General features: G+C 41.0%; 1 pseudogene; it reads left to right on the top strand.

Annotated features, from left to right (window-relative positions):
• Positions 1 to 49599: 49599 nt before the first annotated feature.
• On the top strand, positions 49600 to 116354 carry LOC149202372 (uncharacterized; annotated as a pseudogene).
• Positions 116355 to 144179: the final 27825 nt, after the last annotated feature.

The following is a 144179-nucleotide window of genomic DNA, read 5'->3' as shown; positions in this document are numbered from 1 at the left end:
TAATTAATGATAGGATTTCGAGCTCCCTTCATGCTTGTTGAGGAGTCTCAGGTAGTTGTATTTTTGGTTTTCCTATATATAGAAATGACTCTGATGTAAAAAAGGTTGGAGATTTTATACAAAAACAGAGTTTTTGGGCCAATGTAAAGACTTATTACAGTAATAGTAAAACAGTGGTTGTTTCTTCTCAAGATTCTCAATGGATTATATTGTTCAAATGTGATAGTGTTTTATTTTCTTAATGTTCTTTTACAGCCTTGTTATAGCACAATCACTCAGAATTCATATCTTATGCTCTGACTTCCTGTGTGTTTGGCAAGCTGTGGTTTTTGTGAAGTATGTTTGAACATTTAATGCAAAGAGCCTTGACTTCCATGAAATGACAGTGCTTTTGTTTACTTAAGGTGTGAGACTCCATAGCCCAATGAAGACTAATTTGATATGTGTCCAACCAGCTTTATTTTCATAAGTGTGTGAAGAGTTAGCCATCTGTTGTTGTGATTGATTCCTATCAAAAGTCTGTGAGAGAGCCCTCTCTGACTAGGAAGGCTAATTCCTAGTCTAAAGTCTGGTTGAAAGAGTTACATAAAATCTTACTTGGTTGCAGCCCTTAGTACTGATTTTGTGATAACACAAGCCAATAGAGATTGTGTTCAAGTATGGGGTTAGTACAGCGAGCTATATTGATAGACTGTGACAACCAAAGTGCAATTTTCTTAGAAAATAACCTTGCTTATCATTCAAACACAAAGCACATTGATGTTTAGTATCACTTTGTGAGGGATATGGTTGAGAACAAAAATGTGTTGCTAGTAAAGTTAGACACTTTGAAGAATATTGTAGATGCATTGAAAAAGTCTATGAGCACTAAGAAGTTTTCTTCATGTAGAGAAACAATATGCATTGCCAAGCTAGATCAATGACTAGCTCTGTTGTGGCCCCCTGTGGAAAGAAAACAACAAGTGGGAAATGTTGGGTGTGTGTTATATTCTTTCCATCACTACCCCACATGCGAGGGTGTTACAAGGGGGGTGATAGTTGGACCCGTACATTGCACCGGGAGAAGCAGGGGGGTCACAGGGGGGGCGGCTACCCCGCCTGTCAAGGGGAATGCAGGAGGGTAGTAGCCCCCCTGTTGAGGGGTATGGAGGGGGGCGGTAGCCCCCCTGCACGGGGTTTGGGGTAGTGCCCCAGGAAAAAAACATTGGACCCTATATTAGGTGGGTGGACCTACCTATGGTTTTGTGCATCAATTTCGCACATGGTATTGGGCATCATGGTTTTCTATCCATGGTATTTTGTAGATCCGGTCAAGGGACTATGGTTATGTTCTAATCCAAGGTTAATGGATTGGGGTTTATAGATCCTTCGGTATGTATATATATGTATTGTAACATTGAAAGGAATATAATGAAAAATCAATCTGGTAGTCCTGGTTTTGGGATCTAGGGGAAAATCTCTGTGTATATCTATTTTATGTTTTATGCTCTCGCTATTGTTTATTTTCTGTTTTTATAATTCGTATGCATGTAATTTCTGTACGGGGTTAAAACTACAACTTTCTGGTTCGCATGTGTCTCTTCCTAGGTGGTACTACTATCTCTTATTTAGAGGCTCACTTTACTCTTCCCTTTTGTAGTAAGAGAACCTTGACATAGTTACATTACGCACTCACCAGGCACACATACCTTGTTGTTTGAAGATACCAGTGTAAAACTCTCATGTACTGACAGCTAGAGTCAAGGCAGATCTCTAAGTATATGGCAACCAAGCCTTCATATCTTATGGGACTCCTACACCAAATAGTGTGAGGTCTAGTTGGGACTTCACATTGGGGATATCCCCTTGGTTGACGGATTTCCAACACCGTCAACAAAATGGTGTTAGAAGGACGGCCAGGCGACAGGTTGTGCTCATAGAGTCTAGTTTGAATCTCTTATTTAAAAATGGCTCTTGTTGACATGATAATCCTAGGATGTCTCTCTACAAAGTTTGAAATTACCATCCCCGCAAAAGTTATCCATGGCATGTCCAAGTTAAATTTCAATGGTAAGGGTGAACCATCTTTTCATGCGCATGTGCACTAAGTCATAAACTTTTTCCTATGCCACAAGATAAAGTACGAAGATATCTGGACTGTATTAATCACCCTCACATTCAAAGGTCATGCTCAATGCTAGTGTTACACATTACCCTTTTCCTCTATCGATTCATTTGGTCAGGTTCCCAAAATTATGATTAAAACATTCGTTGAGTATTTCCACCGGGATTTCCATGAAAAAAATATGTCATTTAAGTATGGAGTCTGACGAATCAGTTGAGGACTTTGTTTGATCGCTTCCTTCACCTCTGTTACAAAATTCTTTGACATCTTGTGAACTTTGACTTCTTGAGAGAAGATTTTAAACGCTTCATCCATAGTTCTCAATACAGTGAACCTCCTGATTTCCCTTCCTCCCCAACTCTTGCGGATCATGAGGCACCTCAGATTACAGAGGAGGAGCCCAACACCCCGTTTGTTCCTTATCCTCCTCCCTTTCTGGTCCTGATGTGGGCACCCCCTTGTAGTGATTGCAAAGCTAAGAAATCTACGCAACATGTCCCCAACCCATATTCTCATCTATCTCCAACTTCAATGGAGGAAATTCTAGAATGGCTCAGGAAGCACTCCTCAATTCCGCAAGAGGACGTCACCATGCATAACTCAAGTCTTGAATTTGATTTTCATCTCTATCATTCTCTATCATCTACAAGCCATGACTCCTTGTACCATGACTCGCTTGATCAATCCGCTTCACCAACCAGTTGTTCACATTCACTTGATTCTCAAGTTGCTGGCTCAAATTGCAGTCAGGTGCAAGGCAGTCACATTACACAGGCAGAGGAGCAGAAAGGTGAGGACTCTATCAATCTTCCCTCTCTGTTTCAAAATTGTCTGTATCAAAATAATGAGCTTCCATTCTTGAACGATACTCAATCTACTAATCTTGGTGGAACATCCTGTACAATCAATTCTTTCGATCAACCCCCAGTCTTGGGCAGTCATCACTCCCATGCTTCCATATGCCATGACAAACGCCCAAGCACATCATGTGATTTTTCATTTTCTCATGAAGACTTTAACTCAGATCTAGAATATGCTTTGGTCAAAGAAGACGTCCATATCAAAACTTCCTCTTCACCTCACTTGCCCTTATGTCCTACCATTCACGACGCATCTACATGCGGTGGAGATACTCCATGTTCTCTTGCTTCTCCATCCGATGAGTTATCTCCTCAATTGACACAAGGCAGTGAGTTTGTCCATGATGAAGTTGAAAACAATATAATAATGGAGTGTTCTACCCATTCCTCATCATCTCTTCGAGTGCATGAAGACGACTCTTGAAATCAACTTACTGAAGTTGAAAAGTTTGGTGCAACCTATGACAGAGATGGCTGCCATCCTGAGGGAAGTTTTGAAATTAGCAATAACATACATCCTCAAGCCATGCATGATCTGGTTCAAGCTTCAAAATATGATTCTGTGATTCTAGAAAGTTAGGGGACGTACTAGGGAGTCGAGGCACTTCAACATCCGTTGATTGTTATGTCAGGACCTCGCAACTCTCGTAAGCCCCCCGAACCCAATCATATCTGATTTCTCATGCACAATCCATCTATCTGCATGGTCTCAATCGATTTGGATTCTTGTGTAAAAAAAATTGGTATTCCGAGTGTGATCTTTCTAATTTTCAAAACTTCACTTATGACCAAATCTTGAATCTCTTATAGCTCACCCGTCTTCATGCACATTTCTTACATCAAACTCGAGTTGGGACTATTTGTCCCTCATGAAATCATGGAATTGTGAATTTGGTCATCTCAAAGACTCTCCTTACCCACAATCATACTTATCAAATTTTCCCCCATGATTGGCTCCTCGGTCTTCTTGCGATCCTTGCACTACAAATTTATCTGCTCATCACACCTAAAATCTCCTGGGTGAGGATAAGTGCATAAGCTATCACACGAATCAAGTTCCTCTCCATTCACCATGCCCCAACTTGTTTCACGCATTCGAAGTGCTAGCATCCTTTTTAAATTCATGTGACGACCATGATGCCTGCGCAATTTTTCACCAGTTGTAAGAAGTGTTGGGATGGGGTCCCTAGAGGTAGAATTGAATTAACTTAGTAGTAAAGAATTTTGTAAAAGATGTAAAGTTTGTGCAAAATGTGGATGCAGAGCATGTAGATAGATAGAGTCAAAGGGGCCTTAGCCCATTATTTTTGGTCAATTTTTAAGACTCACCCATGAGCCGAGGGCCATAATTGAGTCTTAGTTAGTCTTAGAATTAACTTTGGATAGAGATTTGGGTATGTTGAAGAGTATTTGTTGCCTTGAGCAAGAGCTAAGGCAGGAAGGATTTGCTTCTTGTGCTTAGGTAGAGGAAGCGAGGCTCCTACAGTTGTGTGCACCAAAGGCCTAGTTAGAGTCTGCAGCTATGTGCGCCGGAGGCCTGGGTAGAGTCTGCAGCTAAGTGCGTGGACCCCTACAGTTGTGTGTGCAGGGTAAGAATATTTTGTAATCGGTGACTTGAAGGTCAATAAAGATAGATTTTTGAAGAATTACTGAGTATTTCCATTAAATCTATTTAGGTTATATGTTGACAATTAATGATATGTTTTCTGAAATATTGAATGAATGCTACACAAATTCACTGAATCTATCTTAATAATAGATGAAATGAATGGTTATCAACTTCTGCGAAGTTAGAAGCTATTTATCTTATGTTTTCTGATGGCCTAAGTAAATCTACGTGAACTCCGATCTAGGGTTTCTTTTTTATGCGTGAAAGTAGGTAAATCAACTATTTAAGGTCTGCAAGGACTGAGTGTGGACCTTCGTGAAGGTCTGGAAGAAGTTTTAACTTAGTTACAGTAAAAGAGCCCTAGGATTCTATTGATCTATGCAGAAGCAAATATAAGGCGTTGGAAGACATCATATTAGTCTTTGGATACAGAAACTTGCTTCCTACATCCCCCAATACTGCTTCAGGTGAGACTACAGCCTACGCCATTTGGGTTGTTGACGAAAGGGCCAGAAGTGTATGGTTTTGTTGGTTGGTGCAACTAAATTTGAACTTGGGTCAGGACCCCCCTAATCCAACAAATGGTTATGTTTTCAGGACCCGGTATCTACTTAAGAGATGTGTGATATCGCATCATTAGAATCTAACTAAGAAAGAAATTGAAAAGTCATTAGATCGGAAGATTCACGAATTCGTGGCTCAAGAAAACAAGAATCCATGTCTGTCGAAGGAGGATTGGTTGAATAGTTATCTGTATACAGAGGCACACAAAATTTTCTTTAGCACTTTTCCAATTGAATTATATGAGTGGTTAGCTAAATTGGAAGACAGTCAAAGAAGGTGGAAGCTTGATAGTCCTATAGTGTGGATGCCATAATTGGTGCGAATATTAGAGACATTTGCTAACAAGATTGTGTGGGTTGTCGATCACTAGATTGATCGAATTCTTGGAGGATTTGTTATTGAATTTGCAATAGACACATCAGTTAGTTGTAGCGAAGCGGAGAAAAATTCTTCAAAGGACCGCGAGGTAAGTACGTCAGGTCATTGAACACTTGTATTAATATGTTGTTGTGTGAAAAGCAGATAATACCATTACCTTGATGTTCGGAGCTACGCGAAGTGGAAGATTTTTTATAAATCGTGAACAATCAGGACTAGAGTATAGCCCAATGATTAGACCTCCTTCAAGTGACGACGAAGGGGCAGTGCAGACTATTCGATGAAGCGTTGTTCAGCTAATAACTCAGGGTATTCCTAGAACACATCATCCATCCATCCACTCCACCTCCACCTCCACCGCCACCATTCAACATGGTGAATGCAATGAAGATGTCGATTTTCAAAGGGCATAGGAAGTGAATATCCAGAGCAATTCTGGTTTGTTGCGAATGTTGTATGGATAGCGTAGCAAATCACCAATGATAATATAAAGAAGGCATAGTTGGTTACCGCCTTGCAGGATCGCACACTGTTACACAATAATTTGTCACCAACCTCATGTCAGTCCCTGAGCGACATCTCCGCTATGTCATACATCAAATAAACATGTCCATATATTCCCACTCATTCAAGAAGATTAAGCAAGTGCTCTCTAATCCTAAAGATTGACCCTTTTAACTATGTTTCTGCATCGTCACAAGTAAGCATCATTATTCTTGCGATGATTCTCTGTGTTGAACTATAAGGTCGTGTCGTCGTCACAAGGGTACATCAATTTCCTGCGACGGTCGAATTTTAGGGCTTGGCGCAAGTCCTCAAGATCCTTCTTGCGATGATTTGTCTGAATACACTGCTTCCTTGTGATGTCGTCGCTGAGCCCTAGTGTATGACTTGCAACGATCCAGATATGGCGAATTAGTTCAAACAGAATGCTTTTGGGTGATTCTAGAGCTGGTTGTTGGGTCAAAGGAGTTCACCTTTCCTCCTATGGGATGGTAGTTCCACCTTTTGAGAAACATCCCTTGAGGATAAGCTCCCTCTCCCTCATTTCATGGAGGCTCCTCCTCCTATAAAAGCACTCCCCATTGCTATGATCAACTAGTTCTTAGTTTTTGGATTTGAGAAAATTAGCTAGCTTTGGTGTGAGTTTGCAGTGTGAATTGCTGATAGTTTAGCAAATTGATTGTGGATTGCCTTAGCTTTGTACTAGAGCTTGTGAGTGAGAGAGAGAGTTATCATCCATTGGGAGACCCTTTTGAGAGTGAATACTTGAAGAAACATACTGACTGGACCCTTCAAGAAGGCTTGCGACGTCAAGGCTTGGTTGTAAGCTTTGCTTTTGATTCATTTTAATACAATCAATGATGATTTCCTATGTCTTGTGTAAAATATACTTGATAGCTTATGGTTCCTTGACTCTATAAGTAAATAGATCATTGTTGTTTTCAGTTATATGTTTTGTTGTTTCGGGTTGATTGCTCATTGAGGAGAAGGAAATGATAGCTGAAGTGGCGCAACAAAAGCTCCATCAAACACCGGTTTGAGGTAGGCTCTTTCAACAATGATTGTTTAAGGAAATTAGTTGTTGTTTTGTTTTGCTGTGACTAGACCCACTCTAGGGATAGAGTGATTGCCTCTGTCCGCAGAGGAAACATTTCCTACTTCACAAGTTGGTGACTCCACTGGGGAGTCCTTTGTATGTTTTCTCTTGTTTGCTCTTGCTTTTGTTTTTGATATAGTGCCTCTTGATTTTGGGGTTGAGCCACCAGTATTCTGGGTTACCTGGGTCAATCTAGGAATCCCTCTTACTGTCTAAAATATTAGTCTGGTGTCCTTCAGGTGTTTTTACTTTGTTTTTTTTCTCTGAATGGAGATCTTCGTTGTTTATAGTTTAACAGTTGCGGCAACGTCGCACCTGTCCTCTTTAGTAAACTTGCACATCGCAGATAACCCGTCATACAGTTGCAACGATTCCTGAAATCGGACCGTCGCAGAAGACAGGTGTACACCTGGGACGATGTCGCTCAGTTGCTTGCTTCCTGCTTGTGATGATTTACTTTTCATCTCAGGTTGCTAGTTATAGCCCTGCGACAATTCCTGTACAAGTTGTTTTTACAACTTTACCTCCTGAATCAACCAGTGCTGCTTGACCCCTGTTGCCTCTTGTCTCTCATTAACTTGTTTTGGCTACTTTGAGTTAAGGCATTTTTCTCTTTGGTTTCATTGAGTGAATCTTGTGTTTTTAGACCGTGTGACCTTGCTCTTTTCAAGATTTCGTCAAGAAGTCATTTGTTCGGGTTACCCATCCATCCAAGATTCATCCACAACCGTCTGATTGATTTGCTTGAAGCTTTTTTACTGCTTGTTTTCTTTTCTAATTGATTTTTAGTGTTTGGTTATTGAACCAGTACCTCATATTGATCTTATTTCCACACTATCAAACATAGATCACATTTTTTTGGATCAATCAGGTTTACACTTGCTTATTTGTCAATAAAATTCCAAAAATAAAAAATAATGCATTTATACAACATACGAAAGTGAAAGTACATTTGCATTACTGAATTTTCATGATTGAGAAGTTAGGAAGCAAATTTTAAATCTTTCATTAGTAGTTGTGAGATAAGTGTATTGATGCATTGTGTTTCTGAGTGCTTGCATTTGCTTGTCTTGGTTTGCGTTTGCTTGGAAATGAGCTCTTTACCCTCCTGTAGGTAGTTGTTCATCGAAACAAATGGTGTTTTACTCATTGTAGCTGCATCCTAGGAATTATTGAAATACATTCGGTAGGGCCTGAAAACCGAAACTTAATTCAATATTAACTCTTAAAATCAATTGAATAAACCTAACAACATATTGTAACTTAACGCACATTATCTATAGGTCTAGGCTAGAGACGTGCTCTGGCATCGTTAAACCTAGTCACTATTGTTTTCGCTTAAGGTTGGGTGATTCCTCCTTCTATGACTCAATAGCTGTTAGTACGAACTTGTGCTCCCCGTACCATTGAGTATATATTGGGAGACCCCACTAGGTTATCATCCTACATCCATAGGAAGCCGAGTCTGCCGCCTTACAGACCATAACGCACTGAACACAGCATTCGAAAAGATTGACTGTTGTACGGAAAGTCCTTGGTCATTTCTCTTTCATTTGATCACCAAGGTGTATATGCAGTTTTGTGGTTTTTCTGGTAAACCTCTTCTCTAGTACTCTAGAGTAGTCACTTTCGTTCCTTTTCGACTCCTTAAAAGAAAAGTATCATCTAAGCACTTGTCCTTTCAGGCACATTAAACCTCGAAAGCGATAGAGTCACCTTTTCATCCTTTTCTCGACTCTTGAAACATGAAAAGGTCAAGTTTAGTTCCTGTGTCATAAAATTTACTGCCCACGAAATATTCCTGGTAACGATTAGAGTTCTTTGTTACACTGCGAGTGTGTTTCAAGGTTTTCTGATGGCCACTTTCCCGGAGTCCACTGGTCAAGGTCTTCCCCCAGATGGGAATCCTGGTCCGTTTCCTCCTTTCATAAATGTCGGTGCTCCATATATGGCAACATTGTCTTTGCCTCGGTTAACCATCGGTTTGCCCGTCTGGTTGTTTTCGACATCGGTGGTCCCAAGTGTCATGACCCCCATTCTACCATCTCCTTCGTTTGAATCACGACATGATGATTCCAAGGTTAAGCCTTCGCCTTCTTCCCATGTTTCTTCATCCTCCTCTCCTACTTCGCCTAATGAAAGTTCCATGTCCAGTAATGAAGAGGCTAAGAAGAAGAAGAGGAAGATGAAGAAGAAGAAGAAGTTGGATAAGCGAGAGGCCACTCATGCTGCTATCACTCCGAGTACGTCTCAAGTCAAGACACCTTCTGATCCTTCGTGGAAGGTTAAGTTTCCTTGTAAATTGTGCAAGGGTAACCATCTTCTTCATGATTTTCCTGGTATTTCTAGGATCTTAGGAGCATCGTCTCACGATCTGGCTCATCCCTCATCATCCTCTTAAGCTCATGTCGATGTTCAACCCTCAACTGGCAGTGGTAAGAAGAAAGGGAAAATCCGATTCCCCTGTAGGCTATGTGAAGGCAATCATCTCCTTCACCTTTGTCCACTCATGGATAAAGCTTCCATCGTTTTCGAAAACCTTACAGCTTCTTCACCTCCTCTTCCAGTTGGTTATCAGAGGCTCTCCTCAAACCCTCTCCCCATCAACAAAGAGATTGATTTAGATTCTTCTCTTGTCCATCCTCCTCTTCCTGAGCCTGGCTATGCTAAGCTTGTTCCTAACCAACCATTGGTTGGGAAGAGTGTTGACCTAGGTTCACCACCAGTTGTCCACTCTGTTCCCGAAGAGCATTATGATCACACTTCTCATGTTCTTCTCGTCTCGTCAGATTCTCCTGAGTCTAAAAATGACCCTCCTATCACAGCTGATCAAGAGGGTCCTTCTTCGATTCCTGTAGAGAATGGGGGCAATCATACGATGCCCTCGCCAAGTAGTTCAATTGTTTCTTTTGACTGGAGTCACTTGACTGCATTCCACCTTCCATCCTATGTGCCTTTCCAGATTACTGTACATGCCTATTATAAGGCAGTACCTGGCACTCTCTTGGACAAAGGTGCGTCTGTTAGTCTCATGCCTTCCACTACTTGGAAAGCTTTAGGTTCCCCACAGCTTGTGCCTATCAGTCAGAATTTGTTGGCTTTTGATGGAGGAACTCATTAACCTTTAGGGATCCTTCCAAAGTTCATTGTTACTTTGGGAGGGAAAACTGTTTATATAGATGTGATGGTCGTCCAAGGTGCTTTAGATTTCAGTCCTCTCCTTGGCCATGATTTTTTTATGCCATGGGGGCTCTTGTTTCTTCGCTTTTCTGCGTGGTTTGTTTTCTGCACGATGGAAGAATGGTGACTATAGATCAATTGTCGTTCTTTAGTCCCCCAGTGCCTCCTGTGCCACCATCATCCCCTCTCAGTTCTTGTCCGCAAGCAGTACCTTCCCTGCCATAGGTCAATTATGTGGCTACCCGTTCCGCCTCCGCATCTGTTAATGATCATGCAGATGGTCTTGTACATCATGTACTGGGGGCATTGGAACCTGATCTGTTGTTGGTGCCCAATGACATGTATTCCTCCCAGAGTGTTTTTCTTCCATCCATTGAAGATCTCTTGGGAGTCATGTTTTCGTATGGCCCATGAACAAGGGCCTGAGGAGAGTTATTTTCTTGTGTCAACCTCGTTAAAAAATGAAACCAAGAGTTCCAATGATAGTTCTGATCTTATGTCGACCTCGTTAAAAAATGAAACAAGGTGTCCGAGGATAGTTCTAATCTTGTGTGGACCTCGTTAAAAAATGAAACAAGGCATCTGAGGATAGTTTGATCTTGTGTCAACCTCGTTAAAAAATGAAACAAGGATCATGGAGCATAGTTCCTTGTCTTGTGTCAAGCTCATTAAAAAATGAATCAAGGAGTCCTGAGGAGAGTTCTTTTCTTGTGTCGACCTCATTAAAAAATGAAATAAGGCGTCTCGAGGAAAGTTCTTGATCTTGTGTCAACCTCATTAAAAAATGAAACAAGGGTTATCAGGATAGTTCTTTTACTGTGCCAACCTCATTAAAAAATGAAACAACTCCCTTTTCCAAATCGAGTCTTTGATTAAGATCTTGTAAAATCTGAGTCAAATCTTTCCAAGATCTCGAAAGTGAACCTTCATTCCATCCACCTCGTTGAATGCAATGAAGCTTGGGGGGCATGTACCTCGATTTGCATAATTATGTTGGGGGTGTGCGAACTTATAACAAGCATAGTTTTTCATTTCAAGATTGTGTAAACATGAAACCGAATCCGAGCAGAGTTCTCCATGGTTCAAGCTTGTGTAAAAATGAACCCATACCCGATTTACATCTCGTGATTTCCGTTTTTATCCGCTAAATTCTGCTAGATGAGCCTTGGTTGTTTCATTCCATCGTCACCATCCCTTTGGCCGATCATATGCTTTCGCTTGGTTGTTTTTCCATTCCTGAGGAACCGCAATGAGGAGTGGTTTTATTAGCCAGCCTCTTGACCATTACATGCTTTGAGCAGTTCCACCATTGCCGAAACTAGTTGCTACCCTTTATACCACTCGTTCCTCTAGGATGATTCCTCTTAAGCTCTTTTTCGACTCGTAAAAGATGAAAAGATTGCCGAGTATTTTTCCCTTTTTGACTCGTTAAAGAAAACAAAAATGGAGGTCTGCTTTCAGCTGTTTTCCGACCATTTAAACATATGGTCGAGCTCTCGTCATTTCAAGTTCATTCCTGGTTACTAAACGTCGTGTCTCTAGTAATTTTTCTACTTTTTCGAACTGGAAACACTATTTACGAAAAGTATTCCTTGACTAAAATGGTCAAGCGGTTCTCTCAAGTATTGTTTTCTACCTTTTCGAGCTTGAGGGACACAAACTTACGAAAAGGGGCCCCCCTGGAGTTTTCTTTTCTGTGTCTTTTTCAAACTCTCTAAAAATGAAAAAGACTCTGAGCTTTACCTATGTCGGACTCATTAAACCCTAACGACATTGGACTCATCACCATGATGAGACCCGAGCTTCTCCTCCATAGGGCTCGTTAAGATTTTACTAGGTCGGATTTGTCCGAAGGACAAACTTATACCACAAGCATATGCTATCCCCTTCAAGCTTGTTTTTCAAAAATAATTGGGGTACTCGCCAGCAATGGTGGGGGAAAAATTTGGAAATCTTCATTGGTTACTTACGGCAGCTAGTCACTCTTGAACATCGACACTTTTGCTTCTCACTGGGTTTGGGACATCCTCACATCGTCATTGTCTGTCGGGGTTTGGGTTTGCCCTTTTGCTTCATTACATTTGATCCTTGTCGTCTCCATTTGACCTTTGATCCCTTGGTACCAAAATGTTGCCGCCTTCTGGAGTCGTGTCGCTGATATTTTCAAGAGTATAATCCTTCTACAGTTCATGCCCTTACCTGCTCCTCTGATTCTCAGTTTCATCCATCTTCATCTTGTTCCTTATCTCGTGTCATTGATGAGGAAAACATTATGGCCCTCCTGTGATGGATCGCTTCCTGTCGACATCAACTCATTCTCCAAGGAGTTGATCTAGAGATCCCTTTCGGTACCTTGGAGCTTGCATGCCTTAATGGAAAGTTCTTCGCACTCGACGATAGACTTACATCGTTGGTCTTCGATCGGGTGATTCCACGAGTGTTCGACTCCAGCTCATTCTTCACACTGTGGATTGTACTGGTAGTACCTTGAGAACCATTGACATCATTGGTGGTCTCTCTCGTGCTTGTTAACAGTTTACATCATCGAGTGGTAATCAAGCGATTTTCTACCATGCTCGACTTCAGCACATTTATTCGCATGTTAGAAATTGTACTATGATCGGTTGGGATTCAAGACCCCGGACTAAGATTGCATATGTTCGGGTTGCGTGGATTGGTTCGTAATTACATACATTACTCTTTGATTGTATGGTTGTGACCATACCTGAGTCTTTCTGGATGGCTGCGACCATACCTCTATTTTTCTATATAGTCTTATCGACTGGGTGGCTACGTCCATACCACAAACCGAATTTCTTATGTCTTTTGGATGGCTGCGCCCATACCTAGACTACATGTATTTCACTATCAGAGATATCAATTGTACTTGTGCCTGTAGGTTTTCCGCGATGGTGTTCCAATCCAGTTATGATTTCGTAAAGCATTTCACCCCTCCCACTCTCTCAGGCTTCATGCTTAGGGGGCATTTGTTACATAGTAATTTGTCACTAACCTCATGTCAGTCCCTGAGCGACATCTCCGTTGTGTCATACATCAAATAAACATGTCCATATCTTCCCACTCATTCAAGAAGATTAAGAAAGTGCTCTCTAATCCTAAAGATTGACCCTTTTAACTATGTTTCTGCATCATTGCAAGTAAGCATCATTATTCTTGCGACGATTCTCTGTGTTGAACTATAAGGTCGTGCTGTCGTCGCAGGGGTACATCAGTTTCCTGCGACGATCAAATTTTAGGGCTCGACGCAAGTCCTCAAGATCCTTCTTGTGACGATTTGTCTAAATACACTACTTCCTTGTGATGTCGTCACTGAGCCCTAGTGTATGACTTGCGACGATCCAGATATGGCGAATTAGTTCAAACATAATGCTTCTAGGTGATTCTAGAGCTGGTTTTTGGGTCAAAGGAGTTCGCCTTTCCTCCTCTGGGATGGTAGTTCCACCCTTTGAGAAACCTCTCTTGAGGATAAGCTCCCTCTCCCTCATTTCATGAAGGCTCTTCCTCCTATAAAATCGCTCCCCATTGCTAAGATCAGTTAGTTCTTAGTTTTTGGATTTGAGCAAATTAGCTAGCTTTGTTGTGAGTTTGCAGTGTGAATTGCTGATAGTTTAGCAAATTGGTTGTGGATTGCCTTAGATTTGTACTAGAGCTTGTGAGTGAGAGAGAGAGTTATCATCCATTGCAAGACCCTTTTGAGAGTGAATGCTTGAAGAAACATACTGACTGGACCCTTCGAGAAGGCTTGCAACATCAAGGATTGGTTGTAAGCTTTTCTTTTGATTCATTTTAATACAATCAATGATGATTTCCTATGTCTTGTGTAAAATATAATTGATAGCTTATGGTTCCTTGACTCTGTAAGTAAATAGATCATTGTTTTTCTCGATTACATGTTCTTTTGTTCTCTTGTGTTGTTTCGTGTTGATTGCTCGTTGAGGAGAAGGAAACGATAGCTGAAGCGGTGCAACGAAAGCTCCATTGAACACCGGTTTGTGGTAGGCTCTTTCAACAATGACTGTTTAAGGAAATTAGTTGTTGTTTTGGTTTGTTATGACTAGACCCACTCTAGGGCTAGAGGGGTTGCCTCTGTCCAGAGAGGGAACATTTCCTACTTCACACGCGCTAACCTGGTACAATAAGTATTGTGCTGACAATCCTCATGCATCATTAAAAGAGACTCAAACAGCTTTGAATAAAGAATTTAGTAAACCTAAATCTGAGGTGCATTCAGTTATTGAATTTAAGGAGATACTAATGAGAGTTGAGGAGACACCTTGGGACTTTGATCAGAGGTTGAAGTGCCAGATCAGACAGGCTAACATGCAAATCTCAGATAGCCAGCATCGCAACTGGTTTATCGCATCACTTTTTCCACATTTAAGAATTTCTTTGTCACAGCAGAAGATAGCAATGCAGGTAGAAGCCTTGGAGATCACGATGAGGTTGCACGCATCACCTATTCAGGATATGAACCTAGGGGTACAACAGATCCACTCGCAGTTAGCGAGCCTACACCTAGAATTACAAATTTTGAAGAAGGAAAAAGAGACTAAGCCAAATGTGCATGCATAGGTTTGGTGCTTGAAGTGCAAGGGTCATGGGCACGATAAATATCATTGTCCAGTATAAGCGAATTATATTGCAGGGGGGGCAGTCCCCCTGAAGCCAGAAGCCCCAGTCTGGCCAAGCGTGGGAGCTACGCTATGGTTTGCCATTTGTCAAGTCACTGGGAAACATGTGACGGGTAACTGCCACTTACTTCAGAAATTCGTTCAAACACCCCAACATTTGTTCTACAATTTCTACAAATCTGTGGGCCATGATGAGCATCATTGTCGAAGGTATGAGATGATGATGGAAAGAACCACTACTTACCGTATGAAAGCAGAGACTCGGCCTCTAGATCAAGGCATAGGAGGAGAGCGTGGGGGTTTTCAAGGCTGAGGACGGGAACTTGGTAGAGGTCGTGGTCAAATTATATGCTACAACTGCGGACAATTGGGGCACTTCGCACAAGACTGTCTGAATCCTACACACCCTTTGTGTCAATACTATATACAATTCAACCATGCCATAGAATAATGTCCGATGCTAATAGCTAAAATGTAAGAGAAGAAAACATAGCCTCAATAGCCTATGCAGAATTTGAAAATGATGAGGGTTGAGCCCCACGAGGAGGATCAAAGCATTAATATTGTACTAAGGAGGAGTGGAATGTCGATTCGCATAGATAAAGGTAAGAAGCCTGAAGAAGATGGATGGGTCTGCAAAGTTCCTGAGAAATAATTCACCTTTGACCTTAATCACACCAAGGAAACATTTATGGAAGCCAATAAGAGCTTCGTTGAGGCCTCCACCTCAGGAAGCCAGGATAAGACACCATAGACCAGTGTGGCACAAGAGGTTGATCTTTCCGTTCTCACCACTTTCTTGGAGACCTACATGAAGTTACTGCGCGACAAAAAGGCTATGGAAGGATTGCAAGACTTAATAGACAAGTGTGCCAATAAGGAAAAGAATCATATGGAGCAGCACACAATTAGAAAGATTGGTAAGCATAAGCCACAAACAGGACGTGAGATGTGGCTAATCGCACAAATAGGTGATTATGAAATGGGCCAAGTCATTTTGAATCTGGGGTCTGATGCAAATGTTCTATCGAAATAGACATGGGAAAGGATGGGGAGACCCATGTTGCAGTGGTCTCTAATTCAGCTCAGGATGGTAAATCAGCAAAAAATCATCCCCATGGGACGATTATATGGAGTAACGGTTGATATTGAAGGTACGAGTGCAGTAGCGGACTATGAAGTTATAGAAATTGTTGATGACATTAATCCCTACCCCACACTCCTGGGAATCGACTGGGCCATTGATATTAATGGGGTCATTAATTTGAAGAAGAGAACAATGTCGTTTGAAAGTAAGTCACTAAGGGTCATAGTGCCACTGGATCCTACAGAAGGGGCGCGCTATACTGAACCAATTCGCGATTATGTAGAAAGTGATTATGAACTGGATCAAATATACAAGATAACAGTGCGAGATCAAGATTGGATCAATCCAACAGTGGATGGACAGATCGCATGGGACCGGGAGATTTCCTGCACTTCTGACTCAGATGAAGAATTAGAGCATTGGAAAAACCGCTTACATGAAGTATCTATATTGCGATGCAATATGATGACGAAGTCGTTGTGCTGCGTTTCATCGAAGGTAAGAATGTTACCTTATTATGATCATTTGACTGACATAGATATGTTTCTAGATGAATTTGAGCGTGAAGTCCCTGAAGACCACAGTTTTCAAGCATTGGACTTGGCGCTGTGCACTACGCCCACATGATGGTGGGGTATGCATAAGGATAGTTTTTCTAAATGGTGAGATTACAAGCGAAGGATGAAGTTGCGATTTGGGCATCCTAATACCAAAATGACTGAGAAGTATAATGGGAAGGATGATTCACGCAATCACTTGGACCATTTTTCTAACATTATTCATTTCTTAACTACAGGGATGGCGCCTGAAGGATATACAAATCAGCAGAAGAAATAATTAGTAGTTCGCATAGCTGATTTTTCGGTCATTGCGGGACATTTGTACAAAATGGGGCCAGATGAAATATTGCAGAGATATGTGTTGGATTTTGATCATGTCAGTATCCTTGTCGAAGCTCATTGGGGAGCCGCGGGAGCCATTATGCGGGGAAAGCAATGGCGTAGAAGATTTTGTGTGCGGGATTATGGTGGCCAACACTGAACAAGGATTCCAAAGAATACTATAAGGTGTGTGATGCATGTCAAAGGACTGGAAGACCATTGCGAAGGGATGAACTACCACTCCATCCTTAGGTATCTTTACAGGCATTTGAGAAGTGGGCGATCGATTTTATTGGGCCAATTCATCCACCTAGAAAGAAGATGGGTGCGCACTACATTATCATTGTGATGGAATATTTAACCAGATGAGCAGAAGCACATCCAGTAAAGGATTGTACAGGGGATACGGTAGAAAAAATCTTGTTTAAACATGTCTTAACATGGTTTGGATGCCCGAAAATACTAATGAGTGATAGGGTTACGCACTTTCTAAATGAAACAATTAGTGCGTTGACAGATGAATTCCAGGTATACTACCAGAAGAGTACACCATATCACCCACGGGTGAATGGGACTGTTGAATATTATAACATAATCTTGGAGAATGCATTGAAAAAGGTATGTAACACGTAGTCGAATGACTGGGATGTGCACGTACCTACAGTACTATAGACCTATAGGACAAATTGTAAGAATCTGACAGGACAAACATCGTTCAAATTGGTCTATGGCGTCGAAGCGGTGATGTCCATGGAGTACAATGTGCCTAGCCTCCGCATAGCGGCTTTGACAAATATGGCGGATTGTGAGGCTTTGGAGGAATGGATCACACAGCTAATGGAGTTGAAGACCAATTTTTGGTAGGATTCCACCAACAAGTACAGAAGGAATGAGAAAAGGCATGACATGATCGCCATATCAAGCTTCACACATTCAAGGTAAATGATATTTTTTTATTATGTGATAGTAAGTTCACTAAATTTCCGAGTAAATTCCAGATTCATTGGTTAGGACCATATATTTTCAAGGAAATTACAAATGGTAGCATAGTTCAGCTTGCGAAGCTGAATGGGGAGCCATTCCTGGGAAGATTGAATGGAAGCAGGTTGAAGTTGTATAAGAGGGATCCTACGCAATGACTATATGGCAGCACGACAGTCTTAGTGCTCCAGGTAGTTGCAAGGGAGAGCAGGACTATAAAATACACTGCTTGATTTGGAGGACAAGGCAGCAAACAAGCTGCGTGAAAATTGATGAGGGTGCACCAATTGAAGTTGCACTCCGAACATTGTGCCATGGAGGAGGGTGTCGCATAGACCAACCCAAAAATGGTCGTTGGAGTCACTATAACTGATTGGACTGAGAAAATCCCATTAGGAGGAGCGGGTAGGTGGAAATTAAGGAAAAAATATTCGAAAATCTGCCGCCAAGGGTGCATTTATGACAAAATTATGGAGGGAACAGTTGGATTTGAATCCAAAAATCGCTATAAATATGTCTTATTGGTCTGCAAAGAAACACTTTGTTGCTTAATAATTTCTTGCATGCACCGAGAAGAGTGGGAGAGTTTGTTCAAGCATCCCGGGCTAGTTCAGTATTTTGATACGTTGCGCCAAGTTTCTATGGAAAAGAGATCTAAGCCTATGAGTTCCGAGGCCGTAGTATCTAAGGCCCCAGCCCCGGAAACTGTGGGCATCAAAGCTACACCAGCAATGCCTACAACGCCAAGGTCGCTTAGGCCTAAAGGGTCTGCCCCTAAGGCAAAGCAAAAGAAGACGATCATTGAACTAGGGCACCACTCACCCTGAAAACATTTGCATGAGGTGCGGCAGAAGGGAAAAATGGATAAGCAGAAGAAATCATTTGTTCCCCTAAACCTAGATGAAGAGGAACTCCGATAGGGAATTAAGGAATTGGATGTCGAGGACGCAAAACCAATCACTATGCTTCTGGCATATGTGCCTCCGTGAAGAGTGTAGAAGAAGGTGACCAAAGACCTGGATTCCAGCAAATATTCAATTGCTACACCACTGCTCTCAGCTGAAGTTCACTTTGAGGGTACGCTCTTAGCGTGTATACTAGTGCTCAAGATGGAAGATTGGGACCTCATTGACCAGGACAAATTTCCACATTTAGTGACAGATCAGTATATGGCCTGTATATACTATGAAGACACAAGGGTCACAAAGTTGGAACCAATGAAATGGGTTCGCAGAGTTCAACTGGCGGGGCTCTTACACATGCTATTCATCCCTCATTTTCACCGATCCAATATCAATACGCAATGTGTGCGCCAGTTGCTGACCTTAGTGCATGATGGGTGTTTATGGCTAGGTGAGCCTATCCCCATCACGGATATGTTAATCCATAGAATTACTAAGCTACCATATAAAGGAGCGGACCTGGAAAAGGAGTTTGTCGGCAAATCCCTAGAAAAATAGCTTGCAGACCGCATAAAGACTGAGTACGGGGTGGTAAAGGGAAAGCGCGGATATTCTATCTACTCCATAATAGACAAGGTGGTATGTTTGTTGTGCAGATCCTCACAAGAAAGATAATGAGGAAGTTTCACGCGAATGAAGTGCCTGCATCGATCATATCATTAGTCGCGCAGTGTGCAAATAAGATCCAGTATAACTGGGCCCAATATCTTTGTAAGGAATTCTTGGCCAACTATCGTGAGGTGCAAGAGAAGAGCTATTTGTTCCACTATGCTTGGCTCTTATTGCTAATTATTTTGGTGGAATGGAGGCTTTCGAAGGAAAATTAGTTCCCTCCATTGAATGAGACCCTCCTAGAGGCAACAAAGTTCGCTTCGTTGTGGCAGACAAAAGATGTGGCACGCAGTACAGAATCCAAGATTTTTTGGGTCTTCATGGAGATGGACATTCACATGGTTGTGAACAAGAAGCCAAGGTTATCTCCCATCCTATTTGAGCAGTTGAGGGCCTTCACAAAATTTAAGGAAGATTTTCACAACATCTGGATCCGCGCGAGGAAGGAACCTCAAGAGAATTGGTATTCTTGGTGGTCGATACGGATGTCCAGGAGGTTGTCGGTGGCTAGCCAATAGAATGGCATGAGCCTACTCATTTTGATGTCAGAACAAGCAAGTCAGGAGACAGCTCCTCCGCACAGAGTTCTACAGTGAAAAATAAGAAAGAACAAGAACAGGTAGTTGCGCAGGAGAAGGTTGCCCAGTGGAAGAAACAAGAAGTTGTTGCTAAAGCAGTTGCAAAGAAAGAGCGGGATGCGAAGGAGTGCGTTGCTAAAGAGTGGGTTGAGAAAGAAACACACGATACAAAAGCGAGTAACAAATTAGCCTCACAACACACTGATGAATAGGAGCTATCCGCATAGGGCAGCGATGGGGGTGAAAATGTGTCCACCCCCTTTAAATTCCAGAAATGGGCCAAAGAGGCAGTCACAGGTCCGCGAAAGAAGCGAAAGTCAGATAAGAAATCGCAGGTGGACCCTCTCGTGCTAACAGAGGGCGATTTAGATGAGATCAGCAATAAGGTTTGCGATACCACATATGAACTATGGACACACTTCGAACAACAGTATATGAAAACACTAGGCAGTGTCTAGAAGGATTTGCGTGAGCTGGAGATCCAGGCCAGGCAGATCCAACTAAGCGTGGTACAAGTGAGCTAGACTCAAGTGAGCGTGAGTGTTCTAGAAGTGTAAAGGACCATGGACTTAAGGTTCATTCCCTTACCTAAAGGATCCTTGCAAACAGATAACCAAGATGATCGTGCCATGCTTGAAAAGATCAAGGATCTGGGAATTAATGTGGCTACACTGCTGCTCCTAACCCTCCACGCATTGCATTAGGGGGTCTCATATGAGTTGCAGATCCAGGAGAAACATGCCCTTGCAATCCTCAGTGAATTCAAAGTCAGAAATGTGTAGGTGGATGAGGAAAAGACACAGGCATTGAAGGAGAAAGAGGAGATGAAAGCGCGAAGCGCACACCTAGAGATAGTAATTGAGAAGGCCTATCAAACAATTCCATAATTGCATATCTCGGATGATGCACAGGCCAAAACCAAAGTCAGGAAGTTAGCTGTTGTGATGTGTGACGCCAAGATTGTTGTTGGGAAAAGTATCCAATACGGAATGACCCTATCCCACTCTAAGGGTGATAATACCTCAGCAACAACTGAATACAAAGCTATTCAAGATTACTTCTTTATAAGATGAGAGAGAGAAGAGAAAGGGGATCCACTAACCGTTATCTTCCGCTAATGGTTGATCCAATCTTCCCTCCTTGCTGCTTGCTCCTAGCTCCTTGCTCTTTCACCGGCCCAGCTACACAAGGATCCTGTAAAAGCACAAGAAAAGGAAACTACAAGAAGCATACATCCATAATTGATTCAAGGATTAGAATAAATCAAATATACAAGCATCAATACGCCACAGAGACACATGCATATAGAAGAACCTCAAATACTTTATTAATGGAAGAAGTAAAGTTCTGAGAGTGTTACAACCATAATAGGCCCAATCCAGCAACACCTCCCAGCAGAAAGAAATCTCCTCTTCACCTCCTTCAAAGCAATCACCCAATAGTTCTATACTCAAACCAACAGCACTTCCTTACTTGCACAAAATTCCAGCCTCCATAGACCTCATGAGAGAGCTCTATATATAGAAGTTTTAGAGAAAGGATGAGTCAGCTTGAGACTGACATGAAGCTGACTAGTGTCCTCTCCCACTTCAGTTATTCTTCAGTTCTTGAGTCCACTTGGAGTCTCTTGCTTCCACTTGGAGATCTAGATCCTCTTACTCATCACAAGGCGAATTCCCTGATCCAAGTGTCATTTTGGAAGCTTCCTGGGCATTTGACACCTTGCAGAATGACTGTGCCACTTGGCCAATCTCGCCCAGCGCAGGTAGCCTTCATTGCTTTTGACATTCAGCGCAGGTACAGAGTGGAGCAGTTGACATTCAGCGCAGATGCTCAGTGGAGCAGCTGACATGATCCAGAAATAGCTTGTTTTTGAGTGTTTTCAGGTGGAGAACTGATTTTCAGTGCTGTGGTTTGCTGACCTTGTTCCTCTAGGGGTAGGAACAACATGTTTAGGGACTTTGGATCCCTCAGATTATTGACATTTCATGCTTCATGCTGTTAGGCACAAAAATGTCTATAACAGTTGCCCCCTAAAGTATGAGGTCGTTTATCGGGTGAAATGCTTTATTAGGAGGATCCGAAGTTCATTCAATCGCTGAGAGGTGCCCTGTAATAAAATACAATACAATACATTATTTTTCATTCTGCTTTCATGATCTAGCTGAGGCGGGCATTCCCATGCTCAGCTTTATAAATTCATTTTGGTACATATAACAGACAACCGTCTGATGATAGACTGATAATTCTCTGCTGAAATTACCATCCTTTGAGTAGGATGATCATCTGCTGCAATAATGTACATATCAAATGTCTTTATATTTCCTGAATATATATCGCAGCCCGGATGGATGAAACTAGATCCGGGGTCTTCAAACTCGTTCGATCTTCACTCTAAGTACAAGTCGATCCATGTGAGAATTGCGCTGAAGTCGAACATGGAAAGACATCGCTTGATTACCGGTCAATAATGTAAACCGTTAACAAGCGCGAGAGGGATCACCAATAATGACAATGACCCTCAAGGTACTACAGTACAATTCACGTGGTGTGAATAAAGGACTTGGCGTCGAACACCACGCAAAATCTTCTGGTCGAAGGTCATTAATGTATACCTGTCGCCGGAAGTGAGAAACTTGCCATTAAGGCATGCAAGCTTCAAAGTACTGGGGGTTTTGTCCCTAGATCAACTTCTTGGATAATGAGCTGAAGTCGACAAGAAGCGATCCGTCAAAGGAGGGCCTTAATGAATCCCACATCAGTGACACGGAACGGAGCTAATGATTTTAGTGGAGGTGAAAACAATTTGTGAAATATGATTCAGGGTGGCGATCATAGGTGGATGAAGGATAATGTATGGCAGTGGATGGGACAGGGTTGACTCTTTCCGAACAACATCTCTTGAACATATAACGACACTGATGTGATGGATCGGTAGCATTACCCCAAATACGGATGGTTTGGCGAGGACCATGGTGACGAGACCGGTGAATGAAACAACCCAACCCGATGTGATACGGAGGATAAAGTGTCATGTTCAAGAGCGACTTGCTACCATTAAAGCTTTGAGGTTCTCCCAATTTTTCCCCAGTCATTTCTGACCAGTACCTCTTTATTTTTGTCAAGCTTGAGGAGGATAACATATGCTTGTTCTATAACCTTCCCTTCGGGCAAGCCCATCGCTATGTTTTAACGAGCCTAGCGATAGGGAAACTCGTTCTCGTCTAAAGACAAGTTTGTCGCTATTTAATCATTTTAACGAGTCTAGCGACAAAGACAACTCGGTCCTTTTCATTTTTAGAGAGTCTGAAAAGGTACAGAAAGTTAACTCCAAAATTCCTTTTTCGTCATCTAATCCCTTAAGTCCGAAAAAGTATAAAATAATACAGAAGGGATGAGTTTTCGATAACTTTAACGAGCCGAATAAAACAAGCGCTCGACCTTTTTGTGCAATAATCCCTCAGGTCGAAAAAGATTAAAATCTAGAGGAGGGATAGCTCTTCCGGTCCTTTTAACGAGCTGGAAGGCCAAGACTCGGCAAACTTTTCATATTTTACGAGTCAGATGAAAAGAGCTCAAAGAAGATTCGTCTTTTGAGGAACGAGTGATAAACAGGGATAGCAGCAGGTTCCAGGTACAGGTTGGAATTTTCCAATCACGGCAGTGTCACAAGGATGGCTAAGTGAAATCACTCTTCGCAGTTGTTCCTCAAAATGGGTAAACAATCATATGGAGGTGAATGGTAGGCCAAATGGAAATGGAGGTGGCGGGTGCAAACACGACCAAGGCTTTTATGGCTAATAAACTTACGATCACAGTGGTTATTTACCAAGATGGGTTCATTTTTTAATGAGCTTGAATGCGCCAAAACACTGCTCAATGCTTATGTTTATTTTTTAACGAGCATGAATTCCGCGTTAAAACTGCTCGGTTCTCGCTTTTCTATTTTTTAACGAGCATAAATTCCTTGGTAAAACTGCTCGATTATATGGTCAAATTTTGATTTTTTACCATTACTAGCTTTTCTCTTTTCAAATATAGTACTGCATTTTCAATTGCTGCAACAAACTTTGTTAGAAATGAATAATATTTGCATGAAAATGAGATTATAACCCTAATATTTCACTTTGTACTACGTAAAAAGCCATTAAAAGGTGTTTTTACCTCTCATTTACCATTTCATTTGCATTTGGTTTGTTGTAGTTCTGGAGGTGCCTCTTCCCCCTTGATTTTCACCAGCTGATTCCGGGAGATTCTGCAGACGATTTTTGGTGCCGTCTGGACCAGGTAGGAGCTAAACCCTAGCTCTTTCTTTTCACGGTTTCATTTCCCTGTTTTTTGCCTGTTTTCCGGTCTTTCTGAGCCCCTGGGGTTTTGCCAGGGCGCCCTAGGTTCAGCGCAGGTTCCCCATTCGAAACCTGCGCTGAAGGTCAATCTGCCTTAAGGCAGTCTGACCCTCAGCGCAGGTGGGGGACCTTCTGCCTGCGCTGGGCTCAAAAGGACTGAGTTTCAAGGTCATTTTTGATGATTTTTTCGCCGGTTTTTCATCAAAACAGGAATTCACTCTTTCTCTTGTTTGCTTTGCAGGGAACCTTGAACAAAATGTCCCTTACATGGCGAGAATGAGAACATGAAGAGGAGGACATGATTGCCCTCCATGACCCGGTCACGGTGAACGCGTTGCGGAACTGTGGCCTGCTGAAGTTCTTCCGTATCTCTAGCATGAGAGCACAGATTTCTTTACTGCAGTATATGCTTGATGCTTGGGATCCTGTTAACCAAGTGTTTCAGATTAGGGGGAAGACCATCCCCTTGACCATAGAGGACATGTACTTCTTGACTGGATTGTCAAGACGAGGTGCCCCTATTTCTTTATCAGGTACGGCCCGGGGGACTGATTCCACCAGAGATTATGTCCGCCAGTATTGCAGGGAAGGTTCTCAGCCGAGCAGAGACGGCAAGATTGTTATCCGTGAGATTACTGATCGGGCTCTCAGGTCCATTCTATTCACTATTGGTAGGATGGCCGGCAGCGCAGCTCTACATGTTGCCAACAGGTCTTATATGCAGCACGCCTTGGAGTGTCTCCAACCGAAAGTATTCAACTGGTGTGATGCAGTACTAGTTCAGATGAAAAGTCAACTGACCAAGGTAAAGGACGGGAAGCTGAAGAACTTTGGATTTGGTTCTATTCTGACTGCCTTCGCCTTGGAGAAAATCCCACTGATGCAGCCTCAGTACATCATACTTGACTTGCCTTCTCCGACCGAGCCATGCATGCAGAGGTGGGTTGACCACATGTCTAGACATGCAGGTCAACCTCAGATTACTTTCACTGAGGCCTTCTTTAGGTGGTTCGAGCGCCAGGAGATGGCGTTTTCTGAGTATCCATATGTGGGTATGGATTTCCGAGGTGATCCGGATTTGGTGTTACCGGATGGCGAGCAGTGGGGTGCCATTGGTAAACTCTTTGACCATATTACTGTTTATTGTTCTTACTCATAATGTTGCTGCTTTGTTCTATCAAGACTTTTAATTGTACTCTTGGGTGCATGCAGATATTGGTCCTGTTCGTCCAACAGTTCGTCCGAGATCGCCAGTTGCTGCCCCGGCAGGGGAGCCTGCTAGGAGAGTTGTTATTCGCGATCTTGATGACACTGAGACCCTTACAGCTGTGCAGGAGCAGGTTGAGAGCCTTACTCGTGGACTTCCGGATGTACAGATTGACGAGTTACCTTTACAGCTGCAGCGGCATACCATTGGTGTGCCTAGACGATGGACTCGTCTCTTGCGCATGATCGCACAGGCCGTGACGTACTATCATGAGCACCACTAGGCTAGGGTGCCCCCTAGCATCTTTTTGAGTTTTTAGGTCATATGACCAATTTTGTCTTGGTTACAGAACATTATGTATGAACTTATAGACAGCTTATATATATTTTGATTTTCGGGTTTTATTCTGGTTGATTTATGTGATCCATATGTACAATCTTTGATGATGTGTACTTTTTATAAATGTTGCAAATGTCTATCTAACACATAGTTTGCTAATGAGTCGGTTAATGTGTTTAAATTTCTTGAAATATGTTGATATTGAATTGAATCAAATCGTCTTTCCAAGATCTTAACCCTTAGGAACATGCGATAAATAGCTGGATTGCGAACAGAATATATACCATTGAGTTGTAGTATTACGAGCTGTGAGTCTAGCCTGACAATTAGTCGGCGTATGCCATGTGTGATGGCATCAGAGAGTAGTTCTATCAACGCGCTATACTCAGCGATGTTATTCGTTGATTGCCCAATACATACACCTCTGAAACTTACTAACTCGCCGCTTGGATCAAAAATGGCCCAGGCCGCGGAAGACAGGTTCCGCGAACTACGACTCGCTCCGTCGGCATATCCAACACATGTCTCCATAAGGTTCGACATCTGCCACAGATGAAAAAGGTGGATCATTCGACCAGAACAAATACTTTAGCGAAAACAAAATACAACAAAAGCATGCAGGTTACTATTTAAGCATAGTAACGCTTGAGGTACAACCCATTGCGGGGCTGCGCCAGTGGAATTCCATCGTAATCCATTAACTCGTAGGCTCCTTTTGCTAACACCCTTTTAACAATATAGGGGCCCATCCATAAGGACTTGAATTTTCCTGATCCCAATTTATCGAATTCTTGGTCATAAAGCAAGACCAAATCACCTTCTGAGAAGACACGGGGTTTGACATTTTTGTCGAACTGAGCCTTGACTCGTTTCTTATGGGCCTCGTTAGCCAAAGCGGCGTCATGACGGGTTTCATCCAACTGGATTAATTCCAAGAAACGAGCCTCTTCCTCTGAAGTTCCGGGGAGGAGATCGATTGCGAGTTTAAGCGACGAAATTTCGCACTGGATTGGCAAGACTGCTTCCAGGCCATACACCAGTTGAAAAGGTGTGAACCCGGTTGCGTTCTTTACCGAGGTCCGGTAAGCCCACAAAGCTGAGTACAGGATTAGGTGCCATCTTCTTTTATGAACCCCGATCATCCTTTGCAACATACGCTTCAGGACCTTGTTGATTGCCTCAACTTGTCCGTTGGCTTGCGGATAATATGGGGTAGAGCTGTCGTGAGATAGCCCTAGCTTGGCAGCTAATTCGACCATCATGTGATTGCGAAAATGCGATCCATGATCTGTAACTATAGACTGTGGTACGCCGAACCTGGCGACTACATGATTGAAAAAGAAAAGGGCAGCTGTTTCACCAGTGTTATCCAATGTAGGCATCGCCTCGGCCCATTTGGTAAAATAGTCAACAGCGACTATAATATACCCATGCCCCCCGGTCAAGGTGGGTTACATTGCATGAAATCGATGCCCCACTTGGCGAAGGGCCCAACAGCGACTATCGGCTGCAAGGGTGTGGGTGGTCGTCTGGTTTTGCTATCAAAGATTTGACAAGCATGGCAACTTCTGACTGCGGTTATGCAATCTTTGAACATGGTTGGCCAGAAGTATCCTGCTCGTAAGATTCTTTGTGCTGTTGCATATCCAGACTGATGCCCCCCACACGCGCCTGAATGACAATCATTCAGGGCTTTTTCGGCCTCCTCATGGGTAAGGCACCTCCTCAGAACTATATCGACACCACGACGGTAAAGTGTATCACCGACGATCATGTAGTCTTTTGCTTGGTATCGTATACGTTTTTGTTCGGAGCGAGAGGTATTAGACCTGAACTTTTGGGTTTGGAGATAAACTATGATATCTCCATACCACTCATCGCTTACAGATATCAGAAACAAACTTTCGTCCACGATTGACTCTTCCGATGTTTTATCGTTGGACGATGATGGGAGATCGCATAATAATTCTGCGAAAACTAGAGCTTTCTTTGATTTGGATTTCACAAATTCCAGATCAAACTCTTGAAGGATCGCTATCCATTTTGAATATTTGCCCCCCAGCAACTGTCGCGACAGTATATACGTCATGGGGTTGCAATCTGACAAGATGGTAGTTTTCCGAAAGAGGACATAATGTCGAAACCTTTGAATCGCTTGAACAGCTGCAAGCGCTAGTTTTTCAACATAAGAATATTTACTTTCTGTATCGTTTAAGTTTTTACTTAAATAATAGATAGGATGTTCAATTCCATCGACTTCTTGAACTAAAACCATCGCAATGGTCGTATCTGCTGCAGCCAGATACAGGTTAAAATCTCTTTGATAGTCTGGGGCGTACATTAATGATGCTTTTACTAGACAATCTTTCAGAGCATCAAAGGAAGCTTGCACCACCTGGTCCCAGACAAAAGGTACATCCTTTTTTAAAAGACGAGTATAACCCTTAGCAAGTTCTGCGTAATTTGGAATGAACCTCCTCAGAAAGTTTGCTTTCCCTTGGAGTTTCTGAATCTGAAGCAAATTTGAAGGTGGAGGAAAATTAATGATTGCCTGAACCTTGCAGGGATCGAGACGAATCCCATCCTTAGAGACTACAAAGCCAAGTAGACGACCAGAACCGACGCAAAACACACATTTGTGTGGATTGAGTCTTATCTTGTAGTGTCGGCAACGTAGAAATATCGCTCTTAAATGCTGCGGATGATCAGTCCGCTTTCGTGAATGAGCCGGAAGATCGTCGAGATAAGGTTGAACAATGTTCTTGATGTCATGGAAGGCATAATTCATTGCCCTCTGAAACGTCGCCCCTGCGTTATTTAAACCAAAGGGTAATTTTCGATAAGCGAATGTGCCCCACGGACAAATAAATGCAGTCTTTGACTGGTCCTGTGGGCGGATATTTATTTGATTATACCCGGAAAATCCATCCATAAATGAAAAGATTTCACATCCAGCGCATTCATCAATTATCTGGTCGATGAAGGGTGTAGGGTAGTTGTCCTTCGGACAAGCTTGGTTTACATCCCTATAATCAACACACACTCTAATCGTCCCTTGTTTCTTCATAACAGGGACAATATTCGATACCCAATCGGTTAGAGGAACCGGGTAGATGAACCCAGCATGGAGAAGTTTTTCAACTTCTGCCTTAATGGCAGCGGCTTTCTTCGGGTGCACCTGCTGAAGCCGTTGTCTTACTGGTTTGACATCAGGATACATTTTAATTTCATGTTCAACTATACTTGAGTCAATGCCTGGCATTTCATCATATGACCAAGCAAAGACATCTCTAAATTCGCGAAAAAGAGCGTTATATATTTCCAGTTCTGAAGGGGAACAACCTTTGCCGACATAAATATTCTCTACAACATCTGTCTTGGTCGAGATATTTATGGCTATAGTCTCTTCAATATTGGATAGGTTTCACTCAGAATCCACCGTATTTACAGTATTCGTTAGGAATTCAAATACTGAAGGGTGATAGAGGTCACTTTGAGTATCTTCTTCATATTCCGGAAGAAGGGAACGATGGTGGTGATCATTCCATGGTGCCCCCTCAATCATCATTGATTGTAAGATTCCTTCTTCAGTCCCATGTACTTTCGACCAAGGATCTAATGGGGTTCCATATTCTCTAGACCTATCTACCCAAACGCTTGACGAGCGTTGATTTGGGCTCGCCTCCCATGCCTGAAACATTGATTGCTACAATATTTCCAAAGGGCTTGGGGACAATACCATTGAATGATCCATGTTGACCTTCGTGGAAGATATCATGTTGCAGGTTGCTACAAACGGTACATTTCCTGTATAAATAGGAGGTGGTAGCGCGAAATTTCCCATCAATGTGGGGTCTTTCAATAATCCTACTCCAATATCTTGAATTGAATGGTTGCTCTCATGGATCATGGGAATGCTTCTTGTAACTTGGGAACCATTAGGGAGGAAATTCTGTTGATCGACGATCGTAATCCCTCCTTCAAACGGGAATGCGATCTTCCTAAAATAAGTCGACACGACAGCTGCCATGGCGTAAATCCATGGTCTACCCAGTAGGATGTTATAGTCAAGATTTCCATCAATGACTTCTACATCAATTTCTACCGTCTTTCCTCCTAGTTCAATTTTCAAGTTGTTAAGGATACCGTAAGGGGTATAAGTCCTTCCGTCGAAAGCCTTTAATGTCGTCGAAGATCGCAACAAGGTTGGAGATCCTAAAGTTTTCCAGCAACTCATCGACATAATACATGTCGAGGCTCCCTCATCAATTATTGTTCTGTGAACAGTTTTGTTGAGTGCTTTCACTTGAATAAGGAAAGCTAGCTGAGCTGGTAACTGAGGATCATATCCCTTGTGATCAAAGGACACAAGATTGGAATCCTTAGGATCAACCCCACCAATTGCTGATAACAATGCCTGCCTTTGGGATGGAAAATTTTGTAATACTTCAAGAGTCGACATAGCGGATGGCGATTGTGCCAAATCTTCCACTATGTTATAATGCTGCGCCGCTCTGGCGCGAGGATTAAATTTCGACTTGTGTACTACACCCTTTGGCGGTTTTATTGTTAATTCAGGGATGATGGGTGGTACAACTTCTGTCGAAGTTGTTGTCGAACTACTTGGTTGATCTTTACCTTTTTCGTTCGACAGCTGAGGATTCCCATAATCTTTGTTCCTTGTCGAAATCAAAGCATCATTCTGCTGTTTTGAAACCGACAACATAAGGACTTGCGACGGGGAAGCATTTCCACTATCAACCAGATTTTGACCTGGGTTGGGAAATGGACTAGTTAACACAGCTGAGGTTTGGGAACTTTTAAAGAACCTCTTTAACTCAGCTTTGAATGGGAAATTCTTTGTGTTATGATCCTTATCATCACATATTAGACATGGATAATTTTGTCTCCCTTTCCCAGGAGGGTTTGAAGAATTTTTCCCAGGGGATGACTCACCCTGTTTCTTCTTCTTCCCTTTGTTTTGCTTTTTCTTGCTTCCTGGTTGATTGGTTTCTTTGCCCTTATCTTCTGATACGGCATTTACTTCCGAAGCAAGAATTTCTTCTTTTGCATTTTGATCCGAATTCTTACGGACTTTCTTTGACGAAACCTTTATCGATTTCGTGTTTGCCGTGCCAATCACGCCGTCACCGGCATGAGAGTCACTATTTGATTTAGGAGGAGGAGGAATTGAAAACTCTGGTCTAGGGGCGTCAGGTATCTTGTCGTAGAGTGTGCCGGACTGAGTATAAACTAAGTCCAAATACTGTGCACGAGCAATTACTTGCTCCTCTGTTACGACTCCCCCCTTGGCCACATCTTCCGTAATAGCCGGAAGTAACGACTTTATAAACCATTCAGCTAATAGCTGATCGGGAACGTATGTTTTCACCATCCTACGACGACGACGCCACTCATGTATATGATCAGATATATGGGTGGCAGTTGTCTGCTTGAAGTTGGTTAATATTTATGTTCCCGTTTCATACCTTATCGGTAATTGAAAATGGGTTAAGAAAGTCGTGGCTAGGGAACTAAAATTGTCGAAAGAGGCTCTTGGCAATTCAATATACCATTTAGCCGCTGGACCTGTCAATGTCCTCTGAAAAAGGCGAAGCCTTATCGAATCGTCGTTTAGGGTGTTCGACGAACACCATAGATGAAAAGTCATCACGTGATTCGATGGGTCTTCACCTGGATTTCCATTGAATTTAGGAATGTCAGATGGAAGTTTATGAGGAATTGCTGGCCACCAAGGGGCATAAGCAATCGGATCGTTGGTTAACCGGTGTAGATCGGGTAACTCTAAAGTTGCCACGAATGGTAACTGTTGATTCAGGTTAGGCGAAGCGTAACCAGGGTACGATGGAATCGCTTGAGCAGTGGGCCTTTGCATACCAGCATAATGTAATTGATGTTGGTATGACTGATACGGTTGGTGGACTTGACCACTGTAAAGTGGTTGATTTTGACCGTTTTGGATATACGGTTGTCCACTGTTCGCAAAGATCTGCTGCTCAGAACCTTGGTACACCTGCTGGAATTGCGGTTGTTGGTATTGCACAAGCCATGGTTGTGACACCATGTTTTGTTGTGCTATGCTAACCGTTGGACCAAGGTGTGGGGTAATTGTACCCGTTTGGACCTGTGTCGCCCCACCAGTCGGCGATTGTGGTTGTGACCCATGATCAAGTGGCTGTTGCATTACAACCTGAGAAATCTGAGGTTGGCATGCAACAGGTATCGCTTGAACTTGTGACACTGTTACAATAGCCGGTGTGGTTGGGATGTTCGTCATAGGTACACACTGTTGCATAGAATATTTAACCCTTGGTTGTTGAGGTAGCATAGGTACCCAACTACTTGATGCAATTCCAGTATAACCTGAATACTGTTGCGAACTCACGTATGGGTACCCTCCCGGAGGGGGTAATGAAAGGGCATATTGCCCCCCATACGGTATCAATCCCGAACTCAAGGGGATTGATTGCCCAGATTGACCTCCAAATGGATCAATTTGGCGAGTTTCAACATAAGAGTTGTCGGGTATTACTCCGGATGAACAAACTGGAACAGACCATACTGTCGAAATAGTCCCTTGGTGGACTCCTTCTAGCTGTTGTGAGCTAGTTGGGACAGCTGGTATGCCGGCAAACATCGTCGGAGTGACGGCAGGGGCTTCTGCTGTCGCTGTGTCATTTGACACGGTCCTAGATGATGACGGTTGTTCAGACATTTTAAGTCTATCCAATAGATTGCCTAGCGATTCTACAGGGACTTCCACTTGTGGTGGATTAACCTCTGATGAAGGAAAGAGAGTGACCTCTACTCCAAGATGAGTTGGAGTACTTGCTTGCGGATCCTCTGCAATTTCCTCTATCGCAATCAAACCCGGTGGAAGAGGAAGACCGTCAGGTCCGTAAAATATTTCTGGTGCCGAAGAAGTGGTTGTTTCGACAGCGACAGTTGTTTGAGGAGCAAAACTCTCTGGACCGGTTGCAGATGGAACTGGTTCAGTTATACAAGTATTTGCCCCCAGACTCTGATCAATATTACTGTCCTTTTGTGGCTGTTGAACTTCTTCTATAGAGGCAGGGTTTCCAGAAATGTTAGGAGTAACCGGAACCTCAGATGCAGTTGGAACACTTGTTCTAACTTTCAAAGGAGATTTTGAACCGGTTAAACGAGTCCGCTTTACCCATACTGTTTTCGATTCCGGGGACAAAGACGGTTGACTCGTAAGCCTCCGCGAACGACGGGGTTTCAATTGACTTTCTTCCACGATTGCGGATTACTCGATCAACCAAAATATTAAAAGGGGAAATTTGTGCTTCCGAATTGAATGAATTTTATTAGACACTTTTAGACACAACTTGCTTTTTCACTTTTTAAGAGTCGAGAAAAAGCTAAAGATGACTCTAGTCTCCTTCGATGTATTAACGAGCCCGAAGTGACAAATGCTCGGTTGGACTTTTTCAGTTATAGAGTTTGAAAAAGTCCAAAAGAAACTGCTCTGGAGATCTAGGCAGAGGGTGTGCCAAACTTTTCGCAAAACCACAGAATACGTTTTACGGTACGAGTGGTCGATCTTCGTGAATGTTGTGTTCACTGCATTGCGATCAGTAGGGCGGCCGACACGGTTTCCTATTGGATAAAGGCTTTATTCCTATAGGGGTCTCCCAATATATACGCGACGGTACGTGGGAGCACAAGTCCGTATTAGTGCCACCGACTCTCAGGAGGAATCACCCACCTTCGTCGAGATCGACAGTCACTACGTTTAACGACGCCGGAACACGTCTCTAGCTTAGACCTCTAGATGTTTGCGTTATGTTTCAAAGCGTTGTTAGGTTCATTCAATATATTTTAAGTTGATCTTTTTAAAGTTTGCCTTTCAAGGTTCACCACGAGATGTATGATACAAATTCCTAGATGCAGTCTAAGATGAGAAGCAAGCTTTTTCAATCTTTTCGACTTATGAAAATCTTAACTACTGAGGGAAAAGAAAGACAAAATCTTTTCACACAGATCAAAGAGCACTCGCTAATGCACTTTTTCCCTAAATCAACATACAAACTTATATGCAAAATGCAAAGATGCAGGTATTTCTTTTCTCTTTCTTAATGTTTGTGCGACACAAAAAGAAAGCTATTGTAAAATTTCGAATTCAATTTCAAGTGAAAGCAAACAAGCTTGTCCAAAATCAAAAGACTCCTTAAGATTTACTTGTTTCGACACTAGAAATATACAAATTCAAACCATATGACGAAATCGAAAGCTCAATCAGCTATGAACAGCAAACAAACTAACTCTTAAGATCAAAACGACACTTAATCACAGGTCTAGATCTAAGAGGCCACAGCAAGACTAGTTCTCTTTCGTTATGGGAAACTGTAAATGCACAAGAAATACACAAAGAACAAACACAGTTTCTTTATACAACCGAGGCGGAATAGTGGCAAGGAAAGATGGTTTCAGATAGGCACATTGACTGGTAACAAACAGCAAAAACAAGAGTGAAAACAGGGCAAGAAATAGCAGGAAACCCCAGTAGCACAAGGCAAGACTGGTCCAGCGCAGGTGGGACACTGTCTGTTTGACCTTCAGCGCAGGTAGCCCCTTCGGGAACTGCGCTGAAATGCAGACAGCCTTTGTACAGCCTGCACTGAAGAACGAAACTTTCGTTTCTCTTGGTTTCCGGGTCACAGATTGCTCAAAAATTCACAGTTTTTGCTCAAATCAGAAGCTATCAGTCAAGGACACACTAAGGGATGACAAGGAGGATGAAAAGCTATCACTAAGAGCTTATTAGAGTCCTTGTGGATCAGCTCTTCAAATCATAAACTTGCCCAGAAACTGAGCTAGAGTAGCTGCCCTCTACTTTGTATTTGAAGGATCCAAATACAGTTTGATTCGGTACTCCCTTTGTTTATGAAATGAATAGCAAAAACACAAACAACCAACAAGATACGATCCCCAGCGGAGTCGCCAATTTGTTGTTGGGAAAAGTATCCAATACGGAATGACCCTATCCCACTCTAAGGGTGATAGTACCTCAGCAACAACTGAATACAAAGCTATTCAAGATTACTTCTTTATGAGATGAGAGAGAGAAGAGAAAGGGGATCCACTAACCGTTATCTTCCGCTAATGGTTGATCCAATCTTCCCTCCTTGCTGCTTGCTCCTAGCTCCTTGCTCTTTCACAGGCCCAGCTACACAAGGATCCTGTAAAAGCACAAGAAAAGGAAACTACAAGAAGCATACATCCATAATTGATTCAAGGATTAGAATAAATCAAATATACAAGCATCAATACGCCACAGAGACACATGCATATAGAAGAACCTCAAATACTTTATTAATGGAAGAAGTAAAGTTCTGAGAGTGTTACAACCATAATAGGCCCAATCCAGCAACACCTCCCAGCAGAAAGAAATCTCCTCTTCACCTCCTTCAAAGCAATCACCCAATAGTTCTATACTCAAACCAACAGCACTTCCTTACTTGCACAAAATTCCAGCCTCCATAGACCTCATGAGAGAGCTCTATATATAGAAGTTTTAGAGAAAGGATGAGTCAGCTTGAGACTGACATGAAGCTGACTAGTGTCCTCTCCCACTTCAGTTATTCTTCAGTTCTTGAGTCCACTTGGAGTCTCTTGCTTCCACTTGGAGATCTAGATCCTCTTACTCATCACAAGGCGAATTCCCTGATCCAAGTGTCATTTTGGAAGCTTCCTGGGCATTTGACACCTTGCAGAATGACTGTGCCACTTGGCCAATCTCGCCCAGTGCAGGTAGCCTTCATTGCTTTTGACATTCAGCGCAGGTACAGAGTGGAGCAGTTGACATTCAGCGCAGATGCTCAGTGGAGCAGCTGACATGATCCAGAAATAGCTTGTTTTTGAGTGTTTTCAGGTGGAGAACTGATTTTCAGTGCTGTGGTTTGCTGACCTTGTTCCTCTAGGGGTAGGAACAACATGTTTAGGGACTTTGGATCCCTCAGATTATTGACATTTCATGCTTCATGCTGTTAGGCACAAAAATGTCTATAACAAAGATGAGGTTGGGTGAGTCACTTTTGACTTCCAGATGTAGATATCTAAAATCAAGCTCAAACTTCAACCAACCACACCGCCAAGATTTCAGGAACAAAGAGGTGCACTTATAAAAGAGTCCATGGGTCAACTAGATGTCACAGTTCAGGGTTGTGACTAGCTATTCACTCAGGCAATGGGCCTATGGGATACACTACAGGAGGATCCTACGCTGCAACAGTTGAACACAAAGATCAGGGAAGCACAACACCAATATGATGAGATCAGTATGATCACATGGACATTGGTGCCAGTCCAACGCTTTGCATGCTTGCAGGAAGGAAAGGCGATGTTGATATAGATCCAGGAGTTGCAGAAAAAGTAGTCCTTGCTACGAGACCAGCTTTAGCCCTGGACAGAGGAAACCAGCCAACTTTCACAAAACATTCATGAGAATCTGAAGGCCAAGCAATAGACCCATAGGACTACGCAACTTGTAGTGGAGGGGTCAACCACAAAGAAATTGGTACAGAAGGTACAGCAAGCAACAAAACAGAGTACCGCAAAGCTGTAGGCATTGACTAAGGCATTCAGTAAACTCCGCCAGAAAGTGGAACAACCAGCTGAGTGACTCAAGGGCGAGTCACAATATTTGTGTTGGGGGCCTGTTGGGATGGGGTCCCCAGGGGTAGAATTGAATTAACTTAGTCATTTTTTGTAAATAATTTTGTAAAAGATGTAAAGTCTCTGCAAAATGTGGATGTGGAGTGTGTAGATAGATAGAGTCAAAGGGGCCTTAGCCCCTTGTTTTTTGTCAGTTTTGAAGACTCACCCATGAGTCAGGGGCCATGGTATTGTATTAGGAAAGCTATAAATAATTGAGTCTTAGTGAGTCTTAGAAATAACTTTCGATGGAGATTTGGATACGTTGAAGAATTTTTGTTTCCTTGAGCAAGAGCTAAGGTAGGAAGGCTCTACTTACTGCCCTTAGGTAGAGAAAGGGATGTTCCTGCAGCTGAGTGCTCAGGAAGCCTGGGTAGAGCCTGCAGTTGAGTGCACAGACCCATGCAGCTATGTGCCCAGGGTAAGAAGAGTCTGTAATTGGTGACTTGAAGGTTAATAAAGACATCTTTTTGAAGAATTACTGAGTATTTCCATTGAATCTATTTAAGTTATATGTTGAAAATTAATGATATGTTTTCTGAAATATTGAATGAATGCTACATGAATTCATTGAATATGTCTTAATAATAGATGAAATGAATGGTTATTGACTTCCACAAAGTTAGAAGCTATTTCTCGTGTTTTCTGACAGCTTGAGTAGATCTACGTGAACTCTAATCTATGGTTTCTTTTTTATGCGCGAAAGTAGGTGAATCAACTATTTAAGGTTTGCAAGGACTGATTGTGGACCTTCACGAAGGTCTCGAAGGAGCTTTAACTTAGTTACAGTAAAATATCCCTTGGATTCTATCGATCTGTGTGGAAGAAAATCTAAGGCATTGGAAGACATCACATTAGTCTCTGCATGCAGAAACTTGGTTCTTGCATCCCCCAATACTGCTTCAGGTGAGACTGCAGCTTGTGCTACGCGAGTTGTTACCGAAAGGGCTAGTAGTGTAGGGTTTTTTTGGTTGGCAGAACTAACTCTAAACCCAAGTCAAGACCTTCCTAAGCCAACAGGAAGGTGGTTCATCATGTCTAGCTCACAGCAAACTTGGTTCCATTGTTCAAAGCATTCGCAAGATTGTTGAAATGAATTTTTCTTTGTTCATTGCAAACTGGGAATCTGACGTCTCAACGAGTTCATCTAGTCATTTCTCTATCTTGGGTGGTTATCCTTGGGCTTATCAATTTCCCATGAGCATACCCAATGACAGTTGCTTCTCGCACTCTCATCTTCATTGTTTACCATCTTTCTCTTCAGACTTCTGTCAAGAAGGTGAGGCACTTCAACCTTTATTGATGGTTATGGCATGTCCTCACTGTCTTGGCATGACTGCTGAGAATGTTTGGATCTATATTTCCTTCCCAGATTACCATCATGATCCCATCTCTCGAATCATAAATTTGTCTTTTCAAAGATCACAAGGCTTACCAAACAGACATCATGAATTTTATGATCCAATCGTTGAATGGTTGGAACAGTCTTACTTGGGAAGCCATGTTGCATGCAACAAATTTCAATATTTCCTTGTGCTTGCTAAGAAGCTCAGTGCAAACAAGGATGCATCCGTAAGAAGCTTCTGAGGTTTGTTTAGAAAGGGTATCCATAAAAAGGTAAGCATGTGTATTGGGTGGTTGTGACACATCTTTCTGCCCACATGCAAGACCTTCCTTTCCATGTGCAGCTTGTTCAAGTTTTTGTATTTTCTGTTGCACACTACTTTTTATCTGTTTTAATCGTTTGTATCTTTGTGGATGTAGGTCGAGAGCGACTACGGTGGCTTCACTAGAAATTTCATTTCACGTAACCCCAACCATTTAGCTGTTAGGATAGGAGTAGGATTAGTTGCATCTCATTTTTCCTTCCTTGCACTCACCTTGCACTCATAGTCCGTAATGGTTCTCTTATTCTGGTTTTACACCATGTTTTATTGAGTTATTTTTCTTTCTTTTCATCTAGTTTTGTTTCCTTGTTATGTACATCTTTCCTCTTGCCTTGTTTTTCCTTTCATGTTGAGTTGTTCATTTGTGTGCACTATGCGAATAAGTGATGTGCCTAGACCTATGTTCTGGCTTCTGAATGGGTATGTGGTTGAAGTTCAAAGAGTCTTGTGACACTACAACACTTGGCCAGTCCTATGTCTGTATTCTTTGTGCTTGGTTGTAACTTCTGGGCCATGAAGTCTTGATGGAAAATATGATCTGTATGTAAGGAAATTTTTGGTTGAACCATGAACATGTGTCCAATCTGGGAAACCTCATGCCTATATTCAATTTTCCTCTCTGGTGTGTTCAAGTTTATCCAACTAGTAGAAATGGAGAAGGGGAAAATCTCAACAAGAAAACATGAATCAAAGGTCTTTACATGCTTCTTTGAAGGAACAACCTCTCCTACTCTCAATAAATCAGGATCCCTCTTCCACCCCAAAAATAAATAAGTGCTTATGCACATTTCTCTTTCGAAAAAATTAACAAAGGCAAAAGAAGAGAAAGGCTTCCTTCATAGAGAGGTGAAGCAGGAAACTCCACCGAGGTACTTTCCAGGCTCACTGGTAGTGGAGCAATGTTTGTGTTCCTACGTGACTCCACCGGGGTACTGTCCAGGTCTGCTGGCAACAAAGCAACACAAGAGATGAAAAACTATATTTTGAAAATAATAATCTCATGATCCAAATTACCCTTCCTTATTTGAAACATGGTGATCTGGCTGAATCTTTTGTTATGTTCAACTGAGTCTGTACAAATTGAACCATGTCTGTCCACGGGGGAAGTGGGGAAGCTAATGTGATCTACACAATGAATCAATACTCCCCAAAAGGCCAAGGAACTGCACTGTAAACAAACCAAAATAGAGAAGTTGGTATTCAACCAGTGTGTCGCCAAGTGTTGTAGCAGCTACAACACCCTCCAAAATTTTGGCTTACATCCAAATTTTGGAGCCTTCCTTGGTTTTTCCTTTGATGGTTGCAAACACTTGAGCTCACCCCATGAGATCTTGTGAAGTCTTTTCGCCCTTTTGCTTGTTTGACCAGTGGTCACATTTTGGCATATTGATTGCTTTGTCATGCTTGTGATCTTGTTCTAGTGAGTTTGAAATTTTTTCTTTGTGTGTTTCAGTTGTCTTTGCTATGTAAACATTCGTCGTACACGCACACAAAGTTGTAATCAATGTTGCGCAAATGTCGTCACATTCGTTCGAAGGTCTATCTCAAGTGTCGCGCTTGTCTCTTTCAGCTCTAAGACAGCCTCACCGAGGGCATGTTTTGTCTTGTTGTACTAGTGGTTTGTGTTGTCTCGTCATTGAAGTATGCTAAGTGTATGATCACAATGTCAATTCTGCACAAGTTCACTTGCTTTCAACACTTAGCCATTTTCCTGAAAACCTGCCCGACCGGACAACCCTCTTCCATTGGATCCCGTGATCCGGATTTAGACAGGAACGCAATAAAACACAGAGATAACCATAAAGACAGATATGCAGCGGAAATAATACTTCATTTCATTACTGTAAAATACTGAAATATGCTTACAAAAAGAAATGGGAATAAACCAGCTAGGGCGATGGTAGCTTATCTCTGAGAAGAGATGTGGCGGCTACATGCCTCTGAACTGTTCTGAACTCTGTTACAATGAGGCTTGAAGGCCTATTTATTGTTGAGAAACAATGGAAAACCCTTAACATTCCAAAACCTAACCCTAGAAGATGAAACGCCAAATTGTGGGCCCCGTTTGGGTAAATTGGTACATCAATTTCCCGGGGTCGTAACTTTGGCATATGATCTCCGTTTGACGCGTATAATAGCTTGTTAGAAAGATTTATTCGAGCACTACCACTTTGGGAGGCAACATCGGTCCATGGACCCATGTTGCCCTAGATTTCCCAAAAAACGTCGTTTAGGGCCTCAAAACGGCTCCGGAAGTTCAGGACCCGAAAAACTGATAAAAATAGTAAATTGTGCTACATTTTAGGAAACTGCAAAAGCTAAAAGAGACGGTTGTGGGGGTCCAAATGGGATAGGTGGGTGGCCACCAACATCCACCTGGATCATTCCTCCCCCCTTAGGAAGCAATGGTCCCCATTGTGTTGAGTTCCTCCATCTGCTGAACTTGGTCCCTGGTGAGTTGTTATGCAATCTCTGATGTGTTCAGAAATGGTGGGAAGCATGGTCGACGACGGTCCACATTGATCACTTGGTGCAAGCGAAGGAATGGAGGAATGCTATGCTTCAAAGCATTGTTACCTGTAGCCTTGGTACTGGTGTAAGGACCATGTCGGAGTGGTCTGAGTTTCTGATGGGTTTTGGTAAGGCGTTCTTTCTGCAGATGCAACCAAACTTTGTCGCCCACCTGAAACTTATGTGGTACCCCTGTGGGTGAGGAGAAGTTGTTCCTGTATCTTGTCATGACTGTATCCCTTTGCTGCTGCTACTGCTGCATGGAGGAACCCTTCGCGGGGATCATGGATGTGATGACAATCTTCCCCTTACTTTGGGAGTGAACCAGACAGATAAGTTTCCTGGTCTGGGAGATGAGCTTGCTGCCTTTCTTAGCGGTGATCAAAGATGTGGCGGTAGGTGGGGCTACCTCTGGTATCTTGTATAATGAATTATTCAAAGAAATAATGACAGCACGAGGCCTGGACTCATACACAACATGTCGCCTCCACAAGTATGGCTGGCCTAATAATACATCACAAACATCCAGAGGTGTAACATCACACAATACCTCGTCTGTGAAGGGTTTTATGTTGTAGGGAAGGTGGCACTGCTGGCGAACTTTCAGATCTCGTCCTTCGTGAAGCCACCTGATACTGTATAGCTGCGGGTGCGGTGTAGTCAGTAGGCCCAACCGCTTCACGACCTCTGCTGAAATGAGGTTCTTTTGGTTGCCACTGTCGACAATGAATTGCAACAGCGAACCCTTCACCCACATCTGTGAGTGGAAAACACATTCCCCCTCTTCTGGATCTACAAGTTCATTCTTCTGGATCTTGGCAGTGGCAACAGTGGCGCTAGGATCCGCATCAATGATCTGCTTCCCTTTGCCATTCCCCTTGTCAGGTTCTGGCTCAGGCTCAGAACATGCATCTGATTCGGAAGCCTTCAACTCGGCCACCAGCGACTGCTTGGTCCGACACTCACTTGTGTTATGAGTGGGACTCTTGTGGAACTCACACCACTTTCCTGTGTCCTTCTTCGGCTTCGTGGTGTTGTTCTTTTCTTGCGGCTTAGACGGGTTGTCTTGGGTCACCCTGCCTTGGCTTTGTCCTTTGGGCTTCGGATTTGCAGATCCAAAGTCTCGCTTCTTCTGTTTGAACTTTTGCTCGATTTTGACAGCGTATCGGTATGCTGTGCCGAGTGAGGAGATGTTCAAGAACCCCATCTCTTCCTGGATGTATCTGTGTAGGCAGCCGTGGTATTTGAGTACCAGATGCAGCTCAGAATCTTTGATACCCAACTGTGTGCGAAGGGTATGAAAAATGTTTGTGAACTCCGGCACATCTTGGTCTCGTCCCTGCCGCAGTGTGGTCCATTTGATGTATTTGTCCTCATAGCTTCCAACAGGGTAGTACTGCTCCTTGATGGCATCCCGGAAGTCATTCCAAGTGGGTGCGGCTACAAGTAGAGAGCCTGTACTTTCATCCTTCTGCTCGCAGTAGGTTTCCCACCAGTCCTTGACGTGGGGGGCTGCTTTGAGAAGAGCGAAAACAATCTTTTCCCGACTTGAAAATTCATGAACAGAAAAATACCCATCTAGCAGATTTAACCATTTATCTATGGCATCTGCGTCTATTTGACCCTCAAATATGGGGATTTCAAAATTAACTTGTACCTTAAACAGTGTGGCGTTTCCAGAGTAGTTGTTGGAAGCCGATGCGTCGCCTCTGGGTAGTCGCTGAAGGATCTGCGCAAAGCTATCCATCATCGCGTTCCTTTACCACTCGAGCGCTTCTTTGAGCAAGATTTTGATAGGATCTCCTGCCCCCTCATCTTTCTTCTCATCCGCCATGGGAGGTCGTCGGGGTTTGCAAGGCTAGTCTTGCAAAGGTTCGACCAGTTCAAGCCCTAACTCCTTATATCCCGACCTCGTTGGGGACATGCAAATAAAAACAAAGAAAAAGTAGACCGCTCTGATACCACTGATCCGGATTTAGACAGGAACGCAATAAAACACAGAGATAACCATAAAGACAGATATGCAGTGGAAATAATACTTCATTTCATTACTGTAAAATACTGAAATATGCTTACAAAAAGAAATGGGAATAAACCAGCTAGGGCGATGGTAGCTTATCTCTGAGAAGAGATGTGGCGGCTACATGCCTCTGAACTGTTCTGAACTCTATTACAATGAGGCTCGAAGGCCTATTTATTGTTGAGAAACAATGGAAAACCCTTAACATTCCAAAACCTAACCCTAGAAGATGAAACGCCAAATTGTGGGCCCCGTTTGGGTAAATTGGTACATCAATTTCCCGGGGTCGTAACTTTGGCATATGATCTCCGTTTGACGCGTACAATAGCTCGTTAGAAAGATCTATTCGAGCACTACCACTTTGGGAGGCAACATGGTCCATGGACCCATGTTGCCCTATATTTCCCAAAAAACGTCGTTTAGGGCCTCAAAACGGCTCTGGAAGTTCAGGACCCGAAAAACTGCTAAAAATAGTAAATTGTGCTACATTTTAGGAAACTACAAAAGCTGAAAGAGACAGTTGTGGGGGTCCAAATGGGATAGGTGGGTGGCCACCAACATCAACCTGGATCATCCTAACTGAGCTGCATTGTGCAGTCTCAACCCTCAGTGACCTTGATCTATTTCCCAGAACTACGTAATTCTTGAGGATGTCCTCCAGGTCAGTTGCACTGCGCAATCTCGGAGGTGAGTAGCCTATCTGCCTCCGAAAATTGCGCAGAAATTGCCTTCATGTCCAAACTGAAATGCACATTTCTCAAGCACAATCATCAAGCCTCTTTCTAGTCTGTTGGAACCATGTGCTACACCAAGACCTGGGTCTGCACTGATCTCCAAAATTGCGTAAACATGTCCTACTGGTCCTCTACTGCCTTGCTCTGCACCTCTGTTAGGCCCCTATACTACTAGTGTAACCCCTTATTGTTATTAGTACAACCCCCTTATTATATTGTTGTACCCATGTAGTCCCCATATTGTTACTATTGTGCCCCATAGATGCCCACTATTGTTATTGTTGTGCCCTTACATTATTTTTGTTATGTCGGCTCTGATTATATGATGACCCCTTAGACTTCTATATATAGAAAGGAGGTATTTTCATTTGTATCATCAAAGAATTGTTCATTTGTGTAATGTAAAGGAGGTTGTCCCCTCGAAGAGGCTGAATTCTAAGGCATTGATCTATCTTTTCTATCTTTTTGTGAACTGGTTTGATAACATTTCGTATCAGAGCTTTGGATTCTAGGGTTTCGCTGCTCCAAACAGGTCATCATGGAATTTGCACTATAACATTTTTTCTGCGACGTTTCATATGCTAAAAAAAATCCCATTTGGACCAAAATCCTTCTGAACCTTGGATCCAAACTTCAGAGCTTTTCGCGCTATATTTGCGAAGATATGATCTGAGGAAGTTGGCCTTTTTGTTGACTCCCGAATTACATTCTAAACAGGTGACCTAGGAAAAATCCTCATAACTTTTGTTTTGAACATCAGATTAACATTTCGTAAGAAGTTACAAAAAGAGGACGGATTGTAGTTTCCTGTATATATTTTTCAGATCTAGAGGTAAAAATAGTGACACGTGGCACTTCATACAATTTTTCTCTTCTGAAAAAGGTATATAATCAGGTCATTGTGCATAACTCTTTCTTGGAGAATCTAAATTCAATTAGACTGGTGGCATTGGAAAGAGGACGCAGAGGGCTACTACAGGTCGCAGTTTCAGAACTTAAAGATCCAAAAGTACAATGTTATAGTCGTTTCAAGATCGAGCTCCTAAAATCAAGAAAAAGAGAGATGAGGAAGTTTGATGGCAAGGATATGGTAAATTGGATACTACAGATGGAGAAATATTTTGATCTACATGGTGTACCACTATTACAAAAGGTATGTATTGCATCTTCATATTTAGAACAAGATCAATTTTTATGGTATAAAGGGCTTTGTTCTCGTAAACAACTTGTTACGTGGTCAATTTTCACGAAGGAAATTATAGCACATTATGAGAATACAAAGAGCAACACCTTCTTTAAAGCAACACCACAATAATTGGAAGAAAAAACAGAAAAAGGGCTTTGTTACAAAGTGGAAAGCAAAATTATGGCAACAAGGAATTCTACCCCTCACAACTATAAAGATGGAAGTGTTTTTTCTCCTAGCCTTCCACAACCTACAAGGGTTACACCACAACAATTGGAAGAAAAAAAGAGAAAAAGGGCTTTGTTACAATTGTGATAGCAAATGCACTAAAGGTCATAAGTGTGCTGAGAAGAAATTATTTTACATAGAGTATGAAGAGGAGGAAGAAAAGGATCAAGAAACATCAAAAGAAGAGGATATACGCCAAGACCCAACCCTAGAGAAAGATGAAATGAATCCAAGCATATCTTGTAAAGCATTAGCAAGAGTTACCACTCCTCAAACTCTCAAGATAGAAGGACATATCAAGAATAAAAAGGTTCAAGAAGTGAAAGATCACATCAAGAAAGAAGAAATGAATCCAACCATATCTTGTAATGCATTGGCTGGAATTACCACTCCTCAAACTATCCAGATAGAAGGACATATCATGAAAAAAAATGTTCAAGAAGTGAAAGAGCACATCGAGCATCAAGGAATGAATCTGACCATATCTTGTAAAGCATTGGAAGAAATTACCACTCCTCAAACTCTCAAGATAGAAGGACATATCAAGAAGAAAAAGGTTCAAGCAGTTAAAGATCACATTGAGCATCAACAACAAGTTCTCCAACTTTTAAAGGATAACGCCACTTTGGTACAAAATTGAATGAAACAACAGGTAGATCAACATCGTAGTGAAAAATGTTTTGATGTAGGTGATTGGGTATTTTTACTGCTACATCTCAAGCAAGCTATTTATGAGAAGGAAATGTTGGCAATACTACATGCACTTAAGAAATGGCGACCTTACCGAATGGGAAGACACTTCAAGGTAAAAATGGATCATGATAGTCTTAAATACTTTTTAAAACAACTATTATCTTTAGAAGAACAAAAAAATGGGTCACAAATATGTTGGGTTATGAATTTGACATCATCTATAGAAAAGTGAAGCAAAATTTTGTTGCATGTGCACTCTCAAGAAAGGATGAGGATGTGGAAGCATTGTTTTGTGCTATTTCTATTATCCAGCCAGATTGGATAAACGAAGCAAGGGATGAATGGAAGAAGGATGAAGAAGTATGGCCACTCATTCAAAAGTTGCAGAAGATCCCAATTCAAATAATAGTGGCAAAACTTGAAGAGGAAGGAAAAATCATATTGGAACCTGGAGCAGTCACAGAAACAAGAACCCGACAGCTACGAAATCGATCAATTTCAGAGTATCTCATCAAGTGGAAGAACTTACCTGCTGAAGATGCCACATGGGAGGACAATAATTTTATACAGAAGCATCAAGAACTACTCAAGTGTTGAGGACAACACTTTTTGAAGGATAGGGGCATGTTAGGCCCCTATACTACTAGTGTAACCCCTTATTGTTATTAGTACAACCCCCTTATTATATTTTTGTACCCATGTAGTCCCCATATTGTTACTATTTTTCCCCATAGATGCCCACTATTGTTATTATTGTGCCCTTACATTATTATTGTTATGTCGGCTCTGATTATATGATGACCCCATAGACTCCTATATATAGAAAGGAGGTCTTTTCATTTGTATCATCTAAGAATTTTTCATTTGTGTAATGTAAAGGAGGTTGGGCCCTCGAAGAGGCTGAATTATAAGGCGTTGATCTATCTTTTCTAGCTTTTTGTGAGCTGGTTTCATAACAACCTCCTTCAAAAATTGCGCAGACATGTCAAACAGGCCTCCTACTACCTGTCCTGCACTGATCTCCAAAACTGCATAGACATGTCAAGTTGGTCCTTTGCTACTTTGCTCTGAATTACCTTTAGAAAATGCACAGACATGTCTAGCAAGTCCTCTGCTACCTTTCTATGCACCACCTTCAGAAACTGTGGAGACATGTCTAGCACACCCTCTGCTACCTGTCCTACATTGTTCTCAAAAATTACACAGTCATGTCTAGCAGACCCTCTACTGCCTGTCCTGCATTGTTCTCAAAAACTGCACAATCATGCTCAGTAGGCCCCTTGCAGCCCTGTCATGCCTTGCCCTTGAAAAATGTACAGAACTGCCTAGCAGGTCCCCTGCAGCCTTGCCTTGCTTTCCCTCCAAGAACTGCGCAGAGGTGCCCCTCAGGGTCCCACCTTGTAGTTTCCACTAGTGTCCGTCACTGCACAATTCTGCCTCTTAGTGGTCACTACACAATTTTTCTCTATAGTGTAGAATGTTCTCTTGAAGTTCATCATTCTAACTTGAGCTATGCTTTACACTATCTTAGTGAGTTGTCCTCCCTCCTTGTCACTTGGAACACAATAACAATGCATCATGCTAAACTAGGAGGTTTTGGATTTGATGTCATCCCGCCATGAGTGAATTGCAGGAATAGGTACACTAATAGATCATGGCAAGATGATGAACAAGATTAAGAAGGAGTTCACATGCTAGAAGACTTGCTTGTCATTGGACGGGTGTACCAAGCACATCAAGAAACAAGTGAAAGGAACATATGCATTGAACCATCATGCAAAACCAAGACCATTGAAGAGCCTGCAGCACTAAGCCATGCGGAGGAGAAGACAAGGCACACCAAGAGTACATCCATCACTTAGCAGCGCAGTAGCTTGACATGGACACCACAGTCAGCCAATACATGTCAACAGTGTCATGTCGAGTTGTGACATGAGTTTTCTTGGCCACATCACCACTATGGGCCACATCTATTGTAACCGAATGTAATGTAAAGTGAAATTCCAATGGATGCACACAAGAAGTTGAAGGGTCATGTTAGTTGAAAATTCATAGGAAGTTGAATGACCATGAGGGTAGTCCAAGAGTCACAAGTGTCAAGCTTCACCCTTGGCTATATATACCCCTTCCATTGTATGAGAAAAGGACTTTTCACCTTGGCTCCTCCCTCATAGCCTTGAGAGTTTGTAGTCTGTTCTTTCAGGAGCGAGGAGTGGCTCCAATGTCCCACTACTGGGACTAGTGATGTATGGTGTACAGATGTGTCTTGGGAATTTTTCTTAATTCATGAGCTTGTTACAGCCAGCGCATTTTCACACATTTTTTGTAGATGTTTGTAAGACTACACTTTAAACATTTGTAATGCATGTTTACTTAACCTGTACTAAGATAGCTGAACTACTTTTGTTGTTTTAGTACTTACATTGTTGAATGTGCGTTTTATTTCTTATCATCATTGTCTCCTCCCTATGGACTACTCTACAGGATACTAGACAGACCACCTTTGTGTATTGGCTATCACCGTTGTCACATCCTTGTGGAATACTCTGCGGGATACTCGACAGATTATCTTTATTTCATGGTTATAATGACTGTCACATCTATATGGACTACTTCGCTGGGTGGTGTACGTGTTGTCCCCCTCACCTCAGTTTTAATGATTGTCGCATCTGTTGTGGATTATTCCATTGGGCGTTGGACATAACTTTCTAGTTCACGTGTGTCTCTTCTTGGGTGGTACTACTACCTCTCATTTAGAGGCTCACTTTAGTCTTCCCCTTTGTAGTAAGATAACCTTGACACAATTACATTACCCACTCCCCAGGCACACATACCTTGTTGTTTGAAGATACCAACGTAACACTCTCATGTGCTGACAGCTAGAGCCACGGAAAATATCTAAGTATATGGATATTGGGCCTTCATATCAGATGGGACTCCTACACCAAATGGTGTGAGGTCTAGTTGGGACTTCACATCGGGATCTCCCCTTGGTTGATGGTCTCTAACACGTCAACAAAATGTTAAAGGTTTATGTTAAATGTTAAAAATTTACACCTACACACTGACATTGACATTAGATTAGATTTGTTAAATGTTAAATGTTAAACATTTACGCTTGACATCTATCCCATTCTGGGTTTCCTAGAACCTCTAGGCACAATAAATAATTATGATTATAATTAATAATTAAACCAGCCTAGATCCATCTTAACTCCAGATCTACCAAGTGTCGAGAGGGATCAAATATCTTCATATGCAAACCTCTTTTTGAGTGAAAAAAGATTTGATCCCTCTAGGCACTTGGTAGCATGGAAAATTTTAGGGGCTAATGTTCACCCAGTGGGATAATTTTCCATGGTTTTTCCACAAAAAAGATTCGCCAATTTCCAATTTTTATAAAAGACGATTCACCCAAATTTTAAAATATAAAATTATTTTACCTTAAAAATTGCCAACATTATATAGAGACTATATATAAAATCATTGTATATTTGAATAATTTTACAAATATATCAATAAATATTTTATAATTTTCATATTAGGGATTAGTGAGATTCGCCGATGTTTTTAAACTTCAAGAAAATTTTCCTTGCTTGGTAGATCCGAAGTGAAGATGGATTTAGGTGGGTTAAAATACCAATATATTTATCAATAAATTCAGGAATGGACTAATCTAATTTTTTATTGAATGTAATCTTCATACATGCTTGTGCAATGCTTTTGTAATTGGCTCGCCTGGTTTCAGCATATACACTTTGGTTTGATGTATGTATGGCTTGATGGCTTTGTTCGCAAAACTTAAATGATTTTATTGGTATACATATAGTTTTTATTGGAGAAGAGCTTGGTTGTTATAGATTCTTTCTTTCTATCCAAAGGATCTTTTTGTGTCTAAAATCTCACTTGCTGAAGTAAAATGTCGAAAATAGCTTCAGAATTTCATGAAGGGTTTTTGTTGCATAAAGAAACTAGCAATCCCAAAAATTATGATAATATATAACATTATGTTGATTCATGTAGAAGGGAACTAGTTAGAGATCCAATTGCATGATGGACTTAATTTTTCCTTATTCATGGTAGCTAGCTCAATCGCTGGCATAGTAGAGCCTATATTTATGTTTCCAATTGACACCTTGAAAACTCAAATGCAATTTTTTGCTAGATCAGGTTGTTCTTCTCATGTGGTTGTGGGTAGAGCCCTAAATTCCATAGTGAAATTAGAGGGGCCTCTGGATCTCTATAAGGGTATTGGAGCAATGAGTTTGGGAGTTGAACATGCTCATGCTATATATTTCCCTGTATAATAGACTTGCAAGGAAAAAATGGCAGGTAACAGACATGGTCACCATCCTTTTTCCCATGCAGCATCTAGAGTTTTAGCCACCATTTCAAGTGGTGCAATTTTTACTCCCATGGATGTAGTGAAACAGAGGTTGCAACTCAAAAATAGCCCATATGGAGGAGTAATGCCCCTTTCATTTTTGTCCACTTTGCAACTTACGAAGCAGTAAATAAAATTATGAATAGAATTTCTCCTGAAAATGTAACCAAAGAGCACCTCCTTGTTCATATCGATGTTGGTGGTGTAGCTGAAGCATTGGAAAGTGTTGTGAAAACACCTCTTGATGTTTTAAAGACTTGTTTGCAGTGCCTGGTTGGTATCTTGTTCTGAATCATTATGCTTTCAATCTCATTAAGTAGACATTAATCATAAATAATAAGAAACGGGTGGTCTTGAAGTTTACACATGAATTTTATCAATTTTAATGTTTGGAATCATTCAAATGAGCCATATGGTGAATGTCCTGTAAGAATTGACCATATTAGTACATACTACATGTTACACAACATTTTGTCACTATCCCTGTACTCCCTGTTCCTTGATCCTAGAACCATCTCCCATCAATTCATGCTATATAAACCTCCATTTTTCCCAAGCACAAGCTAGTGTTGAAGTGTTAATGTTGGTGTGCTGGTGCTAATTAAGTTTGGATTAAACAGCAAGTTATTCATAGTTGTAGCTATCTAGTTGTGTGAGGGAGAAGTGTGAATTTGGTTTAGTGTGAAGCCTAAAGGGAATATCCTTAAAACTATCATTGTTGAGGCCATCATGGAATGCTAATAGAAGTGTGTGGGAACCTGGTTTTGTCGGAGGAGAACGGCAACATCAAGACAATGGTTGTAATCTCTTCTTGATTCAATATATATGCAACTATTGATTGATTTCCTACATAATGTGTCATCTCAAATGTTTATGGCTTAATGTTTCTTGACTTGTTAAGTAAGTTAAATTACAATTTGTCTATTATCATGGTTGTTGTTTGTTGTTGTTTACTTGTTTCAGGTGTTCGAAGAAGGAAATGGGAGATAGCTGAAGCGAGTAAGCAAGGTCATCACCAAACAGGATAAGCGTACTAAGAGGTAGGCCCTCTTAATTGGTTCTAACCTAAGGAAATCTTCCATAGAATGTATCGGTTGTGGCTAGACCCATTATCGGGCTAGAGGAATTGTTTATGTCCACACTCATAATTTTACATCACCACAAATTGGTGACTCCGTTGCGGAACCAATCCTTCTCGTTGTTTTCTTGGAATTTCATGGTTTTGTGTGAACTTTTCTAGTTTATCAATTTCCCTTTGGTTCTGTTTGTTTCCATTTGCTTACTAATCTAGGTTTGAAATTCATGGTAGCAAGTCTGGTCCCCACTTTTAAAAAAAAATATTTTTTTCTTAGCATCCTCACTCAGAGCGGTTAATTCGCTGATAGTCGCACCGATCAACGTGATATGCTGAGAAATAGTTGCACCGACCTCCTTCTGGTGCTTATTGTTAGTTAGGCAGTCGCACCGATGCCAGTAAGTGAATATTAGGGTTTACCCCAAATCTTGACCAGTGTTTTTTTCTCTCATGATTTCAACCCTGTAAGCTTTTTAGACCGTCTTCTCCCTGACTAGAAAGTTGTTTATCATTTAGTTTGTTTGCTTGTTGATTTGTCATCTTTTCGCTTGTTTTCTTGGGTCATTGGATGGTTAGTGACACTAGGGCATCTAGATTTTCATCCATTCAGCTAATTGTGAACTCAGTGAGTCAAGTTGTTGGTGCATTTACTCCTTGCATTTCATTTATGGTCCTTCTACGGCTTTGACCTCCATTACACAAGTTTGAAAAGTTTTCGTTTGCTTGTATAAATGTTTATTTTCCGGCATGGATCACATTGCTTGTCTGGTTTTTTGTAAATTCGTTGTTTCATTAGTTTGAAAGAGATTCTATTTCGTGTTTTTCATTTGCTTGGGAATTAATTGTCTCAAAAACTTTTTCATTGAAGTGTTTTGTGAGAAATTCATTTTTTCATTTCATGAAAAGTATAAAATTCTAGTTTGTTGCATCAATATGTTATGGTAGTTAGCATCATTTAAGACTAGGATTGCATTGGCATTTGAAAAGAAAAAGAGTTATCTTTTCTTTTGAAAGGATTGTTAGAGTGTACTTGTCAGGAAATTAGGAATTGGAACGTATTTTTCATTAGTTTATTTTCTCAAAAAGTGTAGTGAAATATCATTTTTGCTTTCGATTGCTTGGTTGTTTGCATTTGATTGTGTGTTTTCTACCTTCTCTAGTGTAGACAATTCATCGAATTGAAAGGGTCTTGTCTCATTTAGCTACATTTAGGGTTTTTCGAGTCACATCGCTAAGGTCTAAAAACTGAGACATAACTCAAGATAAACTTTAAAATGAACTCAATTAACCTAAGGCACATTTGAAACTTAACGATCACATCAAGAAGGTCTAGGCTAGAGACGTGTTCCGGCATCTTTAAACCTAGCAGTTGTCACCCGCTTCGAAACTAGACAGCGCTAGTACGGATTTGTGCTCCCCATACCATCGAGTATATAACGGGAGACCCCTCTAGGCTACAATCCTTTATCCATAGGAAGTTGATTTGGCCGCCTTGAAAACGTGATACACCGAACACAGCATTCAGGGAGATCTCCTGCCCGTACTTCTTGATTCGCCATGAGGTATTTTGCAGTTCACGGTTGCCTGGTAATCCTCTTTACCTAGATCATCCAGAGCAGTCAATTGATCCTTTTGACTCTTTAAAATTAAAATATCATTCGAGCGCTTGACCTTTCCTCCTCCACACACTGTCGAGGAGGAAGAACATCCATTTCCTCCTGAAGGTTTTCCCTATACAGGGAGCATCCCCATTAGTGTGTATAATTTCCGCCTAATTATGTGTTTTTAGCGCAATTGGTTTCAGGTACATGATGAGCCTCATAAATGGGTAATTATATGGGCTCATTTTACCTCCTAAACTGGTCAAATCAACAATTCTCTTAGCTTATATATGATTTTCTAATTATATTTATGCTTATAGAGTGACTTGAGTTAGTTATGATGCCATGTGGTCTAATATGTGTTTAATGCAGATTATTGATGAATTTTGTGGTCAAAGTCAAGGATCCAGTGGACAAATGGCAGAAATAACTTGGAGTGGACAAAGGAGAGGACTTACAGGAGGGATTCCCCCTCATTTATTACTCCTCACTTCAAATTCTCCTTCATTCAGCTCGGAGTACAAGCAGCCAAGTCATGCATTAGAAGGCAGCCAAGCAAGTGGAGGATGACTGATGACTATCTCGAGTTTTGGGAGCCAAGCCTCCCTGATTTTAAGGAAGATGTTGGTAGCTTAATTTGTATAAGTAGAGAGGCCTAGGGCCTCACTAGGGTCAAATTTTTGTTGGATTTTTGTTGTACTTTTTATTATGTAAACTCTGCTCAATTTTGAGCTTATTATTTTGACAATTTCGTGTAATCTTGTTATTATTTTGGAAATAAAGATGGAATCCTTTTTGAGTTAGCACTAAGTTACCTCAGAGGGATGAATCTCTTGGGTTAGGTCCCAATCCAAGCAGCCAAGCTCCTATTTACTTGTATTTGTACGCTTTATTTCAGTTGTAGATTAGATTGTTGTTAGATGTATTTCTTTTATGGTTAAGAATAGGTTGCTTTTGATGATTCAATAGTTTGCTTCCATTTGTGCTTTCTAAAGCAGGTTAAGCAGTGGTAAAGAAAAGATTCAAAAGGCTAGAAACAATTCCTTGGCCTCTCTTCCTCCCTTTGGGACCATGATCTGAGGCAAATACCCTCTTTCTACCCCAAAAACACAGATTTTACTCATTCATAGGACTTCTAGTGTTTACAGCTTTTCATTTGGTTAATAGTCTAGTTTTCTTTGCTTCAGAACTTCTCCATCATGCTCACTTCTTTATTTACCATAGTCTTCTTCCATGCTTTCCTTTCTTGCAACATTTCTCAGCATTTCCTTTCATAGATCACATTTTAGATTAGTTTGATGCAAAACTTTGTTTTTCTAGATGCACTTATTTCATCACTTGCTTCATCTCATTGGTTGACTGTCAGTGTCTATGTAGTAGATATCTTCTCACAGTAGACCAGCCTATCACCATCCCATCCTCCATCTGATCCATGCCCTATAGGTCGCCCAAGTCTCCCCTCAATTTTTTCTTAGTTTACTGCATTTTCCATAGAATTCTTTCCTCTCTCCTCGAGAAAACCCAATCATCTTTCTCTCTCCTAATGATTCTTGGTAGACCCTAGGTGCCCTAACACTTCATTCCAACCTTCATCCACCTTTTCCAACCACTCTCACACCTAAAAACATCCAAAACTGCTCTCGGCCTCCTCCTGTAGGCCTCCTGTAGAACGTTGTTTTTCCTCCTGTAGATTTCCTATGTTCTCCTATAGATTTTCCCGTAGGCTTTCTTTTGAAGGCCGAGTGTGGGAAAACCCTCTAGAAGGCCACCTGAGACCTCCTAGGACCCAACCACACCATCCTACATCCTCTCAAGCCCCAAAACCGCCTATTCACTACCACATTCACAAACAATAAATCACATACATGTCAAATTCACATCAAAATACATAAAAATCCAAAAAGATGTTTTTTTCTCATTTACTTCCAGAAACAGCTTAGTTAGATGTTGTTTACTTCTTTGAATATATAGATGGCATTCTTTTCATGGTTTTCATAGTGCTTTCTGCAAAAGTAGGATTAGTTGGTTAAGTAGGATTTACTTGGTTTGCTTTACATTTCAGTCTTTCTCCTTTCTGCAATTAGAATAGCGTCTATCTTTCTTTCCTCTCATCACGTTTAGAGCTTCTTCTGGAATCCATAGAAGTTGGCTTGAGCTCTAGTGACCTTGCGCCAACTGAGCAAGTGACAACTTGCAGTAAGAATTGGTACTTGTGCATACAGCACCATCGCTTCCAAGTTTGTTACGAACTACCGGGTTGATAAGAGTAAAGAAGGCAGCCCAGGAGTTGCAGCATTATTGTTGCAATACTGGTGCCCACCATATTTTTCGCGTCATTGCCGTGGAAGCGTTAGAGTATTCTGTGATTACTGCTTTCTTCTATTTTCTTCTTGCAACATTCTGCTAATAGTTTATTTCAGCAAAAGTAGACTAGTCCTTTCTTTTTCTTCAATTCTACATTTCCTTGCTTTCCTTTTCAATTCTGCAAATTTCATTTCAGCAAGAGTAGAATAGTCATTTCCTTTCCTTTCAAGTTCTGCATTTCCTTGCTTTCTTTTTCAATTCTTCAAATTTCATTTCAGCAAGTTCATTTCAGTTAGTTGCAATTTGTTTTGTTAAATCAATTTCATATTTGCAGGCACTATCAGTGTGGGGAAAAAGAAACAAAAACCAACCAAAAAGATTTCCTTTCATGCCACGTAGGAATGGAGATAACTCGGGGAAAATTTTGCCCAACACCCCCACTACTTCACACAGCCAATCTTCTCTCTTCTTCAGTGGCTGTGATCAAGAAGAACCCTTAGGTGAATAGCAAGACATATTTGAAGAACCTATAGGGGAAGAAGAAGAAGAAAACATTCCTCTAGAGCCAATGGCTGAAAACAAAAATGTTGGGGGCAGTACCTCTTCTTCTAATTCATCCATTAAAGGTGAAATTGGAAACATGCTGGAAGACTTCAAGAGTGAGATGTTGTAGATTCTTGCCATGCAAATGGATACCTTACATATCAAAAGAAAACAAGAGGAAGCAGAGAGGGCTTTGGCCATTTTTTGCCCTAGATGCACCAGGAGGCATCCTAGGAATGAATGCCCATTGAACTCTATAGAGGTTTGTTCAATCTGTGAAGAAAATCATTCTACAGATAAGTGCCCTTCCTTGCCTAGACTTAAAGCTGTATACCAAGGGGCCAAAGGAGCCACTGAACAGATCTATTACATAAACCAAAGGAGGTCGCATGGACCTAGACCATATCAGCAGGGGATGCAAGGGACATCTCAGGCATACTACAACCCCAACCAAGTCACATCCATACCTTCTTGGGGCCCCCTTGCTCATCCTTCCTGGTCCACACCTCCTCCTTGGTCCTTCACATCTCCATATCATGCCCAACCAACCACCCATTCATTTCAACCCTATGCTCAGCTGCAACCTCAGTGGAATGCATCTCATCAGGGGTGGAGGCCCCAATACATCCCTCTTCCCGCTCTTCTGCCTCCACCACCTGCCCAACCACAACCCCATCCACATCCATCTCAAATATACACTCCCACTCGACTACCTATACCACCATTTCCAAACCCACACATTGAAGTAGCTCAACCCATTTAGAATGCTAAGGTACTGTTAGAGTCGGTCTAGTAGCCCTCCATCAGCGATCAAAATTCTTTGCATTTGCATAAGTAGGTGTCTCATCAGTGTCAATTTTTGCATTCCATTAGGCATGCCATAACCCTGATGGAGGAGCTAGTGGTTTTGTTCCCCTCTTGGCATTGCTGGATCAAAGTTGTTTCAGTCCTTAGACTCTTTCAAGCTTATTTGTCTTGTCTTGAAGTCAAAATTCTAGGTCTAGGGTTTTGGTCAAGTTTTTCTTCAAGGTCATTGTCTCTGAAGGTCAATAAGTGCCCAGCAAGCCAGAGGGATGTTTTTCCAAGTGTTTCTTCGACATTTTCTATCTTGTACAGTTAAATTTCACCTTGGATTTAAAAACCCTGTTTTTTAAAGCCAAGGTCATTTTTCAATTTTTTGTAAAAAATGGTAAAATTTCAAAAGGCTTCCAAAGACTGCATGTAACCCTGGCTCCCTTGCCAAGATCCCTCAGATGCTATCCCTGCAAAAGCATCAAAGAAAAGCATCAAATCAGTCAATTTCAAGACAAAGGAAACCAAGAAAAAGTCAAGTTTATAAAGTGTCAAAGAAAAACATTATAAAGTGGGTTTGGGCATGAAATTAATTCAAATCAAAGTTATAAAAGCCCAATCTCCCTCCATCGACCCTCATTGTGTATCCAAGTCGTTGAGCAAGTGCTTGCAAGTGATTTCGAGTTGAGTTTGGGAGCTTGGCAGGCGCGCGACCCGTCAGACCAGGCGCGCGACCCGTCAGAGGCGCGTGACCCGTCAAGCGCCTTCCAACAGTGTTAATTTCTAACGGGCGCGACCCGTCAGTGGCGCGCGACCCGTCAGCGCCCTCCTTATAAAATCGCCTGCAAATTCATCCAAGGAGCCAACAAAATCGCCAAATTGCCTAAGGTAGGCCCTCCAACTTACAAATTGCTGCTTGTTATGGTTAAAGACATCATGAATACATTTTTAAAGATCTCATTGTGCAAGAGAAAAAGCTCTATGTGGCTGTGGTTTTAAATTGTAAAATATGCCTAGGGTTTTATGTTGTTTTAGGGTATTCCCTTGTAATCATTTTTCCCCATTTCCCATTTCATTTTCCTTGTCTTCCTATGTAAATTTCCCTTTTAAATTTGTAAAGAAAAACTAAACCCTACCCCTCTTCCCTAAAAACTGAAAAAAATCAAGCCCTAATCCTACTTCTCATAATACCCATGTAAACAAATGTATATAATGATGCATATGCAATTATTTTGCAATGTTTTTTCCCTAAAATCCCTGTTTTATATATTTACTCCCATTTTCCCTTTAAAAGTATCCCTCCCCTAACATTCCCCTCGTGCTCCTTGTCCCCTTGAAACAGCATATAGATCAACATTTCAGAAACAGCAGTACATTTTGGCCACTTTGCTCCTTAAACAATGTCAGAAACCGAAACCTATGAGTAGAGTGATGACCAGGCATCAGCTTCAGAGATTGAGGTACAGAGGAGGCCTCATAAGGGTGGAAAGGGTGGTCATCATAAGAGAGAGTAGCCCACTTCTTTGACAGATTTACAGGCTTGTCCTATGGCAGTTTCATGTTTCCAGTATATGTCTTGTTATGAGTTTTGCGAGAGGATCTCTCGGATTCAGCATCACAGAGAGTTAGCTCGCCTATTTGTTTTACATTTGCATGATGGACATGTCAACCTTGCTGGGGTGGACTTTACATTGACACCCGAGATGATTGCACAGGCCACAGGGATACCTAATGTCGGAGAGGTATGGAATAATCGCAAGGTGTTGGACAGTGTTCATTTTGAGCCTTTCGTTAGACCAGCACTCATGATACACTTGATAGGTGTGTTTCCCTTTAGATTTCTCAGGAGTGAGTATGCTCCCATGATGAGGCTCATCATGCTCTATTTTAACTGTGAGGGCAGATTTTCACAGGTATATTCGTACCATATTCGCCTATTGATGCACTTCACACGGGTACGGATGATGAACATCCCTGTTTTCTTCTATCAGAACATTGAGAGGATGGCGTCCATGATGCAGAGGAAGAGCCCGGCACAGCATTATAGGAGCCTTTACCATTATGGTTTGATTCAGCTTGTGGTATTACATCAGTTGGCTTAGCAGGGCATCTCATGGGAGGAGTTTATCTCTCGTGAGCTTTTCACAGCACCACCACCGCCACATCCTGAGGTTATTCACGAGGAGGGAGGACCATCACAGCAGCATGACATCCCAGTGACTAGACATGTCAGCTCCTCACCATTGGTCACCTATCAGAGAGGCCAAAGGGCCTTATTTGCAGTAGCTCGGCGAGTACTTTCTCCACAGCATGTGGAAGGGGTCTCGCCTTCTTCATCAGCTCAGCGAGTGTTATCTCCATAGCAGGTGGAAGGGGCCTCGCTTTCTTCAGCAGCACAGGCAGCACAGAGGGGCAAGCAGCCCAAGATTGATGAGGGACCATCAGGTGTTCCAAATATAGAGCTTATTGATCTTGATGTCAGTTCTCCTAGCCGAGAGTCAAAGGAGATCATTCAGCACCTTAGAGCTGAAAATGATGCATTGCAGAGGAGATTAGAGGGGGCACAATGGAAAATCTCATATCTAGAGCAGCGCAACAAACAGTTGGAGGATGAGCAAGCTCTTGATGAGTTGTGGAGGATCCGTAGTGACCGCAACTTGAATCGAAGAAGACCCGGTGATCCATTGCCCGCTGAGCGAGAGTCTATGCTTATGCAGCTCAATGCTCACTTGGAGAGGTTGTTGGCTAAGGCCAACCAAGATAAGAAATTGTTGAGAAACATGAAGAACCATTATTGGGCGCGGATGCACGTGTGCAAGGCGAAGATGAAGATGTTCCAAAGTAGGTTGGCCAAGGCACAAAAAAGGAGAAAGAGGCCCGATCCCCTCCACATTTTGGCCGAGGCTTCCTTGAAGGAGCAAGGCACTAAATAGCTCAGCCACAGCACAAATCCCAAGAAATTTTGAACATTTTGGGTCAATTTTGGTTTTTTCAGGCAATTTACAGGTTTTGTCCATTAACGGGTCTCACCCCCCGCGCGACCCTTTCTCTTGGCAACTCCATTTTGCAAAAACTCAACATTTCCAGATTTTTCATGAAATGTTACATATGCTCATCCATTGCCAAGAGATTTTATGAAGTTTTGGGCCTCCAGAAAGTCAAAAAACAAGCAAAAAATGACTTTCTGCCACATTTTTGAGACACAGAAAGCAGTCTTGGGAGATTGCAATTTTGGAGGGGCAAATGACCACCAAATTCAGAAATTCTAGTTGGGTTGGAAAGTAGACTCACAGACCTTTCCAACAAGCCTACTCTTGCTCAATTTGGACACCTGGAAGTGCCCCAAAAGTGCCCTCAAAGGCGCGCGACCCGTCAGGCAGAGGCGCGCGACCTATCAGGCAATTTTCTCAAAATTTCACTGTACAGCTCAGAAAAACGCAGATTTGACCATGTTTGACTTTTTGGAGTGGATTGTTATCCTCCTTGATGTAAATAATGTAATTTTTTGATACTTTTACACTTATGTATCTCTTCTAGAAGATTCATTCATGAAATAGGTGAAAATTAAATGAATGAAGTGGTTTCCTAATTTATAGAGGCAAGTTGTTTTGACTGCCTAGTTTTCAGTGCTTAGTTTAGAAGTGGTTGAAACAGCTCCTAGGATAGTGAGCTCGACCCCTAGAGGCAGGGAAAGATGTTAGATGATCTATATTATGTACTTTCTGGCTCATTTTCATGGTTGGACTCTTGAGGGAGAAGCTATCATTGTATTATTCACTGTATCTCTGCAATTTTTGGCTAAGGAAGACCAGGGTTTTGCAGTCCTTTTTGGGATTCTTGTGGTTACATGTATTGATGGTGTGTTTCTCTATGTACTTGTAAGTGTGTTATGTGAATCATTTCCTTTCTTTTCCTTCTGCACATTAAACAAATGAAGTGTTAAAGTAGAACTCATGACTGTCATGCTCTGCTTTTAAGTTTGTTTAATTTCAATGTTCTCTACTGTTTAAGGAGAATTCAAAGTATTGTTTGCTCTCCTTAACTCCTCATCTGTCATTCTTAATCATCCACCTCAATCAAAGGCATCAATACTGTCTCCTACCTCGCCCCAAAGAACCCCCTGCAGAAACTGTGTCCAATCCCCGCACCCAAAATTGCCATTTCCCCAATTTTCCACCAAAAACCCTAAAAATCCCAAATCAACCCTTTTGATCAGTTTACTAGCCTAAAATCAGTGTTACCCTATTGGTTATCTCGCCCATTGAAGATCTTTGTCGAGATAGACCGGAGAGAGCCCTCTCCTGCCCCGTAGGGCTAGCTACGAGGCTAAGTGGTTTGATGTTGCCTTGAGGTTTACCTTTCTCAGCCTGAGGTGAAATTTCAAGCGCTAACATATTGGCGACTCCACTGGGGAGAACAAACTAACAGTTTGCTCATTGACGTGTTATTTCATAAGTCTTAGACGGAGCCTGAAGATACGCCAGGTAGCCTTCGAAAATGCTCTTGTTTTACATCAGCGTTAGTAGATAAACGCTGCTTCAGTCAATCTCCGTGAGCTTATGAACATAGCGCTTCATTGGCACTTTATCCCAATATAATTGTTAACTCTGAGCCGTGGATGATAGGTTGAGAGTTTTCACAGGCTGAATGGTTTTTCTTTCCTAGTCTTTTTGAGAAAAACAAGCTGGCTACAGATCTTAGACCCATTTTCAAATCCCATTCATCTCCAGCTATTATCAAGTATTTTGAAGATCTAGACTTTGACGAAAGCTTTGAGTTGTCCCTGTTTAAAGCCAAGTCTGAAAGTGCGCTCGATTCTCTAGTCCTTGACCCTGATTTTGCAGCTGTCATTGAATTTGAGAGACACAACAAGTTGGTCGAAAATTTCATCTTGAGACATCTCCAGACACATATTCAAGCTACTACCCTTGCGGATTTTGTTGAGACTATCTCTGATCATATTGGATCCACTATCACGGCTCACGAAGAATCTTATCCTCCTTATGTTTCAGTTTCGCCTATAATCACTTATCCTGAATCCACAGTTGGTTCTCCTTCTACACCCCATACCCCTCCTACTTCTCCTACCCCTCCGACTCCCCCAACTCCACAAACTACAGCTCCTCTTATTATAATCCCTGCTATCACAACTCCTCCTCCTCATACTCATCCTACTCCCCCTCCTAAAGCAATGGCTGCCCGGTTTGCCCCGCTTGCTCTTCCCCAAAATCTTCATGATATGCCAGCCGATTATCAAAGTAAAATCCCCATGTTTGATGGTACTCCACAAAGTATTTCTGCTCAGCAACATATTGACAAAATGACAACTTTCTTCGATCTATATGAGATAGATGAAGAAGATGTTACTATGCGGTTGTTCGTCCAAACATTTGGGGGAGAAGTTAGAAAGTGGTTCAGAGGGTTGACAGCTAGCAGCATTGCCACCTTGGAAGCACTTCAGAATCAGTTTTTATATCGATGGGAAATCAGAAAGGATCCGCTTTAGATTAATGCCGAATACAACAACCTCAAGCGTAATCCGCGTGAGTCCGTTCAAGATTACATAATCAGATTTAATACAGTTTACAACGTTATTCCTGATGATTTGAGATCGTCAAGAAAATCAGCACTTCTTAAGTTCCTGGATGGTTTTGATCCGGAGATGGCTTATTCATTGCGAGACAGAGATCCTCCTACCTTGGAGGATATGCAGGAAATTGCTGTTAGTGTTGAAGTGAATTTGAATGATAAAAGAGCAAGGATGAAGGCCGAAAAGCGAGTCACAATCAAAGAGGAAGCATCCACATCAGATCAGCTTCTTCGTGAAGTTGAAAAGCTTAAGAGGGAATTTGAAAATGTTCGTATTGATAAGCCGGAGCCTCAGATTCGTAATCCTAATTTCCGAGGTGCACAGCAGCAACAATATAGAATTAAGCAGCGTGAAACAAAGGCACAAGAGGCAGCAGTTCAGCAGCAAATGAAACCTCCTTTTCAGCAGAATTTTGTTAGCCAAGAATCAGAGGATGAAGGTGATAATGTTGGAGAAGAAAATCACTTCTTCACTCCTGATGATCTGCCCACTTATATTACAGAAGAGGAAGAGTTGGTGAGTAATTCCATCATTCCCCAAGATGAGCATTATATTTTGTCAAACGATGCAGCACTTGAAGAAGAATCCGAAGAGTATCAAAGAGGGTATTTGCATGCTTTATCAGCTCAGCAAGGTCAGCAAAGGCAATTGAGAAACCGAGCTGTTCCCATAAATCCCATTCAGAAAAGGAAAGATACATCAGCAAAGAATGATTCGGCTTCCCCACACACAACAGGAAAAGACATAGTTGGTCCTTCAACAAGTCAATCACCATCAGCAGCCAAGATAGATCAGCCATCAAACGCACCAAGAGATAGAGGTGAAAAAAGAGACAATCCGGCTAAAGAAGGTGAGAAGATTTCAGCTTTCAGTTTGGAGAATGAGATTGCAAAGTTGAAGGTGTCTATTCCCTTGACGGAAATCATGAAGAACAGCACTTACCGAGGCCAGATTTCCAAGATGCTGAATTTCGATCCAATGCTAGACACGGTGAATGTAGAAGATGATCAGCCTGAGCTGATCTTTGGGCCCGCTTTAGATGGTGAGTCTCCCGAGAGTGATGTTCCTCCGTTCTATATCAGTTTTGATTACATGAGTATGTGCTACACAATGCCATGTTTGATTCGGGAGCTTCACATAATTTGATGCCCAAAGCGATTATGGAGAAGCTGGGACTTGACATCACAAGGAAGTATCATGATTTGTATTCGTTTGATTCCATCCGGGTGAAATGTATTGGTTTGATCAAGGACTTGGTGGTGAGTCTAGATCAAATTCTAGCAAAGAATGTTTTGATGGACGTGGTGGTGGCGGATATTCCTCCGCGATTTGGCATGTTTCTTTCGAGGTCATGGGGAGCCAAGCTTAAAGGTACACTTCAGCTCGATTTTTCCTATGCTACAATTCCGGTTTTTGGTCAGATGAGGAAGTTGTATCGGGAACAAAAGATGAAATACATGATCACTAGTAAGGAAAAGCCCGTCAATCATCCTGTAAATTATGTACAAACAGATTTAGAATCTTTTGTTTTGTTTGCGGATAATTTCAATGAGATAGATAGTCAGTTAGTTCAAGCAGAAGATATACCAGATATTTCAGAAAATTTCAAAGAAGTTTTGAGAAAGGAAAGTGAAGAAAGGTCTGCTGTCATAAAGCCAATAGCTGAAACAAATGGGCAGCAAACAGAGAATTTATCAACATCACATTTTCAGCACTTAGAAGACGATGAGGATGGTCTTTGGACCATGGATTTTGATGGTGCGGTGGGCAGCGATGGTGCTGGTATAGGTGTGTGGATTCGAAGCCCATTTTCAGTTCAAAACCAAGTTCCAAGCAAGGTACGAGTATGTTCATATAAATTGGCATTTGATTGTTCAAATAATGAGGCGGAATACGAGGCTCTTATTGCTGGTCAGAAAATCCTTCGGAAGTTGAAGGCAAAGAAGATAGCGGTATATGGCGACCCCAAGTTGGTTATCAAGAAAGTGAAAGGTGAATTTCAGGCTAAACATCCTCGTATGCGAGCATATCGGAATGTTGTCCTAGATATCTTAAAACTGTTTTCAGAACATACTTTGACATGTGTGCCCCGGATTCAAAATGGTGTTGCGGATGCATTGGCTAAGGCAGTGAGTAATCTGAAAATACCCATGAATTCTAGCAATAAGTTTGAGATATATGTGAAGCATCGTCCTACAGTTCCAGATAATCAAAGGTGTTGGCAAGTTTTCCAAGATGACGAAGAAATCAAATATTTTCTGCAAATTGAGGGTAAATTCGAAGACATCTCAATAGACACGGAAGCTGAAGGAGTAAATCAGATGGATGTGCTGCAGCTCAAGGACAATTACATTCCTAAAGGATTAATTCCTTTGGAAGAATTGTTCGATCAAGATGATGTGGCCCGCAAACCAACTTTGAGGCCAACAGAAGAAGGTGTCGAAGAAGTGAATCTCGGGACAGCTGAGAATCCAAAGATGGTGAAGCTATCGAAAGCATTGTCGCCCAAGGTGAAGAAAGAATATATCAGATTGTTGTCTTCGTTTTCTAATGTTTTTGCATGGGACTATTCAGATTTGAAAACTTATGACACAAGTATCATTCAGCATACCATTCCCATAAAGCCAAATCAAAAGCCTTTCCGACAAAAGTTGAGAAGAATTAATCCTAAATTGCTGCCATTGATCGAGAAGGAGGTCAACAGGTTATATAAGTCTGGAATCATAGTGCCAATCCGATTTTCTGATTGGATTTCCAACTTGGTGCCCGTGAGAAAGAAGACCGGTGAGATTCGCTTGTGTATAGACTTCAGAAATCTGAATAAGGTATCGCTAAAGGACAATTATCCGCTGCCCAAAATGGATCATATATTGCAGCGGGTAGTTGGGGCATCAAGGATGTCATTGCTTGATGGTTATTCCGGGTATAATCAGATTTTGGTACATGAAGATGACCGAGACAAGACAGCATTCACTACTCCGTGGGGGACATTTCATTATGCCAAGATGCCGTTTGGATTGAAGAACGCTGGTGCCACATTTCAGCGGGCAATGGACATGGCCTTTGCTAATGAGAAAGATGTCTTTTTGGTCGTTTATCTTGATGATCTGACCGTGTTTTCTAAATCTGATGAAGAGCATTTGTTTCATTTGACTAAGGTGTTCCAAAAGTGCAGAAAGTGTGGTATTTCGTTGAATCCGAAGAAGAGCCTTTTTGCTATGAGCGAAGGCAAGTTGTTGGGCCATATTATTTCTAAAGATGGCATTCGTATCGATCCTGCACGGGTGGAAGCAATTCAGCAATTAGAGCAGCCCCGAAGCAAAAAGGAGATTCAGTCCTTCAATGGTAAATTGAATTTTCTGCGTCGCTTTATTCCCAATCTTGCCAAACATCTTAGAGAAATAACCAACATGCTCAAAAAAGACAGCGAGCTCAAATGGACCGAAGAGGCAGTAAAGTCTTTCAACTTGGTAAAGTTAATCTTATCTTCAGCCCCAACTTTGATTCCCGGATTATACACAAGATTTTATTTTATTTTCATTTGCTTCTGAGCATACGTTGGCAGCCGTGTTAATGCAAAAGAGAGATGGAGTTGAGAAGCCCATAGCTTTTTTCAGCCGCATCATAAGGGACGGAGTGCTGAATTATAATATCATTGAAAAGCAAGCATTGGCAGTGGTAAAAGCTTTGAAAGATTTCCGGGTGTACATACTGAATTCTCATATTTTGGCCTATGTTCCCAACGCAGCTGTTAAGGATGTCTTGGTACAAGCGGAACCGGAAGGAAGAAGGGGTAAGTGGATCGCTGCACTATTAGAGTATGATGTGGAAATTAAGCCCACCAAGTTGATCAAGGGTCAAGGTCTTGCTAAGATGATGGCTGAAACGAATCTTCATGTCCTTGACATCAATTTGATTGCTGCCTTATCCGATGAAGATGAAGAGAATTCAGCTCTACAGGTATCAGATATCTTTGTTTCCTCTCCTTGGTATGCTGATATAGTATATGTGCTTCAAAATTTGTCTTCACCCCCTGGGATGCCTAGAAACAAAGCTAGAACATTGAAGTTAAAGGCTGCCAAATTTTGCATTATCAAATCTGCACTTTATTGGAAAGACCCCGGTGGCATATTGCTGAATTGTCTAGTCGAAGAAGAAGCTAAGACAGCGGTAGAGGATTTTCATAAAGGTGACTGTGGGGGTCACTTGTTTTGGAAGACCACGACCAATAAGATCTTAAGAGCTGGTTTCTATTGGCCTTCTTTATTTTCTGATGTATATAAAGCAGTTAAGAGTTGTCATGAATGTCAAATTTTTCAAGGAAAGCAGAAATTACAGCCGTTACCCCTCAAGCCCATTGAAATCAGCGCACCATTTCAGCAATGGGGCTTGGATTTTATTGGCGAAATCCACCCAGCATCTTCCGGGCAGCATCGATGGATCTTGATCGCCACATATTACTTCACGAAGTGGATTGAAGCCATTCCCACTCGGCAGGCCACGGACTCGGTAATTATTTCTTTTCTTGAGAATAACATATTGTCACGTTTCGGCTGTCCACATAAGTTGATTACAGATAATGCAGCATCCTTTAAATCGAAGAAAATGGTTGATTTTTGCTACAAATATAACATCAGCTTGGGGCATTCGACTGCCTACCATCCGCAAGGAAATGGGCTGGCCGAATCTTCGAACAAATCTCTAGTGAACATCATAAAGAAATTGCTGGAAATAAATAAGAAGAGCTGGCACAAAAAGTTAGTAAATGCATTATGGGCTGATCGGATAAGTCAAAAGAAGTCAATTGGTATGTCACCCTTTGAACTGGTTTATGGGATAGATGCAGTGTTTCCTACTTCTCTTAGTATTCCGGTAGCAAAGTTGCTTCAAGAAGCTGGTGGCGATGAGGATCCTATGCAACGGCGGATTAGTCAAACGATTCATTTACAGTAGACACGAGAGGAGGTTCTTCAAAATTCCCTTAAGTTGCAGGAGCGCATAAAGAAAATCTATGACAAAAAGGCCAAACCAGATGATTTTCAGATAGATGATGTTGTTTTGAGATGGGATGCCCGAAATGAAGATAAAGGGAAACATGGAAAATTCGACAACTTGTGGAAAGGTCCCTACAAAATTGCAGCATACCGTGGTCCAAATGCCTTTCTTCTCAAAGAAATGAACGGTGATGATTGTCTTGGTGGGTCGGTGAATGGTCGGCTGCTCAAAAGGTATCATGCTTGAGCATTTTCTGCTGTAATCACTCTCATTGTAATTACCATTTTACTTTCATTCTGCAGCAAGTGTGAACTGATCTTCCATCTTCAGTCTGGGGCCCGCGGTGAAGGCTATATTTCTGAAGATGGTGATTAGTTGGTGTGAGTTTTTCAAGTTGTTTTAATCAGTCTTTTTTCTGCATAAAGTGAGTCGGTTTGTGTCAAAGTTAGTTCAAATTTCAGTCAATTGTCAAGGTCAATAAAGTTGTCCAAATTTGGGTCACATGTGTAAATGTTGACTCCATTGCCCAATGATGATAAAGCACTGGTCTGTTCTCCCAGAGGTCTAAGGTTCTTGGTACCTCCAAGGAGCTACCATCCCCATTGGAGCCAATGTTAGAGTCGGTCTAGTAGCCCTCCATCAGCGATCAAAACTCTTTGCATTTGCATAAGTAGGTGTCTCATCAGTGTCAATTTTTGCATTCCATTAGGCATGCCATAACCCTGATGGAGGAGCTAGTGTTTTTGTTCCCCTCTTGGCATTGCTGGATCAAAGTTGTTTCAGTCCTTAGACTCTTTCAAGCTTATTTGTCTTGTCTTGAAGTCAAAATTCTAGGTCTAGGGTTTTGGTCAAGTTTGTCTTCAAGGTCATTGTCTCTGAAGGTCAATAAGTGCCCAGCAAGCCAGAGGGATGTTTTTCAAAGTGTTTCTTCGACATTTTCTATCTTGTACAGTTAAATTTCACCTTGGATTTAAAAACCCTGTTTTTTAAAGCCAAGGTCATTTTTCAAATTTTTGTAAAAAATGGTAAAATTTCAAAAGGCTTCCAAAGACTGCATGTAACCCTGGCTCCCTTGCCAAGATCCCTCAGATGCTATCCCTGCAAAAGCATCAAAGAAAAGCATCAAATCAGTCAATTTCAGGACAAAGGAAACCAAGAAAAAGTCAAGTTTATAAAGTGTCAAAGAAAAACATTATAAAGTGGGTTTGGGCATGAAATTAATTCAAATCAAAGTTATAAAAGCCCAATCTCCCTCCATCGACCCTCATTGTGTATCCAAGTCGTTGAGCAAGTGCTTGCAAGTGATTTCGAGCTGAGTTTGGGAGCTTGACAGGCGCGCGACCCGTCAGACCAGGCGCGCGACCCGTCAAGCGCCTTCCAGCAGTGTTAATTTCTAACGGGCGCGACCCGTCAGTGGCGCGCGACCCGTTGGGTGAGGCGCGCGACCCGTCAGCGCCCTCCTTATAAAATCGCCTGCAAATTCATCCAAGGAGCCAACAAAATCGCCAAATTGCCTAAGGTAGGCCCTCCAACTTACAAATTGCTGCTTGTTATGGTTAAAGATATCATGAATACATTTTTAAAGATCTCATTGTGCAAGAGAAAAAGCTCTATGTGGCTGTGGTTTAAAATTGTAAAATATGTCTAGGGTTTTATGCTGTTTTAGGGTATTCCCTTGTAATCATTTTTCCCCATTTCCCATTTCATTTTCCTTGTCTTCCTATGTAAATTTCCCTTTTAAAATTGTAAAGAAAAACTAAACCCTACCCCTCTTCCCTAAAAACTAAAAAAAATCAAGCCCTAATCCTACTTCTCATAATACCCATGTAAACAAATGTATATAATGATGCATATGCAATTATTTTGCAATGTTTCTTCCCTAAAATCCCTGTTTTATATATTTACTCCCATTTTCCCTTTAAAAGTATCCCTCCCCTAACATTCCCCTCGTGCTCCTTGTCCCCTTGAAACAGCATATAGATCAGCATTTTGCAAGGCAGAAACAGCAGTACATTTTGGCCACTTTGCTCCTTAAACAATGTCAGAAACCGAAACCTATGAGCAGAGTGATGACCAAGCATCAGCTTCAGAGATTGAAGTACAGAGGAGGCCTCATAAGGGTGGAAAGGGTGGTCATCATAAGAGAGAGGAACCCACTTCTTTGACAGATTTACAGGCTTGTCCTATGGCAGTTTCATGTTTCCAGTATATGTCTTGTTATGAGTTTTGCGAGAGGATCTCTCGGATTCAGCATCACAGAGAGTTAGCTCGCCTATTTGTTTTACATTTGCATGATGGACATGTCAACCTTGCCGGGGTGGACTTTACATTGACACCCGAGATGATTGCACAGGCCACAGGGATACCTAATGTCGGAGAGGTATGGAATAAGCGCAAGGTGTTGGACAGTGTTCATTTTGAGCCTTTCGTTAGACCAGCACTCATGAGACACTTGACAGGTGTGTTTCCCTTCAGATTTCTCAGGAGTGAGTATGCTCCCATGATGAGGCTCATCATGCTCTATTTTACCTGTGAGGTCAGATTTTCACAGGTATATTCGTACCATATTCGCCTATTGATGCACTTCACACGGGTACGGATGATGAACATCCCTGTTTTCTTCTATCAGAACATTGAGAGGATGGTGTCCATGATGCAGAGGAAGAGCTCGGCACAGCAGTATAGGAGCCTTTACCATTATGGTTTGATTCAGCTTGTGGTATTACATCAGTTGGCTCAGCAGGGCATCTCATGGGAGGAGTTTATCTCTCGTGAGCTTTTCACAGCACCACCACCGCCACATCCTGAGGTTATTCACGAGGAGGGAGGACCATCACAGCAGCATGACATCCCAGTGACTAGACATGTCAGCTCCTCACCATTGGTCACCTATCAGAGAGGCCAAAGGGCCTTATTTGCAGCAGCTCGGCGAGTACTTTCTCCACAGCATGTGGAAGGGGTCTCGCCTTCTTCATCAGCTCAGCGAGTGTTATCTCCACAGCAGGTGGAAGGGGCCTCGCTTTCTTCAGCAGCACAGGCAGCACAGAGGGGCAAGCAGCCCAAGATTGATGAGGGACCATCAGGTGTTCCAGATATAGAGCTTATTGATCTTGATGTCAGTTCTCCTAGCCGAGAGTCAAAGGAGATCATTCAGCACCTTAGAGCTGAAAATGATGCATTGCAGAGGAGATTAGATGGGGCACAATGGAAAATCTCATATCTAGAGCAGCGCAACAAACAGTTGGAGGATGAGCAAGCTCTTGATGAGTTGTGGAGGATCCGTAGTGACCGCAACTTGAATCGAAGAAGACCCGGTGATCCATTGCCCGCTGAGCGAGAGTCTATGCTTATCCAGCTCAATGCTCACTTGGAGAGGCTGTTGGCTAAGGCCAACCAAGATAAGAAATTGTTGAGAAACATGAAGAACCATTATTGGGCGCGGATGCACGTGTGCAAGGCGAAGATGAAGATGTTCCAAAGGCGGTTGGCCAAGGCACAAAAAAGGAGAAAGAGGCCCGATCCCCTCCACATTTTGGCCGAGGCTTCCTTGAAGGAGCAAGGCACTAAATAGCTCAGCCACAGCACAAATCCCAAGAAATTTTGAACATTTTGGGTCAATTTTGGTTTTTTCAGGCAATTTACAGGTTTTGTCCATTAACGGGTCTCACCCCCCGCGCGACCCTTTCTCTTGGCAACTCCATTTTGCAAAAACTCAGCATTTCCAGATTTTTCATGAAAAGTTACATATGCTCATCCATTGCCAAGAGATTTTATGAAGTTTTGGGCCTCCAGAAAGTCAAAAAACAAGCAAAAAATGACTTTCTGCCACATTTTTGAGACACAGAAAGCAGTCTTGGGAGATTGCAATTTTGGAGGGGCAAATGACCACCAAATTCAGAAATTCCAGTTGGGTTGGAAAGTAGACTCACAGACCTTTCCAACACGCCTACTCTTGCTCAATTTGGACACCTGGAAGTGCCCCAAAAGTGCCCTCAAAGGCGCGCGACCCGTCAGGCAGAGGCGCGCGACCTATCAGGATTTTCTCAAAATTTCACTGTACAGCTCAGAAAAACGCAGATTTGACCATGTTTGACTTTTTGGAGTGGATTGTTATCCTCCTTGATATAAATAATGTATTTTTTTGATACTTTTACACTTATGTATCTCTTCTAGAAGATTCATTCATGAAATAGGTGAAAATTAAATGAATGAAGTGGTTTCCTAGTTTATAGAGGCAAGTTGTTTTGACTGCCTAGTTTTCAGTGCTTAGTTTAGAAGTGGTTGAAACAGCTCCTAGGATAGTGAGCTCGACCCCTAGAGGCAGGGAAAGATGTTAGATGATCTATATTATGTACTTTCTGGCTCATTTTCATGGTTGGACTCTTGAGGGAGAAGCTATCATTGTACTATTCACTGTATCTCTGCAATTTTTGGCTAAGGAAGACCAGGGTTTTGCAGTCCTTTTTGGGATTCTTGTGGTTACATGTATTGATGGTGTGTTTCTCTATGTACTTTTAAGTGTGTTATGTGAATCATTTCATTTCTTTTCCTTCTGCACATTAAACAAATGAAGTGTTAAAGTAGAACTCATGACTGTCATGCTCTGCTTTTAAGTTTGTTTAATTTCAATGTTTTCTACTGTTTAAGGAGAATTCAAAGTTATTGTTTGCTCTCCTTAACTCCTCATCTGTCATTCTTAATCATCCACCTCAATCAAAGGCATCAATACTGTCTCCTACCTTGCCCCAAAGAACCCCCTGCAGAAACTGTGTCCAATCCCCGCACCTAAAATTGCCATTTCCCCAATTTTCCACCAAAAACCCTAAAAATCCCAAATCAACCCTTTTGATCAGTTTACTAGCCTAAAATCAGTGTTACCCTATTGGTTATCTCACCCATTGAAGATCTTTGTCGAGATAGACCGGAGAGAGCCCTCTCCTGCCCCATAGGGCTAGCTACGAGGCTAAGTGGTTTGATGTTGCCTTGAGGTTTACCTTTCTCAGCCTGAGGTGAAATTTCAAGTGCTAACAGGTACAACACTTCCAAACAACTCCTCTTGAGCTCAATGGTATTCACCATAGCTCAGGAAGAGTATTGCAAAAAGTATATTATATTGATATCATTGAAGGACCACATCCAGAAGAAGAAGATTCAAAAGAGAAGATCAAAGAACTATGGGTTGCACTTGATGAAGAGAAGACATAAAAATCAGAGATCGAGAGAGCTCCCTCATGGTTACCATCAAATCCTCCATGTATTCAAGAGAAAAATCAGAAAAAAGAGGAAGATGTGAAGGTCATGGTAGAAGAAGACATGAAGAATGATCCAGATCAGCAAAAGGACCAAGGACATCACAACTATATTGAAATATGGTTCCAGACAGTCACTAAGTTGTAACATCACTCTCTTCCTCAACTATGCTTGATCCTTTCAAAGTCAAATCATTTGGTCTCTGAAATCCAGGTACATGTCAAAGCATACATTTCAAGCCTCCACATCATTTTGTCTATCATCTTGATGTGCACATGGCTCCATTGGAAGTGTCGGGCCAGGGTAACTCCAGAATGAATGAGCGCAAGAAAAAACTGATTGATTTATTCATTAGCTAACTATCAGTTATATACATAAATATGACGGATCAGTTCATCTTCTTAATGACTGTCCAGTTCACCCATCCATTGAGGATTAGGTGTCAACATTCCCCCCCTTAATCTGAAGGGATGTTGGTGAGTCCAAGCATCGTTCTGAATCTTTCAAGCTTTTCTCTTCCAAGCACTTTGGTGAAGATGTCTGCAATTTGCTCATTTGTGGAACAATGACGGAGATGGATTGTTTTGGCCTCAACATGATGTCGGATCAGATGATATTTAGTATTGATGTGCTTAGTACGATCATGGAACTTTGGGTTCTTGGCCAACTTTATTGCAGAGGTGTTATCAATCATGAGTGGAGTTGATTGTATTTGTTTTACCTGCAAATCTTCAAGAATTTTCCTGAGCCACACAATTTCTTTCGTTGCTTCAGCTGCTGCCACATATTCTGCTTCTGTTGTGGAATCTGTTGGTACTGATTGTTTGCGTGATCTCCAGGAGACAGCTCCTGATCCAAGACTCATAGCATATCCTGAAGTAGATACCCCAGTTTATTTGTCTCCATCGAAGTCTGAATCAGAGTATCCAATCAAGTTGAAGTCGTCCACCTGTGTATACTTGATTCCAAGGTCTTGAGTTCCCTTCAAGTACCTTAGAACTCTTTTTGCAGCAGACCAATGTCCCTCACAAGGCTTTTGCATAAACCTGGAGAGGATTCCAACAGCAAATGAAATGTCTGGTCTGGTAGTAGTGAGGTAGATGAGACTTCCTACAAGTTGTCTATACTTTGTTGCATCCTCAAATTCCTTTCCTTCAATAGATGTGAGCTTCAATTTTTGTTCCATTGGAGTAGAAAGAGGATTACACTCTGTCATGCCAAATCTGTTTAAAAAATCTCCAATGTATTTCTTTTGAGAAAGAAATATGGACTTTGGATGTTGGGTTACTTCAATGCCAAGATAGTAATGAACATAGCCCAAATCAGTCATTTCAAAAAAATTCCTAATTCTTTCTTTATGGATGCAATATAGCTTTCATTGTTCCCTGTCATTAAAAGATCATCTACATATACCACAAGATATACAACTGTTTTGCCAACTTTCTTGACAAATAAAGTTGCATCATCAAGATCAAAATGATTGAAGTTGAGTTTCAGAAGATGCTCAGTTAGTTTTTCATACCAGGCTCGTAGTGCTTGTATGAGGTCATACAAGGAATTCAAAAGTTTGCATACTTTATGTTCATGTCCTTTCACGGCAAATCCTTCAGGCTGGGACATAAAAACATTCTCTTTTAGATCTCCATTCAAGAATGCAGTTTTTACATCCATTTGATGGACTTTCCAACCGTTCTGAGCAGCTAGTGCAAAGAGTGTCTGGATGGTGGCCCATTTTGCTGTGGGGACAAAAGTTTCCTCATAATCGACCCCTTCCTTCTGTGCAAAACCTTTTGCCACAAGCCTAGCTTTGTGCTTGTCAAGTGAGCCATCAGCTTTGTATTTGTTCTTGTAGACCCACTTGCAGCCAATTGGTTTGGTTCCAAATGGAGGATCAACCAGCTTCCAAGTGCCATTCTTTTTGAGGGCATCATACTCCTTCTGCATCGCTTCTTTCCATTCATCATGAGAAGTTGCTTCTTTGAAGGAAGTTGGTTCAAAATCTGTAGACAAGTTCAATTCACAATCATAAGTAACATCCATATCAACAGGTGAATTAGAGTTATCTACATCACCTCCATCTTGTCGGTTTGTATTTCTGGTTCCTGTTTTTCCAATTTCATCAGGATGAACACTTTCAAGTGTCTTTGTCAGCCACTTTGGGGGACCTTTCTGAGATGGTCCAGGCTGCTCTGTTGATTGAGTTGGGCCTGAATCAAGATTGAGTCTCCCAATTCTATCAATTACATCACTTAAAGCATCATCCGTTGTTGGAGTGTCATGCAGGGGAGATTGTTTTTCAGAAGAAGATTCCACATGTTGATCTAGTATAGGAATCCCCCCTTCAAGATGTGGAATCTGATTATCAAACTCTTGAAATGATTTCGGTTTTGTGAATCTATCCAAGCGATCAAGTTGCCGCTCAACAACACTGTCAGATTTGGATGTTTCAAGAAAAATGACATCTCTAGATAAAACAAACTTTTTATTTACTTCATCATAGAGGCGGTATGCTTTAGATGTGTTTGAATACCCCAGGAAGATACACTTACGACTTCTAGCACCAAGTTTGTTTCTATGTACCTTTGGTATTAAAGCATAACAGGTGGAACCAAATTAGATCCTGAGATGTTTTACCGAAGGAACATGTCCATACCACAATTCATAAGGAGTCTTGTTTCTTATAGCATTAGATGGACATCTATTCTTTATATATGCAGCACATAGAACAGCATCAGCCCAAAACATTGTCTTTACATTTTTGAAGAAAAGCATGGATCGTACCATATTCAAAATTGTTCTGTTCATTCTTTCAGCTACACCATTCTGTTGAGGATTATAAGGCACAGTTGTTTGATGTTTAATCCCATGTTGGCGAAGATAGTGTTCAAATTCATTTGATGTATATTCTTTTCCATTATCAGTGCGAATAGACCCAATATGAGATTGTGCATCATTTTCAATCCATTTATGAAAATTCTTGAATGTTTGAAAAGCATCAGATTTGTTCTTCAATAAATAAACCCAACACATTCTGGTGTAATCATCAATAAATGTCATGATATATTTATTTCCATTTGCAGAAGAAATAGGCATTGGACCACATAAATCTAAATGAATGAGTTCAAGCTTCCTATGTGCTCTTGAATGTGAATCATGAAAAGACTGTTTGCTATGCTTTCCTAGAATGCAAGCATCACATTGCTTATGTTTTCTAGGAATTGTAGGCAAACCAGCAACACCACTTTTCTTCAACAAGCGGAGACTATCATAGTTTAAATGTCCAAATCTAGCATGCCATAATAAACTTGACGGAAGTGTACCTTCTTCATGATGAGAAATATATGAGAAATGTTGTGCATGAGCAGAAGTTCCTTGCAGTTTAAGAAGTCTTTCTTCTTCTATACCCCTCATGACAAGTGAGTGGTCAGATGCCTTTCTTACCTCAACCTTGCCATCAAACATATGAATGGAGTGACCTTGCTGGCGGATGTGGACCAGGGACAGCAAGTTTCTCTTGAGCTGTGGGAGATATAGAACATGGTCCAGAAGAAAGTCTGGAAGACCAGGCAGTTTAAGCCTGACTGTGTCAAGCCCTGATGGCTTGATTTTTTACTGATCTGCAAAGTATACTGCTCCATCAACATTGTCAGTGAAATCTTCAAAAAAATCTTTCCTATGAGTCATATGACAGGTTGCTCCTGAATCAAGCAACCAGTCATTTTTCGAAGAAGCAAGTGAAGCATTAAACAAATCTTCATTTACTCCAATGTTACATTGTGCCTCAATTTAGTGAGCGGATTCAGGTGCTTTACCTTTGTCTGTGTCATCAGTTTTACCTTTCTGCTGATTTCTTCTCTGCTCAATTTTGTCCCATGGTAGCTTGCATGTAGAAGCATCATGTGATCCATTTCGTTTGCAGCGAATGCAATGCAGATCTGCCTTTTCTGCTTGAGAATGTCTGCCCCCCTGCCTCTGAAGTATCTTCCTCTTCCTCTTCGTCCACCTCTTCCTCTTGTAGAATCTTGAGCAGGATGCTTTTCTTTATGAGCAAGGCAAACAGTCTCTTCAGAAGATTCAGGGACTGTTTTCTTTCCAAAGGCTTTCTCTCTTTCAGCAAACTTTTTCACAAGAGACTCAAAGGTTATGTCTTTAAGATTTCCATTTGCTTGTAAAGACTCAAGATAATTAGAGTAGGTAGGATAGAGTGCTTTGAGAAAGGCAATAAGAGAGATATCCAGCTCAACCTTAGTGGATTTAATATCATGCATTATAGACTTTATTTCAGATGCAAGAGCAAGGGGATCATTATTTTTCAGTTCAAGAGTGAAGAGTTTAATCATGAGCTGAACAACTTCAAGTGCGGAATGTGAATCATAGAGTTCTTTCAGCTTTTGTAAAGCTTCAAAGGCAGTGGAATAGGATGAAATATGACGACTTACTTCTTCATTTACAGATGTTGCGATCAATGCATAGGCTTTGCTATTCTTGTTTTCCCAAATGACAAGTTCTTTATCTGATGTAGGCTGCACAGGGTCTTTGTCTTCTTCTCCGACACACACTCCCTTCCACAACTCATTGTAGATGAGGGTGTTTTTTACCATCCGGGACCATTCAGAATAGTTCTCCTTGCCAGTGAGAACTATTCCTACCATAGAAATGATTGAATGCTGTAAAAAAATACTTCTGCTTGAAAAAAGAAAACTTCCTTACAGCTTTATGCACTATATTTTCTACAAATCCCTCTAATGTGTGACAGAAGGCATCAGAATTTCATTGAAATATTATATCACTTTATGCTTCAATACAGCATTATAAAAAACTGTGCAATATCACTATATCACCTCCACAAATGCTTTGATATATAAAATGTTTTGAATGATGTAAAAATTGCACAACACTATTCGATCTCAACACTATACCAAAACTGCTATCATACCATCACATAAACTACGTAATCACATAAACTGCATACGGCTGCACAGGATACCATTTGAACAGAAGCTCCCACATTGAAGCTACGGAGGTTTAACATCTCGTGCCAGGGAGGTTTAACATCTCGTATTCCATATCTGGAGGTGCTGCTGCCTATTTAAATGCGCCTACGATTGCTTCGATAGGAAGAGAAATAGAAAGGAGTATGTATGGTGGCAGTTACGGGTATCCGTCCGCAAACAATCAATAATATTCAAAAGCTCTTTCAGATAACCAGCGTGCCCAAGAGTAATACAGTGGAATTTAATAGAATTGAAAGAGAAATGAACGTGGGATGACGGCGTAGGAAGACTTCAGAATTGGGGGCTTCTTATACGAGTAGGAGTCGACGAAGGAGATATCTTTTTGCAATGGAGTGAAGATGACAGACAAGTATGCATACTTTTTGCAATGGAGAAAATGATATAAAGTATGGTAAATCATTTCATAGGGCCACGGGCAGGTCTCGCGATCAAACCCGTGGACGTCCCAGCTTTGAATGGAAAAGATGACAGACAACCAGAAAATGATATAAAGTCGTTTTGTATCTAGCATGTATCTAGCATGCCATAATCCACCGGGTTCAAAATAGACAGAAAACTGACTGCGCCAAAAACTTAAATACTACCCACGAACCAGGACTTCGAGGCGCCCGAACAGGTATCTTAACTTACAAACCTTCGAACACTCAGCAAACAACCCCTCTGCACAGAATTCTGCAAAGGGTGGCTCGAGATAATTCCTCCGTGCGGACTTCGACAAAAACGGTGACAGGATTGGCTACATCTCCGGTGTTGACACACACGGCCGCTCCTCCACTCTGCACAGGTTTTTTTTTGCATACACAACGAACTCTAAAAAACTGCGAGCTCTCTCCTTGTGTCCAGAAAAGAGTCCGCATACAACAGCTAACTATCATTTATATGAGATTCGTCCCAAGCTCGGCTTGAACTGTAGAGATCTAGGGCCTAGCAAATGGCTTGAACTGTAGAGAAACCGTCGAACCACTTGAGAATCGATTCCAAATCTCAGATTGCAACACGTAGCTCTCAATTGATGGTCGAAGGGAGAGCAGAGGAGTTACAAGGAGAATGCAGATGCGCAGGATATAATGAGGCTGACAGTAAATGACAGAGATTTCATGAGGCAGCAGAAAACGGATGCGCAGAGATTCAATGGGGTGCAGGGAATCACGCAGAGGACAGAGTGCTGGCAGAGGCAGGAGTTACAGCTATTTTAGGAACTGGGACCTGTGCTCTGATACCATGTCAGGCCAGGGTAACTCCAGAATGATTGAGCACAAGAAAAAACTGATTGATTTATTCATTAGCTAACTATCAGTTATATACATAAATATGACGGATCAGTTCATCTTCTTGATGACTGTCCAGTTCACCCATCCGTTGAGGATTAGGTGTCAACAGGAAGTATTCTTATACTTGAAAGTGATTTTTTTTTTCAAGTAGGGTAGGGTAGGAGAAAAAAAAATGAAAAACAAGAGAAAAAATAATAAGGACTCAAGTGAAAACCTCCATGAGGCACTTGAATCCCATCATTGGGTTGAAAACCTCTTTTGAGGCGGTCCAGTGATGACAAAAAAAAAGAGAAAAATAAGATCCTTGGGTGAAAACCTCCCTTGGAGGTGCCCAGGGCAGGCAATTAGGGTGAAAACCTCTCTGAGGCGCCCTAGTTGTTTTCAAAAACAAAAAACAAAAAACAAAAAAAAAAAGAGAAAAAAGGAGAATTTTTTGTTGCATTGCAGGTTTGTAGGAGGACTACAGGGAGTAGAAGAAGGTGCCAAGGGGACCCTGACATTCATACCAACACCCATCTCATCTTCTCCACACTTTTCTCCATCATTTTTGGCATTTATTTCACCCCACTATGCTTCTTTTTCAAAAATTGTGTTTTCTACAGGAGGCTTTGTGTTTTCTATAGGAGGCTCCTGTAGGAATTACAGAGAGCCAGAAATGGATACAAAAGGAAGTTTGAGGGACAGGGAAGCTTCATGAAGAACCTATAAAGCCTCCTACAGTCTTCAAACCTCCTTGCCATCATTTCCAAACCTGTATCACACTCCAAGCATCATTTTTTTTACTATCCAAGAAAAACACAGAAAAAAAAAAAAAAAAAAAAAAAAAAAAAAAACAGTTTTTCAGTAAAAGAAAAAAAACACCAAAAAAATAAGAGAGGAAGCAGCACCATCCGCCTCACTTGAAGCCTACCTATTACCTCTCCATCTCCATCTACATCTATGGCATCATCTTCATAGCTCCAAGCACAAAAAGAAGATGAAGTTTCAAAGGGAGAAGCAGCTACAAGAGCTCCTGTAGGAATTCCTGTAGCAGTTGATCCCATTAAAATCTAGCATCAGCAGCAAGAGGGTGTAAATATGAAGGTTGAAGAAGACACGTGCAGATCAAATCTAGCCATAAAGGAACCTGCAGAAAGCACAGCCACACATCAGTAAGCAGATAACGTGCATCAAAAGAAACAAAGGCATGCAGCAGAGAGAAAGAGCCACAGCCTTCACAGCAAATACATTCAGATCTCAGGTAAGTAACTAACCCGTTCCTCTGTTTGCATTTGTATATTTAGAAGGCATGCAATAGCAACGAGATGGTTGATGTTGAATGAGGGGAAGGTGGCCAGTTAACTTGGCCACCTTCATCTAGTTGACTCCACTCATCCAAAGATGTCACCCACACGTGCGCACACTCAACTCAGGAAAGATGTCAAGGACAAGTAGTGGAGGAAGTGTGAACTCTGATGCAATCATGAGGGATGATTATGAGGAAAGGGCCATGATGAAAAGGTAGGTGGGGACTAACGTTCCAAATATAGCCAACGTACACTTGGCCAGCTCACCCTCCATCATCGGAAATATCCATAAAAAGCAATAAGTACTCCTCCCCGAGCACTCTCACCACCTTTTCCTTCATTCTCTCCTCGAAACTCCATTCCTGCAATCTCCTCGTACCCCCACAGCCTCGTAACCATCGTTATCTATTGATCTCTCCCATATTCCTACTCTCATTGTTGTCTATAGGAGCACTTACAAGTTCTACAGGAGAGCCTACAGGAATTCTATAAGAGGGACAGCAGTCTTCTACAGGAGGGCTAGTGAGTGGTTTTGAAGGGAGAAAACACGAGTTTTAGCACAATTATTGGGCTGAGGAGGTAGGTTCTATGCATACCCCCTTTGAATATCAAAATATGCATGCAGTGGTTAAATTTTTAGGAGGAACTAAAGCCTTTAGGTGGAGGAAATACATAAAATAATTTATGCTTATTTCTTGAAAAAACATAGTCTCTTTGTTTCTCTGTTTTTCTTCAAAAAATGTTGTCTCCTTCTCCTCATTTGGTTTCCCAAAAAAGCATAGACAAAACGACAGGAGCTTTTATGAGGAAGGAGCCCACCAACTCCTCCAGGCTCCATGCACATCCTGAAGTAGTGGACATATTCACAAGAGCAAATTGGATGAAATTTTTTGAGAAATTCTGAGGGTTTGGTGAGAAAATTGCTCAAGAATTTGCCCACTCTTTGGTCCCCCACACTAGAACACATGCCAGTGTCACCTTTAGAGGCCTTTCCATGGAGATAACCCCTGAATTTATCAGTAGGGTCACTACCCTTCCTCTTGGATTGCCTTGGAGCAAGGATGAGAAACCAATTGGCCAAGCTGCTAAGAAAAACTTCTTCCAAACCAATGAAACCCCTGTAGAAGATAAAAATGGCATAAGAAGGGCTAGCATACCATATCCTTGGGATGAGGTTAGCTACCAAATAATCAAGTATATTTCCTGTGAGAGGAGGTACAGCATTATCTATGGTTACCACTTTAGAATCCTTCATGAATTAAGGCATGGAATGGACACTCCGACCCTTCAGAAGCTCAGCATCCCCTACTTCCTCCTGCAGTACCTCATTGACTCCAGTACTAAAGTAAAAATAGGAAATCCAGAGAATCTAGCCCACCATGAGTTAATCAAGATTTTAGTGGAAGAATCCCTCCATACATTCACACTCCCTATAGCATGGGAAATCTTCCAAAACATGACAGTTGAAGATGACGTAAAGACCCTGACCTATGATATCATTCCTAATGGTAGTGAGGAGGAAGAGCAGCAAGGGGGAGAAGGTGAAGCAACTGGTGAGTTAGAAGAACAAGAAGGGAAGGAGGAAGAAACCAAGATAGAGGAGGAGAAAGCTGAAGAAATAGAGCAAACAGAGACAAAAAAAATAGGCAGAAAAGACAGAAGTGCCCCCTGAGACTCTAGAAAGAGAGGCAGTAGCTACTCTCACTGGCCTCAGCACACCAATTAAGCCAAAATAGAAGAGGAAGAGGTAGACCTCAATGTATTTCAAGGCTAGGAAGAGCACAAGAATCAAATCAGGGAAACCCTAGCCTTCTTCAAAAGTGCCAATTATTATTGAAGATTCACCCTCTGCCCAAGGAAAAGAATCCCCTTCCAAGGCACCTATCACATATGAAAGGGGGACTCCTAGATCCCCCACATGGAAAGAAAAGGTAGAACTACAGGACCCAAAAACAGTCCTACAAGAGGCACAGACAGTTCTACAGGAGACCCTGTCAAAACTACAGGAGACCCAAGAGCTTGAGAAAAGGGTAGAAGGACAGCCATAGGGAAAGGAGGAAGAAACAGAGCTACAAGAACCTGATCCCCAGCCTAGTCTTGGCTCCTACTACAGTCTTCTTGAGGGGGGAAGAATAATTCCACAAAAATTTGCAATTCCACTATTCTTTGAATTAGAAAAAGAAAGGATAAGGACCCATAGGTGGATGCAAATAGCCAAATCCAAAGGGGTTGAGGATATTGGCCATATGGAGAACAAACTCAGAGAAATGGGCAGAGAGTTAAGTGCTATCAGACACAGAGAAGAAATCACAAGAAGCCACCTTGAAACTGAAAATAAATTGCTAAGAAGACAGCTGCAAGAGAAAGAGACCCAACTGGCATGCATGGCCAGCTGGTCCATGGAGGCATTGCAATGTAGGACACCAGAAAAATCCTATGGCATGTATCTCAAGGACCAATGGTTGCAATTTCAGGTAAAGACTTTGGCACAAAGAGGCACAATGCCTTTCCAAGATTACAAGCAGTTTATGGACCTGTGTGACCAAAGCACATCAGAAGATAAGGCAAAGATGGCAGAATTCTACCTACATAACATGGCCCTCACAAACATGAATGTGTGGGACCCCAATGCTAGGCTAAGGGACCTGCAACTAATGGCCATGGCCTCATGGATGAACCATGAAGAGTTAAGGGCGGCAGAAATAAGAAGGTTGATGATAAAGGAGCAGAATGAGCCATTAATGATCAGAGTTGAGCCAACAGACTCCATGGCACTCATCATCACACATAACCTACTTGCCCATAATCCTCAGATTGCCCCTAGATATATAAGTGATCAAGCACAAGCCATTGCACATTTTGAGGATATGGAAAGGTTACTTGGGGATGACTGTGTACATGCATGTATGAGGAGATGGAATACCTTACCACACAGTCTGCAGATCAAGGAATATCATTCCCCAATGAGGATGATGGAGGCACTAAGGAGAGTGTCAATGTATAAGTGCTCCATGTAGAGGTTGGAGATCAATTGGATTGGCCTCAAATTGAGTCCCCCACTGCTGCTAGGCATGCTGGAAGGCAGAAGAGAAGAAGAGGAGCAGGAGCAATGGGAAGAAATAGATAGGAAGGCAGGATTCTATGACAAGGAAGAGGAGACCACATCAGAAGCATGGGATGCTAGGGATGCCACCAGGGCCATCAAGGATGAGGAAATGGACTAAGTTGCTCAGAGGATGAGTAACACTTTCAATAGGGGGTGATGATGAGCCTCACAAATGGGTAATTAGATGGGCTCATTTTACCTCCTAAACTAGTCAAATCAACCATTCTCTTAGCTTATTATATGATTTTCTAATTATATTTATGCTTATAGAGTGAGTTAAGTTAGTTATGATGCCATGTGGTCTAATATGTGTTTAATGCAGATTATTGATGAATTTTGTGGTCAAATTCAAGGATCTAGTGGACAAATGGCAGCAATAACTCGAAGTGGAAAAAGGAGAGGACTTATAGGATGGATTCCCCCTCATTTATTACTCCTAACTTTGAATTCCCCTTCATTCAGCTGAGAGTACAAGCAGCCAAGTCATCCATTAGTAGGCAGCCGAGCAAGTGGAGGATGATTGATGACTATCTCGAGTTTTTGGAGCCAAGCCTCCCTGATTTTAAGGAAGCTATTGGTAGCTTCATTTGTATAAGTAGAGAGGCCTAGGGCCTCACTAGGGTCAGATTTTTGTTGGATTTTTGTTGTACTTTTGCTTATGTAAACTCTGCTCAACTTCAAGCTTATTATTTTGACAGTTTCATGTAATCTTGTTATTATTTTGGAAATAAAGATGGAATCCTTTTTGAGTTAACACTGAGTTACCTCAGAGAGCTAAATCTCTTGGGTTAGGGCCCAATCCAAGCAACCAAGCTCCTCTTTACTTGTATTTGTATGCTTTATTTCTGTTGTAGATTAGATTGTTGTTAGATGTATTTCTTTCATGGGTAAGAATAGGTTGCTTTTAATGATTCAGTAGTTTGCTTCCATTTGTGCTTTCTATAGCAGGTTAAGCAGTGGTAAAGAAAAGATTCAAAAGGCTAGAAACATTGCCTTGGCCTCTCTTCCTCCCTTTGGGACCATGATCTAAGGCAAAGACCCTCTTTCTGCCCCAAAAACACAGATTTTCCTCATTCATAGGACTTCTAGTGTTTACGACTTTTCAGTTGGTTAATAGTATAGGTTTCTTTGCTTTAGAACTTCTCCATCATAATCACTTCTTTATTTACCATAGTCTTCTTCCATGCTTTCCTTTCTTGCAGCATTTCTTATCATTTCCTTTCATAGATCATAGTTTAGATTAGTTTGATGCAAAACTATGTTTTTCTAGATGCACTTATTTCATCGCTTGCCTCATCTCATTGGTTGACTGTCAATGTCTATGCGGAAGATATATTCTCACAGCAAACCAGCCTATTAGCCATCCCATCCTCCATTTTATCCATGCCCTATAGGTTGCCCAAGTCTCCCCTCAATTCTGCCTTAGTTTCCTGCATTTTCCATAGAATTCTTTCCTCTCCTCGAGAAAATCCAATCATATTTCTCTCTCCTAATGATTCTTGGTAGACCCTAGGTGCCCTAACACTTCATTCCAACCTTCATCCACCTTTTCCACCCACTCTCACACCCTAAAAACAACCAAAAATGCTCTCGGCCTCCTCCTGTAGGCCTCCTGTAGAACGTTGTTTTTCCTCCTGTAGATTTCCTGTGTCCTCCTGTAGATTTTCCTGTAGGCTTTCTTTTGAAGGCCAAGTGTGGGAAAAGCCTCCAGAAAGCCACCTGAGACCTCCTAGGACCCAACCACACCATCCTACATCCTCTCAAGCCCCAAAACTACCTATTCACTGCCACATTCACAAACAATAAATCACATACATGTCAAATTCACATAAAAATACATAAAAATCCAAAAAGATGTTTTTTTCTCATTTACTTCCAGAAATAGCTTAGTTAGATGTTGTTTACTTCTTTGAATAGATAGATGGCATTATTTTCATGGTTTTCATAGTGCTTTCTGCAAAAGTAGGATTAGTTGGTTAAGTAGGATTTACTTGGTTTGCTTTACATTTCAGTCTTTCTCCTTTCTGCAATTAGAATAGCATCTATCTTTCTTTCCTTTCATCACATTTAGAGCTTCTTCTGGAATCCATAGAAGTTGGCTTGAGCTCCTAGTGATCTTGCGCCGACTGACCAAGTGACAACCTACAGTAAGAACTAGTACTTGTGCATACAGCACCGTCGCTTCCAAGTTTGTTACGAACTACCAGGTTGATAAGAGTAAAGAAGGCAGCCCAGGAGTTGCAGCATTATTGCTGCAATACTGGTGCCCACCAGTACATCTAGTGCCTCATCACTCTACCATAACCCTGTTTGGGCGTCTGGCACCATGCCTACTACAGTTCCATTCATTGTGAACCCGACCTCCCAACAGGTTGTTATCTCAGTCCCAGTGCAAACCACCATTCCGAACCCTCTTGTATCATTTATCCCAGTTACCCGTTTGGTTCAACCGGCGATCTCGAAGAATGTTTATGTCAGTTCTTCAATCCCTCTATTAGGCCTCTATTTTGTCTTGTTTTATATCCATTTTTATTTGGAAATCCCTCGTGCTTTTGCTTATATTGTATTGTTATTGTCGACATTTCATGTATTCTTAGAAGCGATAAAGTAATATTTATTATGTAACACATCTCCCTTGTTTTAACACGATTTGACATTTAAGACACTATTAATGATGGTTTTTGTGTTTGTAGGTTTAAACAGGTCAATTACCTTCTTTCCTATGTGATAACGTTTCTTGCACCATGCATCAAATTCCTGCACCAATTTAGTTTTTACAGCACTCCTACACTGCTATGGGGTAAAATGCACGGAATGAAAACTACCCTCGAAAGTCCTCTCGGGACCTTCGATAGACCGTAAGGTTATCTGCAAAAGCTACCGGTTACACACATGTTCATCTATCATTCATATATTGAAAGAGTATGGAAAGAGGATCACCTTTGGTTCTTTCTAGATTCGCTTGGGGATCTCCGTGCAGTAAGAAGAACTCCTCCTAACTAGCTCCAAGATGATTCCTGCATAAAAGAACAAAGCAAACCAATCACAGCATACACTTCTAACAATTAATGCAAGAATCTGTAACAAACATGTATAAATGTATAACTTATCTACTCAACACAACAAGCATCAGAATGTACAAATGAATTCACAATATCACCGACACTTTGGAGTAGGGAACACAACCGCAGTCCTATATTCACAATGAAAGAGTGATTACAACAACCCTGTTGCATCAGCCTTCCTTATCCCTTCTTCCTCTCTCTCTCCTTCTTCCAGCTAGCTCCTTCAAGAATATGACAGTTTCACAACAGCACTATGGGTTATCCTTCTAAATTCTCTAACCCTTTTGCAATGGCCCTCTCGTTGCTTATGTAGCAATCGATTTAGGGCTGCCAAACTCCACCTGTAGTTCATTATGGAAAAAACCATGAACATGCCTTGTTTACAAGCTTTTTCCCATTTGCCTCTATTCTCGGAATAGAATTTCTCCAAATATCTTGATTTTTGGAGTTTCCTTGCTTTTCTTGCATAAATATAGGGATTTAATATCTAGATATTTATTGGCAGATTCATTGGCAGAACCTCTTTGAACATCACTTAAGTTCACTAACGCTCCCCCTGGTCTAACAAGAAGAGTTAGCAGGTTGACTAACGCTCCTTTATGCTTGGTAACAAGCTTTATAAAGCAGGTTGTCAGTGTATAGGGAGTGTTAGTATGGATTCTGAGCTTGCAATTGTGGTCATGGATCCAGTCATCTTGTCTTTCTCCTCTAAGTTGATTAGGAGGTCAATTTGTCCTATAACATATGCCCCCTAAATTATGAGATCAGAGGCAGAGACGATGGCCGTAATACTTTATGAAAAAACATTGTAATCCGCTGCCAAAATCTTTGTAGAGAGAGAGAGAGAAGTTTCGGGCGATAAGGAAAACTTGATACAACAAAAGTACATATATATACGCTGCTAAAATCATGTCCTGAGTCGGGAATTCCCATGCTCAATAGCTATGTCAAAGTAACTTTCTCCTCAGAGATATAACAATGTTGGCCGCCAATATGGCACAAGGCGGATCCAGTGTCATAATAGATTATCCTAAAATAGTTGTCTCCAAAGAACAATATTGCAGCTTGGGAGAGGAAACAAGGCTGAATGATGCAAGCCTCTACCCAAGGTCTTGATTCCTGCTTCACCAAACAACATAGATCGGTACATGTAATAAAATGAGTTAACGTTGAACATGCATGAAATCATCTGATTACCAGCCAATAACGGAGATTGTTAACAAATGCAAGGAAGGCCACCGATAATGGTGATGGTCTCCAAGATGCACAATGCAAACTAGCGAGTGTGAAACATTTTTTGTCGTCGAACACTCGTAGAATCGCTTAACCAGGAGCCCATAATGAAAACCCGTGATCAAGCACAAGGTAACCTGCCACTAATGTCTGTAAGCACCAAGGCACTGAATGTGTTTCTAGGTTACCTTCCTAGAAAGAGTGTTGAAGTCGATAGGAAGGAACCTATGGAAAGGTAGCCAATGACGTGTCCTACATTAGTCGACACGAAACTGGACAAGGATGATTTTGTTTTTTGAAGAATCTTCTGAGCTTTTGGGTCTAAACAACGGAGGGCATGATGAAAGGATATGTAGGGTCAATTGATAGAGGAAACAAATAGGGACCCTTGAACAATAAAATGCAAGACAACGGTTTTAACTAGACAGCACTAGAATCATGAACACTACAGAGTGTTTTAAGATACGGAGATGCAATTACATCAGGGTATATAGGCTAAAAACTCATAGGTTGGTAGGGTTCATACTGAGAGGCTATCAAAATGAAGGTTTATTTGAGGGAGTTCCATGTTCAAGGGAACGAATGCTGCCAAACCACGCTTTTGAATACAGGATACAATTATATTGTCCACTTTCCCCGTCTGATTTTTTAATGAGTCCAGACAAGTAAACTCATCAATCTTTTTCATGTTTAAAGAGTCTGAAAATGATCACAAAAAAGAATGACTCTTTGCCCTATCTGATTAGTTTAATGAGTCCAGATAGGAAAACTCGTCGATTTTTTCATCGTTTAAGAGTCTGAAAAGTATCATAAAAAGAATGACTCTATATCTTGTCTGTGTATTTAAAGAGTCCAGACTAGACAACTCGGTGATTTTTTCATCTTTAGAGAGTCTAAAAATATCCTAAAGAGAGACTCCATGGTGGTCCCTTTGTCATAGTTGTTAACCATGTGCGACAAAAGGTTAATAGTATACCTGGATCGGTTACTTTTCCCTATTTAATCTATTGAACCCGGATAAAGAGAAACCTTTTTCCAATAGATGTCGGCCTCATTTTGTTACGAGTACGAGGCGGCAGACTAAACTCGTGTTTTGTCATGACACTTTAACGAGCTCAGTAACAAAAACTCGGGATTTTTTCATTTTTTAGCGAGCAAGAAAAAGTACCTAAAAGAATGCTCGGGTCATCTTTAGCATGTTTAACGAGCAGCAAGACACAGCTCGAGATTTTAGTAGTTTAAAGAGTGAGAAAAAAGTGCCTTAAAAGGATGCTCCATTGGTCTTTTTTAGTTTATGAGCTGGAACTAGATCAAAAAAGAGGTGCTCAGAGAATCGTTTGCATATATTTAACGAGTGAAAAGGATGAAAAACTCAGGGATGTTTATATTGTTTAAAGAGCGATAAAATATCCCAAAAAAGTGCTTTACGGATTGTGGTATATATGTTTAACGAGTTCTACTACAAAAACTCGGAGATGTTTAAATTTTTTAAAGAGCGAATAAAATGTCTCCAAAAGTGCTCTATCTATCGTTGCATAGATTTAACGAGCGCAACGACAAAAACTTGGGGATGTTTATATTTTTTAAAGAGCAATAAAATATCCCTAACAGTGCTCTATCTATCGTTGCATAGATTTAACGAGCACAATGACAAAAACTCGGGGTTGTTTGTATTTTTTAAAGAGCAATAAAATATCCCTAACAGTGCTCTAGCATTGTTAGATTTTAATGAGCTTAACGATGAAAACTCGGGGATGTTTGTATTTTTTAAAGAGTAATAAAATATCCCTAACAATGCTCTACCATTGTTAGATTTTAACAAGCTTAACGATGAAAACTCAGGGATGTTTGTATTTTTTAAAGAGCAATAAAATATCCCTAACAGTGTTCTATTCGTCTTTGTAGTAGTTTAACGAGCCTAAAGAAGAAGACTCTAGGTTTTTCGAATTAACGAGCAAGAAAAATACCATAAAACGAATCTTTCTCGATCTCATGCTTGACATTAGAAGGGTCTATGCCATGCATTTCCTCATAAGACCAAGGAAAAACATCTCGGAAGTCCCGAAACAGGTAGGTGAAGCTCACAATTTCCTCAAGATTGTGATTGGTTCCACTCTGTATGTTTTCCACGATGCCTGTCATGACAGAAATATCGGGGAGCAATGTTTGTGAAAGATTGCCCCTGTTTCCTTCTGAGTCCAAAATTTGGATAGTCATATATGGTGAGGAAACGATTTCATGTGCGTCAGGTAACAGGATTTGAAGAGGCATCATGTCCGAATCAGATATTGAAACATGATGGTGCAAATCCTCCCAAGGTTGCTCTTCTAACCTTGTGATCTCTCTAATAGCTTCGTCCTTAGGTAGGACTTGATTGAGTGGATCAAAAGAAGGAGCGGTTATGGGAGGGGCAGTGATACCGTTAGCCGAAACCAAAGTGACCGGAGATTCGGATGCAATTTGAATGGCTTCAAAGGCCAATTCAGCTGGTGACAACGGCATTTGTTCTCCGTATGTGTCAATGTCTGAAGGAGCCGGAAGGATCCATGGATCAATCTATTCATCAGGAATAGATGAAAGCATGTTGACCATCTGTGGAACCTTGGGCAACTGAAGATGGAAACAACCCATGAGGGAAGAAGCCTTTAATAGACCAGTACCGATACTGACGTAAGAGTCAGTTCCACCTCCTACTACGGGTACAGAGCCACTTGGTAATGGTGAATAATCAAGGGTGCAGAAAGACAATTGATCTACTATAATAACCTTTCCATCCAATGGAAATTGGATGATGTGAAAGATAGTAGATATGACAGTCGTCATGGCATATGTCTAACTGTGACCCAGCAACAGATTATAGTTGAGTTTCTTGTCCACGACTTCTACGTCCACCGTTACTATTTTCCCAGCCAAAGTTATGGGAAAACCGACTAAGTATACTTTTGGTATAAAGGTGTGGCCATCGAAAGCTTTCAAGGAGTTCGATGGTGGGGTTAGGGTTGGAGAACCCGGGGCAAGCCAACATGAAGCCGACATGACGCAGGTCGAAGCACCTTCATCGATGACAGTTCTGTGTATACCTTTACCTTTCGTGGTGATATGCACCTGAAATGCAAGCTGGTGAGAAAGGGGAGGTTTACACTTGTCCATGTCGAAAATAGCAAGCACTGAATTCGTAGGGTCAATACCTCCGATAGCCAAAATCAAAGCTTTCCGTTGGCTGGGGCATGTGTGTAATACTTCAAGTGCTGACATAGCTGATGGCGCTTGTGCCAAATCCTCTATGATATTGTAGTGTTGGGCAGCACGTGCAGATGTGTTTTGCATTGTGCGTCGAAGTGCCCCCTTGGGGGGTCGGATTACAAAGTCCTCAACCGGCCTTTCGATTCACAAATCGTTGGGTGGCGATGGGTTTTGACCTGCGGATGATTCTACCGTCAGAGCGATAGGAGCTTCATAAGATTTGGTTCTGGTTGTTAGTTCTACCCTTTCAAATGTGGAAATGGTAGAACTTCCTTCACCAGCTGAAGGGTGTTGCGAACCATCGCTACCCCCTGACATGGGTGGCGGTTGGTTGGCAACGAGATGTTGTTGTTGTTGATTAGGAAAAGGATTTCTAAGGACAGCAGGTGCCTTACCAGAATCTTTCTTGGTAAGGTAATCCGTGCATTCTTGAAGACGCGGACAACGCCAGGTTACGTGATCTTCAAGACAGAGTTTTCACAAATAGTTGGTGCCTTTATCCTTTTCCGTATCAGTAGGCGCAATGGCCTTCTATTTTCAGTTGGGCTACTTAGATGACTGCTCCTCAGAAGGAGCGGTCTTGTTCTTATTCTTCTTATTCTTGCTACCGGATTTCTGTGTAGACTGCACAGAGTTAATTGCAGTGGCAAGAAGAGCAGTCGCTTTGGTAGAGGGGTCCACTGCCAGCTTGGCAACGGAACCAGTGAGTTGTTTTACAGCGACCCCAGAGGTTGCGCCGACGATCTCGTCGACATGTGCTCCAGGGTGCTAAGTGGTGGGAGGATTGGGGTTACCGGGAGCATAGGGGATAATGTCGTAGAGAGTGCCAGACTGTGAATAAATCAAATCTAAGTGTTGGGCACGACATATGGATTGGTCCTCTATGACCGCACCACCTAGAGCGACATCTCTAGCGATTTGTGGGAGCAACGACTTACAGAACAAGTCTGTTAAGAGAAAATCAGGGATGGGAGCTTTGACTAACCTCCACCTACGTCTTCGTTCATGGATATGATCAAAGATGTGGGTGGCGGTATCCTGACGAAACGAAGTAAGGAGCTCCATCCCTGTCTCATAACAGATAGGTAACTGAAAGTGCTTTAGGAAATCCATCACTAAAGCGTCAAAGGTATTCACTGACGCACGTGGTAACTCAATATACCACTTTGCAGCATTGCCAGTGAGGGTGTGGGGAAAAAGACGTAGTCGAACACTGTCATCCACCATAGAGTTAGAAACACACCAGAGATGGTAGGTGGTGACGTGAGTGCTCGGATCCTCCCCTTGTTTTCCGTCGAACTTAGGAATGTCCGTTGGTATTTTATGCGGAATCAGTGGCCATTGTAAGTTGTGGTAGATGGGGTCATTTGTCAACTTGTATAAGTCAGGGATATCCAATGTTGCCAAAAAAGTAAAATTGTTGGGTGCCCCCGACTTGGACCATGGTGATGACGAATGACCTGAGGAGCTCTGTGCTCCTCCCATCGCTTGGTTCCCCATGGTGTACATGGGCTGCGCAGTGTAGCAGTTTCTTTGCAGTACAGTGTTGTAGAATGGATTTCCATGAGGATTTTGATACTGGGGTATGAAGTTTCCCCCAGTATAACCGGTGCCCCCTTGACTCATCTGAGCTTGTGAGTAGGGTGCTCCCATGGATTGGGTGGGAATCCCTTGTGGATTCCCAACCGACAAAGAACTAACCATATGGCTTTGATTGACAGAGGGAACACTCATGTCAATCAGCGACTGTCCATGCATGCCTAAGAACGGCGGGGGAACTGTGACATTCCCCGCCGCCATGTTCATATTAGGAACCGCCCCAGATATCTGAATCTGGTGGTTGGAACTATAAATTGGCTACCGACCTTGTTGTGGGTAAACTAGAACCGCGCCCATAGTGTCGCATTGAGTGTTGTATGGAGCACTATATGTGGCACTAGTCGAAGGTATGCTTTGTGGCACCATAGGAGTGGAACCTGGCATCTGCTGGGTTCCACTTATAGAGGGTGTTATGTGAGTTGCAATACCTAGGATGAACGGGATTGCGGGATTCCACATTACCGGTGTTGTGATGACCGTCGACTGGGGAAGTGGTAGAGGACTCACAGTGTCTCTATAATTCCACAACCCTTGAGGTGTTGACTGAATATATGGGAGAGTTCCTCCTACTGAAGAAGGAAGTACAAGTACCACGGGAGTAATGATAGGTTCCGACAAATCTGTAAGCAGAGTGTTAAAATGAGGAAGAAATCCTTCCGTGAAGAAATCCTCCAGCAAACTAGAATCGTCGGTCGTCCAGACAGATCCCGTGTGCAATTTAGGAGACTAATTCCTCGAAGATGAGGAATCCGAGTCAGTGGAACTCGACGGATCCTCCACAATGAGTGGAGGAAGTCCTAACAATCGTCTGGATTGACGATGAGGGCCAGATGTAGCCACAATGACTGTTAAGTTTTATCAAATAGATTTTAATGTGATATTCTTTAAGTCTCAAAAATGATAGCACTCACGTACCTAAAAAGAAAAAATACACTAAATATGTCAACCAACAAACAAAGGGAAATTACCTTGTCTGATAAACACCGATTATTGGAGATGAAACCTAGTCTCTCAATGAGTAACAGAGAAGGATGGCCAAATGTATGGTTACGGTTACTTTTGAGCTTCGCTCGAACCTCAAATTCAAGGGCCAAGTACTCTCGTGAAGACGAGCACCCTCCCAAAAACTGAAGACAAAGTAGATCCGTCCGTTTGAGGTACCAGGATAGCCCGTCCCAATCACCTTAGGTAACTACCTAGAAGTTTTGGCACTAGAGATACCTCAAATCACAGACATTACCAGAGGGGACATGGTCGTAGACAGCACGCTGTGTGGGCAGGATACCTGAGCCCCCGGCTCAGTTCTGAAATCCCCGAAGGGACCCCCAATACACAGAATGCCCAAAGGAGTTGTAAAAGAAGGTGGGCTACCTTCGATTACAGTCTGATGTTGTCTCGTATTTCACTCCGTTGTTAGTGGAGTGGTCCTGGTAATATGAGTGCAGAAGGATTTTTCACTCGTTAACGACACTAGTTTGATTTTCAACCTTGGGCAGTTGACTCACACTCTTATCCCAAGGTCCTAATCTATCTAATGTTGGTTTGCTAAAAAATAGTTAATTGATTGATTTTAGTGTAAATTTTAGTGTACTTGCTTATTTTTCTTCAGTGGGGGTGTTGACGTATGAATATGATGAGACTCTCGACTCAATAAACCATGCAGAACAATGCTTTGAAAAAAAAATTCAATTTCTTATGCAAACAAGTCTTATGCCAGACATGTATCATTTCACATATTCATGGATTCGTCAGTGCATCTAAAGTCTTTCAACACTTTGCATAACTGAAAGTTTCTTTTCTCAATATTCCCTAACAACTATTGAACCAAAACAAAGCAGCCTACAACTATTTCGACAAAAGGAGATATACAGTTTATCAGCTTTTCTTTCAACAAAAATGACTTTTATGAGAGAAAAACTAAAACATTTTCTTAAAAAAAAAAATTTAAGACACCAAATTTGTTAGCATGATACTATTGCAGATCTTACTTTAGCCCCTGAGACAAGTTCCCCCCCCCCTTTTGCTCCACAAAATCTCTTTAAAAACATGGAAATGGGTCACTAACGCTTTGTCTGTGTGTAAACAGAGCTTTAGTTTGGCCACTAACGCTCCCTGTGCACAGTCAAAGAGCTTTATAAAGCTCTGTGTAGACAAGCAACCTGCGTTAGTGAGGGAAATAGCTCAAAAAGAAGGTTTTTGGGATCAGTTTCTGATGAGAATACAACTTTGCAGGATGCAACAAGGTATATGGTGGATCAGAAAAGGATTTGAAGAAACGGGAAGCTCATAGAAGAAAGCGAAGATCTAAGAGGAGTCCAAGCAACCGGGAACTAAATGTATAGTCCCCAGCGAAGTAGCCAATTATGCTATGGGGTAAAACGCACGGAATGAAAACTACCCTCGAAAGTCTTCCCAGGACCTTCGACAGACCATAAGGTTATCTGCAAAAGCTACCCATTACACACATGTTCATCTATCATGCATATATTGAAAGAGTATGGAAAGAGGATCACCTTTGGTTCTTTCTAGATTCGCTTGGGGATCTTCGTGCGATAAGAAGAACTCCTCCTAACCAGATCCAAGATGATTCCTGCACAAAATAACAAAGCAAACCAATCACAGCATACACTTCTGACAATTAATGCAAGAATTCGTAACAAACATGTATAAATGTATAACTTATCTACTCAACACAACAAGCATCAGAATGAACAAATGAATGCACAATATCACTGACACTTTGGAGTAGGGAACACAACCGCAGTCCTATATTCAGAATGAAAGAGTGATTACAACAACCCTATTGCATCAGCCTTCCTTATCCCTTCTTCCTCTCTCTCTCTCCTTCTTTTAGCTAGCTCCTTCAAGAATATGACAGTTTCACAACAGCACTATGGGCTATCCTTCTAAATGCTCTGACCCTTTTGCAATGGCCCTCTCATTGCTTATGTAGCAATCGATTTAGGGCTGCCAAACTCCACCTGTAGTTCATTATGGCAAAAACCATGAACCTGCCTTGTTTACAAGCTTTTTCCCATTTGCCTCTGTTCTCAGAATAGAATTTCTCCAAATATCTTGATTTTTGGAGTTTCCTTGCTTTTCTTGCATAAATATAGGGATTTAATATCGAGATATTTATTATCATATTAGTTGGCAGGACCTCTTTGAACATCACTTAAGTTCACTAACGCTCCCCTGGTCTAACAACAAGAGTTAGCAGGTTGACTAACGCTCCTTTATGCTTGGTAACAAGATTTATAAAGCAGGTTGTCAGTGTATAGGGAGCGTTAGTGTGGATTCTGGGCCTGAAATTGTGGTCATGGATCCAGTCATCTTGTCTTTCTCCTCTGAGTTGATTAGGAGGTCAATTTGTCCTATAACATACACCAACATTCCTGCACCATTTGTGCCTGCACCAATTTGGGGCTTTCATACATTTATACATTTCTAGGAAAATATGAAAAAGATTTTTGTTCAAAATGGTGTTTGAACACTTCCACCTAAGCTAAGATACACCCAGGTTGTACGGATTTATATTTAAGGAATCATTAATGCTTCAGCCCCGAATTCATAGCAGTTCCCAAACTTCTAACTTCTGCCTCATTTTCTGTACATATTAAGAAGAATGGAGAAATTCTCGCACATGGGTTTTGGTCCCAAAATAGAAACTTGAATAAGCCTCAAACAGATTTCTCAAATTCGTAATGGTCAAAAAGTTACATAAGGGTATTTGAGGCAAATTTATAAAATTAGACTGTTTTTCTAGAATTTCAGGATCTCAGATTTCACAAGTATCCAAACAGTCATCTTCAGGCACAATTTCTGACGAAATAGAGCTAAACCAGACAATTCTTAGAAAGTTTATTGTTTTAAACATAACAAACTAGATTTCCTCCAAACAACTTTCCCAAATTCGTAATGGTTAAGAAGATATGAAGTGTTCTTCAAAGGCAGTTTGTTAAAAATACCATTTTTCCCAGAATTCTAGAAAATGCCCAGATTTGTAAAATTCATGGTAAATCTCCATTATTTCAATAGGGAAACGATTGTACTAATATTCTATTGATGATAATTGGTTGGGATTCAATCCCCATGTTGTTGCAAATGATTGGCGTGCTTAATGCCAAACTGGTAATGTAAAAGGTTATGAAAGAAGAGTTATGGCTTCAAGCCTAGCTGGGTAGTAGTGGAGGAGAAAATTAGTCATTGTCCATCTATGTTGTTGGATCAAGCTTAGGGGGCTCTTCCCCCTTCCCTATGATCATTTGGAGGCTAGATTCAAAGCTTCAATGTATACTTGCAACAAATATTTGAGTTAATCAAAGGAGCTATGCTAGTCATGCATTTTCTTGTCTCAAAATCTTTGTGATGTATTATTTGAGCTTCTGAAGTTCTAGATATTGTAGCAGGGAAAAGAGCTGGTTGGCTAGGGCCCAGCTAACCCAACTCATTCTCCCTTTATCACGAGGTGTGTTTAACTTATATTTTTTATGCAAGGTTTTGAAGCAAGTTATGTTTGGTTTCTTTTCATAAGTTTACAGGTTCTTCTTTGCTAATCGTGTGATTAAGATCTGAAGCATTCATGTTCAATTGTGTTTATTATTTACCTTTCATTCTTTCCTATGATGCATAATTTATGTACTTTCTACAAGAAGAGTGTAATTAGCTGCTTGCACCAGTGCGTTTTCATTTCTGCAAGTTAAAGTTCCTTATTTTATTTCTGCAATTCTTTTTCTTGCAAGTTCATTTATTTCCTTCTGCAAATGGTGTTTTGTTTATGAGTGAGGTTTTAAGCATCCTTAGTATGAAGGTTCAATTTAGATTTAATATTATCTCTAAGAGCTTTTAACGAAACACTATTACATTATACAGATCTGTGCTTGCACTATTGCCTTGTGGAATAAACTCGATTTAACACTGAAATTATTAAAGGGACTTTTGAGCTAAAACATTATTCATAATAAAGTGCAGATCTAATTCACATTTTAAACAGTCATCTCAGGAAGAAGCCTATTTGTATTTGGATCAAATAGTTATTTGTCACATGCAAGAAGTTTTCCTATTTTAGCAAGGATTTTCTTTGACTTTCAAAGCGCCTTTTCAAATGCATTATTAGTTAAATAGCATTTTGCTTATGAGTGTTTATTTTCTTAGCTCCATTTCACCTTGAAATTTATTCTTAGTTAACACCCTTTTCATTTTCTACAAGTGGTTTGGAAACCCAGTGCAAGAACATTACATACTTCCAGTGTAGGAACATCGCTTCAGTACAGGAACATCGTTCCAGTGTAGGAACGTCGTTGCAGTGCAGGAACGATGGTTCAATGCAGGAAGGAAAAATATTTAACAAAGACAAATGTTCTTAACATTTTAATTATTTATTTGTACTACGACTACATTAAACTCTACCTTAGAGATTTATCTTTCATTGATCGATATTGATTTGAAGTTCCTTTCCTCAAGTTTGTGACAAGTATTTTTCTTGAGTGAATCCAATTTCCAGAATAGTGTGATGTCATTTTATTAACTAGTGCAGGTTGCTAAAGTATTTCTCTGGCGTTTCCAGTGTTGCACCTCTAAGTTTATGAACTCCTGAATTGAGAATTAAATGTTAGGTTGTTTATTACGCCCAACATTTTGGCGCCATTGCCGGGGAGGCACTTAGGGGATTGACCTTGGTAACCTGTTGCAGTTTGGTTTTCTCTTTACCTAGTTTTTTTGCAAATTTTATTTACTTTGAATTTATTCTTTGAATTTGTTTCTTTCCTGCATTATTTTTAAGTTTTTTTCATTTCTTGGGTGCTGTAAGAACCCCCCTGCACCCCCCCTCCCCCTTTATCTATTCAACCACATGCTAACAATATATACCAACTAGCTTGTAAAGATAAAGAAATGGTATTTCGAGGCATTTTTCAATGAAGAGTTTTGAGGCTAATATCAATCATTCAATGCACCTATTTCACTGATTAGTTTCCAAGAACATTCAAAGAAGGAGTCTCAAAGTAGTACATGGAGAACCTCTTTTATTTTGGTAAGAAATGGAAAACATTGTTACTTTTGAATTTCCTATCAAAGATCTAGGAGTGGCTCAAATGCATAATATTCCCCCATCTGCACTACCAAAATTTCATGGTTTGGAAAATGAAGACCCATATACATTCTTATTTGAGTTTGAAGTACTTTGTAGAGGATATGGTTATTGTACTAATTCTCAAAGGTTGCAAGTGTTTCCTCTTACTCTTAAAGGAACAGCTCTCTGATGGTTCATGAGCCTTGGTGGGAACTGCATTCAAACATGGGAAGACATGAAGAATGTATTCTTGGAGAAATATCAAGACTACTACCAGGTCAGTGAAGATATTTTTGGAATAAAACAAGGGGAAAATGAAATCTTGGAGGATTATGTGGAGCGATTTAGATACAACCTCCAAAAATCAAAACATAAGAATTTGGTAAAAGAGACCTTGAAAACACTCCTACTCAAAGGAATCAAAGATGAATTTTTAGAACCTTTAAATCTGATAGGAGCAGGTGATGTTTCTCACTTACCATATGATGATGTTTGTAAATTTTGCATTAGTTATTCAAGAGGAATCTCCAAGATCGATAAGAATTCTAGAGAACTTTCTTCTCAATTTTTGGAATCTACTACACAAATAGGAGTTACAAAATCTTTTCTAAATTTTCAATTGGATGATTTGCAGGAAGAACGGAAGCAGTGTAAGGAGGATCATTCAAAAAATTATTTCCCATCACTGTTGGGGTTTCAACAGGTATTTAAGGAATCAAGTAAGAAAATAAATCGACCGTCGGGTATAACTCAAAACTAATCATCATTTAATACTTGCAGTAATATTTATTTAAAAATGGTGTTTGAACACTTCCACATAAGCTAAGATACACCCAGGTTGTACGGATTTATATTTAGGGAATCATTAATGCTTCAGCCCCGAATTCGCAGTAGTTTCCAGACTATCAACTTACACCTCGTTTTCCGTATAGATGAAGGCAAATGGAGAAATTCTGGCACATGGGTTTTGGTCCTGGTATAGAAAATTGAATAAGCCCCAAAGATATTTCTAAAATTCGTAATGGTCGAAAAGTTACATAAGGGTCTTTGAGGCAATTTTATAAAATTACATTGTTTTTTCAGAATTTCAGGATCTCAAATTTCACAAGTATCCAAACAGTCATCTTCAGGCACAATTTCCGAGGCAATGGAGTTGAACCAAAAAATTCTAAGAAAGGTTATTTTTTTAAACATAACAAACTAGATTTCCTCCAAACAACTTTCCCAGATTCATAATGGTTAAGAAGATATGAAGTGTTCTTCATAGGCAGTTTGTTAAAAATACCATTTTTTCCAGAATTCTAGAAAATGCCCAGATTTGTAAAATTCGTGGTAAATCTCCATTCCTTCAATTTGGAAATTATTGTACTGATATTCTATTGAGGATAATTAGTTTGGATTCAATCCCCATGTTGTTGCAAAGTATTGGCTTGTTTAATGCCAAACTGGTAATGTAAAAGGTTATGAAAGAAGAGTTATGGCTTCAAGCCTAGCTTGGTAGTAGTGGAGGAGAAAATTAGTCATTGTCCACCTATGTTGTTGGATCAAGCTTAAGGGGCTCTTACCCCTTCCCTGTGATCAGTTGGAGGCTGTATTCAAAGCTTCAATGTATACTTGCAGCAAATATTTGAGTTAATCCAAGGAGCTACGCTAGTCATGCATTTTCTTGTCTTAAAATCTTTGTGATGCATTACTTAAGCTTCTGAAGTTCTAGATATTGTAGCAGGGAAACGAGTTGGTTGGCTAAGGCCCATCCAACCTAGCTCATTCTCCCTTTATTGTGAGGTGTGTTTAACTTATATTTTTTATGCAAGGTTTTGAAGCAAGTTATGTTTGGTTTCTTTTCATAAGTTTGTAGGTTTTATCCCCGTACAGAAATTACCTGCATACGAATTCTAAAACGTAGAAAATAAACAATGCAAGAGCATAACACATAAAACACATATACACAAAGATTTTCCCCTGGATCCCAAAACCGGGACTACCAGCTTGATTTTTCATTATGTTCCTTTCAATGTTACAATACATATTTATACATGCCGAAGCATCCAATACCATGGACCGAAAACCATCGCATCCAAAAAAACATGTGCGAAAATCATGCACAAAACAATAGGTGGGTCTGCCCAACCTAACATAGGGTCCAAAACCAAAAATTTTTGGGGCGCTACCCCGGACCCCATAAAGTGGGGTTACGGGTGCCCTTCAAACCCCTTGTTAACTACGTGGAAAGAATATAACACAACCCAACATTCTCCCACTTGTTGTTTTCTTTCCACAGGGGTCCACAAGAGAGCTTAGTCATTTTTCCAGCCCTAAAATGCCCATTGTCTCTCTACACCAAGAGAACTTCTCAGAGCTCACAGATTTTTTCAATGCATCTGCAATATTCTTCAAAATGTCCACCTTTACCAGCAACACCTTTTTGTCTTCTATCATATCCCTCACAAAGTGATATTGAACATCAATGTGCTTTGTCTTTGAATGATATGCAGGGTTCTTTGCCAAGAAAATTGCACTTTGGCTATCACAATCTATCCTTATAGCTTCATGTACTAACCCCATACTTGAAGACAATCTCTGCAACCAAACAGCTTCCTTGCTTGCATGAGTGGCTGCCATGTATTCTGCCTCTATAGTTGATAGTGCCACTACAAATTGTTTCTTACTCATCCAACTAACTGCACCTCCAAATAGGTTAAACACATACCCACTTGTAGATCTTCTCAGATCCAGATCTCCAACCTAGTCTGCATCAACTAAGCCACGAATATCCAACACTCTATCCAATCTTGGTCTTCCTTGGTAGCACAGACCATAATCACTAGTGCCACACAAATACTTGAAAACCCACTTCACTGTTGTCCAATGCTCCTTTCCTGGTTTTGACATAAACCTGCTCAATACTCCCACTGCATGTGCAATGTCTGGTCTAGTACAGACCATTGCATACATCAGGCTACCGACTGCACTTGCATATGGAACACAAGACATGTCCTCTTCCTCTTTTTGTGTCTTGGGACATTGTTCAGCAGATAACCTCACACCTATAGGAATAGGAACCTTCACCGATTTATTATCCTGCATATTAAACCTCTGCAATATTGTCTCAACATACTTCCTCTAGTTTAACCAGAGCTTCCTCTTTGCCCGATCTCTTTTAATTTCCATGCCCAAAATATAGTTTGCAGCACCAAGATCTTTCATGTCGAATTTGGAGGACAATTAGGTCTTCAAATCCTGGATAATTTCTTTGTCATTTCCAACCAGCAACATATCATCCACATACAAGACTAGATAAATAACATGGTCACCAATTAATTTAAAATACACACAGTGATCTGCTTTGCTTCTGGTGAAACCAAGTCCCCATATAAATGTATCAAATTTCTAATACCACATCCTTGGTGACTGTTTTAACCCATACAGAGACTTCTTTAACTTGCATACCAGTTCTTTCTTACCCTTCACTGCAAATCCTTCAGGTTGCTTCATGTAGATTTCCTCTTCCAGATCCCTGTGAAGAAATGTTGTCTTCACATCCATCTATTCTACTTCAAAATCAAAAGCAGCAGCAACAAATAAAAGTAATCTAATAGAAGTTACCTTGGCAACAGGAGAAAAAATATCACCAAAATCAATTCCCGGCACCTAGGAATAACCTTTTGCTACCAACCGAGCTTTGTATTTCTCCACTTCTCCTTCTGCATTTGTCTTCTTTTTGAACACCCATTTGCTGCCAATGGGTTTCCTTCCAGCCGGCACTCCACCAGATCCCAAGCCTCATTTTTGTGCAAAGATGCCATTTCATCAACCATGGCCTCTTTCTAGAGTTTTGCATCCTCTAAATCTACTGCTTCCTTCACAGTTCTAGGATCATCGTCAGTAATAGATAAAGAAAAATTTGAACAAAAAGAAGATGGACTATACCTTTCAGGCTGCCTTCTTTCTTGAACTGATCTTCTCACAGCCGGATTTTGTGGCTCTTCATCTTCTGATTCCTCCTCTGCTGTAGAGTCTGATTCTTCCTCCTTTAGCTCAAACTCTATCTTCTCAGGTTCCTTTCGTTGGACTCCATGTTCAATAACATCTTTCACCTCTCTGAACACCACATCTCAGCTGTACATAACCTTCCATGTGACTGGGTTCCAAATCTTATAACCCTTTAAACCATCCTTATACCCAATAAAGATGCACTTTTCAGATATACTATCCAACTTGGTTCGTTTCTCCTTTGGAATATGTACATATGCATCACATCCAAATACCCTCAGATGTGAAAGAGAGGGTTTCTTACCAGTCCATACCTCTTGTGGAGTCTTATCCTCCAACACTGATGAAGGTGACCTGTTGACTAGGTAACATGCAGTATGCACCGCCTCTACCCAGAATTCCTGTCCTAACCCGGCACCACTGATCATGCTTCTTGCCCTTTCCATCAACGTCTTATTCATTCTTTCTGCAACTCCATTTTTCTGAGGTGTATATGGAGTAGTCTTCTGCCGTGCTATACCACAATTCTTATAGAATTCTTCAAATTCCCTACTACAAAACTCTCCACCATTATCTGTCCTCAACACCTTTATCTTCTTCTCTGTCTGATTTTCTACGAGAGCCTTAAATTCTTTAAACCTATCAAAGAATTCAGATTTCTTCTTAAGGAAATATATCCATGTATTCCTTGAGAAGTCATCTATAAATGATACATAGTACACAGAATTACCCAGTGATGGAACCTTCATAGGTCCAAACACATCAATGTGCACAAGCTCTAATATATGTTTCACCCTCTTACCACCAAAGGGGAAACTCACCCGATTTTGCTTCCCGTATACACAATTTTCACAGAAATCAAAATCCAGAGAGCTATTACTCAGACCTTCTACCATACCTTTACCATGAAGTATTCGAAGGCCCTTCTCTCCAATATGTCCAAGCCTTTGATGCCATAGCATGGTATTTTCTCCAGAGACCACTAGATTTTCTACTCCACTTTCAGGAACCATAGAACAATTGCACCCATCAATAACAGTGCTACCTTGCAGCTTGTACAAAGTTCCAATCCGAACTCCCCGCATCAATACCAGTGCTCCCTGAACCATTTTGCAGGTATCCTTCTCAAACACTGTTTTACACCTGCATCATCCAGCTTGCTAATAGAAATCAGATTTATGGCTAATGCAGGAATATGCAGAACACCCGGAAGTGTTCTAACCCTTCCACCTTGCAGCTTCAACTTTACTTTTCCACGACCAATGGTTCTAGCCTTCATGTCATCCCCTAAGAAGACATCACCACCATCATATTTCTCATACTCACATAACCACTCTCTATGGGGAGTGAAGTGAAAGGATGCACCTAAGTCAATCAACCATGCCTCATGATCTACATGTGTACTTGAAGAAGCCAAGTACACATCCCCACTTTCATCTGAGGTGGTTTTCACCTCTGTAGAAGGAGCCTCATCAGATCCCTTTCCTTTGTTAGGAGATTTAGATTTATAGTCCCTTTTGTAGTGCCCTTCCTTTCCACATTTCCAGCACACCACCTTTACAGGTTTTCCTGGAGATTTAGATCTCCCTTTAGATTTAGATCTCCCACTCGATGACTTATTTTTGTTTCTGTTCTGGGTCTGCCCTCGTACAGACAAGGCATCACCATTTTGGCTCTCCATATTTTTCTGTCTCATCTCCTCCGTCAGCAAGGATGAGACTATTTCATCAAAATGCAAGGCAGTTGCATTGCTACCTATTGCAATAACCGGACTATCCCACGAATCTGGTAGAGAATACAACAAACTGATGCACTTATCTTCATCTAAAATTATAATATCAACAGATGCTAACTGAATTACCACAGTATTAAATGCATTCAGATGCTCTATCACTGAGTCTCCATCTTTCATCCTCAGGTTATACAGCTTTTTCCGCAGGAACAGTTTATTCACCAGAGACTTAGATTGGTACAAAGTCCCTAACTTGTCCCACAAAGCCTTCGCCGTAGCCTCCCCTGATACATTTAGCAATACTGAATCTGAGACACACAATCATATTGTGCTCTTTGCCTTCCGATCCAACTTCTTCCATTCTTCATCGGACACTCCCATTGGTTTAGTACCCGGATCTACTGCGATCCACTGATCTTTATCCACCAACAGATCCTCCATCTTGAGTTTCCACAACTCAAAACTATGACCATTAAATTTCTCGATCTCTATCTTTCCACTGCTCGCCATCTTCTTTCACCACCAGAATCGATCTCGTAGATCTCCCACTGAACAGGGTCTACCACAGGCCCGAGCGAAACCCCTCAGCAACAAAGGCATCCCCTTGAAGCCAAAACAGCTCTATACCAAATGTAGGTTTTAACCCCGTACAGAAATTACCTGCATACGAATTCTAAAACACAAAAAAAATAAAAAATGCGAGAGCATAACACATAAAACACATATACACAGAGATTTTCCCCTGGATCCCAAAACCGGGACTACCAGCTTGATTTTTCATTATGTTCCTTTCAATGTTACAATACATATTTATACATCTCGAAGCATCCAATACCATGGACCGAAAACCATCACGTCCAATACCATGGACCGAAAACCATCGCATCCAAAAAAACATGTGCAAAAATCATGCACAAAACCATAGATGGGTCCGCCCAACCTAACATAGGGTCCAAAACCAAAATTTTATGGGGCGTTGCCCCGGACCCCATAAAGTGGGGTTACAGGTGCCCTTCAAACACCCTGTTAACTACATGGAAAGAATATAACACAACCCAACAAAGTTTACAAGTTCTTCTTTGCTAATCGTGTGATTCAGATCCGAAGAATTCATGTTCAGTTGTGTTCATTATTTACCTTTCATTCTTTCCTATGATGCATACTTTATTTCCTTTCTACAAGAATTGTGTAATTAGCTGCTTGCACCAGTGCGTTTCCATTTCTGCAAGTTAAAGTTCCTTATTTTATTTCTGCAATTCTTTTTCCTGCAAGTTCATTTATTTCCTTCTGCAAATGGTGTTTTGTTTATGAGTGAGGTTTTAAGCATTCTTAGTATTAAGGTTCAATTTATAGTTAATATTATCTCTAAGAGCTTTTAACGAAACATTGTTACATTATACAGATATGTGCTTGCACTATTGCCTTGTGGAATAAACTCGATTTAACACTGAAATTATTAAAGGGACTTTTGAGCTAAAACATTATTCATAATAAAGTGCAGATCTAATTCACATTTTAAACAGTCATCTCAAGAAGAAGCCTATTTTTATTTGGATCAAATAGTTATTTTTCACATGCAAGAAGTTTTCCTATTTTAGCAAGGATTTTCTTTGACTTTCAAAGCGCCTTTCATTTTCAAATGCATTATTAGTTAAAGAGCCTTTTGCTTATGAGTGTTTATTTTCTTAGCTCTGTTTCACCTTGAAATTTATTCTTAGTTAACACCCTTTTCATTTTCTACAAGTGGTTTGGAAACCCAGTACAGGAACATTACATACTTCTAGTGCAGGAACATCGCTTCAGTACAGGAACATCGTTCCAGTGCAGGAACGTTGTTGCAATGCAGGAATGATGGTTCAGTGCAGGAAGGAAAATATTTAACAAGGACAAATGTTCTTAACAGTTTAATTATTTATTTGTCCTACGACTACATTAAACTCAGTCTTAGATATTTATCTTTCATTGATCGGGATTGATTTGAAGTTCCTTTCCTCAAGTTTGTGACAAGTATTTTTCTTGAGTGAATCCAATTTCCAGAACAGTGTGATGTCATTTTATTAACTAGTGCAGGTTGCTAAAGTCTTTCTCTGGCATTTCCAGTGTTGCACCTCTAAGTTTACGAACTCCCAGATTGACAATTAAATGTTAGGTTGTTTATTACTCCCAACACCCTCCAGTAAGTGGCCAAGTTGTGCCACTGCCTGGGGGGCAGAATCTGAGTGTTTCCATGGTGTTAGGCACCACCCATGTGAGTAGCTCATAGGCTCACATGGTTGGTATGAACCAGCATTCTTCTGGCATTATTCAAAACCCTGTTGGTTCTGCTGGATCAAGCAATGTCTAGTACCAACAAGTTCAAAATCCCATATCGACAGCCTTATGAGACTCAAGTTCAGTACCAAACTCCTTACATTCCATATGGTTCTCAAGTAATAGTCAATCCACCTTACGTCCTTCAGTCTGGGCAGTAAGTTCAACCTGGCTCATCTACTTTTCAGGGTGGCTATGGCCAGATTCAGTTCAGAAATTTTTCAGGCACTGTTCAAGTACCCTTGGAACAACAAGGACAACCTTTGCAACAACAAGGGCAACCTTTGTTGCAGCAAGGGCCGTCCACACAACAGTAAGGACAAATGATATTGCAACAAGGTCAACTGCAACAATCGCAGGGACAACCCTCACAACAGTTGCACCAAACCATGCAGTAGAAAATGCAGTATGCTCCACAAACCTCCCAGATTATGTCTTCACAGGGCCAACCTCTGCAGTCCCAGAGACATCTTTTGCAGTCGCAAGGTCAACCCTTGCAGCAACAGAACCAACCCGGGCAATAGCAACCCTTATATACATATCAACAAGGTCAACCCTTGCAAGGACAAGGCCAGGGACAAGTCCTGCAGCAGCAGGCCCAAAATCCTAATGTCCTAGGTCAATAGGTACAGAATCCTTTTTCCCAAGGGAAGCAGGTACATAATCCCTATGTCCAAGGGCAACAAGTGTACAATCCTTATGTCTAAGGACAGCAGGTCCAAAATCCTCTTGTTCAGGGACAATAGGTTCAAAACTCGTATGTTCAGGGACAATAGGTACAATATCCATATGTCCCAGGTCAACATGCTCAACAACCTCTTAACCCGTATGTTGCTTATCAACAACATATGACCGGACAGTTCCAAGGTGTTCAAGGTCAAAATCCTCCATATGGCCAAAATCCCCCACTATGGGGCCAAAATCCTTACCAGCAGGGATGGGCTCCTCCAGTTGGACCCGCTTATCGACCTCCAATGCCTTTTAATACTCAATTTTTGTTCTTGGCCACACTAGAGTTTCCAAATGTGTCTCACCTTACGAATGATCCAATCCTTCATTCGCCATACTGGCCTCCGGTTCCGTCCAAGATCCCGAGCGATTGTCCTAAGTTTGATGGGAAAGCAAAAGAAGATCCTCAAGCCCATGTGATGACATATCACCTCTAGTTCTCTTTGAATTCTTACATTGATGATTCTATTTGTCTCTGTCTTTTCCAACAAACCCTCACAGGTGCTGCAGCCAAGTGGTACATCGAGCTTCCTCGAAGTACTTACAATGACTTCAACTCTTTAGTTATGGTTTTCCTCACACATTTCTAGTTGTTGGTTCGCTATGAAACTGGCACCTATTTTCTCACGTCGCTTAGGCAAGATACTGCGACACATATCTCCAATAACCTCCATGAATGGAGACGTAGACGTTGCCTAATCAAATTCGAGATTGTTGATCAGTTGCTCACCGAATGGTTTACTAAGTCATTCGTAGCTCCAATTTCTCATGATATAGCTATGGGTGGATGCGTTACCAAAGAACAAGCCATTTCTTGTGCCCAATACTTAGATCTTGTTTATTCTCACTCTGGCACTTTATATGATTTATTACCCGATGCTTTGCGGCCATCATCTGATCCCACGGCATCGAAGTCGTAGGCTACACCTCCTGTTGATGGAGTAATTGGTTCAATGTCCCAGACCCCTGCTAAATCTTCTTCCAAACAGAAGTCGGTCTCAAACACTGCTTCCAATAGTTCCTCCCAGAATCCACCTGGCCCTGGTAAAACCTCAGAGGTCCACGTTGTCCAGTCTACCACAGTGGAAAAATCCTCGAAAGGTAAGAAGAAAGGCAAAGGAAAGGGTAAAGCCGATGCCCCAAAATAGGGTCCTCCTAAGTCGTTTGTTGGTGATTCTTCACAACGGAAGCCTAAGTATCCATGCCTCATTTGCAAGGAGGATCACTATACCAAGGATTCTCCTCGACGATCTGAAGTTAGTCGTTTTCTCAAAGGGACCCCAACTGTCTTGAAAGAGCCATTTCTATCTTAGCAGACTCAAATGGTAGACCAACCTCAATCATCTGCTTCCTCAGGATCTCAAGTGTTTGTGTTGAGTAAGCCTATTAATGTGCCTACTAGATCAAAATATTACCAAACTCCTACTCCGACAGTCGGGAAAGAGAAAGAGGCCACCCCTTCTTCTTCTTCCTCGAGTTCTGGCCCTCTTCATATCGAGAGCCCTAACCCTGATTCCATTATTCGGCCACCCTCTCGAGGTGTGCTAAGGAAATCCTTGTACAATCCCAACGCTCGAATCACTCAGCACTATAATATTGTTGAAGATTTGTCTCAGGCACCATCATCTATGTCGGCTTTCGAGGTGCTCCAAATTTGTTTGTCTCAATGGAAATATTTGTTTTTAGCTATTGGGGGTATTGATCCTACCGACTCCAATTTGAGATGTTCTGATCTAGAGAACCATGTTTCACGCCTGCCTCATCAGATTGCCTTTCTCATTCAGGTAATCATCAATGAGAAAACCATTCACAGGATTGTCATTGATGAAGGTGCTTCCACCTGCATCATGTCAATCCAATGCTGGAAGGCCATTGGTTCCCCTACTTTGAACCAATCCTTGAACACTTTGGAATCTTTCGACGCGTGCGATTCGTGACCCTTTGATGTTTTACCTAACCTTGCCATTACTTTGGAGGGTAAGATAGTACAAGTTGAGGTAGAGATTGTTGAAGCTAATCTCAATTATAATCTTCTAGTTGGGCGAAGTTGGACCCATGCCATGCATGTTGTAGCCTCCTCCCTATTCTGCGTGATTCGTTTTCCCCATCAAGGGAAGATCGTCACTGTCGACCAGCGGTCCTTCTTTGCCTCTTTCTCCTCGGATGGAAATGTTTTGTATGTCAAGCACACTAGTGCTCCCTATGAGAGTGTGGGGGTAGGTCTTTTCAAATATTCTGCCTTGATGGGAACCACCTTCTCATGTTTCCTCTGTCAACATGATCTCGGTCAAATTTGACCCTTAGGTCATACTTTCACCGGATCTTGTTGATACCTGGGGTGAGGTTATGCCACTTAGTCCTGCCGAAATCAATTATGTGGAGATTGTTTCTGCCTCAAGTTTCGTATCCTCTTATTCTCTTGTTTTGAGGACTTCTCTCAATACGTATTCTCAATCCCCATAGCTTGGCACTTCGGAATCTTCTGATCCTTTAGCCAAGACTTTTCTTCTTGACGAAAGTATCATGGAAGTAATGTCTCTCGAGGAACCACCTTGGAACGATACGCATCATCTTTATTCATTCTTGCCCAGCCCAGCAGCCATGTCTATGTGTTTTTAGAAGCTCTCTTCTCCACTGCCTATTGACGTGTCAGTTTATAACGTGGTCAAGATATTTCCATTGAGGGAACCTTTATCTCTTCATAGATTCAGGTTTTTTTCTCCCTCCTCGAGTTTTTACCGATTGCCCATTATTGCAATGGGGTTGTCATCTGACTCGTAACCCTCCCTCGCCCAGGGGGCATGGGGGCAAAGCCTTATATGAGTTCTACTTTATTATTTGGCTGAGTCAATGCTTACTCATCATGTCAACGGTAAAACTCCGATGTTCATCTTTGTTGATCGATTACCCGAGTCCGAGAATGGGCTCTCTCAAAAATTACTATGCTTAGGTCATCTTGCATGGTTACTTGTGTACATTAGTGTGTCATTCATTTTTGTGCAGTGTGGTTTGGTGTGTTATTTTTCAAACATCTTTCCTATTTACTATGTTTTCCCTGCTTTGCAGATGTCTGTGACTCCTCACATCGGTTTCGCTGATGGTACTTTCCGTAGTACTTGGAAACTATCCTCCGCGGCATGGGCTATTTATGACCCTCACAGTGAGTTGATTGATCTTCAAGGTATTTGTTTAGGTCGCACAACTAATAACATTGTTGAATACAGCACAGTCATCGAACTGTTGTCAGAAGCCATTGCTCTTGACATTCGGGAGTTGGTTGTCAACCTGGATTCACAACTTGTTGTCCTTCAACTCAACGGGAAATATTCCGTTAGAAACCCTCAGATATTGAGAATGTATCTTCGTATTCGTCTACTGGAAATGCATTTTGATTACATTACATATCATCATATTCCTAGACGTATGAATACATTGATAGATGCATTAGCTAATTATGTGTTGGATAGACATTTACAAAACATGTGAAAAGCCAAAACAAATCATTTATACCATAGTGAGCAAGAAAATACAGCGTATATATATATGGTGATAATGTTTGATACATCAAAACCCCAAAAAATAATATGTGTGTTCAAAATAACATCGGTGGCTCGCAAGCCTCATACATCTGTGGCACGCAGGCCTCAAAAATGTAAAATGTTTGATTTAGGAGCTAATCATCATGGTGATCATGGTAGCATGAAAGGGATCATGCAACACGAGTCAGCAATCGGCAGATCTGATCTGATACTCCCACTGTGTGTCTCTGGTACTGGCTAGGAATGTCTCCCACCCGATCATACTCTGGAATACCATGAGTCAACCCCTTAAGGTTCCTCACGATCTCCTCCTCGTTTTCACTCCCCTCCTAATAAGGAGCGACATCAAACTGGTGTGCGACGTGCCTGGCTATTGGGGACATCCCAGCAGGTGCTTTGGTCCAACATCTGCATTAGCAAAACGAAATGTTATAAACACATATATACCAAAAACAACTAAAAAATCACAAAATTAAAAAATTGATATTTTACCTTCGTCGTTGAAATCCTCTCCATCTGGCAGCGGCATGTCCATATCTCCACTAAAGTCGGTGCCACTGTATGGCCAATCATCCACAATGATCAGTTGTTGTCGTAGCCATGAAAAGAAGGCGGGACTATAAGACATATGTTGGCCCCCAGTGATCCTAGGCATCAAATGACTCCAATGGGCCATCCGTGGGTCGCGTGGCATTGGAGGATCTACCTCAGTCAACTGGTACTGGAACAGTGGCACCCGTTCCAAGAAAAAGGTCACTAGTACAGATCCAAAGCAAAATTGCTTTAGATTCCCCGCCTTAGCTTTTTTCAGCTGACATTTTATGTTGATCTTCATGGCTTCCACCCAATTGAATATCGTCGGTGTTGTACAGTCAATGGCATATAGAAATTTCAACTTGTTAGTCTCATGTACTACCTGGGATCCCGCCACTTTGTTGATGGTCAACAGTAGCACTCTCAGTGTTAGATGTCGCACGATGGAAATCTCAATCTTGTCGCTCTTGGATTTGAGGGCTTCAGGGCAATTTTCAGCAAGAAGCATGGATATGCTTGCCCCAATCAGTCGTGACCCATATAGGTTGACCGGTTCCCCTCTCCAGGACAGCACTATGATGAAATATATGTCTAAAGTTTCTAACTCCAACTCCTGGTCACCAATGATGAATATTTCTCAATTTATGTACCAAAGACTAATCAGGTATCGAAGCAGCTCAGGCTGGGCCTGCATCCCTGGTGTGAGAAAGAACTTGAGGAGCCCACAGTTCCTCAAAGTGTTCAGGCAGTTTGGATCATTCAGTCCCTGGGTGTCCACATCTTCGTGCTCACGTTCTTTCCAGTCTACCATTTTCGACGATTCTTTCCTACAAAAACCATATATTCAAGTCAATAATCATTTTTGGCCAGTAAAATTTGGATTCCAACAGTGATTTTCAAGGGAAACTGAATTTTTCCTTATTCACGGCGTCGTCATGCCTGTTTTAAAAACAATTGCACCGACAGTGCGATAGGACGTTTTAATCACCCTCAGCCGGTGCGATTCTGTGCCCGGAACTCGCACCGACTAAGGGTGAAATTTTTTTGACAAAACCTCCCTCAAAAATCCAAAAAATAGATGAAAATAGGAATAAATGGTACAAAAATGGAGCTTAGGGATTTGGCTCTTACCTGCAACTGGCGGCTCGACAAATGACCTCCCGGATCTCCCGCAATTTGCTCCGAAACAATTAGGGCAAAAGTGGGTGAAAAGTTGTTCACAGCAAGGTAAAATGGTAAATGGTAAAAAATATTTACTTTTCCTCCATTTTATTTAGTTTTTCATGAAATATTAGGTTGTAAATGTTTTGACCTATTTTGCCTCAATAATTGGATAATTCACTTTACCCTTTTGCACAGCAATAGGTGATGGATGTTCGATGATGATGTTGAGTCACGTTTCAACTCTTTTTTCGACTCGTAAAACTCATATGAAAAGATTTCCGAGTAGTTTTCCATTTTGACTCATAAAAGAGAATAAAAGGGGGGTCTGCTTTCAAGCTCTTTTTCAACCCTTTGAAAACGAAAAGATAGTCGAGCCCTTGTCGTTTCGAACTCGTTAATGGATGTGAAAAATCATGCACCCAGTATAGGTTTACCCTTTTTTCGGGTTGGGATGCACTATTTAAGAAAAAGGTACTCCTTGACTGAAATGGTCAAGTGGTTCTCTAAAGTATCATTTTCTACCTTTTCAGGCTCAAGAGACACAAATGTATGAAAAATGACCATGTGGATTTTTCTTTTCCGTGTCTTTTTCAAATTCTCTAAACATGAAAAAGATACTAAGTCACACCTTTGTCAGACTCATTAAAATATTAAACGACATCGGATTCGTCACCATGACGAACACGAGCTTCTCCTTCCTAGGGCTCATTAAACCTACTAGGTCGGATTCGTCCGAAGGATGAACTTACAGTGCAAGAATATGTTATCCCCTTCAAGCTTGTGATTAAAAAGTAATTGGGGTACCTACCAGAAATGGTGGGGGGGAATTTGGAAATCTAATCAGTTGTGTTAGCATCTCACTCTTGAACATGACACTTTTTGCTTCGTGTCAAGATGGGATATCCTCCTTGTATCATTAACCTCCCTGGGTTGGGCCATTTATTTTTTCCTTCCATTTGATCTATGCCACGTCATCATGACCACTGATCATATAGATCCAAAAGCTACCAAACTTTTAGTCATGTCGCTGATATGTTCAAGAGTTGTCCTTCTGTAGTTACACTTACCCCTAATTCTTTGTATCATCCAAAATCATTTTGCATCCCTTTGTCTCGTGTCGATGATGTGGGATACATTATGGCCCTCCTTCGACACGGTCACTTCCTGTCGACTTCAGCTCATTATCTAGGAAGTTGACCGAGAGACTCCTTTCCAGTACCTTAGAGCTTGCATGCCCTAATGGCAATTTCTTCACACTTGATGACAAGTTCACATCATTGGCTCTCGATCAGGTGATTTCATGGGTGTTCGACTACAGTTCCTCTATTCATATTCCATGAATTGTGATGATGGTGCCTTGAGAACCATTGTCATTATTGTTGGTTTCTGTTGTGCTTGTTAATAGTTTACATCATTGACTGGTAACCAAGCAATTTTCTAGCATGTTCGATGTCAACACATCTATTCACATGTTAGAATTTGTACTTTGATTGGGTCGTGTTGGAGCACAAGACCCTGGGCTTAGATTACAAAAGTCCAGGTTGCAAAGCGGTGTGACATGATTATGTTGATATACATGTCTCTTTCAGATGGATGGTTTTCTACCATACCATGAGTTATCATATGTAATCCTTATCATTATTAGATGGTTGCAACCATACCTTGGTTTCAATATGATCCTCTTTATCGGTTGGTTGCACCCATACTAGGATCCATTTACATGATCATTCTCTGGATGGTTGCATCCATGCCACAATTCATGTATCATTTGACATAGTTTTCAGTTATGTATATGTATTTGTACGTCCTTGCAGGTTTTTTGATGACAGACTCTGGTTCCCTGCACTAATTCATAAAGCATTTCATCCCTCACTCTAGTTCGGCCTTCACGCTTTAGGGGGCATATGTTACACAGCATTTTGTCACCGTCCCTGTACTCCCCGTTCCTTGATCCTGGAGGACCTCTACAATGAACTCTACATTCTTTCCCTTTATGAAGAAACTCCCATTGTGTCCCTCTTCATGAGCAGAACAATTCCCTTTTGCACCATTTCCCACAAATCTTCTATTTTTCCCAATTTACAAGACCAGCACTAATGACCCTTGTCCTCCTTGCACCGATATTCAGGGATTAACACTATCCCTAGTGCCGACCAGAGCTACTAATCTTTGTTTTAGTCGAGCCGACCCTCTTTTTGAAAGTTTTTTAAATAACAAGCTGAAGCTTCCAGCTCTAGAAGCTTTGTAACGGAAGTCTAGTAAATGGTTGGGCCGAATGGAGTCAAGGATGTCAGTTTGGGCTCCTTTCCCCTATAAGGATGGAACTACCTCAAGAGATAAGACCTTCTCCCATGAGAAGAGGAACCATATCCCATCCATTCATGCTATATAAACCTCCATTTTTCCCAAGCACAAGCTAGTGTTGAAGTGTTAATGTTGGTGTGCTAGTGCTAATTAAGTTTGGAGTAAACAACAAGTTATTCATAGTTGTAGCTCTCTAGTTGTGTGAGGGAGAAGTGTGAATTTGGTTTAGTGTGAAGCCTAAAGGGAAGAGCCTTAAAACTATCATTGTTGAGGCCATCATGGAATGCTAACGGAAGTGTGTGGGAACCTGGTTTTGTCAGAGGAGAACGGCAACATCAAGACAATGGTTGTAATCTCTTCTTGATTCAATATATATGCAATTATTGATTGATTTCCTACATAATGTGTTATCTCACATGTTTATGGATTAATGTTTCTTGACTTGTTAAGTAGGTTGAATTACAATTTGTCTATTATCATGGTTGTTGTTTGTTGTTTGTTGTTGTTTGTTGTTGTTTGTTGTTGTTTACTGTTGTTTACTTATTTCAGGTGTTCGAAGAAGGAAACGGGAGAGAGCTGAAGCGAGCAAGCAAGGTCATCACCAAACGGGATAAGCGTACTAAGAGGTAGGCCCTCTTAATTGGTTCTAACCTAAGGAAATATTCCATAGAATGTATCGGTTGTGGCTAGACCCATTATCGGGCTAGAGGAATTATTTGTGTCCGCACTCATAATTTTACTTCACCACACTACATAGAGAGAAACATAATTTCAGATAGATAAAGAAACATGCACTATACAACCCAAAAAGGGATGTGTCATGTTTATAGGTGGGTAAGATCATGAACCATTTATTAACCAACATCATGAAAATTATACAATAATAAAATGAATTAGCATAAGTTTATTTTACACTTGTTTTTATTAAGTTTTCTTAGTGTTCAATAGAAGAAATATTAATAGGAATCTGTTTTAATAAACTAAATTTTCAATCAAGTTTAAAAACCTATTTATCAGAAACAATCTTTAAGATATGAAAGAGTTATTGTTATGATATCATGGCCAAAACTAGTAGAATTGTTATATGTTCTTTAATGAAGACTTTCTTAAACTTTTATGTTTATTAGAAATTGCTTCATGCCTTCTCTGGGATTGAGGTTTTTATTTTTAAGGATGAAATATGCAAACCTTTTCAAGCCATGGCGATAACATGAATTCCTAGTAAGTATAGAATTACATTTCAGTCTTGAGCTTCCCTGAATCAAAATTAAACTCGGGAAAAAAATATCTTTAAAATGGGCACATTTAATGCAAATATCACTTATGTTTTTCCCATTGTTCCAAATATGATCTTCTTAGTATATCATCTTAGCTCATTTTTCTCATCTTGTTATTAGTTAGAGAATTTTTTTATTGGCATTAAGGTTAGTAATCTGATAGATTCATCTTGTCCTAATCTACAAACCATGATCACTTATCCTATTTCTATCTTAGAATTTTTTTGTTTTACATTAGCCTTATCTTATAGCAATCCATCTTGCAAATAAAAGCAAAAGTACTTTTTAAATGAGATGGTCTATTGATAGTTGGCCATTTAAAATGTGTATAGTTTGTGAATTGTTTTTAGTTTGTTATTAAGGATACATGGAATTAGTCATTGCACTAAAAAGTAGTATAGTATAATAAGATCTAGGTTTTATCATCATCAATTCTGAAGTTCCTGCACATTTGTCTGATATTTTGTAGGGAGTTTGTGGCACAGATAGATTTAATAGTAGCTCAATAAGTGATGTTGTGGGGATAATAGTAAGAAAAGAGAGACTTGCATCTCTGATGAGAGGGTTGAAGCCTAGAATATTGCTTCATGCACCTACAACAACCATTTGTTGGTCTCCATATGAAGCAAGTAAGACCTTTCTGCATCATGTGAACCAAGATGCATCTTGAGTGTAGAGCCTACAATATCTGATAGAGTTCCTCTAAATAAGTGATCCCTTAGTGATCCCTTGATTTTCCTGCCAAAGGGAGTACAATTATCTTATTGTGGATCTTCTTCAAATTACATGTAATTTATACCTATGTATTTTTTAGGAGTATCTAAGGTCATGCCATCTTATTTGTGTCTATATCTCATTAATATGCATACAAAATTAAAGCATCAAATTTACATTATGTAGTGTAAGAATACGAGCAGTTGATATATTATATCTACATTGCAGAATAGTTCTTCTTGACCATTGTTCCCATGAAATAGTTTATAACTGCACAACACAAAACTAAATACATTTGTGTTCATTTTCATGGCATGGTAATCATTTAGCCTCCACAACGAAAGGCCTTTATGTTTCCTTTATTGGACATATTTTCACCTTTATGTTTCCCTTATTAGTCCCTACCATAAGGCAAGAGGGACTATAGTAATCGAAATACCTCAAAATGTGTCCTTCATATTAGTACTCATGACATAAAAAGACATAAACCTTAAGGTTTAATACAAGTGCCTTTTTTCCATCCTATGAGAGATTGACACTACATCCTATCAGCCAATGAATAATTTCGCCTTCTTATTTGGCCTCTTCTCGAGGTGAGAGGCACATATTAGATCAAACTCTTTGGTTAAAAAAGGTATTGTCAAGCAATTGTTTCATACTCAAGTAATGCCATGAATTAGTCTATCATTAATTGGATAACATCAATTGTTTGCATTAACGATTTGCGCTAAAAAGTAAATTAGTCATATATTTATAGAATGTCTCCTAGACTGCACCTCTAAAGATAGGCATACGGAATGTCATCTAGATTACACATCCATAGCATGATTACATGTGGCTTCTCAATTTCTTGGCAGAACGTTCTCCTTATCTTTCCATGTTCTCCTTATGTCGTTTCTTGCCATGTTCTCCTTATGTTGTTTATTTTCTATGCTATGTGAAAAGACATAATTATTCTACTCCTTTTATATGCTATGTGCAGAGACATAATTCCTCTGCTCCATTCACTCTGTGGAACAACAAAATTTTCATTCTATTTCCTCCAACGAATTCCTCCATTCTAATTCCTCTAGCACCATTGTGTAGTAGCTTTTTATTTTTATTTCTTAGGTTGGTTTGCATCCTCAGCTCTATCTGAAGCCTCCTCCTCAACTCGGCCTACATCCTCCATCCTCCTCAATGATCTCTTCATATACAGGTAAGCTTACTATTATTTTTTTAATACCTTAGAATCTTACTATTATTTTTTTTGTACTTTACAATCTAAATTTCATGATACCATACCTCCTCAAACATAAATATAAAACACATTAATGAATAGAACCAAATCACTACTGTGGAAGCAAAGATTTATATTAAAACTAATCATTGGTATTTATATAAAGGATTGTCATGCTTCCATATAGGGATGATGTGAATGTAACTAGAAAAATTTATTGCAAAAATACCTGAGAATAATGCTCAGTCTTCCTCGCATGCCTAAGATGGAGTAAGCCCTAGAAGACAAACTTTCCATAGGGTTATATCCAAATGTTGAGATTTTATTAGTGCCACAAGTTGTAACATTTCTTTTGTTGCAGACTGATTAACTGTACAACGCTGCCAAAGGGAATAAAGGCCACTGGACTCTTCCTGAAAAGGAAGGAAAAAAAGGCATTACTTGCAATGTTTCCAACTTTCCATAATAAATATAAAAAAATTAGTAGCCCATCCTCTAAATCAAAGCATGCATAACTAATTCTAAGTTCTAACTAGTATTCTGCAAGAATGAGGAAGTCATCATAAATGTCAAAGGGAAAGAAAAGTGATCATTTAAAATACCAGGCCAAGGCACACATAATGGATGAGAAGACTCTTACACAAAAAAAAACAACTTTTTATCTCCATTGTGGTTGTTTCTTCAGTCCAGTTATGTATGTATTCTAACCTTCTTCAGGTTCCTTTCTCTTAAAATATTATGTTGCCTCAAATGGCCGAAAAACTTTGTGCTCCTCCAAAGAAAAATGATTCCCAAAAAGAGTTGCCTGCCTCAAAGTCATCCTCTCATATCTAGCATCTAAATTCTTGAGCTCTTGGCCTGGATCAACTTTGTACATATCCCAAGCTCTTTCACATTCCTTCTTGGTAGAGTTAGATGGTTCTACTGATGACGTAAGACTCTCACATGTGGGGGTTAGGAGAAAAAATATTCCAAAAGCAGCAAAATTACCAATTACATAAACTTGTAAACATTCCATTCACTACCATTCCAAATTGCATGCCTTCACTTTTCTTCTTACCTCACCTCATGCATATGTGTTCGTAAATTTTATCCACAATTTTCCTTAACTAAGGTGTGTACTTGGTTTCTTTGCTTTGTAGAGTCTATGCGCTTTCAAATTCAATCTTCTATTTCCTAGCGTTTATCAATCAATAAAAATAGTCACAATTAGAATGGTTCGGATACAAATATGTTTTCTTGTTTTCCTGATTTTTGTGGCAACCATACTCTCCACGTGGGTGACAGTGGAAGCCCATGGAACCAAAGTTGGCTTCTATTGCAAGACTTTTCCCAGAGCAGAGGATATTATTAGGCCCACAATAGAAGATCATGTAAAGGGCGATGGAGGGCTTGCTCCCAGACTTCTCGTGCTTCACTTCCACGACTTCTTTGTTCAGGTAAATTCACGTGAACTATTCTTCTTAAATTATTCTTTGACAATTGTTTATGTTTCTTCACGTTCATCTCATTGTAGGGTTGCAATGGGTTAGCACTAATAAATGACCCATCTACAGAGAGAAGTGCACCTCCAAATCTTGGATTGATAGGATTCCAATTCATTGATGGTGCCAAGACAAAACTTGAAGCAAAATGCCCAGGAGTTGTTATATATACTCGCCATTGCAGCACGCAATGCAGTAGTACCGATAACTATCACACTTGTGTTTGTATTCATTGTATATATTATTTTGATTCTCCTCTAGAGCATATGTGTCCATGAGCTCTGGGCTTGAATTCAAATCAAAGTTGGGGCCTGCATTCAAATCCAAGTTGGGTTTAGCCCAAATCCCCTATTACTGCTTACTGATGTGCCAATTTCAGTAAATATTGTCAAATAAGGAGGTCGGGGATGAGAGGGAATCATGGCACTAGGGGTCCAGCTATGAAAGATCGATGGCTTCTTCCAATCGCTCTGACACATGAAACGCATGCAAGGTTTGAGTGAGAAGTATTTTCCTTTTATTTTTATTTTAATTTAATTTAATTTGTTATTTATCTTACTTTTTGTTAAAATTTTAAATTTTTTTTAGACGTGCAGATATAAATTAAACGCCAACTATGCAATGCATGCAACGATGTCTCGAGTGTGCATTATATACTGCCATGTTTTTTAAGGCATTTATGACCACGTGATAACCTATACTAGGATCGTGATAACCAATTTCATGATTAGTGTATACCTGGATCATGGACCATTTATAGCCACATTTATTTTCCTATTGAAAATATTCATATCTATAATTTGTATCATACGGGATTTTTTTTGACATGGTAGTTGCAGACACCGACATGGATGAGGTTGTATGAGGATTTTTTTTGACATGGTAGTTGCAGACACCGACATGGATGAGGTTGTATGAGTTGCAAGTAGCTTTTAATGCACCCACCTCTCCTTCAGGATATGACCAATGGAAAATTCATGTACATGTGTGAGTTACAAAATCATAATATCATGAATTGAACTACCCAACAATCACTAAAAGTATAGATTGGAATTGGTGGGCCAAATGGAGTAGAAATTTGGCATGTTGTTCGAAGATGATTAAATAGGTGTTTCCCTCTTGAAAACATATGAAAACATATTTTGTGATAACAATCAAAGGGCTTGTATGATGGATAATGGACATATTAGTTTTTGACAAAAATCCAGAAGTTTATTTTGCATGCCAACTTTTTCTTACTCCATTCAGATATATAAATAATTAAAGGACCCATAAGACAACATCTCAAGCTCTTTTGAATAAAACTAAGATAAGAATTTCTCTACAACCTTACAGAATTCAACTTGTTTATAAGAGAAATGGCATGTCTTGTTCTTGTTTTGCCTAAATGCCTAACTATTATTTAGACACTATCATATAATGTAATGCACCAAACACAAATATCAGCCTTGCAGTCCGGAAATTAAATCTCATATGTAGAATGACATCCTGTGTGTCATTTTTGAATGATACTTATTAATTGTTCCTATTTTGTTCTGTTAGAAGGGACTAGCTGCTTTGCAACTCCTCTTGTTGGACATGTAAAGAGCGATTGGTATAGTTACAATTATTTTATTTTAATTCACTTAATGTTTTGTCTTTGGTTGGTAAATGGTCTTGCACCTACTCTAGGTTTGATCAAAACTTAAATATCATGAGATGGCATGTAACAATGTAAACTTTGAAATGGGAACCCATACTGTTACCCGTTTTGTAGAGATAGCAAAAAAGTGACCCGATTTCGAAAAGGGGTTATGCAGAACACACTTGTTTTTTAAAGCTTAGTTTTTGGCACTATAAATTTTTTTATGTACATTGCATTTTATAATGGTAGTGTTTTTTATGCTAATTTTAAAACGTGGTAATTCTGCACCAGGCCCTTTTTTTAAAAGTTTTTTTTTAACTTTTTCAATTTTCTAATGTATGAAATGTAAATAATTATTTTGTAAACTTAATAATTTTTGAAGTGGCCTTTTTCTTCATATTTTCTTGTTTTTATTTTAATTTTATTTTTTTTGTAGTGAGGTTTTTATTGTTTCGCATATTTAAAGAAGAAGGTTGATATTTTGAATTTTCAATATTCTACATATTTATACATTGTTAATTGATTTTTCAATCCACAAGAAATAATGGTTTCTAAAAAACAATATTTTGTAACAATTGACATAAAATAGCCATTTTTAACATAAATATACTTAAAAAACTACACGTTTTGATAATTTTTTGCTACAATTGACATGCGAAAATCACAATTTTTATACGAAAATTTTAACTAAAAATAATTAAATAATAGTTTTTTTATGAATTTCATGTCAAAAAAATAATAATAATCACTTTTTTTTCAAAAAATAATGGTTAACTTAAAAATTAATGCGAAAATCGCATATTACAAATATTGAACGCATAACAACCTTAATTGAGTGTATATTGTTCTCATAAAATGTCAAAGTCAAAACATTGCAAGTATAACTACTTAATAGTTACAAAAAATGAGCTTGATTTCCAAGCATAACTTAAATTTAATCAACAATGTCACGTAATCCAAACTCTTCATCCTCTAGAGTTTCATCATTGTTTTCTTCCTCAATATTTTATGCTTCCTTTTGCTCATTTTCGTCTTCTAATGGATCTTTCATGTCTGCCAATCTCCCAATGTATGTCTTTCCAAACATCCCATGTAATGGTGGTTGAGGTTCCTTTGCCTTTTTTGCCACACGTGATTCACTAAAGTCCCCTTTCTTCAACCCAATTTCTTACATTGCATTTGGAAGAAATTGAAGAGCATTAATTCTTTGCTAAATGAAATTGCAATGTAATGGATCTTTTTCAATTGCAATGCAATTTCTTATTTTTTGAAGGCAGCATGCTAGTGTTGTACCTAATTATCAAGCACAAAAGAAATAATGAAGTAAATTAGTACAATGACATATTAATTAAAAAAATAACATATTGAAATTCAATTCTATATAATAAAACTTACCTGAGCTAGAAAATAAATCCAGAACCCAATTTCCTTCATTTGAACATATGTCTATAAGATAGTTAATCAATAATTGTGGTTTTTGATAAATGTTAACTATCTCTCCTTTTGATTCTTTGTCTTCATATGTTAGTTTTCTCACAACAGCATCATAACTCAGTATTTGGCTATGACTCTTTCCGTCCACCTGATTAAAAATCATAGACATATAGCTATCATCTTTTGCCCAACTATCAATATGAATGAACTCACAATCATTTATAAATACTTGATCGTCACGGTTAAGAAGATTTGACTTTTGCCTGTAACATGAAATAGTAAAAGTTCAATCAACTTATACATAAATGAATTTTTCAACATTAATCAAATATACATTTTAAACATCTTACCATGTAAGATGCATCCTTGAATTTGTTTTCCCTTTGAAACTTGACAATATCATTGCCAATTGTGTGTCTGAATGAAATGTCACAAATCTCCATCATGGTGATGACGTGACTTCTACAAATCCCGCAACCACTTTACTAAGAGCTTGATAAGTATAAGGGTCATTATCATAGTCAATATTTGGAATATTGAAACCATGGGGAATATCTGCAATAACTAGGGCATGCTCCCTTTTAGGTATGAGTTTAGAAATGTCTTCACAGTCTCCTTGTATTACTTGATATTGAACAGTGTCTAGCCCATTCGAAATGAAATGAGTAAGAGTTGGATCAAGTTCAACATTCTTAACACGTTGCTTCCTCAGTTTTTCGGACTTTATTTTTTCAATAAAGGTTCTGAAGCTAGTTGGCGCTCCATTATCATCCTTCTTCATCTTTTATAAAATAAACAAATATATGTGTAAGTTATAAATTAAAAATAGTACACAGATGAATAAAAATGAATTTGTAAATCAAGATACCTTTTTACATGCAAGATAAAAAGATTTTAATGTTGATGTAGAACTTGAATCTAGATAGTTGCATACAACATCATCCCAACTATCTTCATTCAAAAATCTAACCATTTGTTCTTGAATTTTCATGTAAACTTTGTGACTACATAGATAAAGTAACAAAAAGTCAATATAATGATATGTATAACAAATACTACCAAGAACAACATGTTTTATTTAAAAGAAAATTATAATCTAGAAATAAATAAAAATAATTCAACAAACTTACTTTTGAAATTCCTTGGACATTTCCTCCAATGATAATTCCCCTGACTTCGTACGAGATAATATTATTTTGACAATTTTTTCATCTTTCACTCCTTGCATTGCTCTCCAAGGTGTGATAGTCATATCTTCTAGAAGCTGCTTCAAGTCAACACCTAATTTACTGCCGCCACATATCAATGGCTTAGACTTTTTGACCTTTTGGTTTTTAATGCCAATGTTTTCCTACATGCTAAAATTCCCATCAATCAAATTCCAAACATCTCTAGTTCTAAATGCCAATTGGAAAATGTTATCAACACCTCTGAATATATCACTAGGAAGGTTGCATTTTCCACCTTTTGAATTGGGTTTCTCTTCAATTTGATAGGTTATTTCCATACAACATTCCCTTCGGAAATCTGCAGTAACATTTATCCTATCCCCACCACATTTTTCTTGAAATTCACTATGAATAAATCTAACCCTTTGGATGAAAGTCATAGACATCATATATTTATTATCTGAATTATGATGCCCACTAACTTTGCTTCTGTATTTGATAAACCAGCATAAATGATACATTTCATTGTTTAAAAATGTGGGTTATTGGGATATTCCTCCATCAATTGTCTTTGAGCTTCTATAGAATGGTTCCCCCCAAGCACATAATAATTGTATTCAAAACATTTTGACTTATCAAATGCTTCTTTGTTGGGAACTTGAACTGGATCAACAAGAAGCACATAATTAACCACATGAGCATATGGATTATAACTCATCAATGTCTTCAAGTTGTGAACTGCAGATGGTGTGGCTTTCTGACTTGATATTGACATTGTCCTTCACTTTCCTTATAGGTTTGTCTGACATTAAGCTGAAATGTACAACCACCATCAATTAAGTTTTTCTTTGTCAAATTCTGTCGAATGGCATTTTGTTTTGTTTTGATAATGCCATCCTCTAAATCAGCTCCTGGTGTAATGATTTCTTTGCTTTCTTTTGAAGTTTCACTAGGTTCTTGACTGCTGATAATGACTACTTCAAAATCTTCAACTTTACTTTTCTTCATCATAACATTCTCAACAGATTTATTTTTGGGCATTGTTACTTTTGGTCTTTTACGGCTCTTCTCAGTTCCAATGTCATCTTCAGTAACAACAACATATTCTTCACTGTCAGTTTCAACTTCATTGCCCTCAAAAGTAACTTGTTTACCCTTGCTAGATTTATCCACTAGAAGCCTTTTTTTTATCCTTTGGACATAGTTTTGTAGCATCATCAATTACTACATTTTGCTTGTTTTCCATATCTTCTTCTGACACTGAGTAAAAATTGCTAACAACTTTCATGATATCATACTCTATGAAATGAATGCCTCCCAGCCTAATTGAACAACTTTCAACAAAATTCTGCCAAACAAAATATCATATGTCAATAAAAACAAAATTAAAAAAATATAGCGAGACACTTTCAAGAAAACAAAATACAAATATAGATAACAATACTTACGATGTTTTGTTTCATCTCATTTACGATTTTTTTACACAACTTTGTAGATACCTCTCTCGTGTCATACAATGAATATGTTAGTCGATATTTAATCCTTTCATGTGACTTGGGAGCTTTTGTAAGTATGTAAACAACTTCAGTGTCCGGTACCGAACACATATCTATGACTCTTCCCATCAGCTCAAAAATTCCATTTTCATTCGGTATATCAATATATAGATATATGTTCACATTTTGGATTTCTCTTTCTTTCACATACCAGATTCTTGATGGGAATTTCACCTCTTTTGAATTCTTCCAGTCTGAAATCATCTTCTTATCATTTGATGCACTTGAAAGATTTGTAGCCATGAGCTCAGGAGGAGTTCGTTCGCCAATGTTTTTTGAAGATGCACCTTTAAGTGTCTTTGGTCCAGACATATTCACAGAAATCTTCTTTGATACCATTTTCCTGAAAAATAGAAACACATAAATTAGTAAACAACAAAAACATATTAACTTAAATCCACAACTAAAATATATCCTAAATTTTTAATTTGTGTAATCAGATAATTGAAATTAAAAAAATATTAACACTAAGAAATGGCATAAGCCCACTGACAACACCCCGTCCATCCGCGGAGTGGCAGGCGACTTCCCCACCCCTTACCCCGCACGCCCCCCTACCCCTCTTCCCCCTCAACTAACCCACGCCACCCCACCCCACAATCGGACGACCATCCAACCGCATCCTTACCCCCCTTCCACACCTCCCCCCTAACCCCACGCCACCAGACCCCCAACCACTTCCCCTCCACGCCCCCCTCCATCCCCTACCCCCCCTACCAGCCCACAACCCCCATGCCACTTCACCCCCTTTCCTCCCTCCCCAACCCCCCAACAGCCTACCCCCTTCCCCCCCAACCGAGCCACCCCAGCCCACCCTTAACCCCCTTCCACCTATTCCCCCTAACCCCCTCACCCCCAACCGAACCACCCCTCCTCGCAATCGAACGGCCACCCCATGCCACCCTTAACCCCCCCCCTTAACCCACCTCTCCCACCAACCCACCCCCTCCCCTACCCCCTACCTCAGCCCCCCTACTTCACCCCCCGAACCCACCCACCTGCCCCCTACCCGACTCCCATTTCGCCCCTCTACCCGGCCATCCCCCTCACCCATCCTCCCTCCCCGGCCCGAACCCACCCACCCGACTCCCCTTCCCCTCCCCCCACTCCACCCGGCCCCCTCACCTCCCCTACCCTCCCTACCCCTCCCCCTCACTCCCCTTTCCCCGCCTCTACCCGGCCCTCCCCCTCACCCCTCGTCCCCCCCTCTCCATAGCCCTCCCCCTCACTCCCCTTCCCCCCCTCTACCTGGCCCTCCCCCTCACCCATCGTTCCCCCCCCCCCCCCCCCCGTCCCTACACATCCCCCTCCCCCCGTCCCCCGCCTCCCTGCCCCTCCCCCTCCCCCCATCCTCCCCGCCCCTCCCCCCCTCCCCCTCACCCTCCCCCTCCCCCTTGTCCGCCCCCTCCCTCCCCTTCCCTTCCCCACCCGTCCCTCCCCTCTCCCCCTCCCTCCTCGACCCCCCTCCCTCACTTGCCCCTCCACCTCCCCCTTCCTCCCCCGCCCCTCCGCCTCCCCTCCCCCTCTCCCTCCCTCGCCTCCCACTCCCTCCCTCCCCCTCCCCCTCCCCCTCTCCCTCCCTCGCCTCCCTCTCCCTCCCTCCCCCTCCCCTGCCCCTCCCCCTCCCGACCTCCACCCTCTCAGACGGCCACCGGGGTGCGTCGGGGTGGCACGAGGTGGGCGGCCACGCCCCACCCTGTGCCACCCCGGCGGCCTGCCGGCCCGCCCGGGGTGGCCGTCTGATTCCCAAAATCGGACGACCACCCTGGGCGACCCGCCGACGCGCCCAAGTGGCTATCCGAGGGGACAGAGGTCGGGAGGCGGGGGAGGGAGGGGGAGGGAGGGAGAGAGAGGCGGGGGAGGGAGGCGAAGGGCCGGGGGAGGGAATGGGAGGTGGTAGAGGGGGAGGCGGAGGGGCGGGGGAGGGAGCAGGAGGCGATGGACGGGGAGGGGTGGGGGAGGGAGGGAGCGGGAGGCAGAGGGGCGGGGGAGAGGGAGGGGGAGGGTGGGGACAAGGGGAGAGGGGGAGGGAGGGGGGAGACGAGGGGAGAGGGGGAGGGATAGGGAGAGTGGGGGGGACGAGGGGGGAGGGTGAGGGGTGAGAGGTGAGGGGTATGGAGGGATGAGGGGTGAGGGGGAGGAGTAGGGGTAGGGTGAGGGAGGGGGAAACGAGGGGTGAGGGGGAGGGGAACGAGGGGTGAGGGGGGGGGGGGGGGGGTGAGGGGGAGGGAACGAGGGGTAGGGTGAGGGGGGGGGGGGGGGGGTTAGGGGGAGGTGGGGCGAGGGAGGAGGGGGGGAAAGAGGAGTCGGGTAGGGGGGCAGGTGGGTGGGTCCAGGGGGGTGAGGTAGGGGGGCCGGGTAGGAGTGAGGGGCTCGTGGGGGGTAGGGAGGTGGGGTGGGATAGGGGTTGTGGGGTGGGAGGGGGGTTAAAGGGTGAGGGGAAAGGGGTGGTTGAGTTTGGGGAGGGGGCTGGAAGGGTGTGCGGAGGGAGTGGGTGGCCGGCCGATTGCAGGATGGGGTTGCCCTGGGCCCACCATGCTCACGGCAGAAATATTTGTTAATTTGGTTGACAAAAAATTTTAAGTTTAGAAAAAAAAAATCTGGTGGCTGGCCGATTGTAGGATGGGGTTGCCCTAGGCCCACCATGCTCACGGTGGAAATATTTGTTAATTTGGTTGACAAAAAAATTTAAGTTTAGAAAAAAAAATCTACTTCGTTAAACTAATTTAATATGAGAAATTTCAAGGAAAAAAATTTAACTGACCTTTCAATTGCGAGAATTCTTCGTTGAATATGTTGTTGATCCCAATGTAGCTGCTCCACAAATTCACTCCAAGTCTTTCAATGAACCTCAGAAAACCTTGATGTAACGTGAGTAATAGTGATAATGGAATATATAGGTGAAACTACGAAGATGTTTTACCGTACGGTGAATGCGGGATTAATTAGTTTTAATAAATTTTAACATGTTAATTTTTTTATGGTGATGAATGAAAATATGATAAAGCGAACAGTATGGAATTGTTTTACAGCGGGGTGAATGTGGGATTAACTTGTTTCAGAATGTATTATAAAAATTAAAAAAACATTCAATTGTTTAGTAAATATTATATACTTTGACTATTAAAATAATTTAGGTAGAAGTTGTAGTTTACAATTTTAACTTTAATGATTTATTTCATAAAAAAAAATTAAGTTTACATTTTCCATTAAATTGCAGAATAAAATAATGAAGTGAAATAAATCTCACAAACTTTTAGGAGGGAAATATTTTTGTGAAATTTTTTGGGAGGAAAATTTTTGGAGGGAAATATTTTCGCGAAATTTTTTGGGGGGAATTTTTGGAGGGAAAATTTCATTCTCTAAGCTATATAATATCTTTAGGAGACTCTCCATTTGTATCATTCAACATCTTCTATTTGAAAGGGATGGATTGTCCTGATAGTGAAGTTTCAATTTATACAGCATCAACATCTTCATCGCGTAACAACTCTATTCATATGGATGAATATAGCGGGAATTCTTCCACTATGAATAGAAAGTCAATTCTTCCACTTAGTCCTGATCCTAAAGACTATGAGAGCAGCACTGATGAAAGACGGGATGGAGAATTTCAAATAAATAAAGAGTCACAGATTCCACTTAGTCCAAATTCGAAGGACTATGAAAGCAGTAGTGATGATGAGCTTGATGACAAATTTCAAAAGAATGGAGTCTCACAGTGTCCATTTGGTCCTAATTCTATGGACTATGAAAGCAGCAGTGATGAAGAGCAAGATGGTGAACTTCAAAAGAATGGAGTGTCATGGTGTCCACTTAGTCCTAATTCTAAGGACTATGAGAGCAACAGTGTTGAAGAGCATGATGACGAATTTCAAAAGAATGGATTGTCACGGTGTCCACTTAGTCCTAATTCTGAGGACTATGAGAGCAGTAGTGATGAAGAGCGTGATAACGAATTTGAAAAGAATGGAGTGTCAAAGTGTCCACTTAGTCCTAATTCTAAGGACTATGAGAGCAGCAGCGATGAAATGCATGATGATGAATTTCAAAAGTATGGAGTCTCACGGTGTCCAGTTAGTCCTAATTCTAAGGACTATGAGAGCAGCTTTGATGAAGAGCAGGATGATGAATTTCAAAAGTATGGAGTGCCACAGTGTCCAGTTAGTCCTAATTCTAAGGACTATGACAGCAGCAGTGATGAAGAGCAGGATGATGAATTTCAAAAGAATGGAGTGTCACGGTGTCCACTTGGTCCTAATTCTAAGGACTATGAGAGCAACAGTGATGAAGAGTGCGATTATGAATTTCAAAAGAAAGGAGTGTCACAATTTCCTCTTAGTCCTAATTCTAAGGACTATGAGATCAGTAGTGATGAAGGACAGGATGATGCACTTAGTCCTAATTCTAATGAGTATAAAGGTAGCAGTGATGAAGGACAGGATGATACACTTAGTCCAAATTCTATGGACTTTTGAGAGCAGCACTGAAAATGCACATGAGGAAGAATATCCAGTAAACATCGAGTCAAATTTTCCATTGAGTCCGAATTCTATGGACTATGACAGTAGCACTGAAGAAGGGGAAGATGAAGAATATCCCCCAAGTCATTATTTCGAAAGCACAGTTGATCATAGTGTGGATAACATTCCACTTAATGATGATGAAAATCCTTATACAAATGATGATCTAATGATGGAGATGTTGCCAAGAAATATTGTATCGAGGAGTAGGAGAAGACCTTTTCGTATCAATGCAAGATGTTCTAGTTATAAAAGGGGTAGAGCAGAATATCTGACAAGAAAAATTTTTATCAACGCACTCATTTCAAGTGAATGTTGCCAAAAATATTGCTTGAAACATATGGATTTTAAATTTGCATTAGAGAGTAGTGTTGGCTAGTTGAATTGTTTATGAATTAAACATTCAAGTACCACATTAATTGTCAACCAGGGAAAGTCTTTTTATTCCAAAGGCTACTGCGTACTGTATGTACTCAAAATCTAAAAGCATTGAAAAGCTGTAGTATACGTTATTCTTACGCTATGTCATTACAGTACTTGTTAAAAGCAATTAATTAAAACTACAAATCTGGAAAGCGAAATGATGGATGCTCTGTTGGCAGAGGATCAGGACCCTATCCTCCAGGTGGGGACGTTCAGCACCTGCCTCTGTAATCAGATTACTAATGCACACTGCACTCTCATTCACCGGTGAGAAACAAACTCAAGTGATTAATGAAACAGAGTACTAGCAAAACAGAGAATACCATAGGTAATGCTATCAAATCCAAGCAGAGTACCAGAAAGAAGCTATTGCACACTCACACACTTGACAAGAAAGTAAATGGGTGAATCTTGTGAGGAAGGTGGGCCCAGTCCCTCTCACAAGATTCCCCAGGAAAACGAAGACTGGATTAAGTTCTCAAAACAGTTTTATATTCATCTGCCAAAAAGATTTAAATACAATAGAGTTCAGACTTGCTGATGTTCTTAGAATCTCTTCTTACAGACTGACCATGGACACCGACTAATCCCCTTTTCATGTAGATGTCTCCTCTTTATAGAGGAGACATCTATTACAATAAAGTATTACAGCCCATTCAGTTAACCCATCTTATCAAAAATAAGCAATTCAGAACGCTGTTACAACAGTATGATAATACGTTCTTTCTTGAGCTCTGGCTGTTACACAGCGGGTAACTGACTTCGACCGTCTTCTCAGGATCTTCATATTCCTTTGCCATTTCCCCATGTTGTTCCTGATTTAGGCCATGCTGACTGTGTTCTTCTTGCTTTAGACCTCTGCTTGATTATGCCACGTCAGGGTTCTTTAAATAGTTGCCATCTGTTATTCGCGGTTGTTACAAAATAGCTTGCTTTAGGTGATTGTTGTTGCTGACTGTAGCAACTACGGAGTTGCTGCTTCTGGTGTTGCAGCAACTGCGTAGTTGTTGTTTCTGGTGTTGCAGCAACTGCGTAGTTGCTGTTTCTGGTGTTACAGCAACTATACATTATAATTCCTGCAAGCTAAAGGCAATTACTTGGCAGTTTAGTCAGCATTTCCAAGGATAAGTATAAAGATATTCACGAATATGAAATAAACAATTAAACATAGATATGCGGGAGGTTACTTCGTACCTTGGGGTCATTATGTCATTTATAAAATAAAATCTTTCAACTTATGACTGCAAAAGGATAATAATACGGCAAAAGATAAGGTCAAAAATAGGTCAATTGTGAGTCCCAACATCCCCCCCAACTGAAGAGATTGCATGTCCCCATGCAATGGCTACTCTAAGTCTGAGTCGGAGAACTGGGACGAACAATGCAGATTACTAAGACAATAGCTGTAAGGAGTAACATCAAACTTGTTTCTAAAACCACAAACAGTTTGTATATGCTTCCATGTTGCTGCTTCTTCTCTGTTAGAAAGTCCAAACTGGCCCTTATACTGATCACCAGACAACCATAAAAGTTGGAATTTAAATTTATAACCCATCCAATTTTCAGCACAACGCTGCATGCATTCAACATACTGAGGTACCCTTGAAAGTGCTACCTGCAGATTTGATGGGTTATACGGGTGATATTCCTGCCTTTCTGCGGGGCAGTTATCCCAAAACAGTTTATTTGCTTTGACAGCCAAGGATGCTTTGGTCTTTACATACTTCTGACAGTCTGTTAGGACCTCTGTTTGCAGTCTCATGACATGATCCTTCATATCAGAATCGCTTACCATTTTTAAGTGTTGTGAAATGAAAGTGGCAGCGTTCTGTGGTTCAGCTCGAATCCACAGAAGACAATTCTGTTCGTTTTGGTGGCCTGAGACATAGGCATTCTGCCAGGTAAGTTGATTAGCCAAAAAGGAGATGAAGGCTCTCAATTGTATGTCACCAACTACAGGTATCATGTTCATGTTCGTTTCTTCAGACACGGCCTCATTATGGAGGTATAGTTCACATAGCAGGTTTTGATCGCTTTTGGGTGCCTCTGCAAAGGTCTGCATAAACTGCTCTGCTGTGACCACTTGATGAGGCCTCCCCTCTTTGATAGCCTTCAGTTGAATGAATGCAAGTCTTTCCCTCAAAAATGTAGCATAGTTAAAAGAGGGTTTCCTTGTGGCAAGCATTCTTTGACATAACTCAAACATCTGGGACATTCTGTGTTTCAGTTCCTTGATTTCTTTATACTGGGCCCTACACTGTTCCAGTGCTTCCCAGTTCTTATAAGCATGATCAAACCAGGTCCCCTTTTGTTGTTCGAATGCTTTTCCTTGAGACTGCTGATATTCTCTCCACCATCTACCTTTTAATTCCTGAAAACTTTCTGTTTCTATACATGCATCACTAACAGTGGAAGGCTCTGTTTGCATACAGGCATCAATCAGAGTCATCTGCTCTGTTGAAGTGGGCTGGGATGATCCAGCATCTCTCTCTCCATTTCTGACCAGAGTTTCTTCCTCCTGTTGGACTAATTCATTTTGCTCCAAAGTAATTTTGGTGGACCGGGGTGAATCTGTCTCTTTTTCTTCGACTTCTCCTTGCTTCTTGCTGGGCGAATTCAATTCTTCTTTATTGCCTTCTGAAACTATTTGTTCTTCCTCCATAATAATCTGGGTAGGCCGTGATGAGTCTGTATCTTTTTCTTCTTTTTCTAGCTCCTTGGCAACTTGAATAGGGCTAGGTGAGTCCAGTTTTTCTTCATTTTCTCCTGAAATTATTTCTTCTTCCATAACAATCTGGGTATGCCGGGGTGAGTCTGTATCTTTTTCCTCATTTTCTTCTATATCTTCTTCTTGCTCCATAACACTTTCAGTGTTTCTTTCTTCATTTCCTGGTTCTTGTGTAGCTTCTTCTTGCATAGCAGATTGGGTAGGCCGGGGTAAATCCTTGTTTTCCTCTTCCCTTTCTTCCTGCATAGTGTCGGGAAGCTCCTCTGTTTGTTCCTGTGCAGTCTCTAAAGAACTTACTGGTTCTTGTGTGTCAGTAAGCTCCTGGTCTTGTGCAGTTTTAGATGAACTTACTGGTTCTTGTGTGTCAGTAAGTCCTTGATCTTGTGCAATTTCAGGTGAACTTACTGGTTCTTGTGTGTCAGTAAGTTCTTGATCTTGTGCAGTTTCAGGTGAACTTACTGGTTCTTGTGTGTCAGTAAGTTCTTGATCTTGGTCCTGCATGTTCTCTGGATGACCTGTTGGTTCTTGTGTAGCAACAGGTCTCTCTGACTGCACTTCTTCTAAAGATCATGTTGGTTCTTGTGTATCAACAGGTCTTTCTGACTGCACTTTTTCTGAAGATCCTGTTGGTTCTTGTGTAACAACAGGTCTGTCTGTCTGCACTTCTTGTGAAGATCCTGTTGGTTCTTGTGTAACAACAGGTTTCTCTGTCTGCACTTCCTCTGAAGATCCTGTTGGTTCTTGTGTAGCAACAGGTCTTTCTGCCTGCATTTCTTCTGCAGATCCTGTTGGTTCTTGTGTAGCAACAGGTCTTTCTATCTCAGCAAAGAATTGTGGGATTTCTACTTCTGCATCAGCAGACTCCTTTATTTCATTTTCAGCATCGGCGGCTTCCTTTATTGGTTCTTGTACTACCTTATATCCTGCCTGAGTATATATTTCACCACAATTTGTACACATATATTCGTTATCTTTACTTTTCTCTGCTGCAGACGCTACTCTTGCTAAAACATGCAGGCTGAATTCTTTCTGATATGCTTCCCTGACCCTTATTATCTCTTCCTGGTAGTCCTGAATCTGAGATTTCAGAAACTTAATTTCTTCTTGCAGGGCGGGTATAGTAGGCTAATCCTGTGGGACAGTAGATTCCAGTGGAGGCAGAGGTTCTGCTTCGTCAATTTGATCAGTATTCCCCACAGGTGGTTCTTGTGTGTCACCTGGGGTAGTGGTTGTTTCTTGTGTTGCAGCCACTTGGTCACTATCACTCTGGGTGTCGGCAGCTGGTTCTTGTGTATCAGCTGTCTTAAGATATGATGCCACGAAGCTATGAACGCTCTGCATCTCAGCCTCTGTGGGTGAGGGAGAGGGATTTCGAGGAGTGGCTGGGGTGCGGGTTTTTAAAGCGATGGGTGGTGAACTGGAGGAATTAGGGGATTCAACTACTACCGATTTTTGTTTTGGTAGGGAAGCAGGGAATTGAGGTGTTTTTCTCTTTTTGCTGGCCTTTAAGTTAGGGACAGTAGTCGGGGTAGTAGGTGCTTTGGTTGAAACCCTAGTTCTTCTTCTTTTTGCTGGGGTCTTCTTTACCTGCTGCATTTTTCGTTTAAGCTGAGTAATTGGGATATTATCGTCGGAATCATCAGTAGAAATACTGAGTATGGGAGCGGAGGGATTGGTTCTTTTGGGAGATGTGGTTAATTCCGCTGCTGCTTGTTCATTCTCAGTAACATGCAGGGGTATTTGCTGGGGTTGTTCGGGAATATGCTCTGTTTGCTGAGGGTTTTCCAAAGGGATTTGTTCAGGCATGTCGTCCGTTTGTTGAGGAAGCTCTTGGTCTTGCTGAGGTGTGTCCTCAGCTTGACGAAGAGTTTCCTCTTCTTGATGAGGACCTTGATGCTCAGGCTGTGGAATTCCTTCCTCCAGATGGGGATTAATGGGGGGTGGAGGGATGTTTAGAGCGAGAGCTCTGTTAATCAGCAATTGGATTAAGCGATGGTGTTTTAGGGAGAGAACTGGATGCTTCGCTTTCATAGCATATCGTGCCATATTTTTGAGACAACCCAGCAAATAATATGGCATGTTCAATAATTGACCATTTCTTAAGTGATTTAACAGGACGAAGTCGTGCTGGTAGATTACCTGGTAACGACCTTCGCACGTCAGATATTGCTTGACGAATTCAGTGACTTTTGGCCATGGTTGAGGTAACGACCGCAGTGCTACACCTCTGCCCTTGGTTTCTACTTCCTCGCCTGGTCGGAGAAAGTCTTGCTGTGCATTCAGAATCAGGTGCTTTCTGCTGAACCACCGTGTACCAGTGGCTGGGAGTCTGGTGACTTCAGCTATGATTTCTTCCGTGACCGAAACTTGAATTCCTTGGACGACCGAGAATCCTTCTGTCAAATTGCATGTGAATTCCAGGACTTGCTGCTCGTCAAAGTCCGGAAGTCTCCTGAAATATTCTATCCATCCAGCTTGCAAGAAAATTTGGTAAATTTCCGGAAAGAGTTCCAGGACTGCTGTCGTGGCTGGTTCATGAGTAATGAGGGTTCCTCCCATGGCTGTTGTCTCGGTAAATCTTCAGAATTCAAAGCCAAGCTACCGATTTCAACTCAGAGTATACATCACAAATGGTAACATGTCGTAGTTTTTACATACAACCGGGAGAATTAAGGGTGGCGGTGGTTGGCGTGGTTTGTCATTATGGGAATTGCTTTGGTAATCCCCCCCCTTCCTACGTGTAAATGATATGATTGGGAATGCAATCATTTGATGGACCTATCAACCTTTTTCCGCTTATCTATTATTTAATGCTCATTCATAAACATGCGTACCTTCGTACTTTACCTTTTTGATCGTTGCGTCAAAAAGTCTTTTCTTGTCTGCTGTCAAATTATAATAATTACTGCGGATCTGAAAGCACGGGAATATGGGTGATTTGTAATGATAATGACGGGAAGTGATAGTAAGGTGCTGTGATCATCACGAGAGGTGGTAGATTTTATCAGGGTTTGTTCGTGAGGGAATTTTGCTGGGAAGGACATTTCGTGATCGGGAAGCAATATGTGGAACCGAGACTGGTGTTGCAGCAACAGAAAATTACCGTTGGGGCAACAGGGATTGGGGGAAAACGTTTGTGAAAAAGGGGAATGTGCTGGAGTAATGGAACTAGTGTTGCAGCAACAGGAATGGTGTTGCAGCAACAAGGATGGTGTTGCAGCAACAAGGATGGTGTTGCGGCAACGGGAAATGGTGTTGCAGCAACGGGAAGTGGTGTTGCAGCAACGGGAAATGGTGTTGCAGCAACGGGAAGTGGTGTTGCAGCAACAGGAATTGGTGTTGCAGCAACAGGAAGTGGTGTTGCAGCAACGGGAATTCGGAGTCCACACAGTAATTCCTTTCGAGGCTTTTGTTCTCAGCTACTTCCCCATGCTAACATCTGCAAAATACCGAAATGTAATGTCGCAATCCTTGGCAGGATTTATTAGTTTCTAAAAAAAAATGTCTAATCCTAAAAATTACATAAATAATAGAAATTCAAGTGCTTTGAGGGACAGCAAGTTCCCCTGGAAAAGAATATTGTTTTATTGCCATGCAAGTGGCTTTAAAGTCCTCTTTGGAAACCGGCCGCTGATATAACCGAAGTCGGTAGCCATTCACTAACAGTGGTGTTCTGCTTCCATCAATTGTTAATAATCTAACCGTTCCATTTGGGAAAACAGTATCCACTTCATACGGCCCTAGCCATCTTGTTCTCAGCTTCCCTTGAAAGTTCTCGAAATGTGAATCATAAAGTAGAGCCCAGTTACCTTTCTGGAACTGCTTTTGCTTAATGGTTCTGTCATGCCATCTGCTCCTTTGTTGCTGTATCATAGTTGTTTGATGGACGGCATCCAGTCTTTTCTCATCCAATTCCTGCAACTGCTGCAACCTGGCTGTCTGTGCATCAGTTAAATCAAGGTTAACAGCTAAGGTAGTTCTTAAGGTTTTAATCTCAAACTCTACAGGAAAAATAGCATTCTTTCCAAAAACCAATTCATAGGGTGAAAATCCTGTTGTGTTTCTCCAAGTGGTTTTGTAGGCCCAAAGAGCCTCGGGCAAGCGCTGAAACCAGTCCCTTCTATTCTCCTTTATCGTTTTTGTTAAGATAACTTCTATGACCTTGTTGGTGCTTTCCACCTGCCCATTTGCTTGGGGGTGGTATGGTGTGGTCATCTTATGCTTGATATGATATTTTTGGAGCGTATCTTTGAAACCATGAGAATTGAAAGGAGGTCCTCCATCAGTGACTAATTCTCTGGGTAGTCCAAATCTAACAAAGATTTCTTCAAATAAGAATGTTAGTACTGCTTCTTCATTAGCTTTAATGAGTGCTTTGGCCTCTACCCATTTAGTCATGTAATCTGTGCATACTAAAATGTAAACTCTTTGATTAGATGGAGGATTAATGGGACCTACGAAATCTAATGCCCATTTCTCAAAGGGTTCGAGAGTTACCTAGGGGTTGAGTGGCATTTCATCCCTATGGTTGGGCTGGCCCATTCTCTGACAGCTGTCACAAGCCTTCACATATTTTCTAGCATCTTTAAAAAGTGATGGCCAGTAATAACCCATTCTAAGTACCTTGTGAGCTGTTCTTTTATCTGCAAAATGTCCTCCACAAGGACCATCGTGACAAGCTTTCAGTATGTCATAAATCTCGTCTTCCCCAACGCATCTCTTGATTTCTTGATCTATTCCTGTGTGGAACAGACACCCGCTTATCCAGCTGTACCTAGCACTTTGCTGGATGATCTTCCTTCTTTCCCTGTGTGATAGGTGTGATGGTAATTTTCCTGCAACTAGATAATTGGCAATGTCTACATACCAAGGTGAGTGAGCAGATACTGCAAATAGATACTCATCAGGAAAAGAATCATCTACTGGAACATTTTCATCAGTTTTTAAACGAGAAAGAAAATCAGCAACTACATTTTCTTTTCCTGGCCTATCTACAATTGTGATATCAAATTCCTGTAATAATAATAACCACCTGGTGACTCGAGCATTGGTAATTGATTTATTCATTAAATACTTGATGGCCGAGTGGTCAGTATGCACAAAGGTAGTATAGCCAGTAATATAATGCCGAAATTTATTAATAGCGTAAATAACTGCTAAAAATTCTTTCTCAGTTACTGTATAATTTAACTCAGCTGGTGTCATGTTTTTGCTGATGAAATAGATAGCATAGGGGAGATTGTTTTCTTCCTGACCCAGGACAGCTCCAATTGTCGTATCTGAGGCATCAGAGGAAATATGAAAGGGTAATGCCCAATCAGGTCCTCTCAAAATAGGAGCTGCGGACAACTGATGCTTAAGTTTATTGAATGCATTCTCACAGTCATCAGTCCACTTGAATTCAGCATTTTTCATTAATAACACAAACAAAGGAGAAGCTATTTTAGAAAAATCCTTAATGAATCTTCTGTAATATCCAGCATGTCCTAAAAAACTTCTCACCTCAGTTTGTGTTTTGGGGATAGGAAGGTTCTGAATCACCTGAATCTTAGCTGGATCGACTTGAATTCCTAAAAATGAAATGAAATGACCTAGTACAATACCCTGATTCATCATCATGTGGCACTTTTCAGTGCTTAAAGCGAGGTGTGCTTCTATGCACCGCTTAAGTACTTTTTCCAGGTTTTGCAGAGCATCTTCGAAGGTCACTCCATAAGGAGTAAAGTCGTCCATGAATATTTCTAATGAATCGTTTAACATATCAGAAAAGATTCCTATCACCGCTCTCTGAAATGTCGCTGGAGCGTTACACAACCCAAATGGAAGTACTCTATAAGCAAAAGTTCCCCATGGGCTGGTAAATGTGGTTTTGTCCTGATCCTGGGGTGCAATCCTAATTTGGTTGTATCCACTAAACCCATCCAAGAATGAGAATAATTTCTTACCTGCTAAATTATCCAATACTTGATCAATAAAAGGTAAAGGGAAATGATCTTTCTGGGTTGCTTTATTTAATGATCTATAGTCTACACATACTTGCCATTTCCCATTCTTCTTTGGTACAATTACGAGTGGAGAAACCCACTCACTGTCAGATATTGGATATATGAATCCTGCATTTAAAAGTTTTTGGAGTTCCTCCTTCACAATTTCTCTAAGGTTAGGGTTCATTCTTCGCTGGGGTTGACAGACTGGCCGGGATCCCTCCTTAATATATATACGGTGAGTACATAATTCAGGGGAGATCCCTTTCATGTCTGTGTAGTCCCATGCAAATGCCTCTTTGTTTGCTTGGAGTAACTTTATTAATTTCTGTTTTTCATCATCAGTCAAATCAGGATTTATATTCAGCATTTTACCAGGTTCAATTTCAACTGTTGTGCTCTTGGAAGGGTTGCCTAATGCTGTCTGGCATAAGTTTTCATCTTTCATATTCTGCTGGGATTCAGGTTCTAGGATTGTAGCGAAGTGGTTAAATGTTTCTGGATTAACCGAAGAGGGTTCAGAAATAAAACTGCTAATTAGTTCATCTTCGGTGGAGTCTTTAAAAGTCAAAGCTTGCCCAATAGTTAATATCGGTTGGGTTTCCTCAACCTCATAGTCTACCCATATGGAATTGTCACTGTTAATCATGGGAGTGGCATGAGGATAGAGGGTCAGCCGTTTAGCTTCTTGTCCATTGGAGATGGTCATTGATCCAGATCTACAGCTGATGAAAGCATCAGTTGTAGCCAACCAAGGTCTCCCTAGAATCAACGGATGACCCCCCAACTTTGTTTTAGTTTGTAATACCACAAAGTCGACCGGGTAATTCCATGATTCTATAGAGATTATAAGGTCTTCAATGACCCCTTTAGGTTTGATCGTAGAACGGTCAGCTAATTCTAAGATAGTTGGAGTTTCCCTGATAAAGTTTTTTAGCTGGAGCAATTGAGCTGTTTTGAGTGTCATGATATTTATTGCAGCTCCTAAGTCTACTAAGACTTTAGAGATAAAGGTTTTTCCGACCTGGACTGTTACTGTAGGGTGACCAGGGTCACCATACTTTACAGGATAATCTTTTTCAGTCATTAAGGCAGTTAATTCCCCCATCACATGAACTGTGAGGGGGTCTTTAGCCTTCCTTCCAGGTTTTTTCACACAAATGTCTCTAATAGTTCTAGCATATATAGGAACATCCCTTAGTGCTTGCAATAATGGGATTTTGACATACAAGTTCTGTAGCTCTCCTAAAAGATTGAAGGTAGGTTGTTCAGGTGTTTTAGTGAGAGTCAGCCTTTCAGGGAATGGTGGATCTACTGTTTGGTCATTATTGTTAGGTGTTGATTCTGCTGTGTCAGCACTATGGTTAGCTGGTTTCTCTTTTCTAGCCTCTTCTTTGTCAGAGTCCATAATATCATCTATAATAGGTTCGACTATTCTCCCTGAGCGAAGGTGAATATCATTACATTGCAGGGGAGAGATAGGCTAATTTTGAATGTCAATAACTTGCAGGGCTTTATTATTATTTGGATTGGGGTTAGGTTGTACAGGCAGCTGCGGTCTCATTGCCTGATTATTCGGAGGATTATTAGATGGTAAGGAAAGAGATTGTTGTTGTTGAGGAAAAGGTATCTGTTGGGCTGCCCAGTTTGGGTTCCATTGATTAAAATATGGTTGCTGGGGAGCCCAAGGATTCCACATAGTAGGGTCAGGAAAAGGAATATTTGGTTGCTGCATAAGTGGAAAGTTCATTGTGTTGAAGGGTGGGTATTGCATTTGATTCATGGGTGGGTAAAAAGGAGAATTATTATTCCAACGATTGAATGTTGTATTAGAGCTCGTACCTTGTCTTTGCGGCCATTGCCTCCTCTATGTCAATAGGTACACTGCTTCAGCTTCTTCTTCAGTTGTCTGCAGTGCTGCTTTGATTCCAGGCAGAGAGGGGCATTGCTGTGTTTCATGATCCTTCTCACAGATTGTGCATATAGGTATCCTATCCAGTGGGCATTCTCTGAGTGGATGTTTTTCTCTGCATTTTGAACAGAAAATTGCCAGAGCAGCTTCTGCTTCTGCCTGTTTCTTCTTGACCTGCAGAGCATCAATTTGTGAAGCAAAAGAACTTAGCATTTCAGTTTTAAATTCTTCTAATAAGTTACCTATCTCAGCTCTTGTTGCTCCTCCACTGGCTGACTTCTGAACCCTTGAATACACATTATCTCTGCTTTTTGATCTGCCTGCCGCTCCCCTTGAACACCTCATGCAGAGCTTAATAATTTCATCAAAGGGTTCTTTGGAAATGTCCCCTTTCCCAAGCATGTTCAACATGTCCAGGCAATCATCTCTTACCCCTTTTAGCAGTATGGTCTTCAAAATGTCTTTGCTCATATTAGGATGATCAGACCGCTGCAGATTATACTGTAATCTTTCCACGAAATCTTCCAAATTTTCGTCCTCTTTCTGGACCATTTTAAACAATTCTTCCTTTCTTTCTCTTGTCCGGCAGTAGTCTTGATACTTGGCCAGAAATCCCTCTTTCATCTGGTCCCAGGTGGTGATTGCCTGAGCTCCTAAGCTCATAAACCACCTCAATGCGTTCCCTTTTACTGTTGCTGGAAACAATTTCAGCTTCTGATTAGGACTTATGTAATCATAGCTTCTACACAGTATGTCGAATTCAAAGAGGAATTCGTCCAGGTCTTCGGAGGATAACCCATGAAAATTGGGTAGTGCCGAGAGTGGAATATTTTTCATGGGGGTTGTTCCTCTCGGGAGCTCCCCAATAGGGAATTCCAGGGTGGAGAGCGAGTTTTCCCCTCTCCCTTCTGTTCTGTTATCCTCCATTGGTCTTTTCCCTGAATCACTTGCTTTATCTTCTGTGTCTTTTGTTTCTTCAGGTTCTTCTACCGGTTCCTCAGTGTACTCTGGTGCTTCCAGCTTCCTTTCAGGTCCTATTACTTCCTCCGTCTGTTGGTCTGTTTGTGAGGAGTATTGGATCTGAGGTCTCCGGGAACTCGTCCTCTGTGATGCTTCGGCCTTAGAGATGATTTCGTCGATGTAAGTCTTCCTTCCTCCTTTGCCGCCTATAAAATTAGGTTTCTTGCGTCCTCTCATACACCTGTTATTTTCACAAAGAAACCATTAATGCTTTTAGAATTCTTTAGTTGCCTTCCCCGGCAACGGCGCCAAAATGTTGGCTAGTTGAATTGTTTATGAATTAAACATTCAAGTACCACATTAATTGTCAACCAGGGAAAGTCTTTTTATTCCAAAGGCTACTGCGTACTGTATGTACTCAAAATCTAAAAGCATTGAAAAGCTGTAGTATACGTGATTCTTACGCTATGTCATTACAGTACTTGTTAAAAGCAATTAATTAAAACTACAAATCTGGAAAGCGAAATGATGGATGCTCTGTTGGCAGAGGATCAGGACCCTATCCTCCAGGTGGGGACGTTCAGCACCTGCCTCTGTAATCAGATTACTAATGCACACTGCACTCTCATTCACCGGTGAGAAACAAACTCAAGTGATTAATGAAACAGAGTACTAGCAAAACAGAGAATACCAGAGGTAATGCTATCAAATCCAAGCAGAGTACCAGAAAGAAACTATTGCACACTCACACACTTGACAAGAAAGTAAATGGGTGAATCTTGTGAGGAAGGTGGGCCCAGTCCCTCTCACAAGATTCCCCAGGAAAACGAAGACTGGATTAAGTGCTCAAAACAGTTTTATATTCATCTGCCAAAAAGATTTAAATACAATAGAGTTTAGACTTGCTGATGTTCTTAGAATCTCTTCTTACAGACTGACCATGGACACCGACTAATCCCCTTTTCATGTAGATGTCTCCTCTTTATAGAGGAGACATCTATTACAATAAAGTATTACAGCCCATTCAGTTAACCCATCTTATCAAAAATAAGCAATTCAGAACGTTGTTACAACAGTATGATAATACGTTCTTTCTTGAGCTCTGGCTGTTACACAACGGGTAACTGACTTCGACCGTCTTCTCGGGATCTTCATATTCCTTTGCCATTTCCCCATGCTGTTCCTGATTTAGGCCATGCTGACTGTGTTCTTCTTGCTTTAGACCTCCTCTTGATTATGCCATGTCAGGGTTCTTTAAATAGTTGCCATCTGTTATTCGCGGCTGTTACAAAATAGCTTGCTTTAGGTGATTGTTGTTGCTGACTGTAGCAACTACAGAGTTGCTGCTTCTGGTGTTGCAGCAACTGCGTAGTTGTTGTTTCTGGTGTTGCAGCAACTGCGTAGTTGTTGTTTCTGGTGTTACAGCAACTATACATTATAATTCCTGCAAGCTAAAGGCAATTACTTGGCAGTTTAGTCAGCATTTCCAAGGATAAGTATAAAGATATTCACGAATATGAAATAAACAATTAAACATAGATATGCGGGAGGTTACTTCGTACCTTGGGGTCATTATGTCATTTATAAAATAAAAGCTTTCAACTTATGATTGCAAAAGGATAATAATACGGCAAAAGATAAGGTCAAAAATAGGTCAATTGTGAGTCCCAACAAGTAGGAAGAGATATTTTTCAATGAATAAAAGCATGCAAAATTCATATTTAGTTGGGTGCATGCAATCTTCATTGTTAGGTTATGATTATCATATTAAAACTTTATGTATCTGTAGAAAAGCTTTCAAAATGTTTCATTCGATTGGGAATTTTCGTCTCTCGAGAATTCAATAAAATTTGGAAAAGGATCCCACATTTTATTCTGAAGTATGTCATAAAAGACAGTTTGGGCCATTATCAAACACCGCAATGTCATGGATGAAAGATTTCTTTTCAAAGCATGGAGAGTGTATGCCAAATAGAGAGACAATACATATTCCAGATAATTTTTCGAGACGCGAAATCTACAACTTATACAAAGAATATGTAGAAGGTGCTGAGGGACATGGCCGGTTTATTACATATCAATATTTTGTGAAGATATGGAAGAAAGAATTCAACAATGTCTGTATTCCTAAGAAGACAAGGATGGGGATTTGCAGTACATGTGCTTATCTTAAATCAAAAAGGGACAAATGTGAAGGGTCAAAAAGAGGTAGGCATTCATAAATTTAACTTTTAAAATTGTATATTCATCAAGTATGAAAACATATTTCTTAATGGCTTTCTTTTATGTTGTGTAGATTCAATTGTCAAAGAACTTCAGGAGCATCGCGAACAACAAACAAATGAATGGAAAAAGTTGTACAAGCATCGAAAGAAGTGTTATGATAATCTGAATAAATATTTGGGTTTTATAATTGATGGTATGGACCATAAGAAAACACTTTTACCACATTTTGTTCGCACACCCAAAAATTTACAGGAGGAAAATTTTATTCAATATCACTTGGTCAGTTGTATGGTCTTCAATGGGAAAATGTTGCCAAAGGTGTACTTCACAGCTCCAAATATTCATAATGATGCAAATCTAACCATAACCATAATTCATGATGTGCTTTCTCATTGGTCTGGTAATCTTCCTGAAGTTTTGTATCTATAATTGGACAACACTTGCCGTGAAAACAAAAATCAGGTTGTTTTTGGATATCTAAACATGCTTGTTGAATTGAGAATTTTTCAGAAGGTAAAGGTTGGTTTCCTTCTTGTTGG

The sequence above is a fragment of the Pinus tabuliformis genome, chromosome 2_1, assembly GCF_031772625.1.
Source record: "Pinus tabuliformis cultivar Carrire ecotype Pingquan chromosome 2_1, CPIR1, whole genome shotgun sequence".
In the NCBI taxonomy this organism is placed as follows: Eukaryota; Viridiplantae; Streptophyta; class Pinopsida; order Pinales; family Pinaceae; genus Pinus; species Pinus tabuliformis.
Note: the sequence above shows the minus strand (reverse complement) of the source record. Positions and strands in the feature narration are given on the sequence as shown.